At 45.5% G+C, this 144,179-nt stretch overlaps 1 protein-coding gene across 1 annotated transcript; it reads left to right on the top strand.

Moving 5' to 3' along the window:
* Positions 1-70,942: 70,942 nt before the first annotated feature.
* On the top strand, positions 70,943-141,757 carry TMEM106B (transmembrane protein 106B). The gene is made up of 8 exons (XM_073629536.1): positions 70,943-71,096; positions 92,631-92,852; positions 112,761-112,824; positions 127,802-127,961; positions 129,629-129,769; positions 129,863-129,912; positions 132,630-132,683; positions 136,944-141,757. The coding sequence occupies exons 2-8, from the start codon at positions 92,639-92,641 to the stop codon at positions 137,074-137,076; spliced, it is 816 nt and encodes a 271-aa protein (XP_073485637.1). The 5' UTR covers positions 70,943-71,096; positions 92,631-92,638; the 3' UTR covers positions 137,077-141,757.
* The last annotated feature ends 2,422 nt before the right edge of the window (positions 141,758-144,179 follow it).

Below are 144,179 nucleotides of genomic sequence, written 5' to 3'. Positions count from 1 at the left end.
CCTGCACAGGCATCATCCCGGTATCAATCTTTTAAGCTGACGATTTCCCAGCGATTACCTACTCGAAGGGGGCCCCACCCACCGCCACCTTTCTTGGGCTCTCCTCTTCCATTGCGGAGCCCGGGAGCAATGCGGCCAGTGGTAATGGCTGCCCTTTACAGAGAGAGAGAGAGAGAGAGAGAGAGAGAGAGAGGAACTGACATTGTTCCTCCCTCTCTTTGTAACACCGGAAACCGGCCAGCGGCCAGGAAAGCAGCCGATCAGATCGATCTGAGCAGACCGACTTGATGTCCGCTGGTGTCCTGCGATCGTGTCAGGGAGCGGAAGAACAGGGAGATGCCTTTGTAAACAAGGCATTTCCCCGTTCTGCCTTGTGACATGACAGAGATCACTGCTCCCTGTCATCGGGAGCAGTGATCGCTGTCATGTGAGTTAGAATCACTCCCTAGGACACACTTAACCCCTTGATCGGCCCCCTAGTGTTTAACCCCTTCCCTGCCAGTGTCATTTACACAGTAATCAGTGCATTTTTATAGCACTGATCACTGTATAAATGACAATGGTCCCAAAATAGTGTTAAAAGTGTCCAATGTGTCCGCCATAATGTTGCAGTCACGATAAAAATCGCAGATCACCGCCATTACTAATAATTAATATTAAAAATGCCATAAATCTATCCCCTATTTTGCAGACGCTATAACTTTTGCGCAAACCAATTAATATACGCTTATTGCGTTTTGTTTTTTTTTACCAAAAATATGTAGCAAAATGCAAACTGAGAAAGAAATTGGTTTTTTATATATTTTTTTGGGATATTTATTATAGCAAAAAGTAAAAAATATTGCTTTTCAAAATTGTCGCTCTTTTTTTGTTTATAGCGCAAAAAATAAAAACCGCAGAGGTGATCAAATACCACCAAAAGAAAGCTCTGTTTGTGGTATTTGTAGAAAAAAAAGGATGTCAATTTTGTTTGGGTGCAACATCGCACGACCGCACAATTGTCAGTTAAAGCGACGCAGTGCCGAATTGCAAAAAGTGCTCTGGTCAGGAAGGGGGTAAATCCTTCCGGGGCTGAAGTGGTTAATAGATATTAGTGTTTGCTACACTCAACATGCCCTATTACTACTATCCTATACACGCCTTATTGGTTACCTCCTTACTATCAAGGTATCCCCATCATTGTTGTGTTTATTTTGTCATATATTGGCATTTTTCTATCTTTATTAGTGACACATATACACTTTTTATCACTTCACAGATTTTTTCTCCTTGTCATTAGCGCATTTTTTACCCATATATTAAACAACACCATTATGTTTCCAGGTGTGTGGCGTTTTTTCTTTCCTTTGGTTGCATTTACATCGACCACCAGGATGTCAGATCTGTGAACACACCACATTGTTACCATCTCCCCGCCCCTTCACAGCTCCCATGGGGAAAAGGAGTTGACTTCTGGACGCGCTCAGAGGAGACCCTCTGTATGTTACCATATATATTGCTGCACATAAGCGTGCCTTCTTTATCCAACCAGATTACCATTTCCGACGAGAGTTGACCAGCATTTGGCACTACCTGTAAGTTACAGATATTGAGATATACTCATACATACATGGTTCTCCTCCTGCCCTTTCCCCTTCCCCCTACTACCCCTTCCTCTCTTTTTATTTTATTTTTTATTTATTTATATTTTTTTTGTTATTATCATTCATTGATTCATTTTTATCTCCAGATACCTACCTGCGCCTCTCCTGAGGAAGCGAGAATTACCTCGCGAAACGCGTAGGGCTCATTCGCGCAGCAGCTCTAAATCGATTGGGTATTTGTATGGTGCTTTCAGGTCCCGCATATCTCATTTTTTCATATGAACTCTATGCAGCACCATTCATGTTCATCATTTATGTCTTCTTTATTATTGTGGTACATATGTTTTTAAATGTATGATAATAAAGAAAAATTCTTTTTTTTACATTTACTGTTTGAGGTTTGACTCTTTAAAAGTCTCATGGGCAAAACGTTTTTTTCAGGTGTTGTACTTCACTGTAGTATCTTCCTCAAGCGTCACCCCGCTTCCCCGCTGGGTCCCTAGCTTGGCACTCCAGATACTTCTCAAGCTTTACCCCACTGGCCTGCTCGGTCCCTGGCTTGGCACACAAGGCTGCTCTGCAAGCGTCACCTGCACTGGCTGGGTCCCTGGCTTGACACCTGTTGAAGTTTCCAGATTCTTCACCGTCCCCGGTTGGTGAGAATGCTGCTCCGGTACTTGCTTCAGCTACTCATTGTGGTCCCTGGTAATAAGGTGGTAGGTCCCTTAGTGGCAACAGTTTCCCCTCTACCTCCGACCACAACAGGTTCTCCGGCCGGCAGAACCGTCTCTTCTGGTTGGACCGTAAGCTGCAATCCCAACCCTGCACTGCTCTCTTGCTTCTGGATAGGGCCTCAGACAGCCTAGCAGCCAGATGTGCCCGAGATAGGCCCAATCTCCAGCCTAGCAGCCTGGGCAATACAACACACGTCCACCCAGACAGCCGTCCAGGTGGCACAGAACACCGATCACCCGACCCCACCCAAATATATAGGTTCTCCCAGCAGGCCAAGAGATTTAAGAAAACCCCTGCCCATTGGCTGGGATACCCTCATGTACCCATATTCTGACCTTGGGTTGCCCTTCTCGTATCTAATGCCACTAGGTACCTGGCCACCTAGCTGCAAAAGAGAGAAGTGCAGCAATTACAGACTTAAGCCTCGTATACACGATCAGATTGTTGGCCAACCATGCATCTGATTTTTGTCCAAAGGGCGTGTGCCAGGATCTTGTCTTGCATACTAATGGTACACAATTGTTGGCCAACAAACACAAATGTAGTGACATACTACGAGGAATTTCAGCTCTTAAGCGCCACCCTTTGGGCCCCTTCTGCTAATTTCGTGTTTGGTGAGCATTGATTCCAAGCATGAGTGTTTGTACGTTCAACTTTTGTGTGACCAACTTGTGTACTGACCATCAGAAAATCTGAAAACAGACCGTTGCCTGCCGAAAATTTACTAGCTTGTCATCCAACATTTGTCAAAAGGAGTGTACTAACGGTCAGGTTTTAGGCCAACAGTCTGTCAACAGTCAATCCCCTTCCAACAATCTGATCGTGTGTACGAGGCTTAAGAGTGAAATCAATTGATCCCTAACAATGAGCCAAGGCAGCTATACCTGGCAGGTAAATTTTGGAGCAACCCTGCCTAAACACCAGGGTGCTACATCTGTTCTATACCCACTGTATAATTTGACTATATATGATATTGATTTATGTATGTTTTTTCTTTTTTAATCTGGAGTTTGAAATTGGCAATCGCTCTATAATATCATTTATATGTATACAATAAAGCTCCTGAAGAAGCGATATTCTAGTCCGCAAAACATGTCGAGCAACTAATACACAGATGGTATAATTGTTCAAGTGTCACAAATTCTTTGTGTGACCATATAGAGCCAATGTTTGTTGTTTCAGTTTGTTTTTAAAACTATGTATTTTAAATATTTTTTTGTAATAAAATTCTAAAATTTTCTACATTGAAATTGTTATCCCAAGTTTTTTTATGGTACCATTAACCACTTGCTTACTGGGCACTTAAACCCCCCCTCCTGCCCAGACCAAATTTCAGCTTTCAGCACTGTCACACTTTGAATGACAATTACGCGGTCATACAACACTGTACCCAAATGAAATTTTTATCATTTTTTTTTCACACAAATAGAGCATTCTTTTGGTGTTATTTAATCACAGCTGGGGTTTTTATTTTTTGCTTAACAAACAAAAAAAGATGGAAAATTAAAAAAAAAAATTATCATGTTTCATAGTTTGTTATAAAATTTGGCAAACAGGTAATTTTTCTCCTTCATTAATATGCGCTGATGAGGCAGCACTGGTGGGCACTGATAGACACAGATAAGGCGGTACTGATGGGGACAGATAAGGCGACACTGATGGCCACTGATAAGATGGCACTGATAGGCCCTGATTGGTGGCACTGATGGGTGGCACTGATGGGCACTGATAGGTGTTACTGATAGGTGCCACTAATAGGTGGCACTGATGGGCACTGGTAGGTGACACTGATGGAAAAAAATTGGAACTGCGCTAATGGAACAAATTGTATAAATGACAACCAGCCATCATACAGTGCAAAACCTTGTGAAAGATATATAAAACATGCATATAATACACATCACTAAGCATATGCATATAAATAAACGTACAAAAGTGCTTTTTCATGTGCAATAGTGCAAATTATATAATACTGTGTTAAAGTCCATACAATAAATGGGATAGGTCACCCAAGTGTTGATTGAAATGTGAACAATCTGGATGATTGAAAATAAGGTGTTAGATCCACCACCACCAATAGAGATACTGGCTGCTTACCAGAAACCCATGACCCCCCACTACAGAGGGTCTGGGTAGGCTGTTAAATTGATTGTTCCGAACCACCATCAAGAAACCGGATAGTAATGCTCCAATGGGATAAATGGGATCCTGGATGTCAGATGGATCAGCAGCACAATAGCAGGGCGTCAAACTCTCGGCAGCGGGGTTAACCATAAGTGAGAAAGAGAACTCCAATAGTGTAAAATCATATGGTTTTATTGAGTAAAAAAGTGAACACTCACATGTAAAATTGAAGTGTTAAACGATTGAAGAGGGGTCCGGGGCACCGGCCGGATGCCCGCAGACAGCCTGTCCTGCTGGTACAGTACAGCGATGGGGGATGACGCGATCACGTCGCTCCGTTCCGCCCTACGCGGCGTTTCGTAACAAGATTATGTCTTCCAGGGGCATGGGCGGTGTGTCGCGTCATCCCTCTATATAGTACAAGGGAATTAGAACCAAGCCAATTTTGACAGATTTTACTGCAGCTGGTGTACCCGTACCTGGATCCAGCTTCGAGAGGGAATCTGTGAGTCTAGACGGACTCCCCCTTTTCCCCCTTTTTTCGTTTTTTTCGTTTTTCCCTTATTGGTGCAATTATTATAGATATTTCAAAGGAACCCCATTCAAGATCCATCCATTCATCATTGATAATATACTCGTGATATTTAGATGTGTAGACCTTTTTAATAACATGATTTATCATGTGTTTTACAGTTCTTATAACACCGCCCCTTTTTGGGATATAACATCTGCAAAGATATGGGTCACACTATACGTTGTGACAGCGGAGGATGCGCCTTGCGCATTCCAATGATCCATTGCTTGCGATCCAAGTCTGCCACGGAAGTCCGCTGTTAGGACAAAACTCAGAGTGAGGCTTGGTTCTAATTCCCTTGTACTATATAGGGGGATGACGCGACACGCCGCCCGTGCTCCTGGAAGACGTAATCTTGTTACGAAACGCCGCATAGGGCGGAACGGAGCGGCGTGATCGCGTCATCCCCCATCGCTGTAGTGTACCAGCAGGACGGGCTGCCTGCGGGCATCCGGCCGGTGCCCCGGACCCCTCTTCAGTCATTTAACACTTCGATTTTACATGTGAGTGTTCACTTTTTTACTCAATAAAACCATATGATTTTACACTATTGGAGTTCTCTTTCTCACTTATGGTTAACCTCGCTGCTGAGAGTTTGACGCCCTGCTATTGTGCTGCTGATCCATCTGACATCCAGACCCCCATTTATCCCATTGGAGCATTACTATCCGGTTCCTTGATGGTGGTTCGGAACAATCAATTTAACAGCCTACCCAGACCCTCTGTAGTGGGGGGTCATGGGTTTCTGGTAAGCGGCCAGTATCTCTATTGGTGGTGGTGGATCTAACACCTTATTTTCAATCATCCAGATTGTTCACATTTCAATCAACACTTGGATGACCTATCCCATTTATTGTATGGACTTTAACACAGTATTATATAATTTGCACTATTGCACATGAAAAAGCACTTTTGTACGTTTATTTAAATGCATATGCTTAGTGATGTGTATTATATGCATGTTTTATATACCTTTCACGAGGTTTTGCACTGTATGATGGCTGGTTGTCATTTATACAATTTGTTCCATTAGCGCAGTTCCAATTTTTTTCTGTTTATCTTATGGTTGTGTTACACATAGGAATTTGCAGCTTTATATTCTGTTTACATATCTTACCTATGCGCAGTTTTTCTTTCCTTTTTTTCAGGTGACACTGATGGGCAGCGCTGTTGATGAGGCATTGTTTGGTGACACTGATAGGTGGCACTGTGGGCAGTGATAGGTGGCACTGTGGGCACTGATGGGTGGCACTGTGGGCACGGGTAGGTGGCGCTGGTGGGCACTGGTGGGCGGCATTGTTGTGCAATGGTAGGTGGCACTGGCAGGTGGCACAGGTGGGCACAGATGAGCTGGCGGGAGCTCTCCTTGATCAGGACCGATGTCCCCTCTGAGAGCCGCCGAGGATCGCCTTTTTTTTTCTCCTCACGCTGTCAGGAGAAAAAATAGCCGATTACCGGCTCTGTTTACATCACATGATCAGCTGTCATTGGCTGAGAACTGATCACGTGGTAAGGGGTCAGGATCGACCCCTTACTCCGATCTGTGATCAGCCGAGCCTCATAGACTCGCTGATCACAGAGTGTGCCACGCGCGCCCTGCAGGGGGCACGCAGGCTACTCGGGCACGGGGGGGAAGTCTATTGACGTACTCCCGGCAAAGTAGGTCCGTGCTGTAGCTGTCATTCGGCTATAGCGCGGATCTGAAGAAGTTAAAGTCCATTAAAGCCTCCCCCTCCAACTCTCCTCTCTAAAGTAACGCAGTGCCGTATCGCAAAAATTGGCCTGGTCATGAAGGGGGGTAAAACTTCCTGGGCTGAAGTGGTTAAATAAAATAAATAGACCCGTATATGTGTTACATTTTTGTATTTTGCCGTTTACTGGAATTCGGCTTTAAATGTTCAGCCTGAGCAGAGCCGCAGCACTTAGAAGAGCGGAAGATGCTGGAATTAGGAACCGTTCCCTATGCCTGATTGAGGTCTGATTCCCCATTACCGTACTCAGAGCAGACAGGTTTTGTGACTCGCTATTTTTTTTTTTTCTTGCTCAATCAGTCCATTTGAATGGCTGCGCTGAACACGGCACAATTAAGGTGTGCTTACTCTCTTCTCCATTCCCCCAATCCGCCCGGCAATTCTAAAAGCACAATTTATGGGTTTAATGGTGCCGGAACAAAAACCTAATGTAGTGTGCTTTCAGAGAATGTGTCAATGCCGCTCCCAGCTATTGATGGGCTTTATTGAGTGACGGCTTCTGCAATGATGTATTCAGCGCGCTTTGCATTCTGCTGATATGTACATTATTATAACCCTATAGACTCCGGCAAATCCGTCAGATTTTATTGTACGTTTCATTGTTTGTGTACGATAATGGGGAGCCTGTTTATAAAATAAGCTCAAATCTGGGAAGTGGGGGCCTGTTGTTAATGGTTTTAATGTCACATTTCAATGTCACCATTTTCCTGACGCGTTCACCTCCACCCAAGTTTATGTTCTTGTTCATGTTAAAGCTGAACTCCAGACAAACAGATGAATACACAAATGAAATGCATATAAGAGAGCCGGTTTACCTGCCAAAAGTGCAAATTCACACATTGGGGTCCCAAACCCATAGTGCTACTTTGACACCTCTCCCAGGGTGCAGGGCCAGCCTAATGCATTAGCACCCCTGGGCACTTCCCAGGTGCATAGGGGTCCCATGATAATCTTGCATAACATCATACTTGCCTATTGTCCCAGATGTGCCAGGACAGTCATGCTTTTTACCAAGCTGTCCCAGGATGGCAGTGTCCCGGAGCCTGTTCTGTGCCCTCCTGATGTCCCCCCCCCCCCCCGTACTGTGCCCTTTGTGTTGATTTAGTCTTTGATTTATGGCATACACATGAAAACCATGGGAACCCTGTAGGTTTCAAAAAGCGAACTTTGTTGGCACCAGATGAGACAGCGTAAGTAGATAAAAAAATTTATTTTATGTCTCCAAGATTAAAATTATTTGTACATTAAAACCAATTACAGCACATTCTGCTCTCTAGCTCCCTTGTCTCCTCCTCCCATGCTTGGTTCCGGGACTTCTCCAGAGCCTCTCCCATCCTCTGGAACTCACAACCCCACTCTGTCCGGGTATCTCCTACTCTGTCCACTTTTAGGCGATCCCTGAAATTTCATCTCTTCGGGGTGGCCTATCCTGCCTCCAGCTAACAACCGAATCTTCTACTCCCCTCATCAGTTCATCCCTTATAGTCCCTACCTTTTTGTTTCACCAGCCCCTCCCTCTTAGATTGTAAGCTTGCAGGAGCAGGGCTCCTCTAACTTTCTTGTTTTGCATTGTACTGTTGGTGTAGAGTCTCCCTACATTGTAAAGTGCTGTGCAAACTGCTGGAGCTATATAAATCCTGTATAATAATAATAATAATAATAATAAGGCAACCAATACCAGAACGATACCCAACCCAGAAATGAAAATATGCATTTCACGCAAAATATGTTATATTATATTTCTAATGGTATAACTGTAACCAGCAGGCGTAATGTCCATAGTTATTCCATTCTGGCAAAGTCAACGCATTTCGTGAAGATGTTTCGCTTCCTCAGGACTGGTTGGTTGGGTGCTGGTCTGGACATGCTGAAGGAAATGGATAACACGAGTCTCAGGGGCGGACACAGGTGAATCAAAGGGGGGGGAGGCAGGAGCACCCGATACCACACATGGGAGTAAGTCACACATGTGCAAGTCACAAGCAAGTCTCAAGTCTTAACCTTCAAGTCACAAGCAAGTCCCAAGTTACTGTGGCAAAAAGCAAGCAAGTCAAGTCGAGTCCCTGCTAGAAGTCAAGCAAGTCAAGTCAAGTCATTTATTTTGGTCAAGTCACAAATTAAGTCAAAATACTGATCTACCCCATTCCCACCTTTAAATGAGTTAAAAGTCAGTTTTCAGGAAAGGTTTTGTTTTATTTTCAACATTAACAAAACTGCTTAGTGCTTTTTTTCTTGGCATATTAAAGAAACACTTTGAATGCCCAAACAGCAGACAAGGAGCAGAACACTCAGCAATTAAATGGCCAACAAGCCTGAAAAAATGTAGTCCTTGCTGAGGGGGAAAATAACTAAGCTCAAAGTTTGAACTTGACACAATGCCAACATCTGGACACTTGAATGGTGATGAGAATAGCCACTTAAAATTCATTGCATTTGCAAAAAATTAAATTGGAAAGTACTTTATCGCTCAGTTGTGAGCGATGGGGTCGCATTATCACCCCACCATGGCTGAACACACGTTCAACAGGTGCGCTTGATGTAGGGACTGACATAACTCTTACCGCTACCCTGAACAGCTCCAATGGCATTTGGCAAATGCTGATTGGCTCAGAGGCGGTGGTGGGCGGAGTATGTGGGTAATATTTTTTTTGGGGGGGGGGGGGGGGTGCCAAGTCATTGCAAGTAAAATAGCCCAAGTCAAAGTCAAGTCGCAAGTCATTAGTGACAAGTCAAAGTCAAGTCGAGTCATTTATTTAATTTTGTCAAACAAGTCGCAAGTCCTCAAACAGGTGACTCGAGTCTGACTCAAGTCAAGTCATGTGACTCGAGCCCCCCACCTCTGCCCATCGCCCGATACCCTCAGACGCAAGGGACCCGGACACTTGGACAACCGAAAAAAATCCACTAGATTCCTCTATATGGATATGTTTAACTTAAAAAGCTAGTATTTGATCACCACTGTTTTTTTTATTTTTTTTAATATAAATAAAAAAGACAGAAATTTAAGAAAAAAAGATATTTTTTGCTTTCTGCTATAAAATATAACCAATATATATATATATATATATATATATATATATATTTTAACTAATTTCTTCATAAATTTTGACTGAAATGTATTCTGCTACATGTCTTTGGTAAAAAAAAAAAAAGATCCCAATAGGTGTACTGTATATTTCTGTGAAACTTATAGCATCTACAAACTATGGGATATATACTGGAATTTTGTTTGGGGAGGGGGTTGTTTTTTGTTTCTTTGATTCTTTTTATACTACTAATGGTGGTGATCGGCAACATATAATAGGACTGCGATAGTGCGGTGGGAAATCTGACACTAACTGACACTGGGGGGGGGGACTGACTAACTGCCACTGACAACACTAGTGACACTAATACAGTGATCAGTGATAATGATATACACTGTCACTGTACTAATGACACTGGCTGGGAAGGGGTATATGTTTACTGTGTGATGATTTTACTAAGTGATGTGCTTTGCAGGGAGGAAAAATCAAAAGGCGCTTGTTTACCAACACAAGGCTCTCTTCTGTCTTTCACTCAGCTGATCAGTGGCTCCTAGCCGTAAATTATTTTCCGGGGCCTGTTACTCGGCTTGCTCTGCAGTGAATGGCAGCTCAAGCTTCCCGGGGCGTGTGTGCATGCGTGAGCGGACCCGGAAGCCGGCCTGGTGCAGTATATGCACTGCGGTGGATCGGCAAGTGGTTAAGGAAGGTGGCCTATGACTGTGTGTATGTGTGTGTGTCTGCACTCGTGACCTCAGAATGATATTGTGTCATGCATTTTGAAAATGTGTGCCTGTCATTGAGAATATAAACCAACTCTGTGTATGAGGGACCCCCAAACCTGAAGTGCCACGGGACGCCCAAGATCTAAATCTGGCCCTGGACACTGCTGGTCGCTGGTTAGCTGAGAAATGGTCATTAACCAAAGAGAAATGGGTTTCTTCTTCTGTTCCCATGTCTACCCACTCTGCATGACTCCACCCCAAGGGGCCTTATATACTCACACCTCCCAACTTTCTGAGATGGGAATGAGGGACACCTATTAGCAAAAGTATGCAGGCATAGGACACACACACGCATGCTCAGAATAAATAAAGAGACGAAAGCTATTGGCTACTGCCGCGTTTATAGTCCCGACGTACATGTTTTACGTCACCGCGTTCAGAACAATCGGATTTTCCAACAACTATGTGTGACCGTGTGTATGCAAGACAAGTTTGAGCCAACATCCGTAGGAAAAAATCCATGGATTTTGTTGTCGGAATGTCCGATCAATGTCCGACCGTGTACAGGGCATAACAGTTCTTTCACTTCCACTACACTCACTTCTTCTACAATCAGTTCTTCAGCCCACTGAGCTCCCGGTCTCTCACTAGACTAGATGATTCACTGCCACTGAATCCCTCAAGCTCCTCTAATCTTCACGGTGTTATCTTCCTCAATCGTCACCCCTGCCTCTCTGCTAGGTCCCTAGCTTGGCACTAAAGATACTTTTCAAGCTTCACCCCACTGGCCTGCTCGGGCCCTGGCTTGGCACACAAGGCTGCTCTGCAAGCGTCACCTCCGCTGGCTGGGTCCCTTGCTTGACACCCACTGAAGTTTCCAATTCTTCATCGTCCACGGTTGGTGAGAATACTGCTCCGGTACTTGCTTCAGCTACTCACTGTGGTCCCTGGTAATAAGGCGGATAGTCCCTTACTGGCGACAGCTTCCCCTCTACCTCCGACCACGACAGGTTCTCCGGCCGGCAGAACCGTCCCTTCTGGTTGGACTGCAATCCCAACCCTGTGCTGCTCTCTTGCTTCTGGATAGGCCTTCAGACAGCCTAGCAGCCAGATGTGCCCAAGATAGGCCCAAACTCCGGCCTAGTAGCCCGGGCAATACAACACACGTCCACCCAGATAGATGTCCAGGTGGCACAGAACCCCGATCACCTGACCTCACCCAAATATATAGGTTCTCCCAGCAGGCCAAGGGATTCCAGAAAACCCCTGCCCATTGGCTGAGATACCCCATATACTCCTAATCTGTCCTTGCTTTGCCCTTGTCTTATCTAACGCCACCAGATACCCAGCCACCTAGCGACAGAAGAGAGAAGTGCAGCAATTCTAGACTTAGGGTAAAATCAATCGATCCCTAACAACGAGCCAAGGTAACTACACCTGGCAGGTACATTTAGGAGCAACCCTGCCTAAACATCAGCGTGCTACATACAGTGGGGCAAAAAAGTATTTAGTCAGCCACCAAATGTGCAAGTTCTCCCACTTAAAAAGATGAGAGAGGTCTGTAATGGTCATCATAGGTATACCTCAACTATGAGAGACAAAATGTGGAAACAAATCCAGACAATCACATTGTCTGATTTTTGAAAGAATTTATTTGAAAATTATGGTGGAAAATAAGTATTTGGTCACCTACAAACAAGCAATATTTCTGTTAGAAAGAAATTGGAAAGGAGGAAAGGTCAAGAGCACCACATCCCAAAAAATACATTTGAGAAGGAAAGAGACATTGAGGCCATAAATTGGCCCCGGGACTTTTAACGGTGCTAGGATCAATGAGGTAGGGAACGTAGAATAAAACAGATCTTTTATTTAACAATCTTTAAAAACAGACATTGGCCAAAAACAACACTAAAGTAGATTTACAAATCAAATAAGATAATTCATTGATACAGAGATTAATACCACTCTCTCAACATGTTTCGCTTTCCTAAGCTTCTTCAGGAGATATGCTGTGGTATTTTGGTCAACTATAAAGGCAGAAAAAAATATACAATGAGAATTTAATGTCTGCTAGTGAATTTACAGTCATAAAGTATATTGGTTTAATCAAAAGGGAAAAATATAGATGAAAAATATATAGATGAAAAATATATCATACAACGAAACATACAATATATGAATTGATATTATAACTTTGTATATAAAAAAAAAAAAAAAAAAAAAAATTAAAAATTAACACACCACGTCACAAATTTCTTTTCTTTTTGATCTTACCCGTAGAGAAAGGGAGATGTATATTAAAAAATAGATTTGTGCAAGGTAGATGTTTTGCCCTTCAGTCCGCACCTCACTGAAAAAGCATGCAGAGAGGGATAAAAAATTCAAAGAGTAGATGAAATTCTCTAAAAAGGGAGAGAAATCAAATACAGGGGTGTTACAAAAATCAGTATCAACTTCAATAGATAAGGTTGGCTAACAATTACACTATACATGGGGGTGAAAAGCATCCAGGATAGGGATATAGTTGTATACCTTTAATATGGTGAGTAGAATCAATTCACAGGTAACAAAGAATCACATCCAAAGGATGATGAAAAGCCTGATTGCTGTATATACAAATAAATGGTTCTTTTAATGCAGCAGGATAGCAGTCGGGAAATGGGCAGCATGCAGGATTAGAGCACCCACAAACAGCTGGTGGGTAATCAAACCTGGGGACACGTCTGCAGCCTACCACAAAGAGCCTAAAGATGTAAGCAAAAAGAATGGACTAAGTTTAATTACACAGGAGAAGTAGTGGGTTTTTCCTGAAAAGAGTGGAAAAATAACCAAAGAACTTACTAATAGTGGTCGGAACCGTTTGTAGTCGCACTAGCGTGAGGAACGTCCATCTGCCCAGCATATCAAAAGGGAATGACAGAGACTGGCGGGGAAAGCCCCGCTTTTTAAACCTCTCCAGCGTGACAGGGTCTGACTCACCGTCACGATGCGGACCGCCAGTGACAACTGCGCATGCGCACGCATCCCGGCTTCTATGCGGAGATAAGCGTCAGCGGTGTCAGATATGTATGACTGACCCGCGGCCATCTTTGAAAATCCTATGCCCTGAATGTGGCACTACGGAAGCCCTAAGGCTAAAGACAGGTATTGAGGCATGATGTACCGCATAGAAGGATAACCGGGAGGAAAGAGACAGCACTTGTTGTCAATTAGAGGGCAGCAGAGCAGTCAAAACATTGATTACGAAATGAATTGCTGAGTGCCCCGGGTGTCCGTGCATGCCAAGAAAATAGAGGAAAACGGACTGGAGAGAAAATAAAGGAAAAAACTCATACCGCACAAAAATCTTGATATAGAGACAATAGCAGTAAAGGTCAAAATTAGTAAGATAAATATGTAAATAACATCAAGAATTCTAACAAAGAATTCAACATTCTTATTTGGTTAATTATTTATGACAGATCGAATCAAAAAAGATAAAAAATAAAAAAGTAAATATATATTCGATCTGTCATAAATAATTAACCAAATAAGAATGTTGAATTCTTTGTTAGAATTCTTGATGTTATTTACATATTTATCTTACTAATTTTGACCTTTACTGCTATTGTCTCTATATCAAGATTTTTGTGCGGTATGAGTTTTTTCCTTTATTTTCTCTCCAGTTCGTTTTCCTCTATTTTCTTGGCATGCACGGACACCCGGGGTACTCAGCAATTCATTTCGTAATCAATGTTTTGACTGCTCTGCTGCCCTCTAATTGACAACAAGTGCTGTCTCTTTCCTCCCGGTTATCCTTCTATGCGGTACATCATGCCTCAATACCTGTCTTTAGCCTTAGGGCTTCCGTAGTGCCACATTCAGGGCATAGGATTTTCAAAGATGGCCGCGGGTCAGTCATACATATCTGACGCCGCTGACGCTTATCTCTGCATAGAAGCCGGGATGCGTGCGCATGCGCAGTTGTCACTGTCGGTCCGCAGCGTGACGGTGAGTCAGACGCCGTCACGCTGGAGAGGCTTAAAAAGCGGGGCTTTCCCCGCCAGTCTCTGTCATTCCCTTTTGATATGCTGGGCAGATGGACGTTCCTCGCGCTAGTGCGACTACAAACGGTTCCGACCACTATTAGTAAGTTCTTTGGTTATTTTTCCACTCTTTTCAGGAAAAACCCACTACTTCTCCTGTGTAATTAAACTTAGTCCATTCTTTTTGCTTACATCTTTAGGCTCTTTGTGGTAGGCTGCAGACGTGTCCCCAGGTTTGATTACCCACCAGCTGTTTGTGGGTGCTCTAATCCTGCATTCTGCCCATTTCCCGACTGCTATCCTGCTGCATTAAAAGAACCATTTATTTGTATATACAGCAATCAGGCTTTTCATCATCCTTTGGATGTGATTCTTTGTTACCTGTGAATTGATTCTACTCACCATATTAAAGGTATACAACTATATCCCTATCCTGGATGCTTTTCACCCCCATGTATAGTGTAATTGTTAGCCAACCTTATCTATTGAAGTTGATACTGATTTTTGTAACACCCCTGAGGTGCGGACTGAAGGGCAAAACATCTACCTTGCACAAATCTATTTTTTAATATACATCTCCCTTTCTCTACGGGTAAGATCAAAAAGAAAAGAAATTTGTGACGTGGTGTGTTAATTTTTAATTTTTTTTTTTTTTATATACAAAGTTATAATATCAATTCATATATTGTATGTTTCGTTGTATGATATATTTTTCCCTTTTGATTAAACCAATATACTTATGACTGTAAATTCACTAGCAGACATTAAATTCTCATTGTATATTTTTTTCCACCTTTATAGTTGACCAAAATACCACAGCATATCTCCTGAAGAAGCTTAGGAAAGCGAAACATGTTGAGAGAGTGGTATTAATCTCTGTATCAATGAATTATCTTATTTGCTTTGTAAATCTACTTTAGTGTTGTTTTTGGCCAATGTCTGTTTTTAAAGATTGTTAAATAAAAGATCTGTTTTATTCTACGTTCCCTACCTCATTGATCCTAGCACCGTTAAAAGTCCCGGGGCCAATTTATGGCCTCAATGTCCCTTTCCTTTTCAAGCAATATTTCTGGCTCTCACAGGCCTGTATCTTCTTCTTTAAGAGGCTCCTCTGTCCTCCACTCATTACCTGTATTAATGGCACCTGTTTGAACTTGTTATCAGTATAAAAGACACCTGTCCACAACCTCAAACAGTCACACTCCAAACTCCACTATGGTGAAGACCAAAGAGCTGTCGAAGGACACCAGAAACAAAATTGTAGACCTGCACCAGTCTGGGAAGACTGAATCTGCAATAGGCAAGCAGCTTGGTGTGAAGAAATCAACTGTGGGAGCAATAATTAGAAAATGGAAGACATACAAGACCACTGATAATCTCCCTCAAGCTGGGGCTCCACGCAAGATCTCACCCCGTGGGGATCAAAATGATCACAAGAACGGTGAGCAAAAATCCCAGAACCACACAGGGGAACCTAGTGAATGACCTGCAGAGAGCTGGGTCCAACGTAACAAAGGCTACCATCAGTAACACACTATGCCGCCAGGGACTCAGATCCTGCAGTGCCAGACGTGTCCCCCTGCTTAAAGCCAGTACTTGTTCGGGCCCATCTGAGGTTTGCTAGAGAGCATTTGGATGATCCAGAAGAGGATTGGGAGAATGTCATATGGTCAGATGAAACCAAATTAGAACTGTTTGGTAGAAACACAACTCGTCGTGTTTGGAGGAGAGAGAATGCTTAGTTGCAACCAAAGAAAACCATACCTACAGTGAAGCATGGGGGTGGCAACATCATGCTTTTGGGCTGTATCTCTGCAAAGGGAACAGGACGACTGATCCGTGTACATGGAAGAATGAATGAGGCCATGTATCGTGAGATTTTGAATGCAAACCTCCTCCCATCAGCAAGGGCATTGAAGATGAAACGTGGCTGGGTCTTTCAGCATGACAATGATCCCAAACATACCGCCCGGGCAACGAAGGAGTGGCTTCGTAAGAAGCATTTCAAGGTCCTGGAGTGGCCTAGCCAGTCTCCAGATCTCAAACCCATAGAAAACCTTTGGAGGGAGTTGAATGTCCGTGTTGCCCAGCGACAGCCCCAAAACATCACCGCTCTAGAGGAGATCTGCATGGAGGAATGGGCCAACATACCAGCAACAGTGTGTGACAACCTTGTGAAGACTTACAGAAAACGTTTGACCTCTGTCATTGCCAACAAAGGATATATAACAAAGTATTGAGATGAACTTTTGATATTGACCAAATACTTATTTTCCACCATAATTTGCAAATAAATTCTTTCAAAAAATCAGACAATGTGATTGTCTGGATTTGTTTCCACATTTTGTCTCTCATAGTTGAGGTATACCTATGATGACAATTACAGGCCTCTCTCATCTTTTTAAGTGGGAGAACTTGCACAATTGGTGGCTGACTAAATACTTTTTTGCCCCACTGTACTGTACGTTTGGTAGGTACATAGTATAAATCCGTTTGCAGAGGTAGATTAAAAGCATAACATAAATGAGTGGTTTGTTACAGGGATTTCCAGCTGAAAACGGGACATATTTGAGAAAAGCTTCAGTATGATCCCCCATCTGTCTCACATTGATGTTTTTCTTTTAAAATGCTCTGGCCCATTTTCCGCCACAGGCTGATAATCAAACAGAACATTCTGACATATCTCCTGTACTCCTAGCCCTCTTTGAAGGAAAAAATATCTGTATTTTCTGTAGTAACATTGGGCTGAATCAGGCGTTTGCTCTTATTCTGCAACATCTACAAAAAAAAATAGAAATAGGTAAAACAGCGCCCCCTGGAGGAAAATACCCCCATCCAGCACTTATCAGACAGCCAGTGGGCGCCAGATCTGTAAAGCTGTCAGAGATGGATTTGACAACAAAATTGTTGCATTTATAAATCATATTTGCAGTCAGCTTTGTCTTTAAGATTTGCCAGAAAAAAAAGTCTCATTCTCCAGATTTTAGCATTTACAAAATGACCAATGTTACAATTGGTGGCAGTGACGAAATGCTAAATCTTTTGGTTTTATTAATAGGTTCGTGTTTTTTACTCCAATGGAGATCACTGTATTCAATCTCCCTCTGCTGTCTAGGTCAGGGGTCTCGGTCTAGGTCAGGGGTCTCGGTTTGGTCAGATGCGTTGGAGGCCAGAGGAGAGAGCAAAAAAGTTGATCTAAACAAATATATAAAAAAAAGATACACTGTAAAAAAAAAAAAAAAAAAAAAAAAATTTTAAATAGAATAAATAATAATATAATAATAATAATATATAATAATTAAAAATGTAAAGCACCCCGCAGACCCCCCCAATGCTCACACACAAAGACACACGTGCAGGTAGGTCTCACACGCATATCTAAACAGCGATCTAGCACCAGACCCCCTGTGTAACGCCAAACTGTTATGCCGCGTACACACGAGCGGACTTTCTATCCTACTTGGTCCGGCACACTTTCCGACGGACTTTGTCCGCCAGGTGCGCCGGACTTTAAAACGGACGGACTTGCCCACACACGCCGGGACTTTCCGGCGGGCTAAGTCCGCCCGTCTTTCCGACGGACTTTCGCCGGAGTTCCGGCGGACTTTCAGAATGAACGGACTTGCCCACACACGGACAAGTCCGTTCATTTTGAACGTGACTCAGGTGCGACGGGACTAGAAAAGGATGTCAATCTTGCCGCTTTTATCGGCGAGATTGACACCTTGCTAGCCCCGTCGCGGGGCATACCAGGCCCTTAGGTCTGGTATGGATTATAAAGGGGAACCCCGCTACGCCGAAAAAACGGCGTGGGGTCCCCCTAAAATCCATACCAGACCCCGATCCGAGCACGCAGCCTGGCCGGTCAGGAAAGGGGGTGGGGACGAGCGAGCGCCCCCCCCCTCCTGAACCGTACCAGGCCGCATGCCCTCAACATGGGGGGTGGGTGCTTTGGGGGAGGGGGGCGCCCTGCGCCCCCCCCCCAAAGCACCTTGTCCCCATGTTGATGAGGACAAGGGCCTCTTCCCGACAACCCTGGCCGTTGGTTGTCGGGGTCTGCGGGCGGGGGCTTATCGGAATCTGGGAGCCCCCTTTAATAAGGGGGCCCCCAGATCCCGGCCCCCCACCCTATGTAAATGAGTATGGGGTACATGGTACCCCTACCCATTTACCTAGGAAAAAAGTGTAAGTAATAAAACACACTACACAGGTTTTTAAAATATTTTATTAAACAGCTCCGGGGGGGGGATCTTCCTCCGGCTTCGGGGGTCTTCTTCCGGCTTCGGGGGTCCCTCCGCTTCATCTTCTCCCGGCGTCCGGTTGGTTCTTCTCCGCTCTCCGGCCTCTTCTCCCGGTGTCGCAGGTCTTCGGCCGGCCCCTCCGCTCTCTTCATGTAGCTCTATTGCGAGCGGAGGTCCGGACTTCTGGGCTTCTTGGCTTCTTGGCTTCTTGGCTTCTCTTCTCTTCTCTTCCCCCAGATGTTGACACGACGCTCTCTCCGGCTGGACTGGTCTCTGAGGGCTGCGTTGTGACTTATATAGGCGGAGACCCCGCCCCCATATGATGTCACAGTCCTTGGGCATGCTGGGACTGTGACGTTTTAGGGGGCGTGGTCGACCACGCCCCCTAAAACGTCACAGTCCCAGCATGCCCAGGGACTGTGACATCATATGGGGGCGGGGTCTCCGCCTATATAAGTCACAACGCAGCCCTCAGAGACCAGTCCAGCCGGAGAGAGCGTCGTGTCAACATCTGGGGGAAGAGAAGAGAAGAGAAGCCAAGAAGCCAAGAAGCCAAGAAGCCAAGAAGCCCAGAAGTCCGGACCTCCGCTCGCAATAGAGCTACATGAAGAGAGCGGAGGGGCCGGCCGAAGACCTGCGACACCGGGAGAAGAGGCCGGAGAGCGGAGAAGAACCAACCGGACGCCGGGAGAAGATGAAGCGGAGGGACCCCCGAAGCCGGAAGAAGACCCCCGAAGCCGGAGGAAGATCCCCCCCCCGGAGCTGTTTAATAAAATATTTTAAAAACCTGTGTAGTGTGTTTTATTACTTACACTTTTTTCCTAGGTAAATGGGTAGGGGTACCATGTACCCCATACTCATTTACATAGGGTGGGGGGCCGGGATCTGGGGGCCCCCTTATTAAAGGGGGCTCCCAGATTCCGATAAGCCCCCGCCCGCAGACCCCGACAACCAACGGCCAGGGTTGTCGGGAAGAGGCCCTTGTCCTCATCAACATGGGGACAAGGTGCTTTGGGGGGGGGGGCGCAGGGCGCCCCCCTCCCCCAAAGCACCCACCCCCCATGTTGAGGGCATGCGGCCTGGTACGGTTCAGGAGGGGGGGGGCGCTCGCTCGTCCCCACCCCCTTTCCTGACCGGCCAGGCTGCGTGCTCGGATCGGGGTCTGGTATGGATTTTAGGGGGACCCCACGCCGTTTTTTCGGCGTAGCGGGGTTCCCCTTTATAATCCATACCAGACCTAAGGGCCTGGTATGCCCCGCGCTCGCCGCAATAGGAAGATTTGTTTTTCCTATTGCAGCGAGCGCGAGATGCAATACCACCCCCTCGTGTCGTATTTGGTCTGTCGGACCAGCCTACACACGAGCGGGCTTTCCGTCGGACCAGCACACACACGAGCGGACTTTCCGCCCGAAACTGAGTCCGACGGAAAGATTTCAAACATGTTTAAAATCTAGGTCCGGCGGGCTTTTGGGAAGAAGTCCGCCGGAAAAGTCCGCCGCCGCCCACACACGGGCGGATTGTCCGGCACACTCTGGTCCGCCGGACCAAGTATGCCGGAAAGTCCGACCGTGTGTACGCGGCATTAATCTGTAAAGGCTTTTAAAACATCACCTATGGAGATTTTTTAGTACCGTAGTTTGGCCGTGCGCAATTTTAAAGTGACCTGTTTGGTATCTATTTACTTGGCGTAACATAATCTTTAATATATAAGCAAAGGGGGTTTGTTTGGGACTTTAAAAGAAGCATCTGCATTTAATATGTGCCTCCATCCCTGTTCAGAAGTAAAATAAAAGGGGGGTATTGGGATTTTAGATGAGGCACATGGAGAGTGATGGATGTATTGTAAATGTAAAGACATGTTTAACAGACGTGTAACCAATCAAGGCATATAGCAACTTGTACATAAAAAAGTTTTTATTTTATCTATATACAATACCAATGGTACATTGTGAATAGAATAGATACACATATATAACATGCGGACACTGAGCAGTGTGTATAATACATCAATATGAGCCATTACTGTTCCATGTTGTAAAATCATTGTATAAGAAGGAACAAAACATTAAGGCCCCTTTCACACTGGGGCAGTGGGGGCGACGGCGGTAAAACACAGCTATTTTTAGCGGCGCTTTACAGTTGTTTTAGCGGTGGTATTTGGTAGTTTTAACCCCCCGCTAGCCGGCCGAAAAAGGTTTACAACCGCATGCAAAGCACCGCTACAGCGGCGCTATGCCGGCGGTATAGCCGCGCTGCCCCAATGATTTCACCTCTCCAAACATGCTGTTTGCAGGTGTTTTTTTTCTCTCCTGCCAGCGCACCACTCCAGTGTGAAAGCCCTCGGGGGGCTTTCACACTGGAGACACAGCAGCGGCAGTTTCAGGTCGGTTTGCAGGCGCTATTTTTAGCACAATAGCGCCTGCAAACTGCCCCAGTGTGAAAGGGGCCTAAAACATTGCAATAGATGTAAACAAACATATATGCATCTTTAAAAGCTTGGCGCATTTCGTGGACTAATTCCACTTCTTCAGGAGCGGATGCAAGAATATATCTGCAGAGAATATATAAAGACTAACGAGGTCTATTGTTAAATCCAACTATTGAGGGGGAGAAAAGTATAATGGAAAGGAAACAGGAAGGATTACATCCCCCAATACTTACATATTGGCTGAGTGAACGTATGGTATTGCAAAAATGATGCCTATCCCGGGAGCTGTGGGGATATGGACCCAGGGTACATCCGGGACGCACAGACTGTTACCCCAGAAGGGTGAGAGTCTCCAAGCCAAAGTGATAGGTGGGGCATGGCAGAAGCATCCAGGTGTCTAAAAAATGTATACTATACACGTTATATTAATTTTTTAGACATCTGGATGCTTCTGCCATGCACTATCTTTTACTTTGGCTTGAGGACTCTCATCCTTCTGGGGTAACAGTGTGTGCGCCCCGGATGTACCCTGGGTCCATATCCCCACAGCTCCCAAATTTTAAGGGTATGCCTCAATTTACATAGTTTAAGATAGGGGCAGGTACCATCATCCACAAAGGGTCAATGTTGAATGTATATATTCTTTTGTACAAATGTTTTTTGATCTTTCCCTTTCCCCTTTTAATCATGTTTTTTGATAAATAAATTGATACATTTTATATTACTTTTGTCCAATCCTTGGGTACAGAGATAGTCCAGTTCTTTCTATTTCTGCCAGGGGTATGCTTGGGGCAGCCCCAGGCTTCCCTTTCCCACAGCTCCCGGGATGGGCGTCCTTTTCACCATTTTTGCAATACCATACATTAATATGTAAGTATTTGAGGGAAGAATTCCTTCCTGTTTCCCTCCCGTTATACTTTTCTCCCCCTCAATAGTTGGTTTAACAATAGACCTCATTAGTCTTTATATATTCTATGCAGATACATTCTTGCATCCGCTCCTGAGGAAGTGGAATGTGTCCACGAAACGCGTCCTGCTTCTTTAGATGCATATGTGTTTGTTTACATCTATTGCAGTGTTTTAATGTTTTGTTCCTTCTTATACAATGATTTTACAGCATGGAGCAGTATTGGCTCATATTGATGCATGCTCAGTGTCCACATGTTATATATGTTACATAGTAGGTGAGGTTGAAAAAAGACACAAGTCCATCAAGTCCAACCTATGTGTGATTATATGTCAGTATTACATTGTATATCCCTGTATGTTGTGGTCATTCAGGTGCTTATCTAATAGTTTTTTTAAACTATCGATGCTCCCCGCTGAGACCACCGCCTGTGGAAGGGAATTCCTCAACCTGACCTCTCTTACAGCATTCCACCTTACACAGACCCCTCCTTAAATTAGGGTTCACCTTTACATTCCAGAGCTCACAGAGATCCCCTTACAGTATAGGTGGAAATTCTCTGTTGTTGGGGGCCCTTTGCTAACTCTGATGAAAGGGGGGCTCTGCGGACTCTGATGTAACGGGCACTGTGTGGACTCTGATATAAGGGGCGCTCTGCAGACTCTGATGTAAGGGGCACTCTGCAGACTCTGATGTAACGGGTGCTGTGTGGACTCTGATGTAAGCGGGGGGTCTGCAGATTCTGATGTAAGCGGGGCTCTGCAGACTCTGATATAACGGGCGCTCTGCAGACTCTGATGTAACGGGTTCTGTGTGGTGGCTGTGTGGACTCTGATGTAAGCAGGGCTCTGCAGTCTCTAAAGTAAGGGGCGCTCTGCAGACTCTGATATAACGGGCGCTCTGCAGACTCTGATGTAACAGGTTCTGTGTGGTGGCTGTGTGGACTCTGATGTAAGCAGGGCTCTGCAGACTCTGATGTAAAGGGGGCTCTGCAGACTCTGATGTAAGGGGGTCTCTGCAGACTCTGATGTAACGGGTGCTGTGTGGATGCTGTGTGGACTCTGATTTAAGCGGGTCTCTGCAGACTCTGATGTAAGCGGGTCTCTGCAGACTCTGATGTAAGCGGGTCTCTGCAGACTCTGATGTAAGCGGGTCTCTGCAGACTCTGATGTAAGGGGGTCTCTGCAGACTCTGATGTAAGGGGGGCTCTGCAGACTCTGATGTAACGGGTGCTATGTGGATGCTGTGTGGACTCTGATTGAAGCGGGTCTCTGCAGACTCTGATGTAAGGGGGTCTCTGCAGACTCTGATGTAAGGGGCACTCTGCAGACTCTGATGTAACGGGTGCTGTGTGGATGCTGTGTTGACCCTGATTTAAGCGGGTCTCTGCAGACTCTGATGTAAGGGGGGCTCTGCAGACTCTGATGTAAGGGGGGCTCTGCAGACTCTGGTGTAAGGGGGGCTCTGCAGACTCCGATGTAAGGGGGGCTCTGCAGACTCTGATGTAATAGGGGCTCTGCAGACTCTGATGTAAGGGGCGCTGTGTGGACACTGATTTAAGCGGGTCCCTGCAGACTCTGATGTAAGGGGTTCTCTGCAGACTCTGATGTAAGGGGGGATCTGCAGACTATGATGTAAGGGGGGCTTTTTGTGGTGAAAATGATTAGTGCCCACCTAGTTTTGACTGTGGTATCTTATCTGCCCCCCCCCCCCCCCCCCCCCATATATTGCTCCTATTGTCCCTTTGGTTACTATGCAGAGCTGCACCAGATTTTGCACTCTCCAGTTTTAGTAAATCAACCCATCCTGTCAAATGCTGAGACTGTTTATTCACTGAACGGTTGTATCAGATGCCAAGGACTTGCCTATCAGTTGTACTAATAAACCTGCTTAAGATCAGTATAGAAAATATCAGTGCACCATACACTGTGTGTGCCTGTGTGATCCCCCCGCATGGGTACCTACTTGCTTATGGTGCACCAAGAGGAGTGGGGGGTCATAAGGGCGGGGGGAACCAAGCCCGCTGTTGCAATTTAAGATTACCCTGACAAATTTGTGGAAGCCTAGAGCGCCATCTGTGGGCGGTATCTGGGTAAGCATGTTCTAATACAAAAGGATAATATATTTTAGATTTTTTTTTTTTATAGATTTGAAATCTATTTAAATGTCGCTCTACATTTCTTTTAAGGTTAACTCAGTACGTCTACCTTTTATCGTTCCGAGCCTCTTTCTGTATCCCAGCTCTCTATAGCTTGCGAATAAAACAATTACTCTTTCTTTCTGGATATCTATTCACCGGTACAAGGCATGAAATATCAAATTAGCACTTGGAAGGGGAACACGAGCAAGAAATTGTGTGGAGTGTTTGAAAAAAAAAAAAAAAAGAACAGTTTAATGTTGGCTAATCCTCACTGTAAGCGCCACGATGAAAGCTCCTCGGCTTGCATAATTTCACGTTGCGAAGGGCAGATAAATTAACACGGTTCAGGGCGCTGGGAACCACGGTTCCTTCATCGCATTAGCAAAGTCACTAAGACCTTGAATGACCCGCTGTGTAAATGTCAGTCCTGAGCCCTGCGATGGGCGCTTAATCCAGCGTTTCACTTGGCTTGTGAGGGGGGGGGGGGGGAGGGAATTTGCATTTGTTTGAAATAAGAAGTAAAACAGAAGGTCTAACATTATGTATCCAGGCAGGTGTAAGAACTGAGAGATGCCAAGACACAACCTTCAGAAATCACAGGAGATGGAAGGAAACAGTGACAAAAGGAAGCGGCAAGAGGCAGTTATAAATGGTATAGCGGCTAACAGGGAAACCATAATGGCTTTCAGTCAATTTTATCCTAAACCATATCTAAACCCTAAAGGATGAATGTATGCAGCACTAAAAACATAAAATTATAAAGTAAAAGTCCACAGTGTTAAAACAAACTCCTTGTTTAGGGAAACAGCTGGAACCAACCACGGGGCAGACAGAGACACGATAAGGTGAGCGTGAGATTATCCTCCACCGAACATCAACACACTAGGCCTCTTACCATAGAAAATGGACCACTGAGTTACAGGTGGTCAAATAAGCGTGATATTGTCAGGGTTGGGCTCAGCCCTTCTTTCTCTGAGCTGGCCTCTCAGCTGTCAGCTAATTGCTAGCTCCCATCTCTCTCCACAGTTACTCAACTGTTGATGATCCTGCTCGTCAGTCCTGCCTATTTAAGCCACCCAGGCCAGAGGAGCTCTGCCTTCGCCTTGGTCACATCACAGAAACTATCTCCTGCAATCCTGTTCAAGGCTTGCTTTGCTGACATCCCTTCTGGCTCCAGATCCTTCTTGCTGTTCCATTACATCAGGGATCTTCAAACTATGGCCCTCCAGCTGTTGTGGAACTACACATCCCATGAGGCATTGTAAAACTCTGACATTCACAGACATGACTAGGCATGATGGGAACTGTAGTTCCTGAACAACTGGTGGGCCGTAGTTTGAAGACCCCTGCATTACATTGATCCCTGACTTCTGGCTTGGCTGACTATCCATTCCAGTTACTGAACTTTTCCTATGTTTTGACTACGTTTGTTCTGTTTACTTTTATTATTAAACAAGTGTGATTTAACTGTATTTCTATTTAGGCCTGATTTCATGGTTTCTATTTATCCACAGCGCCACAGAACCACTTCAATTGGATCATAGATGGCTGGATCTTGTAGTCTCACCAAATGGAAATTCATAGGTACATGTATGAAATATAAAAAGGAAACTGGTGTATTATTTAAAACCAGGGTGAATTTATTTAATAAAAAACAGCCAGGGTACTCACATTTCGTTAGATAAAAGCAGGCTTGTCAGAAGCTACAATCTGTCATTTGATATCAATTGTTTCTAACCACAACGATGGCCGCAGTCGGCACGTTACAGCGTTGTGACGTCAGCGCTCCACCCTACGTGGCGTTTCGTCCAATAGGAACGTTGTCAGGGGCGTGGTCAGAGCTCGTCATGTCCTCTTTATATAGGAGGGAGGGCGAGAGAGAAACACCCCTTCCCCCTGCACTCCAAGCCTCTCTTTCATCCGCCAGAAGCAGAACCATGTCATAACCGGATGTTTACACCACAGCTAAGACATACTTGACTAGACACAGCCACGATGGCCATGTTTAGGGAGACCAGACAAGGAACATTATACAATATACCAGTCTGGTTTCTGAGAGAGGATAAGGTGAAAGAACCGGGCCAATTTGGAAAGAGAGATGATAAATCTAAACAATGGAAGTAATCAAAACAACCAAAAAATATAAAATTAAAATGATAAAAAATATAAAAATATTAAAAAAAAAAAAAAATATCTAAACCCTAAAACTAAAATGTATTATATTGCATTTTGCTAGTCTTAAGAACTGGTGGCTTCATAAATTTTCTTTTTTTTTATGTCTTTTTTCCATTATTTGCAAATGATGATCCTGCAAGTAAAACACTTCTTGTCCTGGGGTAACAATACTTTTAGGTAGGTGCAGCCTGTCCTCCCCTCTGTAGGTGGAGCTAGACTTGAATGGCAATACAGAAGGGGAGGAAGTTATGAGGAACCCAGCTCCTCTATGACTTCCTGGGTCTTCAGCAGAGCAGCTGTCCAATTGGATGCTGGTGCCCTGCGTGACCCCTGTGGCCATCCCAAGTCATAGCTCCCAACTGTCCCTGATTTCGAGGGACTGTCCCTGATTTAGAGCAATGTCCCTCTGTCCCTCTTTTCCCCTCATTTGTCCCTCATTTTGGTCTGATCTATATAGTTGTATATAAAATGCACTTTTTATCTTTCGAAAAGTGTTACCCAGTGCTAAACCTTCCATCCAAATTCTAAATGGCTGCATTTGTCAATTTTAAAAGCCAACATATTGGCCTTAAAAAAAAGGGGCGTGACAGGGGGGCGTGTCCTATGCCAACATACATTTGCTAGTAGGTATCCCTCATTCCCATCTCAAAATGTTGGGAGGTATGTCCTAGGTGAGGGCAGTGCTTATTTAAAGAGGAAGTAAACCCTGATGGGTTTACTTCCTCTTTGTTTCCCTGCAAACGTAAAGCATAATGGGCTACTATGAATCGCATAGTAGCCCATTATGTGTCACTTTCCTGACACAGGAGCCTGCAATGTCACCGCTGTCCCCTCTACTACGGAGCGTCCATCTTCTTTCTGGGTATGGTGGCTCCGGCGCTGTGATTGGCCGGAGGCACGATGACATCACTCCCGCACATGCGTACGGGAGTCGCCACTAACGGCATATTGCCGTTAGCAGCGGCATGCTCAGTGCGCCTGCGCGCCTCTGTCTACGGCGTATGCACCGTCGACAGCGGTGCCTGTCTTTTTGCAAATATCTCCTAAACCGTGTAGGTTTAGGAGATATTTCTTGGACCTACAGGTAAGCCTTAATCTAGGCTTACCTGTAGGTCAAAGTGGCCTGTATAGGTTTACAACCACTTTAAAGTGATTGTAAGGCTTTGTTTTTTTTTTGTTTTTTTGTTTTTTTTAAATAACAAACATGTCATACTTACCTCCACTAAGCAGTTCGTTTTGCACAGAGTGGCCCCGATCCTCGACTACTGGGGTCCCCCGGCGGCGCTGGTAGCTTCTCCCCGCATTGTCTAACTCCCTAGGAGAAGCGATCTCCTGGGTTATCTTGCGGGCGCGCTCCTGAGTCCAGCATTTGCATCCATAGACGCAGAATGCCGGACTCGGCCCTGCCCCCGGCACCCGCATCATTGGATTTGATTGACAGCAGCGGGAGCCAATGGCTGGGCTGCTATCAATCTATCCAATTAAGAGCCGAGACAATGGGCAGAGGGGAAGAGTGCGTCTCCGGCGCATGAATCACAGGACTCAGGTGAGTAAAACATGGGGGGGGGGGGGCATGTTGGGCCGGTCAGTGACAGGAGTTTTTTCACCTTAATGTATAGGATGCATTAAAGTGAAAAAACATGAGGGTTTACAACCCCTTTAAGACACAGGCTCCCTGACTTGGCACACATTCTGTGGTTAGCGTAGGGATAGGTTCCCTGTCTGTCGGGGACAATATAGTGTAATGGAGAGGATTTGGAGAAGAAGGGATAGGGCAGGGACCATTCTACCCTCTACTTTACTAAGCCTCCTAGTTGGGTCAGGCTGGCCAGGCTGCATTGCTGCTCCTCACTGCAGAAGCTGTCAGGATCACTTCAAGCCAACGGACCACTACTACAGGTTTTGTAAGTGGCTCCGGACAGCATGTGCACACCTGCCGGACTTAGTTGTACCTTGTTTGAACTTTCTGCAATACACAGTTCACATTACTCAGCCGTTGTGTGGCTTCTGCCACTGTCACACTACGCTACACCCTATTCACGCGCTCACAGTATGCTGGAAGGACACGGAGTACACACAGACACTATACTGAGAGAGACACACAGCAACAGGAAATGGAGGGCTCCATGGACAGAAACCAAACGGAATATAACTGCACAGCCAGAGGGAAACCCTGAGAACAAACACAAGATCAAACAGCACACATGTAGCACCCTCTAGTGTGCTAGGGTTCTATAAGCGGAGTTTCACTCAAAAGTGGAACTTCTGCTCGTTGTACTCCTCCCCCCCTCCAGTGCCACATTTGGCACCTTTGGGGGGGGAGGGGGGACATGATACCTGTCTTTCACAGGTATCCTGTCCCCACTTCCGGGTGCCTCAGCCGTGGATATTTGCATCACCGCTCGTGCTCCCTCCTCCTCCCTCCTCCTTCCCTGGCCACCGGGCCAGTAGGAGAGAGGAGCCTCGTGCATGCGCAGTAGGATTCCTGGCTTGAAGCCATAAGGCTACATTGCCGGGTTCCCTTACTCGCAATGGAGGCGGCAGCACCCAAAAGCTGATGGAAACATCAGCTGTGGTGCCAACATCGCTGGACACCAGGACAGGTAAGTTTCCTATTATTAAAAGCCAGCAGCTGCAGTATGTGTAGCTGCTGGCTTTTAATTTTTGCAGCGGTGGACGGACCTCCGCTTTAATGTAAGTTTTGTAGATGTTAGTGTAGGAAAATTCAGGCCTGGGTTGAGTCTGGGTCAGGGCTAAGTGACTCGGGGAGGCTGAATGACCCAGCAAGCAACACCTCTGGTAACTCCCCCTGCTCTCTGGAACCTTGGAGATGCTTCCAGAAGTAGGGGGTGGAGTCTAGAAGGAGCCGTTTGGAGTATTCATGAAGGCCCCAGCCAATCCCCAGCAAAGTGGGCTGGTAGGGGGCAGGTACCTCATAAATACTCATGGGTCATGCCAGCAGAGGCAGTTGGGTAGAAGATACAGAAGGAGTGCTGAGAAGGCTGTCGTGGCCCTTGAGGGTGCCCCCTAGTCTGGGGGGGGTGACCTGGGGCCTGGGGGCTCGGGTGCTGGATGGACCCTCCACAACACATTTAGGAAATCCTTCGTGGAGGCACGAGGACCAGGAGAGGACAGCAGGAGCAGGTCAGCATGTCCAGGAGTTCTCCAGAGAAGTCACCCGGGTGGGCTGGTGAGTGAGTTTCAGTCTGGGAGGACTGTGGAGAAGTAGCCATGGGGGCTAGTGAAATGGCAGCTGCGGCCAGGTGGGCTGGCAGTGCCTGAGGTGGTGATGCAAGGATCAGTATCCACAGGGATGTAAGCTACACATCTAAAAGGAGCCTATAACAGGCTTTTGCTCAACAATCTGACTGAGTGCTGTGTCAGATCATCTTTTTATCAGTATGCCAGTGAAGTTCTGCAAGCATGTGTGCTGGAGGAAGCTGAGGAGTATATATAGACTGTATATAGCCAAAGTGGTCCCTGAAGCTTGTTCCAAGTCAAGTGGGCATCCCATAATACCCCTACTCCTCATCCAATTTTTATTTCCTCAATAAAATAAAAAAAACAAAGTGCTGGACTGTTTTCTGACTCTGGGAGACTGTGAAGATTCGGTGTGCCTGGCTGTGCAGGGTGGGGAATCTCATTCTACTTGCGGCTCCCTAGGGGGTGCGCTACACACAGAATAAGGAAAAACTCAGAAACAGCAAACACCAGAGAAACAGTAGGGTCCGGCTTCAGGGTGAAGACACGTAGCTCAAACACTAAGCCACAGGTGCAAAGGCTTAAAAATACCTAGGTCCAGGGAAGATTAGCAGGAACCCGAGAACCTCGAACAGGAGGTAAAACCCGGCGCCGGACCACAATGTACACCGAACCGTGACACAACAAACTTATATAGGTATGGTGGTCGGGTGTCCACTAACTCAACATTCATGGCAATAACTGAGCTGATACATTCATCATAGTACATTATACACCACACATTCTAAGTTAAGGTTTTCGCAACCAAGATTCTGTAGAACTATAGAGTTCCTCTAGAGCAGTGGTTCTCAACCTCAGTCCTCAAGTACCCCCAACAGGCCATGTTTGCAGGTTTTCCTTTATCTTGCACATGTGCTTTAAATCAGAGTCAATGGCTTGGTATTTTGGACAGCTATTTTATCTAAAAGAAATTTCCAAAACATGGCCTGTTGGGGGGCAGTTCAGGACTGAGGTTGAGAACCACTGCTCTAGAGGTTGCTGGGGGTTCATTGAGCCATGATCAGTTTCTGCCTCTCAGATAAGTTCCCACTGACACCATTGATCTTTTTGGCTATCTGTAAAGCCGCGTACACACGAGCGGAATGTCCGACAGAAAAAGTCAGACGGGAGCTTTTCATCGTCTATTCCGATCGTGTGAAGGCCTCATCGGACTTTTTTTTCCGAAAATTCTGGCGGAACCAATTTCTATCTGGAAAACCGATCGTCTGTATGCTGTTCCGAAGGACCAAAAACGACGCATGCTCTGAAGCAAGTACGAGACGGAAGCTATTGGCTACTGGCTATTGAACTTCCTTTTTCTAGTCCCGTCGTAAGTGTTGTACATCACCGCATTCTGGACGGTCGGACTTTGGGCTGACCGTGTGTAGGCAAGACAGCTTGAATGGAATTCCGTCGGAGTTTCGTTGGAGAAACCTTCGGAGTTTATTCTGACGGCAAAACCAGTCGTGTGTACAGGGCATAAGGGGGTATATCTTCCCAATGTCCACAAGTGTAAGGAGCATTTTCCCCACTGACCATCACTAATGTATCACGAGTTGTAGGTCTTGTAATTCTTAGCAGGGGTTCGCTGAGACCTGGAAAGTTATTTCAAGGGTTCCTCTTTGTTGAAAACATTGGGAAATGCCATTCTAAATGTTCAAAATTGATTGTAGTATACCTTCAGTTTGCATCAGTGAAGATAGTCACAGCACAATTCACAAGGATTCCTACCTAAGACCCTTCTATATTGCATTGTTCCTAATTTCTTCCTTCTATTGCCCATTTGTTTTTCTTACTCTCCTCTTTCTTAAACTGTATTCTGTGACAGATCATTTATCATGAGACCTCGAGCTCTACATGATGGCGTTGAGATCTTCTAATGAAGGTCACGTTGTCCTCTGTCATGACAGATGACATCATTATAGTCAAATTCCACTGAAAACCGAAATCGCAGATGCTACCCAGCAGACATGCCACGTTCCTTACATTTGAGCGGAGCCGGAGACAACCATGTGTGACGCTCTTTCAAGAAACCCGTTTTGATTAATTAATTGTCAGATCTGTCTTAGATAAATATTGGTTGAAGTGAGGACTGGTCACCCAGGTTATATTATGCAGAAAGATTGTACGTCTTAATACAGTGCCGCTCCTTTATAATAGCAGCAATTGTGTATTTACACCGTACTATAAACCACAAAACAGACATCAATAGGGACTTCCTATATAATATTTTTGTCTGGAAGATTATTATTTAACAAATATATTTAACGTGGATCTGTAGTATTGTAGATAAGGTTACAATGTCCATGTTTTTATTGGTGAAGGTGTTGGAATTCCAGAGTTGGAATCATAGATCATGCTATGCAGACAATATGGTTTTGCACATAGAATCTAAGATGTTAAAGCAGAGATAGGCTTTTTTCTTTTTTTTTTTTTAAATAACATACATGTTATACTTACCTGCTCTGTGCAATGGAATTGCACAGAGCGGCTCTAAAACTCCTCCTCAGCTCCGCCCTTAGCTCCTCCTCTTCTCCACTTCTGTGTCTGCTACCACAGCAAGTCACTTGCTATGAGGGCAGATGCATGGGCTCACTCCTGAGCTGGGCTGTGTGCATCCATAGACACACACAGCACGGCTCAGCCCTGCCCTCCACTCTCTGCTTATTAGATTTGATTGACAGCATCAGGAGCCAATAACCCTTGCTGCTGCCTTTCTGTCCTGTGAATGCAGGGAGAGAAGAGAGAGTCGCTACAGATGTGAATCATACTGGATTGAGTAGGGACTTACAGTAGGTAAGTATTTAGGGGGGGTGAAGGGATGATACAAATACTGGGACATTTTTTTACCTTAATGCAGGTAATGCATTAACTGCTTACGAACCACCCACCCGCAAAGTACTGAAGACAGACGGCCCGTACAGGCACAGCAATATATCTGTACGTCGCTGCCTGTTTCCAGACACACAACAGAAGATGGTCAGAATATGGGCATGTTACAAGAGATGGTCAGAGACTGCAGACATACTACAGGAGATGGTCAGAGACTGCAGACATTCTACAGAAGATGTTCAGAGATTGCAAACATGCTACAAGATATGGTCAGAGACTGCAGACATAATACAAGAGATAAGAACATATTTGGGGGGCACACCATACAATGCATTTAAATTCAAGATGGTGCTGCTGTAAGACCTATAAACAGTACAAAATATTTTACAGCGCACACATACAAGAATGACATTTCCTGCAGGGCTAGTTAAAAACACCTGAACATATTCAAAAAATACGGGGGTTTGGTCACACTATATGGTCATATAGTGCTAAGCCCACTTACTGCGACAAAGTACCCCGAATTAGTGGGTCCTACACTAGACTGCACACATGATACAAGAGATGGTCAGGGACTGCAGACATGATCCAAGAGATGGTCAGAGACTGCAGACATGATACAAGAGATGGTCAGAGACTGCAGACATGATTAAAGAGATAGTCAGAGACTGCAGACATGATACACGAGATGGTCAGAGACTGCAGACATGATATAAGAGATAGTCAGAGACTGCAGACATGATACAAGAGATAGTCAGAGACTGCAGACATGATGCAAGAGATAGTCAGAGACTGCAGACATGATACAAGAGACGGTCAGAGACTGCAGACATGATACAAGAGATGGTCAGGGAATGCTGATATGATACAAGAGATGGTCAGAGACTGCAGACATGATTCAAGAGATGATCAGAGACTGCAGACATGATACAAGAGATGGTCATAGACTGCAGACATGATACAAGAGATGGTCAGATACGGCAGACATGATACAAGAGACGGTCAGAGACTGCAGGCATCATACAAGAGATGGTCAGAGACTGCAGACATGATACAAGAGATGGTCAGAGACTGCAGACATGATACAAGAGATGGTCAGAGACTGCAGACATGATACAAGAGATGGTCAGAGAATGCTGATATGATACAAGAGATGGTCAGAGACTGCAGACATGATTCAAGAGATGATCAGAGACTGCAGACATGATACAAGAGATGGTCAGAGACTGCAGACATGATACAAGAGATGGTCAGATACGGCAGACATGATACAAGAGAGGGTCAGAGACTGCAGGCATCATACAAGAGATAGTCAGAGACTGCAGACATGATACAAGAGATGGTCAGAGACTGCAGATATGATACAAGAGATGGTCAGAGACTGAGGTCATAGTACAAGAGATGGTCAGAGACTGAGGTCATAGTACAAGAGATGGTCAGAGACTACAGACACGATACAAGAGATGGTCAGAGACTACAGACATGATACAAGAGATGGTCAGAGACTACAGACATAATATAAGAGATGGTCAGAGACTACAGACATTATACAGGAGATGGTCAGAGACTGCACACATGATACAAGAGATGGTCAGAGACTGCAGATATGATACAGGAGATGGTCAGAGACTGCAGACATGATACAAGAGATGGTCAGAGACTGCAGACATGATACAAGAGATGGTCAGAGACTGCAGACATGATACAAGAGATGGTCAGAGACTGCAGACATAGTACAGGAGATGGTCATAGACTACAGGCATGCTACAGCAGGTTGGCCTCCACAACATTAGACTGTAAGCCCCATTCAAAAGCAACTACAATGGATGATCTATTGTTGTCTGTAGTGATGCAGAACATACCTGCTTTATATAAATGAATAAACATACAAGCCATGGAAATGTTTTTTAGGAATATTCTCAAAATCCCAAACAAGACTAATTAATGTAGCAGGAACGGTTCTAGCTGCGGTACCTTGTTTGTTTTTGTGTAGAAAATAAAAGACAACAAGAACAATTATAGCAGCGCTGCCCATCCATACATAATAAATGTTTCTCTCATCTATTTTCTGCACACAGAACAGGAACAAAGACGAGGCATTTATCTTACATTAAAAAGAAATTATGTTTAATTACGGAAGTACGTAAATATCGAGCATGGCTGTAAATCAAGTTCACTGCGGCCTAAAAGCGTTAGAATGGAGCATTGGAACAAATGTCCGCGTACGTTTATCCTGCCGGCAGTGCAGGTTATCACAGCAACGGGGCAGATGGACGTTACGTAATCCCTACTCAGAGCATAAACCTGGCCATATATATATATATATATATATATATATATGTATATGTATGTATATGTATATGTAGGAAGGCCAGTATGGTGGCCTGAATTTATGGGAGGAGCCCGGGGGGTATTTAAGCAGCCCGCTCACCTGTGGTGCTTGTCGGTTTCCTGTGCGCGATATACGTCACTAGGCCGACTATTCCGATTTCAGCGTTCGCAAATACTTGGCTCACAAGTTCCCGCATTCGTGATCTCCGTGCCCGAGAGTTTTTGAAGTCCGCGTTTACCGATTCGTTCGCACCACGCGTCTGGCTGGGCTGTCGCAGGTAGGGTCCCCTCGGATTTTTGTTTTTACGTACGTTATGTCATGTCACTAAACCGTGGTATCAGAATTACGAATCACTCGCAAATTTCACGAACGTAACCGCATGTGTATTACTCGCACTGTCGTCATGTTACCATTTTGCGTTATCTGAGGAAACCATAGCGACGCAAGCGTCGCTTCATTTCAGACAGGTCTTAATTGTTAAACATGTGTCAGCAGACAGCCATAGCGATTCGTAAATGCATAAATCTTTTCGAACCACGTCAGTTCGATACCAATCATTTCTCATTTCTGAAACATTTCTAAATACATTTCTAACATTTCAAACCATTTCAAATCATTTCTCATTTCAGTCACGTACCGCGCTCCGATCCGAATCCAGTCGCACCTAAAAGATGCACCGATTCGCTCCGGTGTGCCCCAGTAGTTACGGCCTCATTTCAGTACATGCTCCAGAGTCACGTCATTATCAGTCGTTATGACTCATCGATTCGTACCTCTGTCATGGTTATCATTTCATTTCCACGTATCACGCTCCGATACGAATTCAGTCGCATGGAAATGCACTGATTCGTCTCGGCGTGCCCCAGGTATTACCCACATTTCAGTACATGCTCCAGAGTCCGATTCGTAGTCAGTTGCTACAGCAGCACGACCGATTCGCGCCTCTGTCATGGCAAACAATATGTTACACCTGCACTTACCGCGCTCCGCTTCGAATCCAGCCGCATCTTCCATGCACCGATTCGTTACGGCGTGCCCCAGGGCTCGGCCTCATTTCTGAAACATGCTCCAGAGTCCGGATCATAGCTAGTCGCAGATATCGGGCGACTGATCCGTATCTCTGTCATGCAATTACTACCATTTCACTCCCACAGCGCATCACCGTGTCGAAACCAGTCGCATCTGAGATGCACCGATTCGTCATGGAATGCCCCACTTGTTTCGGCCGCATCCATACCTATACCAGAGCTCGGTTCGTTGGCAGTCGCAAAATACGGCACAACCAATTCGAGCCTCGGTCAAGGTAAACATTTCTCTCATTTCATTTCATACTGCGTTCCGATTCGAATCCAGATGCATCAAACAGGCACCGATTCGTCCCGGTGTGCACCAATGTTTTTTCAGTTGCCTCATTTCAGTACATGCTCCAGAGCCCAGTTCACGGTCGGATCAGTCACGACACGACCAGGCCGGACCTCTGTCATGGAGTTCATTCATTTCATAATCAAGGCAAAACATTTCGAATCATTTCATTGTCACAAAGATTGCAAGCACCATACAAATCGTTGCTTCAAGTTTAGTTAGCAATCCCTTCACGAATTATCACCTTTCATTTTCCTCTAGGTCAGTCAAAGTTCAGTAGGTCCACCCTGCACCAGGTTGGACGATGTCCCCCCAGGTAAATAATAAAAAAAAAAAAAAAAAAAAGGGAATGGGAGAATAAGTCGGGTAAGTATGACTCAGGGGAGCAAAGAAAAAACTTGAAACTCATGTCACCCCCAATAGGTTACAGTCAACCAGGAAATAAGAGCTCAAGACAGGAGATTCTCACCAGAGCAACTATGTCTCAGGCCGGCAGCGAAGACTTCACGGCCCCTCTGTCACCTTCTCCGGTCTCAGAGAGCGGCAGCGTGCAGTCCCTCAGGGGATGGACTATCCCCAAGCTGACGGCAGAGCTCAGACGAAGAGGTGTCCCCTTCCCCGCCACAGCGAGGAAAGGCGAGCTCTTCAAACTCCTCTTTCCCCCACCAGCAGCAGGACCCAGTACCCAACAGGCATCCCTCCAGTCAATATCATCAGCTATCTCACAATTACACACGATGGTGTCATCCTTGTCTACCTCAGTTACAGACGTCCAAACCAGGGTGGCACTCCTGGAGGCTCGACCGGCCACGGCTGTCCCAGACCCAACCGCAACTCAAACCTTGACACCCCTTCCTGCAGGTACCTCAGGCTGGAGCCCCATTGTTTACCCCTCCCATCTGGTCCCAACCAGTATCAGGAAGGACATTTTGGACGGCAGGGACATCAACCTGGCCTCTCTCCTTATTTCCGTGCACGATCTGGCAGAAAATAAGGCCTACTGCTGGGGTGACATATCGGTGGTCCTTAAAGCCAAAGACCCCAGATTGAACCGCAAGTTATCGGTCCCAGAATTTACCCTGGCCTTTGGCATGCTCAGAGACGTCCTATGCTCAGCCACCCCCAGCAGACGGGAAGAGCTGGACTTGTATCTCCATACGGTAGTAGACTTGGGCTACAAGTATGGAGGATTTGCATTTTATGATTACCACCATTCCTTTTCCGCTAAGGCCGCCTCCAGACTCACACAGTTCCAGACTACGACAAATTGGAGTCTCATGGACACAGAGCTCTTCTGCCGCCACTTTGCCGGCTTACGCTCACCTCTGTGTGCGATTTGTCAGTCCTCCACCCACACTGCCACCTGGTGCGCCAATGCGGCGATCAGACGGCCCTTCGAGTTTCCCTCTACCTCGGGTACAATTCAGGGTCAGTCGCCCCCTGAACCAACGTCTCAGGTGGACAAATTCGGACGTCCAGTCCGAACCGTGGGAGGGGCAGCCATCTGTAATAACTACAACTACGGGTCCTGCAACTTCAGCCAGTGCCGCCTACTCCACATCTGCACCTTATGTCAAAGAGCACACCCAAGGAATTTGTGTGAAGTCAAACAACACAAGAGGGCATGACTAAGCCGGGTCAACCTCTTATGGTTAGGACTGTACCTCACCTCACATCCCACCCCTTCCCTGGCCACCTACCTTATCCAAGGCTTCACAGCAGGCTTTCACACCGGCCTCATTTCACTACCCCACAGTACTCACGAATGTGCCAATCTTCGTTCAGCAGCCATTGACGAACAAGCCATAGATCAGTTCTTACAAGCAGAGGTAGATCGAGAGTACGTTATAGGCCCTTTCACTTGCCCCCCTTTCAGCACATGGAGAGTCAGCCCTATTGGGCTTGTCAAGGGCAAGTTCACGAATAAATTGCGTTTGGTGTACGACCTGTCTGCGCCTCATTCTTCCCACATCCCCAGTCTCAATTCCCTGATCCCCTCCGAAGAGTTTTCCCTAAAATATTCCTCCGTCGACATGGCAATACAAGCAATCATCAAAGCAGGTACAGGTGCCTGGCTCTCCAAAGCCGACATCTCGGATGCCTTCAAGCTCCTGCCCATCCACCCATCCCTTTGGTGCTGGCATGGCATCAAGTGGAAGGAGGCATATTATTTTGCCACAAAACTGACCTTCGGTTCGAAGAGTAGTCCGTGGCTCTTCGACACGTTCGCTCAGTCCCTTGTTTGGATACTGTTACACAAGGGTCAATGCCAAGAAGTCATCCATTACCTGGATGACTTCCTACTAATAGAACCTCCCAGCAAGCCACCAGGAGACCTCGACAAACTCAGAGTGATATTTGGAAACCTCAATGTTCCCATCGCCGAGCACAAAGTCGACGGCCCAGCACACATCATCACCTTTCTCGGGGTCAGCTTGGATACCTGCGTTATGCAAGCCAGTCTCCCCCTCGACAAACTAACACGCATTAGGGCGGTCCTTCACGAATTCACACACACCAAGGCCTGTACCAAAAAGCAGTTGCAATCTCTCCTGGGAATGCTTAATTTCGCCATGCGAATTATTCCACAAGGCCGCACCTTTGTATCACGCCTGCTTAGATTCCTGTCAGAAACTCAAGACCCCGATCAGATCTTAAATCTAGACTCCGCAGCTATAGCGGACCTATCTATGTGGGAGGAATTCTTGTCCGCCTGGAATGGCATATCCCTATTTATACCCATGGTTTCGCCCCTGTCACCCCAGGTAGTGACAGACGCTGCAGCCTCCACAGGTTTTGCGGCAATTTTTGGCCACCATTGGTTTTCAGGACCCTGGCCTCAACAGATACTGTTGATACCCGGTTTTACTCAAACATCTGCCCTCTTTGAACTTTATCCCATAGTGGCAGCTGCACAGCTCTGGGGCCACCACTGGACAGGACAAACCGTAGTCTTCACCACCGACAACCAGGCCACAGCAGACATCATCAACAGAGGCAGGTCCAAGTCCCTAGCAGTCATGTCCTTCCTGCGCAGATTGGTACAACTGTCTTTACAGCGTCAGTTTAATATACACTGTGCATTTATTCCCGGCAGATACAACTTAGCTGCTGACGCACTGTCACGTTTTAATTACACTTCCTTTTTTGAACAGGTTCCCGATGCCGAACCAATGTCGGCCCCTATCCCTGTCTGGTCACAACTGACCCTGGACTAGTTCAACATTTACACAGAGCAACGCAACTCATCAATCATTCACTCTCTCACAACACACTCAAAGCCTACCAGACAGCTTGGAAGGCGTTCAATAAATTCCTCACATCCTGCCGTAAAGGACCAACAGATGTCAAACAGGTACTGGCCTTCACTGCACACTGTCACTCGCAGCTGACCTTATCCTACAATACCATTCGGCTATACCTAGCCGGCATTCAACATTTCTTGACGCTTGAAGACCCCACGAAATCTTCACTGTTCTCGTCACATGCTATACGAGCCATCCTAAGGGGCATTCAGAAACAACAACCAGTCATCAGCACCAAGCGCTTACCCATTACGGGGCCCATCTTTAGGGACATGTCAACTATTCTGGCTACTTCACCATTCGGTCTGCTCCCCAGCACGGTCTTACAAGCAGCTGTATATTTAGCTTACTATGGGTTCTTGCGACCTGGCGAATTCACCTCTAACAAACCCACAGACCAAGTACTATGCAGACGGCACTTGCTTCGATACCAAGACCATTTCATCCTGCACCTCGAGGTCTCTAAAACCCAGCAAACGGGCTCAGGAGTGAACATTCACCTCTACAAAACCAACAACAGCTGGTGTCCAGTCGCTGTACTCAACCGACTCCTGTCACTCCTGCCCGAGCAACCAGACAGCAGTCCCCTTTTACCATTCCCAGTTAAACCCTTAAGCGCCTCTCAGTTTGTGAAACACATAAGGATACTTCTCCGCAATCTTCACCTTAACCCTAGTCAGTATTCCGGACACTCCTTTCGCATTGGAGCAGCCTCCGCAGCGTCCCACCACGGGGTTCCAGACCACATCATCAGAAGACTAGGCAGGTGGAAATCAGCCTGCTTCGCCCGGTATATCCCCAATCCGCAAACAGAGATGGCACAGGCATTTTCCAAATTGGCTCAATAAATAACTGAAAACCAATAAAATTATAACCCTACCTGAATGTTTTTACCCCCTTATTTTGGCATACCGGCCATTAGACCAAGGCACACTTTCAGGTCCATTTCATATGGTAAGTCCACACTTTCAGGTCTATGTCCGATGGTAAGTCTTATTTTACTATAAATGTTATCTATGTCCATATCGGACATAGGGCTCCGACCATAAGTAGGAAGGCCAGTATGGTGGCCTGAATTTATGGGAGGAGCCCGGGGGGTATTTAAGCAGCCCGCTCACCTGTGGTGCTTGTCGGTTTCCTGTGCGCGATACCCACCCTCCCATCCCCATTTCACAGCATTTCTCAACTATTCATTTCATTCATTTCTCTTACAGAATAATCATTTCTTAAACCAGGGTATGCCCCCTTATTTTGGCATACCGGCCATTAGACCAAGGCACACTTTCCGGTCCATTTCATATGGTAAGTCCACACTTTCAGGTCTATTTCCGATGGTAAGTCTTATTTTACTATAAATGTTATCTATGTCCATATCGGACATAGGGCTCCGACCATAAATATATGTATATGTATATATATGTATATATATGTATATATATGTATATATATATATATATATATATAATTTATTTTATATGAATTATTTATCTTTATTATTTATTTATTATTTCACCTATTTATGGGGGCACTCACCAGGAGGGAGGGGCCAGGAGCTCCAGCCAGGGACCTGAGAAGAGGAGGATCGGGGCTGCCCTGTGCAAATCCACTGCACAGAGCAAGTAAGTATAACATGTTTGTTATTTTTATCTAAAAAAAATCTGAGACGTTAAAATCACTTAAAGCTTTGGCAAAAAAAAAATGGTTTCTGTGCAGAGCTGCACCTTATTTTGCACTCTCCCGTTTTAGTAAATCAACCCCACTGACACTGATGTGAAATATAATTGACCTTTGACCCCGAGCATGACATGTGACCCTAACCTGGACCCTGGCCTAGATCAAACCCTAATCTAGACAATATATCTTTATTTTATTCATTTATTTTTTTACACAACTTTTTTTTTTTTTTTTCCTTTACAATCTTCTCCTCTAGCAAGAAAAAAAAAACATACAATGTTATCTTTTCATCCATTCCAAGAGAAAAAAAAGTACAAGGCTGAACCGTTCAGTGACTGATCACGGTGATAGCCAATCACAGGCCATCACAGCAATCATGAGATCAAGATCACTAGTACCAGACCTGGAGCTGTTGGTGACAGTTCAGTTTCTGTGCTGGGAGTGCTTTCTTTGCAGGGCGGTAACAGTGAGTCTAATTTGTTAAGGCACTGCAGGGTACATAGCATACAGTGGAAGGGGGTACACTCTATGTGGGGCGGTAGAGGTACATCTACATTTTTTTAAGATACTGGATGGTACACAGTGGGAGACATACAGTCTTTGCAAGGCAGTAGCAGTATGACTATTTTGGCATTGACAGGTACATAGTATAGAATAAAAGGGGTATACTCTCTGCAGGGCAGTAGTGGTATGTCTAATTTGTTAGAGTAGAACTAAAGGCAAAACTTTTTTTTTTTCATTTTGGATAAAGTTAGGCCCCTTTCACACTGGGGCGGGGGCGGCATCGGCGGTAAAGTGATGCTATTGTTAGCGGCGCTTTACCGTCGGTATTCGACCGCTAGTGGGGTGGTTTTACCCCCTGCTAGCGGCGGAGAAAGGGTTAAAAACCACCGCAATGCGCCTCAGCAGAGGCGCTTTGCCGGCGGTATAGCCGCGCTCTCCCATTGATTTCAATGGGCAGGATCGGTAAAGGAGTGGTGTATACACCGTTCCTTCACCTCTCCGAAGATGCTGCTGGCAGGACTTTTTTTCCCGTCCTGCCAGCGCACCGTTCCAGTCTGAAAGCCCTCGGGGCTTTAACATTGGAGAGACAGCAGCGGCTGTTTCGGGTCGGTTTGCAGGCGCTAGTGTGAAAGGGGCCTAAAGAAAGGTTATGTGCCCAGTCGGATTTTTTTTTTTGCCATCTATGTCCCATCTCTATGCAGAGATTTCCCTTCACTTTCTGTCCCGCAGCCAAACATGGAGTGAGAGGAACTCCCGGCAAATTAGGGCAATTTATTGGGCACTCCCAGGCCACCAGAACTAGTGTCCCCATTGGAAGATTTCCCCTCTATTACTTTTCTGGGGACAACCCATAATTTGGAATTTTCTTTTACTTTCAATGATAATGGTAAGCAGGCCAAATAGAGAGGGGAAATCTCTTTAACCGCTTCCCGCCCGCCGGCCGTCAAATGACGGCTGGGCGGTGCGACTCTCGTTCTGGGTGGACGTCATATGACGCCCCTCCAGAACAACCGCTCTCGTGTGCCCGTGGGGGCGCACATCGCGGTGATCGGTGGTGCGGTGTGTTAGTCTCACACACCGCTACACCGAACATGGTAAAGAGCCTGATGGCAGCACTGCTAGGTGGCACTGATTGGCACCACTGGTGGGCATTGATAGGTGGCACTTGTGGGCATTGATAGGTGGCACTGCTGGGCACTGTGGGCACGTGGCAATGGCAGGTGGCACTTGCAAGCACAGATGAGGCATACGTGCCTTCTTCCTCTTCGGGACCAATGTCTCTTTGACATAAGCCGGTGACCGGCTTTTTTTTCCTCCTCATGCTGTCAGCGTGAGGAGAAAAAAAAAAACGATCACCGAGCTTTTGTTTACATCATGTGATCAGCTGTCATTGGCTGACAGCTGATCACATGGTAAGGGGCCGGGACCGGCCCCTTACTCGGATCTGTGATCATCTGAGTCTCCGTGACTCAGTGAGATCACAGCGTGCACACCGCGCGCCCGGTGCGCGTGCACAGGGGAGGATGTCCCATGACGGCCTCCCAGAAATTGAGGTCCGCGCTGTGGCCGTCATTCGGCTATGGCCCAGGCCTCAAGTGGTTATATGATAAATCCATTCTGTCTCATTTTTGGACACCTTTTGTTTCATATCCCCCCCCCCCCCCGCCAATGGGGTATTTGCTGAGTGGTAGTGGTACGGCTACTTTGGTGAGGTACTGGAAAGTACAATATATACAGTGAGATGGGTACACTCTGTGGGGTGGTGGTGGTATGTCTAATTTGTTAAGGCACTGGAGGGTACGTAGTATACAGTGGTAGGGCTATACCCATTGTGGGGTGGGGGTACATCTAATTTACTAGGACATTGGTTGATACACAGTAGACAGTAGCTGAGGTACAGTCTTTGCAAGGCAGTAGCAGTATCTGCCTTGCAAAAGATGCCAATGCCAATTTTGGTATTGGCAGGTACATAGTATACAGTGGAAGGGGTATACTCTTTGCAGGGCGGTAGTGGTTTGTCTAATTAAAGTACATAGTATACATTGAGAGGGGTACACTCTTTGCGGGACGGTAGCAGTATGTACAAGGACTGTGCAAAAAGTAATGCAAAAGTGGGCGTACCATTTAACTTACATAGGTCATTCAAATTTCACATGCTGGTAGAATAACTCTTCCTCTATTTTAATTCTTGTTTTTTCATTACAGGTAAATAATGGATTCCAAGCAGAAGCAATGTTCCTTTATTGAGTTCTTGATGAAGGAGGGGTGCAGGATGTCTGACATCCACTGACGGCTACAGAATGTTTATAGAGATGACACCATTGACAAGAGCAATACAAGAGCATATAGAGGGGTACACCCTACAGTATGTGGGGCAGTAGTGGTACATCTATTTTGTTAAAACAGTGGTACAAGGTACATCGTTTAGCACCCTCTAGTGTGTGCTACTAGAAGAGTAGTGTAGGTAAAAGGATAGCCTGGCTCCAATTGGGTCAGGGTTATTAGAGGCCAGGGCTGGATGACTCATCCTGGCAGCTTTCTGGTGCCTCCCCCTGGTATCTGGAATATTGGAGAATTTTCAAGGACTAGAGGGTGGAGGTGAGGAGGAGCTGCCATGAATATTTATGGAACCTCAGCCAATCCCCAGAAGTGGGCTGGCAGGGGACTGAGAAAATCCCATAAATAGACATGGGCCATGCCAGCAGGGGAGTCGGGTGGAAGATGAAGATGGAGTGCTGAGGAGAGGCTGTTGGTGGCCCTTGAGGGACCCCTGCCAGGGAGGGGTTTTACCTTGGGCTGGAGCTTGGGATAACTGGCCTGGAAGGGTCCCACCATAGGAGGCAACTAAAGGGATTCATTACGGAAAAGGCAACGGAAGAGCAAGAGCAAGCAAAGACAGTGAGTAATATAAGCACAGTGCAGGGACAATGCAAGGGGGGGCAGTTAGCTGTAGCAATGCTCTCTGAAGACAGCGTTGTGTTCAAGTCCTCATCCTTGCCCTGGGGAATCTCCATGAAAGTGTGCCAGTCAGGGAAGACTGGGGAAGTGTGCCAGTCAGGGAGGTCTGGGGAAGTGTGCCAGTCAGGGAGGACTGGCGAAGTGTGCCAGTCAGGAAGGACTGGGGAAGTGTGCCAGTCAGGAAGGACTGGGGAAGTGTGCCAGTCAGGGAGGACTGGGGAAGTGTGCCAGTCAGGGAGGACTGGGGAAGTGTGCCAGTCAGGGAGGACTGGGGAAGCAAGCAGTCAGGTTGACTGGTATCTTCTGCAGCAGTAGAACTGGGTTCAGGGTCTACAAGAATGCAGAAGGAGATGCTGTTCATTTTTCAAGTTGGGCATCCCATAAATTCCCTACCCCATCCAAGTTATCATCCCCTAATAAACAAAAAAAAAAAACAAGCCAAGGACTGGTTTTCTGTGTTGGAATGCATGAAGGGAACGCTGTGTGTCTGGCCGGTAGCAGTGGGGAGTCCTAACTCAGCAACTCCAGATGGGGTGTGCTATATTCATTTAGAGTAGGATGGATACAGTTTTTGTGGGGCAGTAGCGGTACGTCTAATTTGTTAAACCACTGGAAGGTACATAGAATACAATGGGAGGGGTAAACTCTTTGCAGGGCGGTAGTGTTATGTCTGCTCTTTAAGGCACTGGAAGGTACATAGTATACAATGGGAGGGGTAAACTCTAACCAGGGCGGTAGTGGTACGTCTGATCTTTAAGGCACTGGAAAGTAGATAGTATACAGTGGGAAGGATACAATGCAAACTTCCTGGCAAATTCCAGTTTCTAGGATGCATTCCATAATATCCTGATCGCACTCCATTGTACATAAATGAATCAATATCATTGCTTCACTGTTTTTTTCCAATAATGGCCAGCTGATTCTGAAATTCTACAAGACCTTGTCGAAATAAATTGGCCTTGTAGTGCATAGATGATTGATGATGCCCGGGACATTTACCCAGCGCATACAATTCTCTTAATTGACAATAAGTCAATCAAATGCTTCCTATTCTGCTCTATGGAATTTTAGTTTTTTCCCAAATTTACCGACCACCAATTTTCCTTCTAAATCCGAGTATACTATTTTATTGCTAGCATGATTGTAGGACCAATACATTTGAACCATGATACTTCTCTTAAAGACCCTCTCCAAGCAGATCAATGATGTCCTGAGGGATGGGAGTCGTCTACCCAGCTGTCCGAGGCCTTTCTTCCCCGGCTAGCCTCCAGTGATGTATTGGACAGGACAAGTAATTAGTCATTGTCATTATTCAGTGGTATAAATTGAAACTGGTACACGTAGCTGCCTAGTAAATAAACTAACAGACACTTGTGACAGTCACATCTGTCCTCAGGTTTCTGGAGTAATAACCTTTGCTCTTCCTTGTCTTGGAGAAAGCCCAGAGGTCATCAACGTATTCATTCTCGGGGACGCTGTATTGGTAAGCAGAAGACGGAGAACCTTTGATCTGGCTGAAACAGGCAACTTGAAGAAATTATTATTTCAATCGGTTGGCGCAATCATTTTTTTTTTTTTTTTTTCAAAATCATTTAAAGTGGAACTGCTAGACCGGCCAGATTTCGATCGGTCTATTAATTTCTGTCACCCTTTGTCTCTAACTTGCCATGACATACAATCAAGGCTGAAAATGTACATATTTAAATTGAAGAAAGTGACATCGTTTCTGAGACCAAGGAGTATTGGAGAGTTCTCAGTAAGGAAGTGACTGCCCTGGGCTTCAACAAAATGGTGGTCTCCAGCAAAAGGAAACAAGAGCAATGCCAGAGGCAATTTACAGCATACGCAAATTTTGGTAGCATTATTATTAACCACTTACAGACATGGCGGCAAGGTGGGGCTTCTGCACCGGATCACGTACCTAGTACATGATCCGACACTTTTGGGTAGCAGGCGCGCATGCGCACCACCGGCGGCCCGCCCCCGCTGGGATTATACACAGCCAGGGACGGCCCGTCCATTCAGATCGCACACGCCCACCCCCCCGCCCATTGCCGCCTTCCCTATCTATGCGTCCGGCCCCTTTCAGGACACCGATGCATGGATTCCAATGCGGAGGGGCTGTTTTTTTTTAAACACCAATTAGAGCCAGAGGCTCTAATAGGCTTCAATATAAGGTGGGCTCGGGTCACAGAGAGTGCACTTCAATTACACCCAGGTGTGTTACAACAGAGAAAAAATATTCGCTGTTGTAACTCTGATCCTCCTCCCAGCCAATCAGGAAGCGGGTTTTGACACCGATCACCCGATTGGCTGAAAGGACAGGCGATCCTATTAGATGCCTATGAGGAGGAGGAAGGAGCTGGAAGCCGCCATGGAGGAGAACACTCGGAGCCGCTGCACCACGCTGCCTGCCACCTGCCACAATGGGGTAAGTGCTGGACCAACCGACAAACAGCAGTAGGGAGGGTGGTTGTTTGCCGCCCCCTCCGAAAAAAAACACCAGCCACCACTGTACACAGCGAGAGCTAATCTGTGGGTACTGTGGGACTCAGTGTCCGCCGACACTCGCTAATCATCCAGCACAGAGCAAAATGACGGTCTGCCTATGTAAACAAGGCAGATCGCCGTTCTGACAGGAGGTAAGGCATGGATCCTGTGTTCCTGCAAAGCAGAGACTAGGATCATTGTCTTCCCCTAGAAAAAGCACCTCCCACACTACACTAAAACACTGGCTAGGCACACAGTTAACCCTTTGATTGCCCCTGATGTTTAACCCCTTGCCAGCCAGTGTCATTTGTACAGTTACAGTGCATATATCTATAAAATAAATCCCATTGTTTGTAGATGCTATAACTTTTGCGCAAACCAATCAATATATGCTTATTGGGATTTTTTTACAAACAGAGCGACCCACAAATCAGTCAGGCTATAAAAATCGATAAAAGTGGAATTCCAAACAAAAATAAAATCACATCAACATGTGAAAGCGATCACGCATGCGCAGAGCGTGTGTGCGTAGCGTCCCAGCGATCGTTTAGTCAGATATGACGTCATCAGGGGTACTTTTAACCCTTTATTCGGCCACTAGCAGCCAAAAAGCGCCGCTATAACAGCGGTAAAGCGCCGCTAAGATTAGCGGTGCTTTGCCGCTAACCCAGCCCCCCCCCGTCCCAGTGTGAAAATAGCCTTATAGTTCTACTTTAAGACTGTACCTATTGAGTTCCAGCGGTCTCTCCTGACATGTTTTATTCCTTATACTTTCCACCACTCTGGTTGCCCATCTCTTCTATCTTTTAGGCTGTTTTCACACTGAGGAGTTTTTGAAGCGCTTTTGCTTAAAAAAAAGGCTACAGAAAAGCTAAAAAAAAATGCTTTTCTTCTAAATTCTATGTATGTGTTCACGCTGGGGCATTGCGCTTCCATTGCTGTGTAAAAAATCCTACTTGCTGCATTTTTGGAGCATGTTTGGTTAGTGAAAAAAAAAACAACTCACCAAGAATGCACCTCCTCATTGAAAACATGGCAAAACAGCATCAAAAAAGCATCAAAATCTCCTGTGTTACGTTTCTCATGAGTTTTTTGAGTCCTGTGACCTGTAAAAAAACACCCCGCAAACGTGATAAAATCGCGTCAAAAGTACTGCAAAAGCGCATATGCCTTTTTACCACATTTCTGCTACAGATCAGTGTGAAAGTAGTCTAAATGAAGCCTAATGCTGGCCATTCACAGCTCAGATATCAGCTGATTCCTAATGAAACTGTTATGCCGCGTACACACGGTCGGACTTTTCGGCTACAAAAGTCCGACAGCCTGTCCGACAGACATTCGACAGACTTTTGTCAGACTTTTGGCAGACTTTTGGCGGACTTGCGGCAGACTTTCTTACAAACGGACTTGCCTACATACGATCACACAAAAGTCCGACGGATTCGTACGTGATGACGTACACCGGACTAAAATAAGGAAGTTGATAGCCAGTAGCCAATAGCTGCCCTAGCGTGGGTTTTTGTCCGTCGGACTAGCACACAGACGAGCGGATTTCTGGGTCCGGCGTAGTTACGATGTAAAAATTTGAAGCATGTTTCAAATCTAAAGTCTGTCAGATTTGAGGCTGGAAAAGTCCGCTGAAAGTCCAGGGAAGCCCACACACGATCGGATTGTCAGCCAGCTTTAGTCCGTCGGCGTCCGTCGGACTTTTGTAGACGAAAAGTCCGACCGTGTGTACGCGGCATTAGGCACCTCCCGGCTCAACAAACTTTGATCGGAAAATCCAAAGAGTCGGATGAAAAATTCTCGACCGAACAGTGACTGCAGCCAATCAGATGCAGTCACTCTTCAGGTATTCTGACAGTAACAGATGAGAGCTGTCAGAATACAAGAGCCAGCAGAGAGATCCTTCTATCCACCCTGTTTAGAGTGGACGGGGGATCAGGGCCGTCTTTAGCGCAGGGCAAACGGGGCACTTGCCCTGGGCCCAATCTTTGTTGGGGGGCCCCGATCACAGCTTTGCAGAGCGCACAGAGGACACGGGAGGATGTATTCCTCGCTAGCCAGCTGAGAAGGGGCGGGGCCGGGAGCTCCACTGACGCTCTGACCCCGCCCACGTGCAGCCTGTGTACTCGGAAAAGAGCTTCTGTAGTGAGGGCCAGTGATCGGAGTGGGAGTGTCAGTGGAGCTTCCGGCCCCGCCCCCTCTATACTGGCTGGTGAATACAGAGGTCCGGGGGTGGGGCCGGGAGCTCCAATGACACTCCCACTCCGATCACTGGCTCTCGCTACAGGCGCTCTATTCCCAGTACACAGGCTGCACGTGGGCGGGGTCAGAGCGTCAGTGGAGCTCCCGGCCCGCCCCTCTCAGCTGGCTAGCGCGGAATACATCCTCCCATGTCCTCTGAGCGCTCTTCAAAGCTGTCATCGGGGCAACAATTCACGGGTGACGTGGGCCCCCCAACAAAGCATCAGTGGAGCTTCCAGCTGCTTTAGTGAGAGCAGAGAGTGGAAGCCCCGCCCACAGTCCTGAATGTATGTAGTGAGTTTGGCTGGCCAGGTATGTCCTTACACCCATAAAATGCCTGACTGTTTAAACCCTGAGCTGTGTTATTTAACTGTAAAGCTGTGCATTGCTGAAAGTTCTCTGACCATCCCCTGTATATTGTCTGCAGTCTCTGATTGTCTCCTGCAGTATGTCTGCAGTCTCTGATTGTCTCCTGCAGTATGTCCGCAGTCTCTGGTAATCTCCTGCAGTATGTCCGCAGTCTCTGATTGTCTCCTGCAGTATGTCCGCAGTCTCTGGTAATTTCCTGCAGTATGCCTGCAGTCTCTCATTGTCTCCTGCAGTATGTCCACAGTCTCTGATTGTCTCCTGCAGTATGTCCGCAGTCTCTGAGTGTCTCCTGCAGTATGTCCGCAGTCTCTGATTGTCTCCTGCAGTATGTCCGCAGTCTCTGATTGTCTCCTGCAGTATGTCCGCAGTCTCTGATTGTCTCCTGCAGTATGTCCGCAGTCTCTGATTGTCTCCTGCAGTATGTCCGCAGTCTCTGATTGTCTCCTGCAGTATGTCCGCAGTCTCTGAGTGTCTCCTGCAGTATGTCCGCAGTCTCTGATTGTCTCCTGCAGTATGTCCGCAGTCTCTGATTGTCTCCTGCAGTATGTCCGCAGTCTCTGATTGTCTCCTGCAGTATGTCCGCAGTCTCTGGTAATCTCCTGCAGTATGTCCGCAGTCTCTGGTAATCTCCTGCAGTATGTCCGCAGTCTCTGGTAATCTCCTGCAGTATGTCCGCAGTCTCTGGTAATCTCCTGCAGTATGTCCGCAGTCTCTGATTGTCTCCTGCAGTATGTCCGCAGTCTCTGATTGTCTCCTGCAGTATGTCCGCAGTCTCTGGTAATCTCCTGCAGTATGTCCGCAGTCTCTGATTGTCTCCTGCAGTATGTCCACAGTCTCTGATTGTCTCCTGCAGTATGTCCGCAGTCTCTGATTGTCTCCTGCAGTATGTCCGCAGTCTCTGATTGTCTCCTGCAGTATGTCCGCAGTCTCTGATTGTCTCCCCTGCAGTATGTCCGCAGCCTCTGAGTGTCTCCTGCAGTATGTCCGCAGTCTCTGATTTTCTCCTGCAGTATGTCAGCAGTCTCTGATTGTCTCCTGCAGTATGTTCGCAGTCTCTGAGTGTCTCCTGCAGTATGTCCGCAGTCTCTGATTGTCTCCTGCAGTATGTCCGCAGTCTCTGATTGTCTCCTGCAGTATGTCCGCAGTCACTGATTGTCTCCTGCAGTATGTCCGCAGTCTCTGATTGTCTCCTGCAGTATGTCCGCAGCCTCTGAGTGTCTCCTGCAGTATGTCCGCAGTCTCTGATTGTCTCCTGCAGTAAGTCCGCAGTCTCTGGTAATCTCCTGCAGTATGTCCGCAGTCTCTGGTAATCTCTTGCAGTATGTCCGCAGTCTCTGATTGTCTCCTGCAGTATGTCCGCAGTCTCTGATTGTCTCCTGCAGTATGTCCGCAGCCTCTGAGTGTCTCCTGCAGTATGTCCGCAGTCTCTGATTGTCTCCTGCAGTATGTCTGCAGTCTCTGGTAATCTCCTGCAGTATGTCCGCAGTCACTGATTGTCTCCTGCAGTATGTCCGCAGTCACTGATTGTCTCCTGCAGTATGTCCGCAGCCTCTGAGTCTCTCCTGCAGTATGTCCGCAGTCTCTGATTGTCTCCTGCAGTATGTCCGCAGCCTCTGAGTGTCTCCTGCAGTATGTCCGCAGCCTCTGAGTGTCTCCTGCAGTATGTCCGCAGTCTCTGATTGTCTCCTGCAGTATGTCCGCAGTCTCTGATTGTCTCCTGCAGTATGTACGCAGCCTCTGATTGTCTCCTGCAGTATGTCCGCAGTCTCTGATTGTCTCCTGCAGTATGTCCACCGTCTCTGGTAATCTCCTGCAGTATGTCTGCAGTCTCTGGTAATCTCCTGCAGTATGTCCGCAGTCTCTGATTGTCTCCTGCAGTATGTCCGCAGTCTCTGAGTGTCTCCTGCAGTATGTCCGCAGTCTCTGGTAATCTCCTGCAGTATGTCCGCAGTCTCTGATTGTCTCCTGCAGTATGTCCGCAGTCTCTGATTGTCTCCTGCCGTATGTCCGCAGTCTCCGGTAATCTCCTGCAGTATGTCCGCAGTCTCCGATTGTCTCCTGCAGTATGTACACAGTCTCTGATTGTCTCCTGCAGTATGTCCGCAGTCTCTGGTAATCTCCTGCAGTATGTCCGCAGTCTCTGATTGTCTCCTGCAGTATGTCCGCAGTCTCTGATTGTCTCCTGCAGTATGTCCGCAGTCTCTGATTGTCTCCTGCAGTATGTCCGCAGTCTCTGGTAATCTCCTGCAGTATGTCCACAGTCACTGATTGTCTCCTGCAGTATGTCCGCAGCCTCTGATTGTCTCCTGCAGTATGTCCGCAGTCACTGATTGTCTCCTGCAGTATGTCCGCAGTCACTGATTGTCTCCTGCAGTATGTCCGCAGCCTCTGAGTGTCTCCTGCAGTATGTCCGCAGTCTCTGATTGTCTCCTGCAGTATGTCTGCAGTTTCTGATTGTCTCCTGCAGTATGTCCGCAGTCTCTGATTGTCTCCTGCGGTATGTCCGCAGTCTCTGATTGTCTCCTGCAGTATGTCCGCAGTCCCTGATTGTCTCCTGCAGTATGTCCGCAGTCTCTGATTGTCTCCTGCAGTATGTCCGCAGTCTCTGATTGTCTCCTGCAGTATGTCCGCAGTCTCTGATTGTCTCCTGCAGTATGTCCGCAGTCTCTGATTGTCTCCTGCAGTATGTCCACCATCTCTGGTAATCTCCTGCAGTATGTCTGCAGTCTCTGGTAATCTCCTGCAGTATGTCCGCAGTCTCTGATTGTCTCCTGCAGTATGCCCGCAGTCTCTGATTGTCTCCTGCAGTATGTCCGCAGTCTCTGGTAATCTCCTGCAGTATGTCCGCAGTCTCTGATTGTCTCCTGCAGTATGTACACAGTCTCTGATTGTCTCCTGCAGTATGTCCGCAGTCTCTGATTGTCTCCTGCAGTATGTCCGCAGTCTCTGATTGTCTCCTGCAGTATGTCCGCAGCCTCTGAGTGTCTCCTGCAGTATGTCCGCAGTCTCTGATTGTCTCCTGCAGTATGTACACAGTCTCTGATTGTCTCCTGTAGTATGTCCGCAGCCTCTGAGTGTCTCCTGCAGTATGTCCGCAGTCTCTGGTAAGCTCCTGCAGTATGTCCGCAGTCTCAAAACCTCTCCTGTAGTATGTGTATTAATGTGCCCCTTTACTTGCTCAATTATTTGGGATTGCTCCACTGCTCAGTGAGAGGTAATGATGTGCATGAACCTCTAGCAACCAATCAGCAAACAGTAGTGATCTGCTTTAATCTCTAGCAACCAATCAGTAAGTGCTAATGATGTGCTGTAACCCCTAGCAACCAATTAATGAGCGCTAATAATGTACATTAACCTCTAGCAACCAATCGGCAAGCAGAAATTATGTGTTGTAACCTCTAGAAACCAGCCATTGAGCAGTAATGATAGGCTGTAACCTCTGGCAAACAATTGCAATCGCTGCGTGATCTGCTGCAGTAAACTGATTTTGAGTCTACCTGCTATTTTTTGTATGTCTCAGAATGGAGGGGGGGCCCCAAGAAAATGTTTGCCCAGGGCCCAATCAAAATTAAAGATGGCCCTGGGGGGAATCTTAACCCATATGGTTAGCCTACTTTGTATAGTAGAATCAGGACCTTGTTTCTCCTGCTGGTCATCCCTCTAATGATAATTAAAGATCTATGTAGCACTACCCCCGTAGGGGCCGCTGGTGAATGTGGTCGTCTACCACTCTGCACAGCCAGGCACACAAATTTCCAGTCACTCAGAGACAAGAAGCTGTCCTTACAGCTTTCTTTGTTTTTATTTTTATTTAGGGGAATTGAACCTAATGGGGAAGGGTGCATATGGGATGCCCATTTGATCGATGAAAGTCTGTAGGGACTTGAACTATATACATTCCAGTATATACATTCTCTCCTCTTCTACCTCCAGCACACATTTGCTTGCAGACTATCACTCCCAGGACCAGCTAGCACAGGTTTTACACTCAGCACAATCCCAGCTGGGTCTGAACAAATGCCCTTTGCAGGCAGGGACCGTGGGTCCCTATGGTGTAGCAAAAATGGAAGTCTTTAGTACTAGGTGTCCTATCTGTGGCTACTGCTACCAGTACCATTTCTTCAGGCACTGCCAGTCCTCCTGGCTGCAGCTGCCCCTTTCCACTGCCCGTGCCACCACAGTTCTCATTACTGGCCCTGCACCCATCCCAGACTGCTCCATCCCAGTCCTCTCAGGTGTGCCTCCCTGTCCTCCTGGTTGACTGTGTGTACCTCACCAGCCCTCTTGGCTGTTTCTTGTTCTCTTGGAGACTTGCCTGGCAGTGTTCTCCCGCTGTCCTGTCCATGCCTCCTGGCCAGGACACCTCTGTGTGTCTTGAAGGGGGTCCTGTCCGCACCCGAGCCCCGTCCCAAGGTCACTCCTCCCCTCCCCTTAGAAAAACGTTCCTGTACTACTTGGGGGTGACTTCAGAGCAGGCTTGCATTGACTTCTATACAGAAGTCATTTTGCAAGCCACGCTGAAAGTCTCGCTGTACGGGATGGCTTCAGAGTCAGACAGGAGATGGGCGACTCTGAAGCCGCCCCCTGTGTGAACCATTTATAGGCATTTTTTTTTTTACCACATCCAAAATTTGCAGATTTTCACAATTCGCAGGTGCTCAAAGAACGTAACCCCCGCAAATTTCGGGGGGTCGACTGTACTCCTCCCAAGCTAGGCTGACCCAGAGTATTTGAGGGGGCCTGCCCCCTGCCAACCCAGGTTGGGGATTGGTCAGGGCCCTCAGAATACTCCAGGCACCTCCGCCTCACCTCCCTGGATCTCTGCCCAACCCAGGAAAAACACAGACAGGCTTGCACAATCGTACCTACACTAAACAAAAAAAATCTATCCACACGTCTACTACACTAGAGCAGTGGTCATCAACTCCTGTCCTCAGGGCCCACTAACAGGCCAGGTTTGCAAGATAACTGAAATACATCCCAGGTGATATCATTTGCTGCTCAGTGATTGAAGTATTCTAGTCTGCATCTCCCCCAAAGTAATACATAAAACCTGGCCTGTTAGTGGTCCCCGAGGACAGGGTTGATGACCACTACACTAGAGGGTGCTACATCTATATAGAGTAATAAGGACCACCTTCCTCCTGTTGATGACTCCTCAAGTGGCATCTAAAAACCTATATAGAGCAGGGGTCTCCAAACTTTCTAAGCAAAGGGCCAGTTTGCTGTCCTTTAGACTTTAAGGGGGCCGGATTGTGGTCATTGGGAGTAGAAAATGTCCCAGCCTCAGTGGGGAAAAATAATGCCCCATTATTGATGTCAGTGGGAGGAACGTACCCCATCATTAAAGTTATTAGGCTCCATTGTTGGCGTCGTTGGGAGGAATTGTGCCCCATCCTTGGGAGGAATTGTACCCCTTCATAGGCATTATTTGGGGGGGGGATAAGGCCCAATTGTTGGTATCAGTGGATAAAGGCTATCAAAGGGCCACATCTGGCCCTCGGGCCGCAGTTTGGAGACCCCTGCTCTAGATCTATAATAAGATCTATATCAAGATCTATATAGGGAATCAGGACTCCGGCCTGCTTGTGATCCCTTTAGTAATGCACCCCACAATTCTCTTTATTTTCCCGACACTGTTTGCTCATTTTGCAGTCATCTGAAATAAGAACTTTAAAATCCTGTTCTTCTGTAGCTCTGACCAACGCTGCACCCCCAATATTGTACTCTATGGCATTTTTCTTTTATCCTTCTTTCCTTTCCTTTTTTGTTTCTTTAGTTTGCTTTTAGAAACATTAAACTGCGGTTTCCATGGTTTTCACCAATTTTCCAGCAATGCTAAATCATGTTCCATGTTAAAAAAGCAAGCGCAGATATGAGACTATTTATTTTTGTGGGTGCTAGGTGAGTGAATTTTTATTATGTAGATATGCACTTTATGAGTATTTATATTTTGTTTCCTTAATTGCTCTTTTCAAAAGAAAAAAAAATCTGAATGAATGTCAAATACTCGGCCCTGAGCACACTTCAAAGAAAACAACTGCTGCAAGGCATAGGAGGGGGGGAGAGGCGGTTGCTATGGAGACACTGTCTTCTGTATCAATGGAAAGAGCTGCAAAAAAAAACATGAAATGATGGTAGATTCTCATTAATTATCTTTACTACACTAACAAGCAGGAATTTATTAAAATAGTCAATTAATATACAACAAAGACCACAAAACTTTTTTCTTTGAAGATCTGTTGTGCCGTGTGGATGGCGGCAACCTACTGGGTCGCTGTTTTTTTGAAAGGATAGCAAAGTCCCCATCTACAGGCTATGAGCGTGTATTGCAATAGAGTACCAAAGGGACTACAGTGGAACCTTGGATTACGAGCATAATCTGTTCCAGGAGAATGCTTGTAATCCAAAGCACTCGCATATCAAAGCGAGTTTCCCCATAGGAGTCAATGGAAACGAAGATAATTTGTTCCACATGCAATACCGCATGTGGCCGGGGGGGGGGGGGGGGGGGGGGCGCCGGAGAGCCTCGGGTATACTCGGGGACAGCTCGGCTGACCCCTCAGAAACCCTCGGAAAAGCTGGGAAACACTCGGGAACTGAGTATTTCCGAGTGTTTCCGAGTATTTCCGAGTATTCCAAGTATTTCTTTCCGGAACGGCTAAGAACCGTTCCGAGTGCAACCGGCGCCCCCGCACCTCTGGCCAAATGCGGTACTGCACACCCCATTAGTTTGAATTCTGCTCCTTTTGGGAGACAACACTCGCAAACCGAATCAGAATTTTTAAAAAGAAGTTGCCCGTCTTTCAAATCGCTCGTTAACCGCGTTACTCGTTAACAAAGGTTCCACTGTACCTTGGAAAACATAATTGGCAGCAACCTGTAAAACAAGAATACTTACCTGTCAGGCCCTTTGCGCTCTTACAAAGCCTATGACCACTACTTGCATCCGACATGTCCGGGTGTGTCGGATACCCCGTTCCCTGCTGTGTGCTGTGGGTTTTTTTTCTGCCAGCTGCTGCAGCAATATAGGATATATATACAGTATATATATATATATATATATATATAGATATAGATATATATCTATATCTATAGATATAGATATATATCTATATCTATATATATCTATATATAGATATAGATATATATAGATATAAATATATATAGTGGTGTAGTGTCCTGAGGGATTGCCGACTGCCAGACAAGTAAGTATTGTACATTCACACTACTGCATTGCAATAACACGTGGCAATGCACATTACATGGCGGTGGTGTGATGTAGGACCGTTCATTCTTAATGGTGCACCAACCATTTAACTTGCATTGTGGTACATTGGATAACCCATTTAAATAAATGGGCTGCCCTAACTCAACGCACATTAAACACACAACACAACCGCGTGGGCAGGTGGGGGGGGGGGGGGGGTGACAGGGCGGTTGTCAGTCACTTCCTCCAAGTTTTCCCATTAACCACTTCAGCCCCCGGAAGGATTTTTACCCCCTTCCTGACCAGAGCATTTTTTGCGATTCGGCACTGCGTCGATTTTAGCTGATTTTTTTGCGCCCAAACAAAATTGACGTCCTTTTTTTTCCCCACAAATAGAGCTTTCTTTTGGTGGTATTTGATCACCTCTGCGTTTTTTATTTTTTGCGCTATAAACAAAAAAAAAGAGCAACAATTTGGAAAAAAAAAAACTATATATTTTACTTTTTGCTATAATAAATATCCCCAAAAAATATATTAAAAAAAAAATTTCTTCCACAGTTTAGGCCGATATGTATTATTCTACATATTTTTGCGCCCCGAGCCCACCCTTTTTTGAAGCCTATTAGAGCATCAGGCTCTAATCAGGTGCTTTAAAAAAAAAAAACACCCCCTCCCACGCTGCCATAGGAGTCAACGCGTCCGGCGTCCTGAAATATGGATAGGGAGGCGGCGGCAGGGGCTAGGCGGGACGGCGCCTGTGCGCCCACAATGCACGGGCCATCCCTGTCCTCACTCATACTTTGGGGCAAGGCTGAGGCTGCCGTGGGGGGAATACTCAAACTTAAGGCGGAATCTAAACCCAGGGGTGAATGTACACCATGTACACTGACATTGCAACTGTTCTTCAGTTAACTCTCGGTTCCCCGTGCCGACGCACAATTTCACCACAACTTGAATTTAGGAGGGACGCGCTGATCCAATGTCCACATCCACTTGTCCAGCGTTTTTCCACTGCTACTTCCCAGTAGTGAAGTGGGCCCCACTGTGCACTCCGCATGGGCTCCACATGGGCACTCACTCTTTTTTTTCCCCTACAAATAGAGCTTTCCTTTGGTGGTATTTGATCGCCCCTGCGGTTTTTATTTCCTGCGCTATAAACAAAAAAAACTGACAATTTAAAAAAAAAAAAAAACCCAAAAAAAAACAATATTTTTTACTTTCTTCTATAAAACATATCCAATCAAAAAATGTAAAAAATATAAGTTTTTCATTAATTTAGGCCAAAATGTATTCTGCTACATATTTTTGGTAAAGAAAATCTCAATAAGGGCATATTGATTGGTTTGCACAAAAATGATAGCGTCCAAAAACTATGGGATATATTTATGGCATTTTTATTTATTTATTTATTTTACTAGTAATGGCAGTGATCAGTGATTTTTAGCGGGGCTATGACATTGCGGCGGACATTCGATAGGCAGCACTGATAGATGGCACTGATAGACCCCATTGAGGTGGCACTGATGGGCATTGAGCTCTGATAGGCAGCACTGATAGGTGGCACTGATAGACCCCATTGAGGTGGCACTGATGGGCATTGAGCACTGATAGGCAGCACTCATAGGTGGCACTGATAGACCCCATTGAGGTGGCACTGATGGGCACTGATAGGTGGCATTGATGAGCGATGATAGGTGGCACTGATAGGCGGAATTGATGGGCACTGATAGGTGGCATTGATGAGCGATGATAGGTGGCACTGATAGGCGGAATTGATGGGCACTGATAGGTGGCATTGATGAGCGATGATAGGTGGCACTGATAGGCGGAATTGATGGGCACTGATAGGTGGCATTGATGAGCGATGGTAGGCAGCACTGATAGGCGGAATTGATGGGCACTGATAGGTGGCATTGATGAGCGATGATAGGTGGCACTGATAGGCGGAATTGATGGGCACTGATAGGTGGCATTGATGAGCGATGATAGGTGGCACTGATAGGCGGAATTGATGGGCACTGATAGGTGGCATTGATGAGCGATGATAGGTGGCACTGATAGGCGGAATTGATGGGCACTGATAGGTGGCATTGATGAGCGATGGTAGGCAGCACTGATAGGCGGAATTGATGGGCACTGATAGGTGGCATTGATGAGCGATGATAGGTGGCACTGATAGGCGGAATTGATGGGCACTGATAGGTGGCATTGATGAGCGATGATAGGTGGCACTGATAGGCTGCACTGATGATCAGGGCACTAATTATCAGTGTTTACAATTTACTGACATTGTTGCCTCTCCTTTCCTCACACAGACACAGCGTGGGAGGAAAGGGCTGCCAATAACCAGCAAGTCTGTTTACATGTGATCAGCTGATCACATGGTAAACAGCCGCCATGATTGCACTGGATGCACGTCCCAGGGGACAGGTGGGAGGCAGGGTTCTGGAAAGGATGTCCATGGACGCTATCCCAAAATTGGAAGCCCGGGGGTCAGATGGAAGGTGAGGTCAGGGGGGCCCATGATGGTTTCTTGCATCGGGGCCCTGAGGGTTTTAGTCACTCCTCTGATATTATATATATATATATATATAATGTTTGGGGGTTCTAAGTAATTTTAAATGGTTACGTTTCCAGGGCAAAGATTGCCAAAGCTATTTGCAAATTAAACAGAAGCTTTTTAAATTCTGTGTATATTCGTCATGTGCTACTGCAAGAACAAACAGACAACATAGATAACAACTGAAAAAAACAAGCATGTCACCTTTAAACCTGACTAGATCTAACACAAAATGATCCATCTTCTCCAATTCCTACAATCGTGCTCAAAAGTTTGCATACCCTGGCAGAAATTGTGAAATGTTGGCATTAATATTGAAAATATGATTGATCATGCCAAAAAACTGTCTTTTATTTAAGAATAGCAATCACATGAAGCCATTTATTATCACATAGTTTTTTGGATCCTTTTTAAATCATAATGATAACAGAAATTACCCAAATGACCCTGATCAAAACTTTACATATCCTGGAATGTTTGGCCTTGTTACAGACACAGAAGGTGGCAGACACAGGTTAAAATGGCAATTAAAGGTTAATTTCCCACATTTGTGGCTTTTTAAATCACAATTAGTGTCTCTGTATAAATAGTCAATGAGTTTGTTGGTTCTCACATGGATGCACTAAGCAGGCTAGATACTGAGCTATGAGGAGGTAGAAAAGAACAGTCAAAAGACCTGCGTAACAAGGTAATGAAACTTTACAAAGATGGAAATTGGATATAAAAAAATATCCAAAGCCTTGAATATGCCAGTCAATACTGTTTAATCCCTTATTAAGAAGTAGAAAATTAGGTGCTCTTTTGATACCAAGCCAAGGTCAGGTAGACCAAGAAAAACCCACAGGTAACTGCAGGAGAAATACAGGCTGCTCTCCAAAAAGTTGGTGTGATTTTTTAAGGAGCACAATTCAATGATACTTGAACAAAAAAGAGCTGCATGGTTGAGCTGCCAGAAGGAAGACTTTACTGCGCCAATGCCACAAAAAAGCCCAATGAGGCATGCCAAGGTGTTGTTGGGCATATTGTAACCAGGCTTTTTTGTGGAACTTGTGCAGTAAAGGCTTCTTTCTGGCAACCTGACTTTGCAGCTCTTTTTTGTTTGAGTATCATCGTTTTGTGCTCCTGAAAAACAACCACACCATCTTTTTTCCAGAGCAGCCTATATTTCTCCTGAGGTTACCTGTGGGTTTTTCTTTGTATCCCGAACAGTTCCTGTGGCAGTTGTGGCGGAAATCTTTCTTGGTCTACCTGACCTTGGCTTGGTGTCAAGAGAGCCCCAAATTTTCCACTTCTTATTAAGGGCACTTCCACACTGAGCCGCCCCAGACATCAGCGGTAAATCGTCGCTATTTTTAGTGACGCTTTCACCGTCGTTTTAGCGGCGCTTTTCTGACACTAATGGGCCGTTTTAACCCTCGTTAGCAGCCGAAAAAGGGTTAAAGGCGCCGGCAAAGTGCCACTTCAGCGGCACTTTGACGGTGTTGCCCATTGATTCCATTGAGCCTTAAAGAAGCTGGTTTCAGGACTTTATAGAGCGTCCTGCCAGCGCACCGCTCTAGTGTGAAAGCACTCAGGCTTTCACATTGGAGTGAGAGGAAAGGCGCTTTACAGGCGCTATGCAGGGGCTATTTTTAGTGCTATAGTGCCTGTAAAGCGCGTCAGTGTGAAAGGGGTCTAAGTGATTGAACAGTACTGACTGGCATATTCAAGGCTTTGGATATCTTTTTATATCCTTTTCCATCTTTGTAAAGTTTCATTTCCTTGTTACGCAGGTCTTTTGACTGTTCTTTTCTACCTCCTCATGGCTCAGTGTCTAGCCTGCTTAGTGCATCCATGTGAAAGCTAACAGTCCCATTGACTATTTATACACAGACACTAATTGTGATTTAAAAAGCCACAAATGTGGGAAATTAACCTTTAATTGACATTTTAATCCGTGTGTGTCACCTTCTGTGTCTGTACCAAGGCCTTACATTTCAGGGTATGTAAACTTTTGATCAGGGCCATTTGGGTCATTTCTGTTATCATTATGATTTAAAAAGGATCCAAAAAACTATGTGATTATACATGGCTTCATGTGATTGCTATCCTTAAATAAAGTTACTTTGTTGGCATGATCAGCCACATTTTCAATATTAATGCCAAAATTTCACAATTTCTGCCAGGGTATGCAAACTTTTAAGCACAACTGTATGTAATGCATCATAATTGTATGGCTGCATTGGATAGTTAGTCCTGAAATCAATAGATTCATACAAGATACACAGTACCCTCGGATTTCAGCATTACATATATTTACTTAGGGATCTAAGTATAGAATGTTCACTTTGCTGGTGTAAAAAACATCAAAACAGAAAGAGCAAAAATGCATCACATTTCCTCTAATATGATTAGTTTCTATATTGTCAACACCATCTAGTGGTCATAATCCATTTTTTTCCCCTGCTAAGTGAGGTATTTCTTTGCCTAAAAAAAAAAACACATACTGCCACTAGATGGTGCTGACGACATAGGAACAACATGTATTAGAGAAAATACAGCAATTTTAATTCTCATTGTGTGAATGTTTGTCACTTCCACACAGCGAATGTTTTATACATAGAACCCAAAAAGTTGAACCAACAAGTCCTCTTTACTTACCATCACTCCAATGATGCAACGTCTGCCCTCTCCCTTGTGTTTCCATCTTTGTCCAGTTTATTTTCTGGGTTCGGCAGCTTTGATCTTGATTGGACAGCCCAGGAGGACGTAACTCCCTCACATGTGCACAAAAGTTGAAGTGGTAGCAAACCTAGTTTTTTTTACTTGTACCTACAGGAAAGTCTATAACAAGGCTGTAGGCGCAGTGAATATCTCCTAGACTTCCACTGTTTAGGAGATTTTCAGAGTGCATGCAGCCGGTGATGTCACCTTCAGAGCTGGTCCCATAAACGAGGGACGTTGGAGTGACGTCATCATGGCCTGGGCCACTCATGTAGCGGGAGGCCGCAAACCCGGAAGGAAGACCTGGTGAAGATGTAAGCCCTCTCAGTGGTGACGGTGCGCCGCTGTAAGGCTTCATTTTAAGGTAAGTCTTGCATAATGTGCTTGTATGCAAAGCATACAAGCACATTATGCATTTGTCTTACAGGGGAAAGTTTTGGGGGTTTTTTTTGCAGCGTTTTTCTACCGCTTTAATTCATCCCAGCACCAGTGAATGCCATAATTGTACCTTGAGCTGCACATACTAGTGGCCCAGTCAGTGGCGGCCCGTCCATAGAGGGTGCACGGTCGTCGCCTCCCCTATCCATTCATTCGGCCCCCTGATCTACATATCAGTGGCGCCGTATAATGGATTTCAATGTGGGGGTGGGTGTTTTTTTTAAGCACCTGATCAGAGCCAAAGGTTCTAATAGGCTCCAAAAAAAGGGTGGCCTCGGAGCCCAGAGCATTGTGCTCCGAGGCCACCCAGTTGTGTGACCATAGCGAATTAATTTTCACTATTTTCACACTAAAGTTCCTCCTCGCCAATCAGGAGGCAGGTCTGTGAGAGCTGTTTCTCGATCGGCGTCAGGTGATCCTATTGGATGCCTAGCGCTTCGGCGGAAGAGGAGACACACGGCGCAGGAAGCGCTGGAGGAGCAGACGCCGGATCCGCTGCGGCCGCTGCCCGCACTCCAGGAGAGGAGGAGAGGACACCACAGCCTCGCGCATAGCTCCCAACTGTCCCTGATTTCGAGGGACTGTCCCTGATTTGGAGCAATGTCCCTCTGTTCCTCTTTCCTCCTCATTTGTCCCTCATTTTGCTCTGATCTATATAGTTGTATATAAAATGCACTTTTTATCTATCAAAAAGTGTTTTCCAGCGCTAAACCTTTCATCTGATTTCTAAATTGCTGCATTTGTAAATTCCAAAAGCCAATATAAAGGAATAGTAGTGGTAAAAAAAAGCACTTGTGGGTTTAACCAGACTTGTTTTTTTGTACAATTCTCCTTTAAGGGGGCGTGGTAAAGGGTGTGTCCTATGCCTACATACTTTTGCTGATAGGTGTCCCTCATTCCCATCTCAAAAAGTTGGGAGGTATGGCCTCGCGGGTATATGCCGGACCGAGGGGGGGAGGTGTTTCAGTGCCGTGCCACGCTGCCGGGGGGTGTTTTTTGTTTGCCAACCCCCCAAAAGAAGAACCCGCCAGCCGCCACTGGGCTCGTATACAGTCTTTAGAAACTTGCAGGCCGAAAGGTAAAAAGCTTTTATGTTATGGCATATTTGGGTAGGTGGAGCCTGATGGGAAACTGGGAGTCTAACTTTTGATTGACAGCAGAAGGCAGTGGGTGTATTTCGAAAGCCACTATTGGACTGAGTAGCGACTTTGGATCTGCCCACTGTTGTGTGCAGTCAATTGACAGCCAGGCAGTCTTGATGGAGAACTAGTTTCTCAGTTCGCCATCCCCCCACCCTAAAAAACTTCTCATCCCAGCCATGCGTTTTTCAGTATGGTGAGGACAGTGGCTGGGGAGGAGCGAGCACCGAGGAAGGAGTTTTCAGTATGGGCTCTCCGACCTCAATACCTGGCACCGACAGATTCATGCACCTCTCTGTGACAGGTACATGAATTGGTTGCAAGCACCCCTGTAGCACCCTTCTAGAGTAGTTTAGGTTGTTAGGTACATTTAGTTAGCTCTCTTGAATTAGGTGGAGCAAGGGTTGATCAATCAGATCTGCCCAGTGTCTCACAGGCTGCTGCTCTAATTACTTCCCCCTGAAATATAGAGGTATCTCGAAACATAGTAGGAGGAAGAACAGAGTGGGCAGCCTGAATATTTATAGGGAATCCAGCCATACCCTGGGAATGGTATGGCCTGCAGGTGGCTGGAGAGTCCAAAAAAAGTCTGAGGCAGAGAAGTTCCTGGGTCCAGTCCTGCTAGAGGAGACCCATGAGCAGGAGTTCTGCCCATGGGGGAGGACTACTGGAGATGTCATCCAGAAGACATAGAGTCTCAGCTGGGGGAAATATTCACATAGCCTAGTACTGGAGTCAGTTTGGGTCTGGAGAAGCTCACTGGAGAGTACCAGAAGGAAGTTGGGGGAAAGGTGACCAGCTGTCCTATGGTGGTGTGAGTCTCCCTCACTGAGGAGTGCCCAGTGGGTATCGGAAGGAGGCAGCCAATGATCCTGTGGCTGTGTGAGTAGATGACCCTGGTGCTGGAAGTTAGAGACTGTGTGCAGCTTTTAACCACTTCCGGACCGCCGCCGTCGTTTTACGTCGGTACTTTGAAGGGGATTATCATTGTTATGGCTGGAGCTAGCTGCCATAACCCCAGTATCCACTTCTTCAGCGCGCGGTCCGCTTCAAGATAAAAGTGGTCTCTGTGGCGGATTCGCAGCAAGTTCACTTTTATCAGTGGCGGGAGAGGGGCCCCCCTTCCCGCTGTGCTCTGGTGCCCTCCGCCGCTTACTGGAGCTGTGATAGCAGAGAAGGTGATCCGATCCTCTCTAGCCTGACGATTAAGGGTAAGATGCCCACCTATCTCCATATCATTGCAGGGTGGTAGCGACGTCAAAACGTCACTTCCGCCCATAGCTCTTAAAGGGCCATTTTTTTTTTGTTTTGTTTTTTTCAAATGACAATTTTGTTTTTCATTTTTTTATTGCATTTTAGTGTCAATATGAGATCTGAGGTCTTTTTGACCCAGATCTCATATTTAAGAGGTCCTGTCATGATTTTTTCTATTATATGGGATGTTTACATTCCTTGTAATAGGAATAAAAGTGATACCATTTTTCTTTCAAATAACAGTGTAAAAATAAAAAATAAAAGGGAAAATAAATAAGAAACAAAAATAATTTTTTTTAAACGCGCCCCGTCCTGCTGAGCCCGTGTGGAGAAGCGAATGCATACATGAGTAGCGCCCGCATATGAAAACGGCATTCAAACCACACATGTGAGGTATCGCCGCGATCGGTAGAGCGAGAGCAATAATTCTAGCACTAGACCTCCCCTGTAACTCAAAACATGCAACCTCGCCTATGGAGATTTTTAAGGGTAAAAGTTTGTCGCCATTCCACGAGCGGGAGCAATTTTAAAGCATGACATGTTGGGTATCAATTTACTTGGCAAAACATTATCTTTTACAATTTAAACAAAAATGGGCTAACTTTACTGCTGTCTTATTTTTTAATTCAAAAAAGTGTATTTTTTCCAAAAAAAGTGCGCTTGTAAAACCGCTACCCAAATACGGTGTGACAGAAAGTATTGCAGTATTGACCGCCATTTTATTCTCTAGGGTGTTAGAAAGAAAATGTATAATGTTTGGGGGTTCTAAGTAATTTTCTAGCAAAAAAACAAACAAACTGTTTTTAACTTGTAAACAACAAATCTAAAAAAGAGGCCAGGTCCTTAAGTGGTTAAAGCAGGGTTAGGTTATAAAAAAATATCCCAAGCTTTGAAGATCTCACGGAGCTCTGTTCAATCCATCATCCGAAAATGGAAAGAGTATGGCACAACTGCAAACCTACCAAGACATGGCCGTCCACCTAAACTGACAGGCCGGGCAAGGAGAGCATTCATCAGAGAAGCAGCCAAGAGGCTCATGGTAACTCTGGAGGAGCTGCAGAGATCCACAGCTCAGGTGGGAGAATCTGTCCACAGGACAACTATTAGTTGTGCTCTTCACAAATCTGGCCTTTATGGAAGAGTGGCAAGAAGAAAGCCATTGTTGAAAAAGGCCATAAGAAGTCCCGCTTGCAGTTTGTGAGAAGCCATGTGGGGGACACAGCAAACATGTGGAAGAAGGTGCTCTGGTCAGATGAGACCAAAATTTAACTTTTTGGCCTGAAAGCAAAACGCTATGTGTGGTGGAAAACAAACACTGCACATCACCCTGAACACATCATCCCCACCGTGAAACATGGTGGTGGCAGCATCATGTTGTGGGGATGCTTTTCTTCAGCAGGGACAGGGAAGCTGGCCAGAGTTGATAGGAAGATGGATGGAGCCAATTACAGGGCAATCTTAGAAGAAAACCTGTTAGAGTCTGCAAAAGACTTGAGACTGGGGAGGAGGTTCACCTTCCAGCAGGACAGCCACCCTAAACATACAGCCAGAGCTACAATGGAATGGTTTAGATCAAAGCATATTCATGTGTTAGAATGGCCCAGTCAAAGCCCAGACCTAAATCCAATTGAGAATCTGTGGCAAGGCTTAAACAATCAGTGTAGATGTCCCTTTCACACAAGTCGGTTATCGGCTCTCCTTTCCTCTCCTCTCCTCATGCTGTCATCATGAGGAAAGGAATGCCGATAACCAGCTCGTGTTTACATCTTGATCAGCTGTCATTGGACACAGCTGATCACGGGGTAAAGGGCTGCTGTGATTGGCCCTTCACCCTGTTTTGTGATCAGCTGTGTCCCAAGGACACATTGATCACGAAGCGCACCGCCCACGCACCAAAGCGGGCGCGGTCATGGGGGACGTCATACAACGATCTGCCAAAACTGGACGACTGCACTGTAGCTGTCATTCAGCTATAGCGCGGTCGGCAAGTGGTTAACCACTTAAGTTCCAAGCCTATTTCTGACATTTGTTGCTTACAAGTTAAGTATTTTTTGCTAGAAAATTATTTAGAACCCCCAAACAATATATTTATTTTTTTTTAGCAAAGACTTTGGAAAATAAAATGGCGGGCGTTGCAATATTTTATGTCACACGGTATTTGCGCAGCGGTCTTTCAAATGCAATTTTTTTTCAAAAAATTCACTTCACTGAATTAAAAAAAATAAATAAACAGTAAAGCTAGCCCAATTTTTTTGTTTGGGGTTCTGGCCAGCTGCCGGATGTGCGGGCTGGTCGCTCGGGTGGGACTGGGGGCCCGGGCGGAGCGGTGGTGGGAGGGGGGGACAACCCCTTCCACTGTTTGTGATAACGGCCGAGCAGCTGCTGAGCCGCATCAATTGTTATCACAACGACCGCCGGCTCTAAAAAAAATGGTACCGGGGCATCAACTGTCAACCCGGTACAACCACGTCCTCAAAACAACGTACTGGTTAGACATGTGCACAGCCAAAAAATTTGTTCATTTTCGTTTTCGTTTCATTAGTTTATTTTTTTTTTCGTTTTTCGGGTCATTCATTATGATCGCGATTCGTAAATTCGTTCATTTGTAAATTCGTAAATGCGTTCATTCGTACATTCGTAAATTCGAACATTCGTTCATTCGTTCATTCGTACATTCGTTCATTCGTACATTCGTACATTTTTACATTTGTACATTTGTAAATTCGTACATTCGTAAATTCGTAAAATTGTACATTTGTAAGTTAGAAAATTCTGTAATTTGTAAATTCGAAGTTTGAAAATCCAGAAAACCCGAAAATTCAAAAGTCTGAAATAGTAACTAAGTATTAAATTATAGGTATTGTAATTTCCTTTCAAATTTGACTGTCAGTGAACGTAACAAATACGAATTTATCCGAAGTTACGAATTATCCAAAATGAATGCTGCATCTAAACAAATGGAACGGAACAAATTAATAATAAATAATAATAATAAAACGTTGTTATTATTATTATTGTTATCTATTATTATTAATTCATTACGTTCCATTCCGTTATTTCGGATCATTCATAACTTTGGATAAATTTGTATTTGTTACGTTCACTAACAGCCAAATTTGAAAGGAAATTACAATACCTATAATTTAAAAGTTACTAGTAATTACTAATAGTTAAGTTATTATTAGTTAACTATTATTTCAGATTTCCGAATTTTTGAATTTACAAATTTACGAATTCACTAATTTACTAATGTACGAATGTACGAATTTACGAATGTCCAATTTTATCGAATTTACGAATATTCGGAAAAAATTCGTTAAGCGGGTTTTCGTTAATTCGGATATTCCCGAATTAACGAATTTGTCGAAATTCGTTAAAAAACGAATTCGGAACTAAACGAATTGCACATGCCTAGTACTGGTACATCGTTTCGCGTGAAGTGGTTAAAGGGACTCTGCTCTTGTGGCTCTAACTACTACTAAGCTGAAGAAGTCTGCTGTCTGTTTCAAGCCCAGATTTCATTACAGCTTGCTCAGAAAGTAATACCAAGTCCTCACATGGTACATGGTTCTACCCCACCACTTCCCTCATCCCTACCCAACTTCTCCAAAAATAAAAACCAAAAAATGACATCCCCTAGACTGGCCGTTGAAGAAAGAGTGTATGAGCCTATGTGCCTGGCTGCGGGCCAGAAGTTGGGAAGATCTGGGCAGTAATTCCTGCTGCTCCTAGGAGAGTAGCGCTACATTAAGATCATTTTTAAAGTAGAGAGGATAGTAAAACAAATATTAATGATTTTATTAATTCCGATAAAAAGATAATAATGATAATAATGATGATAATAATAATAATAGCTACATCACTAATCTTATCTCCAAATATCACCCAAACCGCCCTCTCTGCTCCTCTCAAGACCTCCTGCGCTCTAGCTTCCTTGTCTCCCCCTCCCATGTTCACCTCCAGGATTTCTCCAGAGCCTCTCCCATCCTCTGGAACTCTCTACCTCAATCTGTACGACTATCCCCTACTCTGGCTACCTTCAAGCAATCCTTGAAAACTCATCTCTTCAGGGAAGCCTTTTCCACCCCCAGCTAATCTCCTATCACTTCCATCAGCTCATTCCCCACAGTTACGAACTTTTGTACCACTTGCCCCACCCTATTAGATTGTAAGCTCTTTTGAGCAGGGCCCTCTTAACCCGCTTGTATTTTATTGTATTGTAACTGTACTGTCTCCCTTTATATTGTAAAACGCTGAGTAAACTGTTGGTGCCATATAAATCCTGTAGAATAATAATATAATAATAATGATAATAATAATAAAGATAACAATAATGATTATGATAATAATAATGATGATAATAATAAGGATAATATTAATAATGATAATAATAATAATAATAATGATGATGGTGATGATGATAATAATAATAATAATAAAGATAATAATAGTAATGATGATAATAAAAATAATAATAAAGATAAAAATAATACTGATAACAATAATGATTATGATAATAATGATAATAATAATGATGATGATACTAATCATAATAATAATAATGACAATAATAATAAAGATGATGATGATAATAATAATAATAAAGATAATAATAATAATGATGATGGTGATAATAATAATGATGATAATTATTATTAATTAATAATTCCTCTACTCATGCTGACAGACGCGAGTAGAGGAGAGACGATCGGCTGCTCTCCTGATCGTCAGTGCAGTCCCCCTGAGGATGCCCACCCAGGACCACCAGGGATGCCCACCCATGGCCAGCAAGGATGCCCACCCATGACCACCAGGTAAGCCCACTAGAGCCCACCAGGGATGGCAATCATTGTCCATTAGGGATGACAGTCTGTGCCCATCAGTGATGCCTGCCAGCGCCTCTGATCAGTGCCATCTATCAGTGCCGCCCACCGCCTATATGTGCCCTCCAGTGTCACCTATGAGTGCCTATCAGTGCCACCTATCAATGCTCATCAGTGCTGCATATAAGTGCCACCTCATCAATGCCAATAAGTACTGCCTAATCAGTGCCCGTCAGTGAAGGAGAAAACGTACTTATTTACAAAGTTTTGTAACAGATATGAAGAAAAACTTTTTTTGTTTTCAAAATGTTTGTTCATTTTTTATATATAGCGCAAAAAAAACCCCCAAAAAAACCCAGTGGTGATCAAATACCACCAAAATAAAGCTCTATTTGTGGGGAAAAAATGATAAAAATCTCATATGGGTACAGTGTCGCATGATCGCGCAATTGTCATTCAAAGTGCGACAGCGCTGAAAGCTGAAAATTTGTCTGGACGGTCAGGGGGTGAAAGTGTCCAGTATTGAAGTGGTCAATTATAATAGGAACAATAAAAATGTCGCGAGTGCGTGCAATTATAAAGCGTGACATGTTTGGTATCTATTTACTCGGCGTAACATCATCTTTCACATTATACAAAAAAATTGGGGTAACTTTGCTGTTTGGTTTTTTTAAAATTCATGAAAGTGTCCCTTTTCCAAAAAAGTTGCATCTAAAGCACCGCTGAATAAATACCGTGTGACATAAAATATTGCAATAATCGCCATTTGTTTCTCTAGATTGTCTGCTAAAAAATATATATATATATATATATATATATATATATATATATATATATATATATATAATATTGGGGGCTCTAAGTAATTTTCTAGCAAAAAATACGGATTTTAACTTGTAAACACCAAATGTCAAAAAAAGGCTTAGTCATGAAAGGGTTAATGATGATAATAATAATATGATGATGATAATAATAATATGATGATGATAATAATAATAATGATAATGATTATTTATAGTCCTATTATTGTGTGTTGGTGACAGATCTCCTGTGGATGTCATGTGCTGAGCTCTGTAAACAGAGGAGAGTCAGGCTCCTCCCCAGGCTCCTCCCCCAAACACACAGCTCTCTTTGGGTCATGTGAAGAGGATTGTCCTCAGCGCCTCCCCGTAGTGACGTCACGGACACGGCCTGGCCGATCAGAGACTCGGCAGAGATCGGAGCGGTGAGTATTACATTGTATTGTATCCTCCAGAGATCCCCGACCTTTTATCACGTGACCCGCACCTGTCCGGCCAGCTGCTCCCCCACCGATCAGAGAGGTCATGTGATCACAGCTCCCCATCATTGTGTACAGAGCGCACTACAAGTCCCAGCATGGCCGGACACGGAGTACTCTGATCACCGACCGATCTGTGATTCGGTGTTCTCACATAATGGAGGGTCTGTGTCTCTGGTGTTATAGGGACCCTCCTAGGACAGGAGTATGGTGGGGGCAGCCATTGCTCTCAGTTGTTTTGGTGGGGGGGGGGGGGGGGGTCAGTCTCCTATTGGTGGGCTGTGATCTGGATCAGGTATGATGGTGACCTTCACTGGCTGCATTCTTTTTTCTCAGACCCGTGACTATTGTAGAGGGGTACGTTGTTCCCCCCAATCACGGAAGGTCTACGTTCAAATTTCCTGGCCGCCCCTCCGGACCCCCGTTGTACGCAGCGCCCGTGATGTCCGTCGCCGGTGAAGTGCTTTACTGTACTTTTGCCCCGGTGTGTCCATCATAACACTCCCACATAGGGTTGCCACCTCATCCCTTTAAAACCGAACACATATTACCGTATTTATCGGCGTATAACACGCACTTTTTTCCCCTTAAAATCAGGGGAAAATCGCGGGTGCGTGTTATACGCCGATCCTGACCTGTCAGAACGAAAAAATCGCTGACCGCGATTTGAAAATGGCGCCGCCGGCGCCGAAATACACAGTGCCGGTCCTCGGCTCTTCTCGGCGGCTTTCGGTTTCACTCGAGCGCCACCCGAACCTAGCCGAGAATACTTGGCTAGTCCGTGTGGAACCGAAAGTAAACGAGAGCCGCCGAGAAGAGCCGAGGACCGGCTCTGTGTATTTCGGCGCCGGCGGCGCCATTTTCAAATCGCGGTCGGCGATTTTGAAGCTCAGAGGCTTCAGCAAGGCTGCACTGGGGCAAGGCTGGACTGGGGCAAGGCTGGACTGGACACTGGGGAAGGCTGCACTGACATGGCTGCACTGGCAAGGCTGCACTGACATGGCTGCACTGACATGGCTGCACTGACATGGCTGCACTGACATGGCTGCACTGACAAGGCTGCAATGATGGGCATTTAAATGTAAGTTTTTTTCCCTTCAACTTCCCTCCTAAATTGAGGTGCGTGTTATACGCCGATAAATACGGTAATTCCACAGGTTCTGTGGCTGATTAAGGTGGTAATTAAACTCACTTGGTGTCTTATCTGCATTCAATTAGCCCCAGAAGGTGTGTAATTCATATGTGTTCAGGTTTAAAGGGATGAGGTGGCAACTCTACTTCCACATGACTGCGCTCACCAATGTACAGGTGTGTCTGATAGGATATCATCAAAATGTTCATTTATTTCAGTATTTCAAAAAGTAAAACCCCTATATGAGGGAGAGAGGGGGGGGAGAGAGAGAGAGAGGAGGGGGGGAAAGAGAGGGAGAGAGGGGGGGGGGAAGAGAGGGAGAGAGGGGGGGGAAAGAGAGGGAGAGAGAGGGGGGGAAAGAGAGGGAGAGAGAGGGGGGGAAAGAGAGGGAGAGAGAGGGGGGGGGAAAGAGAGGGAGAGAGAGGGGGGGGAGGGAGAGAGAGGAGGGGGAGTGAGAGAGGGGGGGGGAAGAGAGGGGGGGGAAGGGAGAGAGGGGAGAGAGGGGGGGAAAGAGAGGGGGGGGGGGGGAGAAAGAGAGGGGGGGGGGAGAAAGAGAGGGGGGGGGGGGGGAGACGTTCCACACAGAGTGATGTATTTCAAGCATTTCTTTCAGGCCAAGGTCACACCACACGCAGTCCAGTGCGGTTTTTTGGAAAGTAGGTTATATGGATTCCATTGTCATAATTCACACCACTGTGTTCCAGTTCCAGGACTTTTCAGTTCCAGGAAAAAAAAAAAAAGTAGAACATGTTGCATTTTTTTCCTGCACTGGACTATACTGGAATGCAGTAAAACATATTTTAAAAAAAACGCACTGGACCCTAGTATAGTAGGAAAAAAGAAGGAAAAAAAAAAGCACCTGGAATGTATCTAGAAACGCATCAAAAACACACCAGAATGCATCGTAAACGTGCTAAAACCGCGCATGCAGAAACGCATATGGAACAGATTTGGAGTGCGTTTCGGTGGTGTGAACCGGCCTCTGATGTTGATGATTATGGATTACAGCTACTAAAAACCCAAAATTCTGTATCTCAGAAAATTAGAATAGACTATAGATGGAATATAATAAGACCAATTTAAAAAAAAAAGAATTTTTAATACAGAAATGTTGGCTTAATAAAAAGTACAGTCAGGTCCATAAATATTGGGACATCGACACAAATCTAATCTTTTTGGCTCTATACACCACCACAATGGATTTGAAATGAAACAAACAAGATGTGCTTTAACTGCAGACTTTCAGCTTTAATATGAGGGTATTTACAAATACTGCAGCTGCTGACTTTTTTAATATTAGGACACTTACCTGTCCAGGGAGCCCGCGAGGTTGGCACCCCAGCTGATTTTCAGATCGGCTCTCGGGTGCTGCCGTCACCATTTGTTGTAAAGGGAAACCATCAGTGATGCCTTTCAGCTTCACTGCCGGTTCCCTACTGCACATGTGCAAAGCATACGGCGCTTTCTAACTGGCCTAGTGGGGGAGGAGGGGGGTGCAAACTTCAGAGGGACATTGCCGTGGCCCCGTCTCCCAGAAGTGTGGACCGGTACCTGTTCCACTCTCCCCCCGTGAAAGGTGCCAAATGTGGCACTGGGGGGGAGCAGATAAGCTGGTGGAACTCCGCTTTAAGCCAGGTATTGGTACTTTTGGCAGTGTGGGCAGGTGCCAAGTCCTGCTGGAAAATGAGATCAGCATCTCCATAAAGCTGGTCACCAGAGGGAAGCATGATTATGCCTTTACACCTAGTAACAACCCAAAACTCAGTATCTCAGAAAATTAGATTATTACATAAGACCAATAAAAAAAAAAAAAAAGGGGGATTTTTATTACAGAAATGTTGGCTTACTCAAAAGTCTGTCCATGTACATAGTACGCACTCAATACTTGGTTGGGGCTCCTTCTGCATGAATTATTGCATCAATGCGTTGTGGCATGGAATGGAGGTGATCAACCTGTGGTACTGCTGAGATGTTATGGAAGCCCCGGTTGCTTTGATAGCGGCCTTCATCTTGTCTGCATTGTTGGGTCCGATGTCTCTCATCTTCCTCTTGACAATACCCCACAGGTTCTCTATGGGGTTTAGGTCAGGTGAGTTTTCTGGCCAATCAAGCACAGTGATACCATGATCATTACACCAGGTGTTGGTACTTTTGGCAGTGTGGGCAGGTGCCAAGTCCTGCCGGAAAATTAGATCAGCATCTCCATAAAGCTGGTCAGCAGAGGGAAGCATGACGTTCTCTAGAATTTCCTGGTAGAGGGCTGCGATGACTTTGGACTTGATAAAACACAGTGGACCAACACCAGCAGATGACATGGCTCCCCAAATCATCACTGACTGTGGAAACTTCACACTGGACCTCATGCAACTTGGATTCTGTGCCTCTCCACTCTTCCTCCACATTTTCAAATGAAATGCAAATTTTTCCATAGTCAGTGATGATTTGGGGAGCCATGTCATCTGCTGGTGTTGGTCCTCTGTGTTATATCAAGTCCAAAGTCAGCGCAGTCCTCTACCAGGAAATTCTAGAGCACTTCATGCTTCCCTCTGCTGACCAGCTTTATGGAGATGCTGATCTCATCTTCTGGCAGGACTTGGCACCTGCCCACGCTGCCAAAAGTACCAATACCCGGTTTAATGATCATGGTATCACTGTGCTTGATTGGACAGCAAACTCGCCTGACCTAAACCCCATAGAGAATCTGTGGGGTATTGTCAAGAGGAAGATGAGAGACACCAGACCCAACAATGCAGACGAGTTGAAGGCCACTATCAAAGCAACCTGGGCTTCCATCACACCTCAGCAGTGCCACCGGCTGATCACCTCCATGCCACGACGCATTGATGCAGTAATTCATGCAAAAGGAGCCCCGACCAAGTATTGAGTGCATACTATACTGTACATGGACATACTTTTCAGTAAGCCAACATTTCTGTATTAAAAATCCTTTTTTTTCCCCTAATCGTCTTTCAGGACAGCCACCTGAGAGCTTGGCTCCTCCCTTCTGTTTGGAAACACCTGCGCCAGCTTGTATAAATTTCCTCCTCCCCTGCTGGCTCCTCAGTTATTTGTGTTTCCTCCAGTGGGGAGACACCATAGGAACCAGCCAGGAGAGCCAGAGGAGGCTCAGGCAAACATGTCCTGAAAGAGGAGTGGGGACTCCTAGGACAGACCAGAGAGGTTGGTGTACAGAGCAGCCTGGTGAGGCAAAGCCCTGTGAGCAGCAGTTACACTAACCTGGTCAGGAAAGTCGTTTTTCTGATTGCCACCCCCGCATCCCTGAGTGCAGGTCGAGGTCGGGGGGGCGGCCTTTTCAAACGCTGAGTGCAGTGAAGCGGAGCGCAGCTCCTGCAGTCTCATACCCCCAGCAGCATGTGAAAAAACAAACATGCCGGGTATTGGGATTGCACGGCCTGTGGCGGGTGACGTCATATCCGGCCGAAAGGGGGCGGGCACTTCCGGGTTCGCGGCTTCCGGTTCCGGGCCAAGAACGCTGAAAAGGAGCCAGGCATGGGCTGGAGAGGAGCCAGACAAGCTGTAGAGACAGCACAGGCTCCGGATGTGACACGAGGATGGCGGATGCAGAGGACCTAGACCGCACTGCTCCAGCAGAGACCAGCTCCAGCCATGTGAAGGTAAGGGGAACCTAGGGTGGAGCTCCCCTGGCCTGTACCACCACCCCCCCCCCCGCCCCCCCCCCATCAATTTTGGGCTAAGGGAAAGGGGGGAGTAGGTTAAAGGACCCTCATGTGTCAGAGGGTGGTTTCATAGGGCCCCTGGTGAGGCAAGCCCGAATGAAGTGTTGCACTCCTGCAAATGTGCGGGGGAAGGGTACTGTGTATTAATGGTATGGGGTTTTTTTGTCTTATGTCTTTTCAGAAAACAGAAAAAACCAGGGTCTCTCATGTTTCAAAAAAGAGGTGTCCTTCCTGTAAAGTTACCCTTAAAGATACCTGGGAAAAGGCATTATGCAAAGAGTGTATTAGTAAACTAGTACAAGAACACTCTTCAGAGCAGGGTGAGCTAGCGGCATCAGTTAAGGAATTGTCTAATACCTTCGAATCCTTCAAAACCTTCTTTGAGGGTTTCCAAATGCCACAGCTTTTGACTGCTCCTCTGACAACACCATTACCAAAAACACAGGCAATACCCTCCACGAGTGCAGGCTCTTCAGTAGCCCCTAGGGAGGAGGTGGAGGAGCCGGACAGTGCAACATCTGGCTCCCAAGAGTCTGAGGGGGAAGCCCTGGATGGGGATTCCAGGAAGCCATCCCGATATAAACTCTCTTTAGATGAGGTAGATCATCTATTAGGGGCCATCTATACCACGCTAGGTATACCAACAGAGAAAAAGACATTGTCGCTGCATGATCAGATGTATGAGGGCCTGGGGGAACAGGAAAAGAAGAATTTTCCTGTTCATGAGGTCCTTATAGAGGCTATTAAGAAGGAATGGCAGGAACCTGAAAGGAAGCCATTTTTTTCTAAGGCCTTAAAAAGGCGATTTCCCTTCTCGGAGGACCCAGCATCAGTATGGAACAAGATTCCAAAACTAGATGCGGCCTTCTCGCAAGTGTCGAGGCACACGGACTTGGCCTTTGAGGACATGGGGGTTTTGTCTGAGCCAATGGATAAAAGGATGGACTCCCTGTTAAAAAAGTCATGGGACTCAACCGTGGGTAGCCTGAAGCCATCAATGGCGGTCACGGTGGTAGCTAGGAACGTAGAGTTCTGGTTAAACCAATTACAGGCTCACATTGAGGCAGGTACTGCAAAGGAGCAAATCCTAAACTCATTTCCCACACTGCTGCGAGGTCTTGCTTATATCGCAGACGCATCCGCAGAATTGGTGCGAATGGCAGCCAGGTCCTCCGCCCTAGCCAATTCCACTAGAAGAGCATTATGGCTTAAGACATGGCAGGGTGACTGCGCGTCCAAGGCCAAGCTCTGTGGAATTCCTTTTACAGGGGATCTGCTATTCGGACCAGGCTTAGAGAAGGTGCTGGATCGAACGGCAGATAAAAAGAAGGCGTTTCCACTAAAACGTAAGGCAAATTGGAAACAGCCACAACAAAATAAAAGAAGGCAAAGAGGGAATACAAGACCCCGATTTGCAGCTCCCAAAATGGAAACCCAGAGGAAACCTTGGGTTCAGAGAGGGAAAGGCAAAGGGGGGGCGATTTTTCGTCCTCCTGAGCAAACCCAAAAGAAATGACACAATAGTCGCAGTAGGGGGAAGACTGGGGGCCTTCCTTCCGCAATGGGAAGAGATATCTTCCAACAAATTCATTTTGAGAACAATAAAGGAGGGATATCGTTTGGAGTTCTCAAAAGCACCCCCAAACAGATTATACATCACCAAACCCCCAAAAAACAAGGAGAAGGCCAGAGGGTTAATGAGATCCTTAGAGGAGCTCCAGCAACAAAAGGTGATAATCAAGGTACCAAGGGGAGAGAGAGGGCAGGGTTTCTACTCCCACATATTCGGAGTTCAGAAAACTTCAGGAAAGACCAGACCCATCCTCAACCTCAAGCCTCTAAATTTATCCATAACCTACAAAAGGTTCAGAATGGAGTCCATATATTCAGTAAGGGCCCTTCTGCCCCCAAACTGTTATATGGTCTCCCTAGACCTAAAGGACGCATACCTGCACATCCCGATACAGCGGGAGTGTCAAAAATTTCTAAGGTTTGCGATAGAGACGGGAAGAGGAATCAGGCATCTTCAATTTCAGGCTCTACCCTTCGGCCTCTCCTCATCGCCCAGAATTTTTACCAAGATTCTGGCCGAAGCTCTGGCACCATTACGGGTCAAAGGCATATCTGTCATAGCTTATTTGGACGACCTTCTCCTATTTGCAGAGTCGCCCCGGAAGTTACTAGAAAACCTCAGCTACACACAGACGTACTTAGAAAGTCTGGGTTGGCTGGTAAATTTGGAAAAATCCAATTTACAACCCAGTCAGCAAATAGTATACTTGGGGTATGTCATAGATTCAGCGCAACAAAGACTGTTTCTGCCCAAAGAAAAGATAGGGAAAATTCAGAAGGAAGTAAGCTTATTACAAGCCAATATACCGTGTGCCATAAGGCAGATAATGTCAACACTGGGACTGTTGACATCTGCGATTCCAGCGGTCCAATGGGCAGGCCTGCATTTTCGGCCACTGCAGGTGTTCCTGTTAAAAATGTGGGATCACAAGCAGGAGTCCTTAGACACCAGGGTTCTTTTATCAGCAAGGGTGAAAGGAACCTTATGGTGGTGGAGGACAATAGAGAACATAAACAAGGGACGGCTGTGGAATCTACCCATTTCCCGAATCCTAACCACAGACGCAAGTGGCGTAGGGTGGGGAGCGCATTTAAGCGCTCAGATAGCGCAAGGGACTTGGGGGAAAGAAGAGAGGAGGAGATCATCCAACTGGAAGGAATTAAGAGCAGTATGGTATGCACTTCAAGCCTTCCAGTCAGAGTTCAAGGGTCGACATTTACAGGTCAGGTCCGACAATGTGTCAGTGATCGCCTATATAAACAAACAGGGAGGAACAAGGAGCGGAGCCCTGTGGACATTAGCAGAGGAAATCTTGAAGTGGGGAGAAAGAAACCTACTCTCTTTGTCAGCAATCCACTTGAAAGGGGATTTAAACAAAGTGGCAGATTTCCTCAGCAGGAAAAAGGTGAGAGAAGGCGATTGGGCGCTAAGCCAGGAGGTATTCGAGCAGATAGCTCACAAGTGGGGAACACCTCAGGTGGACTTGTTTGCCTCAAAGGAAAACAGGAAAGTCAGAGCATTCTTCTCCCTGGAAAGAGAGGACGGAGCGCTCGGGGTAGATGCGCTGGCACAAGCATGGGCATTCAGAAAATGCTATGCCTTTCCCCCACCTATTCTCCTACCAGCGGTAATAAGAAAACTACGTACGGAGAATACAACGCTAATTCTCATAGCGCCCTATTGGCCCAAGAGACCGTGGTTCTCTATGCTCAGAGAACTCGCGGTAGAACCCCCCTGGTTTTTACCGATCCAGGAAGATCTACTCTCCCAGGGCCCAGTACACTGCCCCCAAGTGGAAAGATGGAACTTGGCTGCATGGTGTCTGAGGAGCAGTTGCTAGAAGCGAAAGGGTTCTCAGGCCGTCTAATAGACACAATGCTGAAAAGCAGGAAGATGGAGACAAGGAACATCTACCAAAAAGTATGGAGGTGTTTCAACAGATGGTGTATAGACAAAAAATTCAATACACGAGGCTCAGTGGCAGTCCTGGAGTTCCTACAGGACGGGATAGACAAGGGACTAAGTCTTAGCACGCTTAAAAGTCAAGTGTCAGCACTTTCTGTTTACCTGGAGAAGAGATTAGCATCTGATCCGTGGGTAATCAGACTCTTTAGATCACTGAGCAGACAAAGACCGATACAGGGTACAGTTTTTCCAAAGTGGGATCTGTCATTAGTGCTGCAAACTATGACAGCTCACCCCTTTGAGCCACTGGATGATTGCAACCTGAAGATGCTGACGTTTAAAGCAGTTTTTTTGGTGGCAATTACTACGGCTAAAAGGGTTTGTGAGATGGAGGCCCTATCAATCAGGCCTCCCTTTTTTCAGATTTTTCCGGATCACATAATTTTTAGAATGGATCCGGCATTTCTCCCTAAAGTGGCCTCGAAATTCCACAGAGGCCAGGAGATTGTGTTGCCATCATTTTGCCCAAATCCTTCTAAGGAACAAGAAGTAAAGTTCCATAGTTTAGATGTAAGGAGATGTGTTTTGCATTACTTAGAAGCAACCAAAGATATTAGGAAGACGGACTCCTTATTTATTTTGATTTCTGGAGCAAGGAAAGGGCAAAAGGCCACAAGACGTACCATAGCCAGATGGCTAAAAGAAGCCATTGAACAGGCCTATAGGTTAGGAGGTATGCAGGTCCCAGAGGGTATCAGGGCACACTCCACCAGGGCAATGGCTGCGTCGCAAGCAGAGAGAGCTGGAGCCACGCCGGAACAGATTTGTAAAGCGGCAACTTGGTCCAGCTTTGCCACCTTTGTAAGACACTATAGAGTGGATCTTTGGGCGGCTAAAGATCAGACCTTTGGACGCAAGGTCTTACAAGCCGTGGTCCCGCCCTAGGGGTAAGTGCTCGTTTATCCTCTCAGGTGGCTGTCCTGAAAGACGATTAGGGGAAAAACGAAGTTACTTACTGGTAACGTTCTTTCCCGGAGTCTTTCAGGACAGCCGGGTACCCACCCAATTGTGTATCAAGACATAGAGATTTCCTTACAGGAAATGTGATATAATGAATTGTGTTTATCATATATTCTTGTGTCTCCCCTGCGGACTGGAGGTGCTCTTTAAAGAACTGAGGAGCCAGCAGGGGAGGAGGAAATTTATACAAGCTGGCGCAGGTGTTTCCAAACAGAAGGGAGGAGCCAAGCTCTCAGGTGGCTGTCCTGAAGGACTCCGGGAAAGAACGTTACCAGTAAGTAACTTCGTTTTTTTTTTTTTTTTATGTAATAATCTAATTTTCTGAGATACTGAATTTTGGGTTGTCACTAAGTGTAAAGGCATAATTATCAACATTAAAAGAAATAAATGCTTCAAATATATCACTCTGTGTGTAACGCATCTATATAAAATATGAGTTTTACTTTTTGAACTGAATTACTGAAATTAACTTTTTGATGATGTTCTTATTTTATGAGATGCATCTTTGTGTGTACAGTAAGGGGAAAAAAGTATTTGATCCCCTGCTGATTTTGTACATTTGCCCACTGACAAAGAAATGATCAGTCTATAATTTTACTGGTCGGTTTATTTTACCAGTGAGAGACAGAATAACAACAAAAATATCCAGAAAAACGCATTTCAAAAAAGTTATAACTTGATTTCCATTTTAATGAGCGAAATAAATATTTGATCCCCTATCAATCAGCAAGATTTCTGGCTCCCGTGTGTCTTGTATACAGGTAACAAGCTGAGATTAGGAGCACTCTTTTAAAGGGAGTGCTCCCTAATCTCAGCTTGTTACCTGTATAAAAGACATCTGTCCACAGAAGCAATCAACCAATCAGATTTCAATCTCTCCACCATGACCAAGACCACAGAGCTGTCCAAGGATGTCAGGGAAAGGATTGTAGACCTACACAAGGCTGGAATGGGCTACAAGACCATCGCCAAGCAGCTTGGTGAGAGGGAACAACAGTTGGTGCGATTATTCAAAAATGGAAGACACACAAAATAATTGTCAGTCTCCCTCGGTCTGGGGCTCCATACAAGATCTCACCTCGTGGAGTTTCAATGATCATGATAGCGGTGAGGAATCAGCCCAGAACTACACAGGAGAATCTTGCCAATGATCTCAAGGCAGCTGGAACCATACAGTGCCTTGAAAAAGTATTCACACCCCTTGAAATTTTCCACATTTTGTCATGTTACAACCAAAAACATAAATGTATTTTATGTGATAGACCAACACAAAGTGGCACATAAGGCTCCATGCACTCTGGGCGTTAAAATAACGTTATAAAAATGGCAGTTGCTTTGCAGTAAGTCTTTCAACGTTTTTTAAAGTTTTTGCAATAGCGTTTATTAGCGTTTTTCCACGTTAGTGTGTGTGTGTATGTATATATATATATAATGTGTGTGTTTTTTTTTTTTTTTTTTTTCTTTTCAGTGGTTCAAAAACATCAAACGCTGGTGAGCCACGTCTTTGGGCATTTTTCAACGTTTATCAGCTTTTATGAGCGTTTGGCGTTTTTTGTGGTCAGAAAAACGACTCCGGAACGCGTTTTTATGGCGTTCAGAAAACAGCCCATAAACTCCACTGCTGATAAACGTCCAAAAACGGACACATAGGATAATAGAGGGGAGTTTATGGGCTGTTAAAAAAAACTCCCAAAAAACGTCCGTTTATAAGCTTCAGCGTGCATGGAGCCTTATTGTGAAGTGGAAGGAAAATGATAAATGGTTTTCAACATTTTTTACAAATAAATATGTGAAAAGTGTGGGGTACATTTGTATTCAGCCCCCCTGAGTCAATACTTTGTAGAACCTCCTTTCATTGCAATTACAGTTGCAAGTCTTTTTGGGGATGTCTCTACCAGCTTTGCACATCTAGAGAGGGACATTTTTGCCCATTCTTCTTTACAAAATAACTCAAGCTCTGTCAGATTGGATGGAGAGCGTCTGTGAACAGCAATTTTCAAGTCTTGCCACAGATTCTCAATTGGATTTAGGTCTTGACTTTGACTGGGCCATTCTAACACATGAATATGCTTTGATCTAAACCATTGCATTGTAGCTCTGTCTGTATGTTTAGGATCGTTGTCCTGCTGAAAGGTGAACCTCCGCCCCAGTCTCAAGTCTTTTGCAGACTCTTACAGGTTTTCTTCTAAGTATGCCCTGTATTTGGCTCCATCCATCTTCCTATTAACTCTGACCAGCTTCTCTGTCCCTGCTGAAGAAAAGCATCCCCACAACATGATGCTGCCACCACCATGTTTCACAGTGGGGATGGTGTGTTCAGGGTGATGTGCAGTGTTAGTTTTCCACCACACATAGCGTTTTGCTTTTAGGCCAAAAAGTTTAATTTTGGTCTCATCTGACCAGAGCACCTTCTTCCACATGTTTGCTGTGTCCCCCACATGGCTTCTCACAAACTGCAAACAGGACTTCTTATGATTTTCTTTCAACAATGACTTTCTTCTTGCCACTCTTCCATAAAGGTCAGATTTGTGGAGAGCACAACTAATAGTTGTCTTGTGGACAGATTCTACCACCTGAGCTGTGGATCTCTGCAGCTCCTCCAGAGTTACCATGGAACTCTTGGCTGCTTCTCTGATTAATGGTCTCCTTGCCCGGCCTGTCAGTTTAGGTGGACGGCCATGTCTTGGCAGGTTTGCAGTTGTGCCATACTCTTTCCATTTTCAGATAATGGATTGAACAATGCTCCGTGAGATGGTCAAAGCCTGGGATATTTATTTAGAACCTAACCCTGCTTTAAACTTCACAACTGTATCCCTGACCTGTCTGGTGTGTTCCTTGGCCTTCATGATGCTGTTTGTTATGCTGTTTGTTCACTAATATGCCTCTGAGGGCTTCACAGAACAGCTGTATTTCTACTGAGATTAAATTACACACAGGTGGACTCTATTAACTAATTAGGTAACTTCTGAAGGCAATTGGTTCCACTAGATTTTAGTTAGGGGTATCAGAGTAAAGGGGGGCTGAATACAAATGCACATATTTATTTGTAAAATATTTGAAAACCATTTATAATTTTCCTTCCACTTCACAATTGTGTGCCACTTTGTGTTGGTCTAAAATCCCAATAAAATACATTTAAGTTTTTTGCTTTTAACATGACAAAATGCGGAAAATTTCAAGGGGTATGAATACACTGTATTGGGCACTGTAGTCCCCAATAAAACAATTGGTAACACACTACGCCGTAAAGGACTGAAATCCTGCAGCGCTCGCAAGGTGCCCCTGCTCAAGAAAGTACATGTACGGGCCATCTGAAGTTTGCTAATGAACATCTGAATGATTCGGAGGAGAACTGGGTGAAAGTGTTGTGGTCAGATGAGACCAAAATAGAGCTCTTTGGCCTCGACTCGCCATTAGGAGGAGGAATGCTGCCTATGACCCCAACACCATCCCCACCATCAAACATGGAGGTGGAAACATTATGCTTTGGGGGTGTTTTTCTGCTAAGGGGACAGGACAACTTCACAGCATCAAAGGAACGATGGGCAGGGCCATGTACGGTCAAATCTAGGGTGAGAACCTCCTTCTCTTAGCCAGGGCATTGCAAATGGGTCATGGATGGGTCTTCCAGCATGACAATGACCCAAAACACATGGCCAAGGCAACAAAGGAGTGAAGAAGCACATTAAGGTCCTGGAATGGCTTAGATATTCTCCAGACCTTAATCCTAAAGTAAATATATGGAGGGAGCTGAAGGTTCAAGTTACCAAACATCAGCCTCGAAACCTTAATGACTTGGAGAGGATCTGCAAAGATGAGTGGGCCAAAATCCCTCCTGAGATGTGTGCAAACCTGGTGGTCAACTACAAGAAACGTCTGACCTCTGTGATTGCCAACAAGGGTTTTGCCACCAAGTCATGTTTTGCAAAGGGGTCAAATGCTTATTTCACTCATTAAAATCAATATAACTTTTTTGAAATGCGTTTTTCTGGATATTTTTGTTGTAATTTTGTCTCTCACTGCTAACCGCTTACGGACCGTCCACCGTCATTATACGGCGGCTCTTTGAAGAGGAGTATCGTTGTTTTGGCAGCAGCTAGCTGCCATTACCCTGGTATCCTCTTCTTCAGCGGGCGTTCCGCTTTCCGAAAAAAGTGGTCTCTGTGGCGGATTGGCCACAAGATCACTTTTATCAGTGGCGGGAAAGGGCCCCCCGCCGCATGCTTTCCACCACTTACCGGAGCCATCGGCAGCGGCGGAGAAGATCGGATCCAGTGTCTTCTGTGGTACGGAGCTGAGTGAGGGGAAGATGGCCCCCACCCGGCTCTATGCCAGTGCCCATCATATGCAGCCTGCCTGTGCCCAGCAGCCTCACCAGTGCCCGTCATATGCAGCCTGCCTGTGCCCAGCAGCCTCACCAGTGCCCGTCATATGCAGCCTATCTGTGCCCAGCAGCCTCACCAGTGCCCGTCATATGCAGCCTAGCTGTGCCCAGCAGCCTCACCAGTGCCCGTCATATGCAGCCTGCCTGTGCCCAGCAGCCTAACCAGTGCCCGTCATATGCAGCCTGCCTGTGCCCAGCAGCCTCACCAGTGCCCATCATATGCAGCCTATCTGTGCCCAGCAGCCTCACCAGTGCCCGTCATATGCAGCCTGCCTGTGCCCAGCAGCCTCACCAGTGCCCGTCATATGCAGCCTACCTGTGCCCAGCAGCCTCACCAGAGCCCGTCATATGCAGCCTGCCTGTACCCAGCAGCCTCACCAGTAGCCATCATATACAGCCTGCCTGTGTCCAGCAGCCTCACCAGTGTGCATCATAAGCAGCCTGCCTGTGCCTGGATCAGTGGCGATCTCCGTGTGTCACCGAGCAGGGTTTGAGCTGCCCGGGCCGCAGTAACAATGTCCCGCCTCCTGTGATCACATCACACCGATTCAATGTCCCGCCATTGGATCAGTGTGCCGTCTATCACAGGAGGCGGGATGTTGTTACTACGGCCCGGACAATTCAGCTCCGTGACACACGGAGATTGAGGAGAGCAGGAGGAAGGGGAGGACTGGGGCGCGCCAGGGTGACGCTCCCGCAATGGGCGGCACCCGGGGCGGACACCGCCCCCTTTCGGTATCGGCTGTTTTTTGATATCGGCCAAATGAAAAAAACAGTTTTCGCAAAATAATTTGCGGCGCCCAAAATTTCGGTGCACCTCTAATTACCATGGATAAAATATTTTGAACGCACATATTATCTTATGGGAAGATTGTTATTGGAATGAATGGTCTGGGGTCTGCAACGCAGTAGACTGGAATTTTGTATCAATTCTATGTGATGGAATCACCCGGCATCCTCCCTAGAATGTCCTCCAATGTCGGAAGTTTCTTGCTGATCACATAACAATTGTGAGAACAAGGAAACCTGTAAACACAGCTGTTGTCATTCCACAGAACAGACCGCCCTCCGGGCCACTTCACCCAGCAATCTTATGGCGGCTGCAAATCTCTCTAATTATTTCTTCTAGCGACATGTGGCTGGCTGCAGAGCCACCGCTGTCATGGTAAACAATTCGGGTCCGAACCGCTACATATAGCTGATGCACCATTATCCTCGGCGTCTGCACTGGAGAACATGGGAAGATTTTGCAGCTGGTAATTCTGGAGCTACAAATCGCTGGATTCATTGTGACAGATTTCAGTGACTGCAATTATTTATTTATTTTTACAGCAAGAACGCTGAGCGGAGCAATTGTGTAGCTGCTACATCATTTTTCATATGACCTGGCTCTGAAGGTTATACAGTATAGCCCAGCAACTTATCTGTAGTTGTATGGTGACATGATATGCTTAAAATACACACAGTGCCTTGAAAAAGTATTCATACTCCTTGAAAGTTTCCACATTTTGTCATGTTACAACCAAAAAGGTAAATGTATTTTATTAGGATTTTATGTGATAGAGCAACACAAAGTGGCACATAATTGTGAAGTGGAAGGAAAATGATAAATGTTTTTCAGAATTTTTTACAAATAAATATGTGAAAATTGTGGCGTGCATTTGTATTCAGCCCCCTTTACTCTGATACCCCTAACTAAAATCTAGTGGAACCAATTGCCTTCAGAAATAAATAATAGAGTCCACCTGTGTGTAATTTGATCTCAGGAAAAATACAGCTGTTCTGTGAAGCTGTCAGAGTTTTGTTAGAGAACCTTATGGGGCGTACACACGGTCGGACTTTCTGGAAAGCTAGGTCCGACGTACTTGCCGCCAGACTTCCGGCGGACTACCGCCGGACTTTCTGAACGGCCAGACTTGCCTACACACGGCCGGACTTTCCGGAATCCGGTCTTCCCGACGGACTTCCGCCGGACTTTCAGAATGAACGGACTTTCCCACACACGGACAAGTCCGTTCATTTTGAACGTGACTCGGGTACGACGGGACTAGAAAAGGAATTCAATCTTGCCGCTTTTTTTGGCGAGATTGAAACCTTGCGAGCCCCGTCGAAGGCATCCCAGGCCCTTAGGTCTGGTATGGAACTTTAAGGGGAACCCCCTACGCCGAAAAACCGGCGTGGGGTCCCCCCAAAATCCATACCAGGCCCCGATCCGAGCACGCAGCCCGGCCGGTCAGGAAAGGGGTGGGGACGAGCGAGCGCCCCCCTCCCCTCCTGAACCATACCAGGCCACATGCCCTCAACATGGGGGGTGCTTTGGGGGAGGGGGCGCCTTGCGGTGCCCCCCCACCACAAAGCACCTTGTCCCCATGTTGATGAGGACAAGGGCCTCTTCCCGACAACCCTGGCCGTTGGTTGTCGGGGTCTGCGGGCGGGGGCTTATCGGAATCCGGGAGCCCCCTATAATAAGAGGGCCCCCAGATCCCGGCCCCCCCACCCTATGTGAATGAGTATGGGGTACATGGTACCCCTACCCATTCACCTAGGGAAAAAGTGTAAATAATAAAACACAACACAGGTTTTTAAAATATTTTATTAAACAGCTCCGGGGGGGGATCTTGCTCCGGCTTCGGGGGTCCCTCCGGTTCCTCTTCGGCCGGCCCCTCCGCTGTCTTCAGGTAGCTCTATTGCCAGCGGAGGTCCGGGCTTCTGGGCTTCTGGGCTTCTCTTCCCCAGATGTTGACACGACGCTCTCTCCGGCTGGACTGGTCTCTGAGGGCTCCGTTGTGACTTATATAGGCGGAGACCCCGCCCCCATATGATGTCACAGTCCCTGGGCATGCTGGGACTGTGACGTTTTAGGGGGCGTGGTCGACCACGCCCCCTAAAAGGTCACAGTCCCAGCATGCCCAGGGACTGTGACATCATATGGGGGCGGGGTCTCCGCCTATATAAGTCACAACGGAGCCCTCAGAGACCAGTCCAGCCGGAGAGAGCGTCGTGTCAACATCTGGGGAAGAGAAGCCCAGAAGCCCGGACCTCCGCTGGCAATAGAGCTACCTGAAGACAGCGGAGGGGCCGGCCGAAGAACCAACCGGACGCCGGGAGAAGAGGAACCGGAGGGACCCCCGAAGCCGGAGCAAGATCCCCCCCCCCCGAGCTGTTTAATAAAACATTTTAAAAACCTGTGTTGTGTTTTATTATTTACACTTTTTCCCTAGGTGAATGGGTAGGGGTACCATGTACCCCATACTCATTCACATAGGGTGGGGGGGCCGGGATCTGGGGGCCCTCTTATTATAGGGGGCTCCCGGATTCCGATAAGCCCCCCGCCCGCAGACCCCGACAACCAACGGCCAGGGTTGTCGGGAAGAGGCCCTTGTCCTCATCAACATGGGGACAAGGTGCTTTGTGGTGGGGGGGGCACCGCAAGGCGCCCCCTCCCCCAAAGCACCCCCCATGTTGAGGGCATGCGGCCTGGTACGGTTCAGGAGGGGGGGGGGGCGCTCGCTCGTCCCCACCCCCTTTCCTGACCGGCCGGGCTGCGTGCTAGGATCGGGGTCTGGTATGGATTTTGGGGGGGCCCCCACGCCGGTTTTTCGGTGTAGGGGGTTCCCCTTAAAGTTCCATACCAGACCTAAGGGTCTGGGATGCCCCCCGCGCTCGCCGCAATGGAAAAATTTGTTTTTCCTATTGCAGCGAGCGCGAGATGCAGTAACCTGCTCCTCCGTCGTATCTGGTCCGTCGGACCAGCATACAGACGAACGGGCTTTCCGTCAGGAACTGAGTCCGGCGGAGTTACGACGTAAGATTTGAAGCAAGTTTCAAATCTAAAGTACGTCGGATTTCCGGCCGAAACTGTCCGTCGGAAGTCCGATGGAGACCACACACGGTCGGATTGTCCGCCGGATTTGGTCCGGCGGCGTCCGTCGGACTTTTGCATGTGAAAAGTCCGACCGTGTGTACGCCCCATTAGTGAACAAACAGCATCATGAAGGCCAAAGAACACACCAGACAGGTCAGGGATAAAGTTGTGGAGAAGTATAAAGCAGGGTTAGGTTAAAAAATAATATCCCAAACTTTGAACATCTCACGGAGCACTGTTCAATTCATCATCCGAAAATGGAAAGAGTATGGCACAACTGCAAACCTGCCAAGACATGGCCGTCCACCTAAACTGACAGGCCGGGCAAGGAGAGCATTCATCAGAGAAGGAGCCAAGAGGCCCATGGTAACTCTGGAGGAGCTGCAGAAATCCACAACTCAGGTGGGAGAATCTGTCCACAGGACAACTATTATGCCGCGTACACACGGTCGGACGTTTTGTCTACAAAAGTCTGACGGACGCCGACGGACCAAAGCCGGCTGACAATCCGATCGTGTGTGGGCTTCCCCGGACTTTCAGCGGACTTTTCCAGTCGCAAATCTGACGGACTTTAGGTTTGAAACATGCTTCAAATCCTTACGTCGTAACTACACCGGACCCAGAAATCCGCTCGTCTGTGTGTTAGTCCGACGGGCAAAAACCCACGCTAGGGCAGCTATTGGCTACTGGCTATCAACTTCCTTATTTTAGTCCAGTGTACGTCATCACGTACGAATCCGTTGAACTTTTGTGTGATCGTATGTAGGCAAGTCCATTCGTAAGAAAGTCTGCCACAAGTCCGTCGAAAGTCTGTCGGACAGGCTGTCGGACTTTTGTAGCCGAAAAGTCGGACCGTGTGTACGCGGCATTAGTCGTGCTCTCCACAAATCTGCCCTTTATGGAAGAGTGGCAAGAAGAAAGCCATTGTTGAAAGAAAGCCATAAGAAGTCCTGTTTGTGAAAAGCCATGTGGGGGACACAGCAAATGTGTGGAAGAAGGTGCTCTGGTCAGATGAGACCAAAATTGAACTTTTCGGCCTAAAAGCAAAACGCTGCACATCACCCTGAACACACCATCCCCACCGTGAAACGTGGTGGCAGCATCATGTTGTGGGGATGCTTTTCTTTAGCAGGGATAGGGAAGCTGGTCAGAGTTGATGTAAAGATGGATGAGCCAAATACAGGACAATCTTAGAAGAAAACCTGTTAGATTCTCCAAAAGACTTGAGACTGGGGCGGAGGTTCACCTTCCAGCAGGACAACGACCCTAAACATACAGCCAGAGCTACAATGGAATGGTTTAGATCAAAGCATATTCATGTGTTAGAATGGCCCAGCCAAAGTCTAGACCTAAATCCAATTGAGAATCTGTGGCAAGACTTGAAAATTGCTGTTCACAGACGCTCTCCATCCAATCTGACAGAGCTTGAGATATTTTGCAAAGAAGAATGGGCAACAATGTCCCTCTCTAGATGTGCAAAGCTGGTAGAGACATCCCCAAAAAGACTTGCGGCTGTAATTGCAGGGAAAGGAGGTTCTACAAAGTATTGACTCAGGGGGGCTGAATACAAATGTACCCCACACTTTTCACATATTTATTTGTAAAAAAAATTTGAAAACCATTTATCATTTTCCTTCCACTTCACAATTATGTGCCACTTTGTGTTGGTCTATCACATAAATTCCTAATAAAATATATTTACGTTTTTGGTTGTAACATGAGAAAATGTGAAAAATTTCAAGGGGTATGAATACTTTTTAAAGGTACTATGTAAGACTCCTGCACCCAATGGTATATTGGGGTGTATGACAATACAGAGTGGGATACACCTGTAGTTATGATGCCCAGGCTGCCCCAGAGATGAATGATAGAATATACTGTACCTGGCTATACACACATAAACAGCGGTACTTGCAGGTGTATGGAAATATGTTTCTGAATGCAAGATATTAGCTGCACACAGTGTGTTCTGTTATTCATGTCTATGGACAAAATTGTGCAGCAGCTGTGGCTTTGGGCTGTCCAAATACAGGCTTGTCCTATTCTGTATAGCCACGAGCCCTTAAAGTGATACACAATTCTGCAATACCGACCTCTCCTTCAGTGGTCCGAGGGGCCTCACTGGCATCTTCTATTTTACTCTGACCATACGCCCTAATATATACAGCCATGGCAAGAACCCATAAATGTATGGAAAGATTTTTGTAAAAAAAAAAAAACAGGGTCTCTTTATCCCGAAGCAGGAAGCTGGTGTAAATGTTCTATACATTCTTTATGATGGATCACCCTTGTATTTAGTAGCATGACCTCTTCCCCAGCATGTCCTCCAATGTGGTCATGTAAGGAGATGCTGTGGATTTTATTGTGACAGATTTCACTGACTGCAATTCAGTTTTTTATAGCAGCAAAAATGCTGAATGGAGCAATTTTAATTGTACATGTGACACATGAGGTTGTATAGCACAGCAAAATATCTATAATAGTATGGAGAACTAAAGGGCAGCAGATCCCTATACCCAATGAAATTAGTGATTAAAAAAAAAAAGAAAAAAAAAGGTATTGAGACAACACTGAAGAAATGACACTTTGCTACAATGTAAAGTAGTGAGTGTACAGCTTGTATAACAGTGTAAATTTGCTGTCCCCTCAAAATAACTCAACACACAGCCATTAATGTCTAAACCGCTGGCAACAAAAGTGAGTACACCCCTAAGTGAAAATGTCCAAATTGGGCCCAATTAGCCATTTTCCCTCCCCGGTGTCATGTGGAGATCGGGAGGCAGGTGGAGGTCTTGGGAGGAGTGGAGAGTTTATTGAAAGACCCCTTTCACACTGGGACGCTTTTGCAGGTGCTACAGCGCTAAAAAAAGCTCCTGCAAAGCGCCCTGGAAGTGCCGCTGCTTTGTCTCCAACGTGAAAGCCCCGATGGCTCTCACACTGGAGCGGAGCACTGGCAGGACCTTTGGAGCGGTGTGTCTACCGCTCCTGCCCATTGAAATCAATGGGGCACCACGGCTATACCGCTGGCAAAGCACCTTAGCAGAGGCGCTTTGCGGTGGTTTTTAGCCCTTTCTCGGCCGCTAGCGGGGGTAAAACTGGTATAACCGGTATATACCGCTGTTAAAACGACGGTAAAGCGCCGCTAAAAATAGCGTCGCTTTACCGCCAATGCACCTCCCACCCCAGTGTGAAATTGGCCTTAGAGTTGTAAATGGCTTTGTATGTTTGTTTTTTTTTTTGTTTTTTTAGCTATATATATATATATATATATATATATATATCTATATATATATATATATATATATATATATATATATATATATATATATATATATATATATATATCTATATATATATATATATAATGTCAATGGGCAGGAACGGTAGACACACCGCTCCAAAGATGCTGCTAGCAGGACTTTTTTTCCCGTCCTGCCAGCGCGTGTGTGTGTATATGTGTGTGTGTATATATATATACTGTATTTATTTTGACATAACCCCTCAATGCATAGGTATTGTTAGGCCCCTTTCACACTTTTCCTGTGACTTTGGACATCAGAGTTGCATGACAAGTCATACCCCATGACTCCCAATGAAAAACTTTAAGTCGCACCGACTTCAAAGTAGTCCATGTACTACTTTGGTCCGGTACTTTGGACTACTTTGGTCCGACCAAATTGAGGTCCATAGACCTCTATTTTACAATCGCGGCAGCAAAATTGCACGACTTTCAAGTCATGGTAGTGTGAAAGGGGCCTTAGATGAGATAAGAAATGAATGACATTAGATCTTTTAAAGGATGCATTTTCAACAAAGCGATTTTTTTAGAAATTCACCGACATTCTGTACTTTTGAATATAGTTCCATTTATCTGAAGACGTTTCCTCCTCTCCCGTCCTCCAGGAAGAGTCATGGGAAAATCGTACTCTCAGATGGCGCCACGCGGTGGAAAGGAGGCTCTGAGTGAAGGAGGCGCACCATCAGAAGACACTAGCGCGCTCGTGAGCTCGGAGGCCCATGAGGAAGGAAGGACTGGTGACGCGTCCCATTTCCCCTATGTGGAGTTCACAGGGAAAGACAGCGTGACCTGCGCCACGTGCCAAGGGACGGGGCGCATCCCCAGAGGTGAGAACTGATTAGCAGAACCTTCCTTGTTATTTAAAGCTCAAATTTTTCTTTCTTTAAAGAAAATCGGTCACTTTGCCCATTCAGGCTTCAACCTCTTCTCATCCAAATTCTGTATAATGTTCCCCAGCATGGATACGTTATTAATCCTCCCTTTGAGAGCCGCCAGCTGACACCTCGCAAAGCCGGTGGCTCTCTATCCTGACAGTCAGAGACACCATCACTCCCCACTGACAATTGGGTACCAATAACTGTTTACTGCAGGAAAATCATTCGTTGTTTATTAAAACCCATTCAACATAAAGATTTATGTTTGAATGTGACTTTCCCTGCTTTATGAATATTCATCATTGAAGCCTTGTCAGGTTAAAGTGTGTGTAAACCCAAAATCTATTTCACGCTATGTTTTGTATCATGCCTCACCGTATACACTTATTTTTCGTAATTTTATGTTATATTGGTTTTTTTTTTTTTTATCATATTATATTTTTTTATTCCAATTTTAATATAATATAATTGTAACCAATACATTTAAAGTAATTGTAACCCTAAAAAAAAAAAAAAAATCCTGTTCCTTTTAAAACATGTTAAAGCGGAGGTCCACCGTTTTTTTTTTTTTCTTTTTTTTTTTTTTAGGGTTACAACCACTTTAAATGTAATTGTTACAATTATACAAAAACTGCACACGCATACTTCTGACTTTCAAAATAAGGACACTTACCTGTCCAGGGCGCCCGCGATGTCGGCACCCCCGAAGCCGATCTGTCCCTCGGCTGTCGGGTGCTGCCACCGCCATCTTCGGTAAGTGTATCAGGAAGTGAACTTTTTGGTTCCCTACTGCACATGCGCAACTCGTGCTGTGCTATCCCACTGGTCCCTGCTGTCTTCTGGGACCTGTGCGTCTCCCAGCAGGGGGGGGTGGGGGTTTGGGGGGGGGGGGGGGGCGGAGAAGGCGCCGAAAGTGGCGTAGATACCCGCGGGTGGCTCGGGTATCTATGGCCGGAAGTGGGAGCAAGATACCTGTATTAGACAGGTATCTGCTCCCCCCTGAAAGGTGCCAAATGTTACACCGGGGGGAAGGAACCGGAAAAGTGGAAGTTCCATTTTTGGGTGCAACTCCGCTTTAAAACACCTAGTGCTTGCGCTGTGTCATTTTTTCCTTTTCTATGCTTTAAAAAACCTGGTTGATCGTTCCTGTGTGCTGACCACAGTAATCATGGCTGCTGACCCCTGATTACTGTGGTCGGTTAACCTGCCTCTGTCTGCCCGCTGCTCTCCTCTCCCCCTTCCTCCCTGCCTGTCGACTCCTGTGTGTGTGAGCCATCTCCTCCCCTCCCCTTCTACAGCTGTTCCAAGTGGCAGTAAAGTAAGGGCCAGTTCACACCATAGAAATGCAGTCCGGATGCTTTTCTGCATGCACGTTTTTGACGTGTTCCAGTGCGTTTTTGATGCAGTCCAGTGCATTTTTCCCCCTTTTTTTCTTAACCTAAAAGAAAGACGTGCATTCCAGTGTGCTTTCGGTGCGTTATACCACGTTCCAGTACAGTCCAGTGCAGAAAAAATGCAGCATGTTCTACTTTTTTTTTTTTTTCTGGAACTGAAACGCAATGGAACTGATTGCACTGGTGTAAACTATGGTGTGAACATTAAAAACCATATAACCTATGGTGTGAACTGGCCCTAACTGTTTACAATTACTGCCAGCCCCTCTGCTAGGACAAAATGTACTACACAGTGTCTGTTTTTTTTTTTTTTTTTTTTTTTTTTTTTTATCCCTTTGTTTCTATAAGAATTTTATTTAGGAAAAAAGAAAAGGTATTAAATGGTCACATGGGCTCAGAGGCCAAAAAGTATACATACAGTGGAGAAAATAATTATTTCATCCCCTGCAGATTTTGTATGTTTGCCCACTTACAAAGAAATGAAGGATCTATCATTTTTATCATAGGTGTATTTTATATGATAGAGACAGACTATCAACCAAAAATCCAGAAAAACACATGATACAGATGTTATAAATTGAGTTGCAGTTCAGTGAGTAAAATACCGTGTATACTCGAGTATAAGTCGTTCCGAGTATAAGTCGAGGCCCTAATTTACCACAAAAAAATGGGAAAAACTTATTGACCTGAGTATAAGACGAGGGTGAGAAATGTGCAGCTACTGTAAGTGGAAAAAAGGGTCAACAATGCCCATTTGCAGCCTCACTGTGCCCATTTGCAGCCATAGGTCCCCCGAACTTCAAACTCGGTAGTTAAGGGTTCCTAGATGCCCCCTAGCTGCAGCCAAAATTTGGGGTCTCTGAACCCAAAGGGTCCCGAAATGACATTGCTGGAGATGGACACAGTTGACCGAATTTGGGGCCCTGTATCTCAGGGTCACTTAGTGCCAGGAACTTCAAATTTGGTGTGCAAACCTAGTGGAACTAGCACCAAAAAATATCCAACGCTGGGGTTTCTAGCACCAAGTGGCCCCGAGATACAGGGCCCCAAAAATCGGTTCAGAAAATGTCAAGCACGTTTCTGCAGCAGAGAATGACATTTTCCGAACCTACTTTGGGGCCCCGTATCTCGGGGCCACTTGGTGCTAGGAACCCCAGCTTTGGATATGTTATGGTACCAGTTCCACTGGATTCGCACACCAAATTTGGGGTTCCTAGCACCAAGTTGCCCTGAGATACGGGGCCCCAAATCGGTTCAGAAAATGTCAAGCACTTTTCTGCAGCAGAGAATGACATTTTCTGAACTGATTTTGGGGCCCCGTATCTCGGGGCCACTTGGTGCTAGGAACCCCAGCTTTGGATATCTTGTGGTACCAGTTCCACTGGGTTTTCACACCATTTTGGGGTTCCTAGCACCAAGTGGCCCTGAGATATGGTTTCAGCTCCCTCCATACATTTTTTTTATAGGAATAAGATCTGGAGACTGACTAGGCCACTCTATGACCTTAATGTGCTTCTTATTGAGCCACTCCTTTATTGCATTGGCGGTATGTTTTGGGTCATTGTTATGCTGGAAGACCCATCCACGACCCATCTTCAGTGTTCTGAGGGAAGAAGGTTCTCATCAAAGATTTTACAATACATGGCCCCGGAGTGGCTCAAGAAGAAGCACATTAAGGTCATGGAGTGACCTAGTCAGTCTCCAGACCTTAATCTTATAGAAAATTTATGGAGGGAAACTTCAAATTGCCAAGAGACAGCCAAGAAACCTTAAGGATTTAGAGAAGATCTGTAAAGAAGAGTGGACCAAAATCCCTCCTGAGATGTGTGCAAACCTGGTCACCAACTACAAGAAACGTCTTACCTCTGTGCTTGCCAACAAGGGTTTCTCCACCAAGTACTAAGTCATGTTTTGCTTGGGGATCAAATACTTATTTTACTCACTGAACTGCAACTGCATTTATAGCATTTGTTTTATATATTTTTCTGGATTGTTTGTTGATATTCTGTCTGTATCATTTAAAATACACCAATGATAAAAATTATAGACCTTTAATTTCTTTGTAAGTGGGCAAACATACAAAACCTGCAGGGGATCAAATAATTATTTCCCCCACTGTATGTGTGATAACAGTTAACAATACTAACCATATGTAAGGACAAAATACAATTGTTGGCGAGTTTTTTAACGGCTGTGTCCTTAGTTCAGAAATAATGCTTAAAGTGATACTAAAGCCTTGTGTTTGTTATTTAAAAAAAAAAAAAAAACAGCAGTTGGTTTTGCACAGAGCAGCCCAGATCCTCCTCTTCCCGGGTCTTACGCTGGTGCTCTTGGTCCCTCCCTCCTGCCAGGTGCCCCCACAGCCAGCGGCTTGCTATGGCTGCACTCAAGCAGACGCACTCCTGAGCCCCAGCTCTGTGTGTCCATTCACACATGGAGCTGTGGCTTGGCTCCGCCCCCTCCATCTCCTGATTGGCTTACTGGCTGTGATTGACAGCAGCGGGAACCATTGACGGCCAAAAGCCAATTAGGAGTGCGAGTCCCCGGAGAGTCAAGGCTCTCGTGGCGATCGCTGGATCAAAGGGGGGGGGGGGGGGGCGCTCAGGTAAGTATTAGAGGGGGCTGCTGCGCATAGAAGTTTTTTTTACCTTAATGCATGAAGGTAAAAAACCTTGTGCCTTTACAACCACTTTAAACCTAAAGTTTTAAATCTACATTTCTTTCTCGAACATCACGGGACACAGAGCCACAGTAATTACTGATGGGGTTATATAGGTATCACTGGTGATTGGACACTGGCACAACCTATCAGGAAGTTCAACCCCCTATATAATCCCTCCCCCTTGCAGGGATACCTCAGTTTTTATGCCAGTGTCTTAGGTGATGGACGTGTAAAGATGTCCTGTGCTGAGCTCCAAAGGGAATATCCTAAGATCCTATACTGGGGCAAGCCAGGCGAACCGGATCCATTCAAAGTGTCTTTTCATGGCCGAATTGAATGGTACCCGGGCCTCGTGTCCGAAGAAACGAGGTTTTACCCGTAATGCTTCTCTTTTTAGAGAGCTGGACCCCGCAGATCAGAAAATGGCTTTAAACTTCCTAATTTCTGGCGAGGTGCTTTACGGTCCCAGAACTGTTGGATCCCCCTACTGATGGGGGCCCCAGTCTCTGACGGTTTTTTCAAACGGAGCCCACCGTGAGAGGTGAAGATTGGGTCTGTGTAAACAGCACCCTGCGGCTGGATAAGGTAAGAGGAGATTCCACAGAATTTTTGAGTTCTAGTGGCTTTTCTCCTTTAAGGTAAATGCATGCTATGCCTATTGTGACCACCGGGAGCTGCCAAGAGCACAAACCTACACATGCTGAATGTCTGTCTCAGGTGTTGTAATCGCTGTGTATGTCCCAGCGTATCAAGCAGGCTGCAAGCAGGTAAGGTGGATGGGGGGATTTCTGATGTTTGAATGTTCCCCCCCAGGCTAGAGAGGGGCCACAGGGGTCTAGAAAGTGGTTATAACACCCGGGCTCTGTGGCCTAATGGCCACCATCTCTGAAGATAGCCGTTCAGGCAAATCTTGTTACCAGTCTCCCTCCTTCCCCCCCCCCCCATCCCCAGCCTTTTCTCCAGAGCATGACAGGAGAGTCGGCAGTGTGGGAAGCGCTCATTTTTTTCAAAACTCGAGGGGGGGGGGCGGTAGAGGAGGGGGCGGGATGTCAGCACAGAGTGTTTAGACTCCCACTCAGGCCAGCTGCAGGCTATTAAAGGCACTCTGTACAGGTGCACTCAGCCTTCTGAGAGACACAGAGCTGACGGTCGCATGTAAGGTGGGACACAGGCATTCTCCTAGGCAGCATTTACTGAAGTAACACCAGACTGAGCATTGGGTAGCAAGGCTTTTAGCCAGACTACATCGCTCAGCGGACAGTGTTCATTTGTATACCTCACACCTTGTTGCTTTGCACTATGGGTAGAAGAGGTTCAAGCACCCCAGGAACCAGAGACACTAGGGGATCTCGTTCAGGTTCTGAGGGCCCCCTGTCGGCAGCATCCTTCCCCCCTAAAGATGGGCCAGGGACGGCTAGCCAGGGAGAGCCATTTGGGTCAGGGGCTACACCTGCTTCTGGCACTTCAGCCCCTGTATATATTACACAAGAGGTTTTTTCCTCAACCATTAATGGTCTAGAGGAAAGATTAATGGCCGTGATTACGTCTTCACTCAGTGGAAGAAAACGCACTAGGCTTTCCTCTGTTCCCCAAGACCCTCAGACAGAGGAGCTCTGGGATAAAGGAGATGAATCCCTTTCAGAGGATCGGGATGGGATGGATGATTCCTCTTCGGAGGATTCAGGTGGAGAGGGACCCTCTGCGACTTCCCAAGAGGAGAAACTCTTAGTGCAGATCCTCACTGGATTGGTCCGCTCCACATTTAAGTTGCCCATACCTGAAACTGCTAAAGAATCCTCTTCTGCTTTGGGGTCACTGAAACCTTTCCAAGCAGCACATGCTTTTCCTGTTCATACTTTACTTGAAAAGCTTATTTATTCTAAGTGGGATCACCCAGACAAACGTTTTTTTCCGCCGAGAAAGTTTTCAACACTTTATCCGATGGAAGAAAAGTTTATTAAAATGTGGGGAATTCCGGCTATTGATGCCGCCATTTCCTCAATAAATAATAGCCTGACTTGTCCTGTAGACAATGCTCAGATGCTCAGGGATCCTGTAGATAAAAGGATGGAATCCCTATTGAAGGATGTTTTCTCCTTAGCAGGATCAGTGGCCCAACCTGCAATAGCAGCGATTGGAGTCTGTCAATACTTAAGAGACCATGTTAAGCAGGTCATCAAAGTATTACCTGAACAGCAGGCCCAGGGGTTTGCTAACCTTCCAGCGGCCTTATGCTTTGTGGTTGACGCCATTAGAGATTCTATCGTGCAAACCTCCCGTCTTTCACTGGGGTTGGTGCATATACGTAGAATCCTATGGTTGAAAAATTGGTCAGCCGAAGCACCATGTAAGAAGCTACTGGCTGGGTTTCCATTTCGTGGTGCAAGGTTGTTTGGAGAGGACTTGGATAACTATATCAAGAGAATCTCTTGTGGGAAAAGCACTCTCTTACCTGTCAAGAAGAAGAGTAAGCGTCCCTCTTTCAAACGGACTCTTTCCCCAGCGCCGGGGGCTTCAGCCTCCAGGCAGTCTCGACGGCCGCCTCCATCGGGGTCCAGAGACAAGAGTCAACCCCAGGGACAAAAGAAGTCCTGGGGAAAGAAGCCTACTAGGCAAAACACTAAGACCTCTGCATGAGGGGGCGCCCCCGCTCACTCGAGTGGGGGGAAGACTGCGACAATTCTCAGAGCTCTGGCAGGAGGACTTCCAGGACAGATGGGTAGTCTCCACGGTAACCTTAGGGTACAAGCTGGAGTTTCAGGAATTCCCTTCTCCTCGGTTCCTCAGATCAAATGTTCCCAGAGACCCAGAGAAGAAGCAGTCGCTCCTTCTAGCGTTAGAGCGACTTTTGTCGCAGGAGGTCATTATGATAGTTCCCGCAAAGGACCAGGGATTGGGCTTCTATTCCAACCTTTTTACGGTCCAAAAGCCAAATGGGGATGTCAGGCCCATTTTGGACTTAAGGGATCTGAACCGATTCCTAAGGATTCAATCCTTCCGCATGGAATCAATTCGAACAGTAGTTCCCACCCTGCAGGGAGGAGAATTTCTGGCATCAATAGACATCAGAGATGCATATCTGCATGTGCCCATTTTTCCTGCTCATCAGAAGTTTCTGCGCTTCGAGGTAGGAGGGCGCCATTTCCAGTTTATGGCTCTGCCCTTTGGGATAGCCACTGCACCTCGAGTGTTCACAAAGATCTTGGCTCCTCCTCTGGCCAGATTAAGGGCTCAGGGTATAGCTGTCATAGCATACCTAGACGACCTGCTCTTGATAGACCGGTCGGTAGCCTCTTTGAATGGAAACTTGAGGACCACGGTCAGGTATCTAGAACACCTGGGTTGGATCCTCAACTTAGAAAAGTCTTTCCTAAAACCAGTAAGAAGACTGGAATATTTAGGTCTGATTATACATACAAGCCAGGAGAAAATATTTCTACCCCAGGCAAAGATCACTGCTTTGAGAGAGCTGATTCTGACAGTAAGGACCAAGAAGGGTCCCTCAGTCCGCCTTTGTATGAGGCTACTAGGGAAGATGGTGTCTTCATTCGAAGCAGTTCCCTATGCTCAGTTTCACTCAAGAATGCTGCAACACAGTATTCTGTCGACCTGGAACAAGAAGGTTCAGGCATTAGACTTTCCGATGCACCTGTCGCATGCGGTGCGTCAGAGCCTCAATTGGTGGCTCATACCCGAAAACCTGCAGAAGGGGAAATCCTTTCTACCGGTTACCTGGACGGTGGTAACAACAGATGCCAGTCTGTCAGGTTGGGGAGCAGTTCTGGAACAGGCTGCGGTCCAAGGGGTATGGTCCAAGACAGAGAGGACCTTACCCATCAACATTCTGCAGATCCGGGCGATACATCTAGCTCTAAAGGCCTGGACTATCAGGCTACAGGGTTGTCCGGTCAGGATCCAGTCCGACAATGCCACAGCAGTGGCTTATGTCAATCATCAGGGAGGCACCCGGAGCCGAGCTGCTCAAAAAGAGGTGAACCAGATCTTAGTCTGGGCAGAGATGCATGTGCCATGCATATCGGCAGTTTTCATCCCGGGAATAGAGAATTGGCAGGCGGACTATCTAAGTCGCCAGCAGTTACTTCCAGGGGAATGGTCTCTGCATCCCGACGTCTTTTGGGCCATATGCCAAAGATGGGGGGTTCCAGATGTAGATCTCTTTGCATCCCGATTCAACAAAAAGATAGACAGATTTGTGGCAAGGACAAAAGATCCTCTTGCATGCGGGACGGATGCGTTGGTGATTCCGTGGCATCGGTTCTCACTGATTTACGCATTCCCGCCTATTCTGCTACTACCACGACTCCTTCGCAGGATCAGGCAGGAAAGGAAGTCGGTACTTCTGGTGGCCCCCGCTTGGCCCAGAAGGACTTGGTATGCAGAAATAGTAAGGATGACGGTGGGTTCCCCGTGGACCCTACCGGTACGCCCAGACCTGTTATCTCAAGGTCCAGTGTTCCATCCTGCCTTACAAACGATAAATTTGACGGTTTGGCTATTGAGACCCACGTTCTGAAGAGTCGTGGGCTCTCAGGTCCTGTCATATCTACCTTGATTAATGCAAGGAAGCCAGCTTCCAGGATGATTTATCATAGAGTCTGGAAAGCTTATATAACCTGGTGTGAATCCAGAGGTTGGCATCCCAGGAAATATGTCATAGGTAGAATCCTTGATTTTCTACAGATGGGATTAGAGATGAAGCTGGCCTTGAGTACCATCAAGGGCCAGGTCTCTGCTTTATCAGTATTATTTCAGCGGCCACTTGCTTCGCATTCTTTGGTCCGAAACTTTATGCAGGGGGTGATGCGTCTTAATCCTCCGGTTAAAGCGTCCCTAAACCCCTGGGACTTGAATTTGGTCCTGGCTGTGTTACAGAAACGGCCTTTTGAACCAATAAGTCAGATTCCTTTGGTCTTGTTGACAAGGAAATTAATTTTTCTGGTGGCCATCTCTTCTGCTAGAAGAGTATCAGAATTAGCAGCCCTTTCCTGTAAGGAGCCTTATTTGATTATACACAAGGATAGAGTGATACTACGCCCTCATCCTAGTTTTTTACCGAAGGTGGTTTCTGATTTTCATTTAAACCAAGACATTGTTCTACCTTCCTTTTTTCCAGATCCCTGTTCTCCGGAAGAGAGATCTCTACATTCGTTGGATGTAGTAAGAGCAGTTAAGGCCTATCTAGGGGCAACTACTCAGATCCGCAAGACGGATGTTTTGTTTGTGCTGCCAGAGGGTCCCAATAGAGGACAGGCAGCGTCAAAAGCTACCATTTCTAAATGGATTCGACAGTTGATCATTCAAGCTTACGGTTTGAAACAGAAGATTCCTCCGTTTCAGATCAGGGCACATTCCACAAGGGCTATTGGTGCTTCTTGGGCAGTGCATCACCGGGCCTCTATGGCTCAAATCTGCAAGGCCGCAACCTGGTCTTCAGTTCATACATTCACCAGATTCTATCAGGTGGATGTGAGAAGGCATGAGGATATCGCCTTTGGGCGTAGTGTGCTGCAGGCAGCAGTACAGGGTCCTCAGGTCTGATTGCACCCTACTTGGTCGTGGTTCCCCCCCCTCAGGTAGCATTGCTCTGGGACATCCCATCAGTAATTACTGTGGCTCTGTGTCCCGTGATGTTCGAGAAAGAAAATAGGATTTTTTAAAACAGCTTACCTGTAAAATCCTTTTCTTTCGAAGGACATCACGGGACACAGAGGTCCCACCCCTCTTCTAATACACTATATTGCTTGGCTACAAAACTGAGGTATCCCTGCAAGGGGGAGGGATTATATAGGGGGTTGAACTTCCTGATAGGTTGTGCCAGTGTCCAATCACCAGTGATACCTATATAACCCCATCAGTAATTACTGTGGCTCTGTGTCCCGTGATGTCCTTCGAAAGAAAAGGATTTTACAGGTAAGCTGTTTTAAAAAATCCTATTTTTTAGATAAAACCTTTCCATTTTCATGGTTTACCTTATGTTGGACCCCATGATATTATCACTGGGTCTTTGTGCTTCTCTTTAGTTGGTGGGAGGGGCCAGCTGAGTGCTGTACGTTGCTTTACATGTGTGATGCTGAGCCGTCATGGTTGAAATTGAATAAATGAAAGGGATGGGCTACGGACAATCATGGCGGGGAAGAAAGAGCTAGATGATGATAAACGTCCTCCAGCCAGGAAAGAAGGCGGGCTATGTTGAACTTGCTGCAACTTTTAATGCACATTGTGAGAAGCTCACAGTGTGCAGCGATATCCGAGTAAGTCATTTCGGGCCAGGAGAAAATCCAGTACAACTGTGCAAGACTGAAGGGCAGGCTGGAGGTCAGATTTAATAGACTAAAGAGAACCGGTCACGAGTCTCAGGGCTGGCCCTACACAGCAATATTCACCAGCTTTGGAACCACAAAAACGACCAAACAGCGCAAGGCCACCTACTGCCAACAATTTTTATCATTCCATTCCATTGGTGACTGTAGGTCATTTTAAGTCTATTTGGATGTTTGTGTTTTAAAAGCCAGCTGAGGATATTTTAAAGCAGGGGTATGCAACCGTTCAGAGGTGGAGATTTGCCTGAACAACCTAAAAGAGATCAACGATCACCGGGGTTCGGTGCCCTTATTTTTTTTTAAGAAACTGACTAACAAGGCCTAACTAAATAGTAGGGAAAACGTAGAAACATATAATAAAACAAATGTCACTATAAAAATATAAACTTAGCTTATCTTAAAAGTGGACAGGGTCAGTAGAGCAGTGGATGGTGTCAGTCAATAGGGAAATGGATGGTGTCAGTCAGTAGGGAAGTGAAGTGGTGTCGGTAGGGAAGTGGTTAGAGTCAATAGGGAAGTGGTTGGTGTCAGTAGTTTTTATTTTTATTATCTTTTTTTTTTTTTTGTACAACTTTTTCAAATGACATTTTACAATATTATTTTTTAGGAGCCCTGTTGGGGGGGCTTTGGTGAAATAACAGGGGTCTAAACAGACCCCTGATGTCTCAATTTTGAGACAGAGAAAGGGACTGAGGGCAGAATCCCCAGCCCCTTTTTCTGCAGTCTCAACTGCAAGTGGCTGGAGATTCGGATTTTACTACCCCCACCATATCCTGGTGCTCTAAGACTGCTGCCTAAGCAGCCTTATGCTGGCACTGGCCCTGTCTATAGTAGTGTCCTCTGCCCCCCCCCCCCCCACACACACAGCAATGACATCTGCCCTCCCCACAGTAGTGTCTTCTGGCCCTATGCCCCTTCCCATAGCAGTGTCCTCTGCCCCTTCACATTACCCCCCCCCCCCCCCCAGTAGTGTCTTCTGCCCCCCCCCCCTCCCCCATAGCAGTGTTCTCTATCCCCTTCACATAACCCCCTCTCCCACGGTAGTGTCCTCTGGCCCCCTGCCCCTTTCCCCTCACCCCCTCAATAGTGCCTTTTGCCCCCATCCCATTAGCAATGTTTTCTGCTTTTTTGAAATGTTTTCTTTTGTTTTGACATCCCACCCCCCCTTCTGCCCCTCTGCGCCCCCCCCCCATAGCAGTGTCGTCTGACCTCTTTACCTCACCCCCCTTCCCACACACACACTATACATAAAGTAGTAAAAAATAAAAAAGGTTGCTTCTCCTACCTACATAGGTGTACACAGGAGCCTGCACATCTCTGGACAGGGGGCGGGGCCATGACCTGCCGGCGTTAACTTTCTATAATACCAAGCTGGTGATTAGTTGCTAGCACTGTCCCTTGTTCTGGCAACCAACCAACTGCCAGTTAACTTCAAAGTTAACTTCACCAGCTCCTGCCGTCCATCGCCTATCCAAAGATGTGTAGTCTCCTGTGAGGAAGGACGAGCGAGGAGGCTGGGGGAAGGACCAGTGCTGAAGTAGCAGGGGTCAGCAAAGCAGAGAAGTGTTCCCGATCGACCCAACACCCGCTCGCGATCTACAGGTCAACCGGGATCGACAGGTTGCCGACCCCTTGGTTTAAAGCATTATTAAACCCAAAAGCAAACCTTTTTATTATATTGTTTTTTTAAAAGACTAGGCTGTCATGTAGAAGTTAGAGGGTTGAGCCAAATCATTTACCACTGTTTTGGCTGGAGTTTGGTTTTAACATATAAAATAGTGCCCACGTAAAAGTTGCATGCTTAGGAAGTGTGGTCACTTGGGTTAAAGAGACCCTGCCTCTGCAAAGCCCCCTGTGTCTGATAGCCGGTGCGGAGTGAAGAGCCGGTATGATGGAGCGAATGCAATTAGAAACACATGTTTTGCTTTTAGAATATTTACACGCTATGAATGAGCAGTGCATACATTGGTGGCCAGTGGGAAGAAGGCTCCATACATCGGTGGTCAGGGGAGAAGGCTCCTTACGTTGGTGGCCAGTAGGGAGAAGGCTCCTTACGTTGGTGGCCAGTGGGGAGAAGGCTCCTTACATTGGTGGCCAGTGGGGAAAAGGCTCCTTACGTTGGTGGCCAGTGGGAAAAGGCTCCTTACGTTGGTGGCCAGTGGGGAGAAGGCTCCTTACGTTGGTGGCCAGTGGGGAGAAGGCTCCTTACGTTGGTGGCCAGTGGGGAGAAGGCTCCTTACGTTGGTGGCCAGTGGGGAGAAGGCTCCTTACGTTGGTGGCCAGTGGGGAGAAGGCTCCTTACGTTGGTGGCCAGTGGGGAGAAGGCTCCTTACGTTGGTGGTGACTCGGTTGAATTGATGATAGGCAACTCCTATCCTCATATTGATTAGTGGTTCCAAATTAATAATAACTACTGCAGTAGGGAACAGACACAAAAGATACGCTCAGCATCTTTCCAAAATTACTGTTCTGCTTTATTATGACGCAATTGAAGGTTTTTATGCACATGATTACGTAGGTATCACATTAATATTACAATTGTAGGTTTATCGTAACAAGGGGCGTTACATAGGCAGGCTTATTCTAATTAGGACTCAAAAGAATGTAAACATTTACTGAAAACATTATTAGTGCCGTGTACACAGTGAGGGCAGTGTGCAATACATACAAAATACAATACAATTATATACAGAACTTACAATTTCCATTACAGTCTCCCCTCTTTTGATCAATATTTTGATCACTAACCATACCTGCTATCACCTTTAACCTGGAACCTCCACACGCTTAGGTGGAGGTAGTCCTGGCCAAAGAGGCAAAAAAAAACTCCATTGTGGAGAAAATAATAGCTGAGCAACTTTTTCATTACAAAATGACTTTTCATTGTGAAAAACAAATGATTGATAAGACATATTTACAGAGTACTGGCTGTACACTCCTGTGGCCAGAATGGCCTTCTAGCTGAATTGTGGACATGCTGACTTATCAGCATATGTAAACACAGACAATTCTACATATAATGGAAGACGCACAAAAGACAAATATGACTTCAACTTGGCTGAACTACTTTTCAAATATATATATATATCCCTTACAATTAAAGTAATTTAATCAAAAAGTACCCTAGACTGTGATCACAAGAGGGAAACAAATCAAACACAGAGATTTCTTTAATTTAGTCATTTTTGCAGTGTCTGGTGTGGATCCAGGTGACTTTTCCTTCAAGTTTTGCAAAAACTGTACATGAAATAGATGCTGTATTGAGTCTCCAAACATTTCCTTATATATAAATGTCTCTTAACAATCCAAAAGGTCACCTGGCTTTAGTTTTAGATCCTTCCAAACTTTTAGGATCTGGAATTAGGGAGAAAACACATAAATGAGTTTGTAAAAAACCTTAAAAGATCAGCAACATTCTCTGTGAGATCCGAATGGAGGACTTCAGCTGCTGAGACAAAATATAAGCAAATGAGTAACACACTCCCAAACAAAATCTCATAGGGAGAGAGTCCAATATCCCCCTTAGGGGCTTCATAAAATATAAGAAAACATTCAGGCAAAAGTTTTCTAGTTTCTTACTCTACTTTGTCCGCTACATTGTAGACAGTGGGGGTGTAAAAATAAAACCTCAAAACTTCTATTAAGGACTCTCCTATAAAAAATGATTTCCTCTGTTACTCTCTGTACTTTCTGGCACTCTGTACTTACAAACTACTTCTGATAACACTTTTTACTGTGGCCTTTGCAGTAGCATTTGCCACTGGACATCCAAAAAACATGTCCATACAGACAAAATGCATACTCGTAAGATCCTAACTTGGGCATCTGGATATATCTTTTTTGTAATCTCTGGGAGGGATGTTCAGCTTTTGGTAACCCCTTTGGTAACAGGTAAAACAAGAAGTGGTATGTTATAAAAACAACTGTGGTGAACCCTGGCTCTATCCCACGCTCATTTACTAAGGCAGCCATAACTGCTTGTGACTGATGACACTGTCCATGTGTCAAGCTGAAGGGAAAAGAGTGGCTGGCAGACATAAATGATCACCTTTTCCAAAGTCCTGTTTCATAAGAAGTTGCCCCCTGTGGACCACTTGTTCTTCTCGTTCTGGGGTCCTTAAAGTTGAATTATTAATCCCAGCTATACTGGGCCAGAACTAGGGTGGAATCTGTGAGTTGCACAGACCCATCAAGTGTCCGGGGCTGTAAATGCAGCATCCTTAGAGTCACCTGGTCTGCTTCCATGTGTGAAAGTTAATATGGCTACCTCAGCAAGAAGCTGGAAGGCTGAAAACAGCCAATCAAATTAACTTGGCATGCTTTATTGGTTTACCTGCCGAAGTAAAAACAAACTTCTGGCCCTTCAAATGGAACCAAAAGCTCTCTATATCTTGACTATCTATATAAATATACACTCTTTTTATAGCTCACAGGCTTTGCTAAAACATGGAGCTCTGCTTCTTGAGCTGGGGAAAAAGGATCCAATGACTTTGAATACAGAGTATCCTTCTGGGTGATAAACTGCATACTCAAATCTACAAAAAATGTAATATCTGGGTCTTCAGGGAGTGTGTCCCGCACTGGGCTCACAGCAGCTGATTCCTACACCATCAATTTAACACATGTGGTTTTTCCTTTCTTTTGAATAAATGTCCACATTTTTCATTGTTAGATTTGTACATAAATAAACTCATATTTTAAACCTTTCATTAGACAAACATTTAGTTATCTGTATATTTGCTGCGCAGAATGTCGGACCATTGACCAAAACAATATCTAACTTTGTCTAATAGCACCTTTGCATAAAAGCTACAGCTCTGATATATCGGGGTGAACCCTTCATTACTGGGTCCAGCTTGCATAAATATATTACAATGTCTTGTTTTCTATCACACTATTTGTGTAAGAACTCCAGTTTCATGTTTCAAAAGACAACTTCTTCCTGGCAATATTATAATAAATGATAACAATACCCTGCGGTCATGGAGAGATGCCCATAAATCCAAACTATTCTTCTGCTTATACCACTTCACTTACAAGAAAAATGGGCACATCATTTCACAATCCACACATTCTGCTTTGGATTTCAAAAATAAAAATAAATAAAAACAAAAAGGACCAAGAATCTGTATGATGGACCAGAAAGCATCAAAAACTATAAAACAACTGGCTGCAGGCGGCATCTATCCTAACAGGGTGTGTGGACTTGATGTGATGGGTCTGTTATATTTAAATTTTATTTATTATTACTCTTACATCATGGACCGCACATCAAGTTTTCATCAAAAACCTTACAATATCATTTTTGTAGAAGAACTTCTTATGTATCCCATCCATCTTGGCTTTGTTAAATATTATGGCAGCTTTATTCAAAATAACAACCTCATCTTAATCTTTTTTTTCTCTCAATAAGGGCTTATTGTATAAATGTAAAATTACAAAATTGTTATCTTAATCTAAACTAATCTCATTCATTACAAATTTCCCCATTAACCTGGACTTCATTTCCAACCAAAGGTTGTCTAAACCAGTTTCCATATATCTATATTATTAATAAAATTGTTAAACTCATATTAGAAATTAATACTCATTACTACTTAATTTTACTTAATTTCCCTTTTTTAAATGCACTGTTTCCACTATCAAAGGATATTCAATTTGTGTAATACACGGTTAAATGTAACCTTCATTTTACCATGTTTGGAAAACAGATTCAAAATAATTGTGATCACATTGTTTACCATTAGATTCGTTAACCCGGCACATTTTGTTATAAATGTTTTGTCTAAAAAACTGGAATTGGCATGATGTCCTTCCAGCTTATCACTAACCTCTCATCTCAGCCACATTTCTTTCAGGAGAGCACAAAGGAGGGGGTCACATCTGCGTACATGGCACACACAAGCAATAGAACTAAAGGTCCCAGCATTCGCACACACATACACCAATATCTCTCTAAAATCGCTTACATTTTTCCCATTTGTACACAACACATGCATATCATTCTCTCACTTTCTTTTAACTCTTTAATATTTTCCTGCCTAAATTCTGCTTTCCTTATTTTGTTTAAATAACTTTTATATCTAGCTTCTATGATCAGACGGTCAGCCAGAGTACTCATCCCATCTTCCCTCTCTGACAACATATAAAGTATTCTGTTTTACCTCTCATTTCTCTGTTTCTGACTTTAATAGTTATAGTGCCAGACTCCAAATTCATCCCACAACTTAACATGAAAATGTCCCTTTCTGTCTAGTTCTAATGTCACCCTTGATCCATCCTGCTCACATAGATAACTGTTTCTTTAGCTATTTACTCTGCACGATTCTTAGTCCCTGTGGACTTTGGTAACCCAGTTACCCATTGTGGATCCCTGTCCACTCTAACCATTAATCTAGGGGCTCAGTATAGGCGGAACCTCACCTTTGGTTCATATGTAGCGCTCCTCTTGCGCTGGGCATTTTTGAGGGTCTCTTACCCTTCATTCCCTTACTTAATTCAATGCCCATAATGACTGGCCAGTCTTCTCTCTTCTCTACTTGTGCCTATACCCTCTTGCCTCTAAACTACTTTATCTAGCAGATGTACTACATATACCTGTGAACAGCACTATTCTTCTCTTTCTTATTTATAACACTCCGATGGACAATAGACAGGGACAACATAACCTATAACCACCAATCAATACAGTTCACTTAAGGGGAGTAAAATAGGTACCCTTTGTCCCGAAAATGCCTTACCGATCAAGGAAGTCTGATAACTCAAATGTAAGCAAAAGGCTTACCTCAGCCGGCTGATTATCAGAAATTCCCGGATCGTCTCAAGCTCCTCGTTTCGGATACTCAGGGTCACCTGGAATCCCCTCCTAAGGCAAAGCTCGCCATGCTGACTCGGTTGAATTGATGATAGGCAACTCCTATCCTCATATTGATTAGTGGTTCCAAATTAATAATAACTACTGCAGTAGGGAACAGACACAAAAGATACGCTCAGCATCTTTCCAAAATTACTGTTCTGCTTTATTATGACGCAATTGAAGGTTTTTATGCACATGATTACGTAGGTATCACATTAATATTACAATTGTAGGTTTATCGTAACAAGGGGCGTTACATAGGCAGGCTTATTCTAATCAGGACTCAAAAGAATGTAAACATTTACTGAAAACATTATTAGTGCCGTGTACACAGTGAGGGCAGTGTGCAATACATACAAAATACAATACAATTATATACAGAACTTACAAATTTCCATTACAGTGGCCAGTGGGGAGAAGGCTCCTTACGTTGGTGGCCAGTGGGGAGAAGGCTCCTTACGTTGGTGGCCAGTGGGGAGAAGGCTCCTTACGTTGGGGAGAAGGCTTCTGAAACGTTGGTGGTCAGTGGGGAGAAGGCTTCTGAACGTTGGTGGCCAGTGGGGAGAAGGCTCCTGAACGTTGGTGGCCAGTGGGGAGAAGGCTCCTGAACGTTGGTGGCCAGTGGGGAGAAGGCTCCTGAACGTTGGTGGCCAGTGGGGAGAAGGCTCCTGAACGTTGGTGGCCAGTGGGGAGAAGGCTCCTGAACGTTGGTGGCCAGTGGGGAGAAGGCTCCTGAACGTTGGTGGCCAGTGGGGAGAAGGCTCCTGAACGTTGGTGGCCAGTGGGGAGAAGGCTCCTGAACGTTGGTGGCCAGTGGGGAGAAGGCTCCTGAACGTTGGTGGCCAGTGGGGAGAAGGCTCCTGAACGTTGGTGGCCAGTGGGGAGAAGGCTCCTGAACGTTGGTGGCCAGTGGGGAGAAGGCTCCTGAACGGTGGTGGCCAGTGGTGAGAAGGCTCCTGAACATTAGTGGCCAGTGGGGAGAAGGTTCCTGAACGTTGGTGGCCAGTGGGACATTCTGGCACATGTCTTGTCCACAGGAACATGAATGGTCAGTCATTGTTTATTTGTTGCATTATAATAAATGGGACTCATTTTCTTGGGATTTCTTCAAGCACTAATGGTTGGCTGGTTGATAGTTCCTGGCCCCTCCCTGTGGAATGGATGACTCAAAACTATGTGGTTGCTGACATTGGGGATTTGCAGACATAACTAAACTGAGATCAAAGTTTACTTAGATGATTCACAGAATCTCCTGTTTATCCCTCTCACGGGTTCCAAACACTCCAAAAAGAAAAACACCAAGTAGATTATTAATTCGTATCCAATATAATTGGGGCACTTTGATTAGTCTCTGTCCTGCCTAACCTGCTAAAGTTTGTTTGCCTATACAATGCATGTGATAAGATGCCTTGAGGTGCAATAAAATAAAGCAAAAGCATTTAGATGTGAGATCAGTGCGATAACACCAATGAACAATTATGGTTTTATAAGCTGGGTTTATTAAAGCCTACGTTTAGCAAGAAATAAATAAATAAGTCAGCACAAGGGACATGACTTACTATCCATCCAATGTGTCCCATGTGCTGCAGGATGCTTCAATAGTTAAAATCTTCCTCCTCAGATCAGCCCCCCTATCATTCATCCACCTGTCCACCATTCATAGATCACGTTTTATTCATAGAAGCTGTAGTACAACTTCTGTGAATAGAAGAGGGGGCTGAAATGGTGGGCATAGTTGGCAACCTTGTGGAGGGCATATGGCAGGTCCCTTGGCAACCCCGGCCGCACTGCAAGATTATGGTGACTGGGGGTTAACAGAGTCAATGGACCTACCATATGCACTCATCAAGAGTGCCCACTATGTCCCCCCCTTTCTGTCCCCCTCCTCCATTCATAGAAGTTGTACTACAGCTTCTATGAATGAAACTTTATCTATGAGTGGAGGACAGGTGGAAGAATGAATGGTCTGCCTCCTCTATTTATAGATCACATTTCATTCATAGAAGCTGGATTCCAACTTCAGTGAATGGAAGGTTGGGGGCGGAAAGGGCGGGCGCAGTTGACACTCTTGATGAGTGCATATGGCAGGTTAACCACTGCCGCACTGGAAGATTAACTGAGTCAAGGGACCTGGAACTGGAAGAATAAGAGTCAAGGGACCTACCATATGCTTCAATGAAGAGTGTTGCCTGCCCTTTCTGCCCGTTCCTCCATTCATCAAAATTGTACTACAGCTTCTATGATTGAAATGTGATCAATGAAGGGAGGAGGTGGACCTTTCATTCATCTGCCTCTCCTTCATTCATAGATCAAGTTTTCATTGATAGAAGATAGTACAGGTTCAATAAATGGAGGCGGATAGGGTAGCCATAGCTGGACACTCTTGATTCATTTGACAGGTAGCTGACAGGAAGATTATTGGGGTGGGGGGTAATCAGAGGCGGACATTTTCTACTAAAGCAGGAGTCATCAGCACAAGGGACACATCACACTTATAGTAAGTAACCTCCCTTGTGCTGATTTATTTTAATTAAAATTGAGCTTGGGCTTTCCTTTTTATTAATGTTTTCTTTTATAACATTTTCTAACCATTTCTTTTACCCCTAGGTCGTGAAAATCAGCTGGTGGCTTTGATACCGTACAGCGACCAGAGGCTGCGTCCGAGAAGAACGTAAGTAAAACCAGTTGGGACAAATCTAAAATATCAGTTTGGAGTTTGAAAAGGCCCATGGTGACATCATTGTTGGTGAAGGATGCTGATCATTATCTTAACATGTAGTTTTAGTCTATTTCTGTGTCCTTCAACCGAGTACAACCACCTTTCACATCAGTCGAAATTCAAAGAAGTGTAAAATCTAATATAAGGATGAGTTTTTGAAAACCATCCAATACTTGATCCCCAATTCCCCTGGATTGAGCAGTCCTCTGCAGATCAGAGAGAATCAGAAAATTGGTGAATTTAATTGTTCTTCTCTATTTTTGCTAATCTCTTAGCCCCACCACAGTCCTACAGATGTAGCAATGGGACCAGTTTGGTTGGATGCTGGTTAGCCCACCACAATGTGTTTTAGATGAGAACTGGAAACCCAGCCAAACGCTGACCAAACAGATTACCTAAAGATGGAGTTTCTTGTTGAAATTGAACCCAGAACCCCAGAGGTAAAAGGCAAGAGTGCTAATCAAAGGCCAGTTTGTATGAAGCCTTGAAGCCCAATTAAACCTTTCCAGCTAAGTACGTTCCAGGTGCGCTAAAACAATAGGTGTGAAAAGTCTTATAGTTTTGTTTTTATTAAAAAAAAAAAACAGCCTGAGCAGAAAAGCCTATCATTTGCCAGCATGCTGCTCTTCTTTTTTTGGAAGCAGTCGTTTCTCTGCAGAGGTCTCCATGACCCCTGCTGAGTCAGAGGCAGAACTTTCCAAACATCTGTTTAAATCCCAACCAGGACACAGTCTGCATGGGGTTTGCGCATTCTCCTTGTTCTACCATGGCTTTTTCCCTAGTATTCTGGTTTCCTCCTTGTGCGGGTTTCCTCCTGTACCGTGGCATCCTCCATGTGCATTTCTTCCGGGTACTCCAATTTTCTTGTGTGGATTTCGTCCTTGTTCTCCTCTTTGTGCTTGCATTGGTTTCCTCCCTGTGCATTCATGAATTTCCTCAGGGTTATCCAGTTTCCAAGCATTGATTTCATCCCTGGTTTTCTCTCTGTGTTTTCTTTGGTTACCTCCCTGTGCATCGATGGGTTTCTTCTGGGTTCCTTACATGGCTTTCATCCCTGGTTTCCTCCCTGTGCATCCGTGGATTTCCCCTGGGTACCCTAGTTTTCTCCCCGTGCTTGTGTGGGTTCCACCCCACCCCCCGGGTACTATGATTTTCTTCCTGTGCTTGCATGGGTTTCCCCCGGGTGCCATGATTTTCTTCCTGTGCTTACGTGTGTTTCCTCTGTGTACTATGATTTCCTACCCTGGCTTCCTCCCTGTGCTTGGGTGGATTTCCTCCGGGTATCCTGGTTCCTTGCATGTATTTCATCCCTAGTTTTCTCCATGTGCTTGCTTTGGTTTTCTGCTGGTTTCCTGTTTTTTCCCTGTGCTTGCATGTATTTACTCTTGGTTTTCTGCGTTCCTTGCATTAATGTCATCCCTGGTTTCCTCCCTGTGCTTGTGTGGATTTCCTCCAGTTATCCTGGCTTCCTCCCTGGGTACCCTGGTTTTCTCACTGTGTTTGCGTAGGTTTCCCTAGGGTTATCTGTGTTCCTTTCATGGATTTCATCACTAGTTTCTCCTTGTGCTTGCGTAGAATTTGTCCCGGTACCATGGTTTCCTCCCTGTGCTTGTGTGGAATTCCTCCGGGTACCCTGGTTTCCTCCCTGTGCTTGTGTGGAATTCCTCTGGGTACCCTGGATTTCTCCTTGTGCTTGTGTACAATCCCTCTGGGTACCCTGGTTTCTTCCCTGTGCTTGCACGGAGTTCCTCTGGGTACCCTGGTTTCCTCCCTGTGCTTGCACGGAGTTCCTCTGGGTACCCTGGTTTCCTCCCTGTGCTTGCACGGAGTTCCTCTGGGTACCCTGGTTTCCTCCCTGTGCTTGCACAGAGTTCCTCTGGGTACCCTGGTTTCCTCCCTGTGCTTGCACGGAATTCCTCTGGGTACCCTGGTTTCCTCCCTGTGCTTGCACAGAGTTCCTCTGGGTACCCTGGTTTCCTCCCTGTGCTTGCACGGAATTCCTCTGGGTATCCTGGTTTCCTCCCTGTGCTTGCATGGAATTCCTCTGGGTACCCTGGTTTCCTCCCTGTGCTTGTGTGGAGTTACCCTGGTTTCCTTGTGTGTATTTCCTCTGGACATCCCGATTTCCTCCCTTTTTTGATTTTTTTTTTAAATTTCCTCTGTGCATTCCTGTTTTCCTCCAGCATGCTAGTAGGTAATTGGCTTCTGTCTAAATTGGCCCTAGTATGTGAGGACAGAGACTGATGTTCATGTACAGAATGTAAAGCACTGGAAGAAATTGGCGGCTCTCCTAATACCTATAATACAAATAAATGAATATTGTAAAGATGTAGTGCATTTTTTGTTTTTTTTTTAAAGGTCCAGAACTACGCTTTAATATTTCTAGGTAGTTTCATTTTTCCATACTAATGGTAGAAATGTTCAGTGGTTTCCAGCAATGTCTCTGGTCTGTCTGATCGCTTTGTGTTTCTGCTTTCTAGTGTCTCTGAACACAATAGTTATCATAGGAACCTCTTCTACAGGAAATGCAGCTTTGCGGGTACCCACAAGTGGGTTAAAAGATAACTTCTGCAGGGAACTATTTTGGGCTGTTTAAACATGTCAGCAATGTAAAGCCCAACCCTGGGCACAATAAACTTTAATACACATTTAAAGGAGGAACTTTGGTCCTGTTTTAAAAATGTAAACGTCAGCAGCTACAAATCCTGCAGCTGCTGGCTTTTAACAAAAAAGACAATTACCAGCCCAGCACTGTCTGCACTGGACCCAATCCTTCGCCGGGCTTTGGATCCCCAGCACCGCCATCTTGGATGTGGGAACCGGCTGGGACTCCCTGTCAGAAGTATCATCATCAAAGGGAGGAGCTTATGATGTCAGCAACCTGGCACAGGAAGAAACATAATTTTTTTTAAATTTTCTTGTAATCTCTTTTAAACCCTTTAAACGAACCCTTTAGTTTACCCTTATCAGCCCTTAATTAACTCCTTTCCTGTCTCACCTTAATACCTTAATTATATATACATATATATATATATATATATATATATATATATATATATATATATATATATATATAATTAAGGTATTAATTTTACATATATATATAAAACGTAAAATCTTTCACATTATACAAAAAAAAATGGGCTGACTTTACTGGTTAGTTTGTTTTTTTTTTTTTTTTATTCATGTTAGTAATTTACAAAAAAAAATTGCATTTGAAGGACCACTGCGCAAATACAGTGTGACATAAAATATTGAAACAACCCCCATTTTATTCTCTAGGGTCTCTACTAAAAAAATATATATAATGTTTGGGGGTTTTTCTAGCAAAAAAAAATGATTTTAACTTGAAACCAACAAATGTCAGAAAAAGGTTTAGTGTTTAAGTGGTTAAACTTCTTTCACTTACACACAAAGTCGATTCCATTAACAAATTGTTACAATGTTTATACTTAAGTTCAACTGATAAAGAATGTTTTGATTCTTGGCAGACTGCCCATTTTTTTTTTTCTTCCTTTCTTTTGAGCGCTGTGGCTTCAGAAGTGCAGAGAGAATTCTTTGCATAGAAAGAATTGTGAAACACTTTATTCAAGATCGCGATAACGATTGATGGAAATTAAAATGATCAACCTACAGAGGGCTGAATTCAAAGACACCCCAAAAATCAAAGCGAAAAAAATGATGCAGCAGGCTAATCCATTTTGCTGAAATTTCATTGCACCAACTCAAAATGGTCCTCAGTAGTTTGTATGGCCCCCACGTGCTTGTATGCATGCCTGACAATGTTGGGGCATGCTCCTAATGAGACGATGGGTTGTGTCTTGGGTATTTCCTCCCAGATCTGGACCAGGGCATCACTGAGCTCCTGAATAAACTGAGGTGCAACCTGGCGGCGTCGGATGGACTGAAACATAATGTCCCGGAGGTGTCCTATTGTATTTAGGTCAGGCGAGCGTGGGGCCCATTTTTTTTTTTTTTTTTTTTAATTTTTTATTTATGAAAAGAAAAGAACACGGCCCACATGGACCAACATGTTACAGAGTATCACATGTATCACGTAACATACACAATATATTTTAGAAGACCAAAAACTCATTGTGTTTAACATGTTTTACAATGTCTCCTCTTCTTTTGTCTTAATACTGAAAAAGTGATAACCAATCCCGGATAAGCCGGTAGTGTGTTAAATGAGTAACCTTTATTGAGCATGTGATATTGTGTTGTAATATGGCCCGTTGCGTCGGCTCTCCTCCTTTTTTTTTTTTTTTTTTTTTGTCTCTCAAATAGACATTAATAAAAGGAACTAAAGAAAGGTTAAGAAAAGTTAGAGGAGAGAAGGGGAAGGAAATGAAAATAAAGAAGAGGGTAGAGCTGAGGGAGAGAGAGAGTATAATGGAGTAGTTGAGAAAGGGGGGGAGATGGGTGTGTGTCTCGCAAGCATGGAGGGTCTCGCAGTCCGCTCCCACGGAGTATTATGTCGTTATTTGATTCAACAGCGATAGCTCATTGTCGCACGTCTGTTCTCGGGTCACAATCAGCTCTTCTCAGAGATTGTCCTGCCGTCGAGTAAATAAACATAGTCCACAGCTGCCAAGTCTTAGAGAATATTTCTTCTCTGTGTTGTGCTGTGTGGATTAGGTCTTCCAGCTGTCTGATGTCCTCTACTTTCCCTAGCCACATATCAATTGTCGGTGGGAGGGCAGATTTCCAACACAGTGGGATGCAGGCTCTAGCTGCATCCAGCAGGTGACGTATGACTGATCTTTTGTATATCTTGTCGGGAATGTCTGTAGCGTGTAGTAAAAAGAATGCTGGGTCATTTGCGATTGTCCTGTCAGTAAACAATTGTACAGTCTCTCGTATCACTCTCCAAAAGTGTGTGAGTTTGGGGCAAGACCAGAATATGTGTAGCAAAGTTCCCTTGTCCATTTGACAGCGCCAACACATATCTGATGTTGTTGGGAACATTTCATGCAGGCGTGTTGGGGTTCTATACCATCTGGAAAGTATCTTATAATTTGTTTCCTGTGTCTTAGCGCAAATGGAAGATTTGTGTGTGAAACGAAGTATGTGTTGTCTCTTTGCGGGGCTAAATCTACAGTCCAATTCCTCTTCCCATTTAAGTAAGCCTGGCGGTATATAGTCCGAGGGGGGTGTATTCAGTAGGTTATAGGTCAGTGAGAGTGTGTGTGGTAAAACACCTGTATCGGTACAGAGTTCTTCTAATGTCGTGTGGTTTTGATTACTATCTGTGGGGGGTGGGATAGAGTTGAGGAAATGTCTTAATTGGAGTGTCCGCATGAAGTCTAGACAGAACCTACCCGTGGGATCGGAAAGCTCCGAGTATGTTTTCCAGTGCCCTCCAGAACTAAAGTGGGAGGCCAAGTGTATACCTGCTTCCCCCAACTTTCGAAAAATTCCATCTTGTAGGCCTGGAGTGAACAGGGGATTGCCTATTATTGGATATAGGGGTGAGTTCGGGGAAGAAATGGTCGTTTTAGATATTAGTTTTGCGCAAATTCGGGCCGTGTTGCCTATTAGAGGGTGGCGTTTGAGTTCCGTTGGTAACCCCTGGTAACACCACGGGGTGCCACCTAGTGGAATTGTGGTGTGGGATTGTTCCATTTGGGACCATAATTTGGTTTCCCGGTGTCTACGCCAATCTATAAGTCTTCCTAAGTGAACTGCCTGATAATAAGCACGAATGTTAGGTAGTGCCAACCCACCAGAAGACTTTGGGAGCACTAGTAGTTTATTAGGGAGCCTGGGTCTTTTCTTAGCCCAGACAAAGTCAGTGAATAGCGATTGTACTTGTCTGAAAAAACTGAGAGGTATGTGTATTGGCAAGGCTTGCATTAGGTATAGTAATTTCGGTAGGATAGACATTTTTAGAATATTACAGCGCCCTAGCCAGGAATGTAGGCCAGATTGCCATGTGTTTAGTAATGTTTTGATTTTAGATAGTAATGGAGGAAAGTTGATCTCATATAGTTTCGCTAAGGTTTGGGGTATATTGGTGCCCAGATATTTCAAAGCTTTGTTTGTCCATTTCAGTTTAAAACTGGATTGTAGAGATGTAAGTTGTGTTAGTGGGATCCCTATGCTCATTGCCTCTGACTTAGCTAGATTAATTTTCAGATAAGAGAGAGCTCCATATGTAGAAAATTCTTTAATCAGGTTAGGGAGGGAGATTGCCGGGTTCGATAGTGAGAACATCAAGTCATCGGCGTATGCTGATACCTTATATTGAGTGTGTTCGATGGAAACTCCCGTAATGTCTGGATTTAGTCTGATATGGCATAAGAAGGGCTCCAAAGAGAGCGCAAAGAGGAGGGGTGAGAGTGGGCATCCTTGCCGTGTGCCGTTCGCAATTTGAAAAGCGTCTGACACCACGCCATTAACCCTGACCCTTGCAGATGGTGAGGAATATATTGCCGAAATCCAGTTCATCATATTATTTCCTAGGCCAATGTGGCGTAGCGTTGCAAACATAAACGACCAGTTCACTCGGTCGAATGCTTTTTCAGCATCTGTGCCAAGAAAGACCGTTGGTGTACCTGCTAAGTTGGCTTTATAGAGCAAATTTAGGACTTTTGTGGTGTTGTCCCTCGCCTCTCTAGTTGGGACGAAGCCCACTTGATCTAGGTGGATCAGGTCGGTTATGTGTTGTTGTAGTCTAGTGGCCAGTATTTTTGTAAATAGTTTAAGGTCAGTATTCAGTAAGGATATAGGGCGGTAGTTTCCACATTGAGTCGGGTCTCTGTCTTCTTTGTGTATAACTGCTATTTGGGCTTGTAGTGTATTATGATGTAACTTGCTTCCCTTGCCTAGATCATTAAAGAGTTTGATTAGGTGCTGTCCTAGGGATGGGAGTAGGGCTTTATAGTACTGGACTGTAAGACCGTCCGGTCCTGGAGCTTTTCCTTGTTTGGTACTTTTTATTGCCAATTGTATGTCTGTTAGTGTTATGGGTTCTTCTAGTAGGTCTCGTGTCGTAGTCGATAGGGTAGGCATGTTGGAATCTGCAATGTAGTTTGCTATGCGTTCTGGGGTGGGTTGTGGCATGTTTAGGTTATATAAAGCTTCATAGTAAGATCTAAATGTTTGTGTTATGTGTTGGGGTAGAGTTACTTTCTGACCCGTGGGAGAATGGATATGTGGGATATATGACGCTGTCTTCTGTGATTTTAAAGATTGTGCAAGTAGTCTACCGCATTTATTGCCCGATTCATAAATCTTTTTCCGTGAAATTTGGAGGGCCGCCTTAGCCTTAAAGTGTAGGAGGTCTGTGATCTGTGTACGTATTGTGTCTAGTTCACTACCCAGGGAATTAGTCGGTGTCTGTTTGTGTTTAGATTCCAGTTTGTGAAGTTTGTCAAGTAATGTCGATAGTTGTGCGGATCTATGTTTTTTGAGTCTTGCTCCGTGTTTTATAAGGACTCCGCGAATCACCGCTTTGTGTGCTTCCCATATCAGTTCTCCGTCTCCGTCATCTGTGGTATTTGAGTGAAAGTAGTGTGAGATTTCTTTCGTAACATCCGCAACTATTTCTGGATCTTGTAGGAGGCTTTCGTTGAGTCGCCAAGGACTCTTTTGTCCCCTATAAAAGTCAGTAAAGGCATATTGCATTGTAACCGGGGCGTGGTCTGACCAGGTGATAGAACCAATGGCGGAGCCTTTAACAGCCTGAAGGCGTGGGGCCCATTTAATGGTATCCATTCCTTCATCATCCAGGAACTGGCTGCATACTCTCGCCACATGAGGCCGGGCAATGAGGAACCCAGGACCCACTGCACCAGCGTAGGGTCTGACAATGGGTCCAAGGATTTCATCCTGATACCTAATCAGTCAGGGTGCCATTGTCTATCCTGTAGAGGTCTGTGCGTCCCTCCATGGATATGCCTCCTCAGACCATCCCTGACCCACCACCAAACCAGTCATTCTGAACGATCTTAGAGGGCAGCATAACGTTCTCCACGGCTTCTCCAGACCCTTTCGCGTCTGTCACATGTCCCCAGGGTGGACCTGCTCTCATCTGTGAAAAGCACAGGGTGCCAGTAGCGGACCTACCAATTCTGGTGTTCAATGGCAAATGCCAATTGAGCTCCACAGTGCCGGGCAGTGAGCACAGGGCCCACTAGAGGATGTCGGACCCTCGTAAAGACTGTTTCTAATTGTTTGGTCAGAGACAATCACACCACTGGCTTGCTGGAGGTCATTTTGTAGGGCTCTGGCGGTGCTCATCTTGTTCCAAGGAGCAGATACGGGTCCTGCTGATGGGTCAAGGACCTTCTACATCCCTTTCCTGCTCTCGTAGAGTGGCTGTCTCCTGGAATCTTCTCCATACTCTTGAGACTGTGTTGGGAGACACAGCAAACGTTCTGGCAATGGCATGTATTGATGTGCCATCCAAGGAGTTTAATTGACTTGATGCCATACTCTGATTAAAAAGTGTTCCACCAGTGCCATGGTAGTTCCTTGAGAACTATAATCCGACAGCCGCAAAGGCTACTGGACCTTGTAGTTTTCAGTTCACAGAACTCGCAGGTTCTCTGCAGTGTGAAAAGGGGGGGGGGGTCCCCTGCCACATCTGAACTTATCCTTTAATTCTTTGTGGAATGGATTCAACAAGGTTTTGGAGAGATTTTGCTCCATAGTGACATGATGGCATCACTCAGTTTCTTCAGATTTGTTGACTGCACATCCATGATGCCAATGTCCCCTTCCACCACATCTCAAGGGATGAGATTTGGTGAGTGTGGAGGCCATTGGAGTACAGGGACCTCATTGTCCAGTGGTGAGATGATTGGAGCTTTGTGACATGGTGCATTATCCTGCTGGAAGGAGCCATCAGAAGATGGGGACACTGTAGTCATAAAGGGATGGACATGGTCAGCAACAATACTCAGGTAGGCCGTGGGGTTTAAACGATGCTCAGTTGGTACTAAGGGGCCCAAAGTGTGCCAAGAAGATATCCCCCCCCCCACCATTATACCCCCACCACCAGCCTGAACCGGTGATACCCCATCCCCCACACCATTACACCCCGCCACCAGCCTGAACCGGTGATACAAGGCAGGATGGATCCATGCTTTCATGTTGTTTACTCCAAATTCTGACCCGACCATCTGAATGTTGCAGTTGAAATCGAGACTCCTCAGACCAGGCAATGTTTTTCCAATCTTCTATTGTCCAATTTTGGTGATCCTGTGCCAATTGTAGCCTCAGTTTCCTGTTCTTATCTGACAGGAGTGGCACCCGGTGTGGTCTTCTGCTGCTGTAGCCCATCTGCTTCAAGGTTCCATGTGTTGTGCATTCAGAGATGGTATTCTGCATACCTTGGATGTATCGAGTGCTTATTTGAGTTACTGTTGCCTTTCTATCGTCTGCCCATTCTCCTCTGACATCCAGCAAGGCATTTTCCTCCACACAACTGCCGCTCACTGAATATTTTCTCTTTTTTTTTGGACCATTCTCTGTAAACCTGAGAGATGGCTGTGTGTGAAAATCTCAGTAGATCAGCAGTTTTTGAAATACTCAGACCAGCCCGTCTGGCACAACAACCATGCCACGTTCAAAGTCGCTTAAAGCGGAGGTCCGCTGAAAAAAAAATATTAAAAGCCAGCAGCTGCAAATACTGCAGCTGCTGACTTTTAATATATGGACACTTACCTGTCCAGGGAGCCCGCAATGTCGGCAGCCAAAGCCGATATGTCCTTTTGGCTCTCGGCTGCTGCCGCCGCCATCCTCGGTAAGGGAATAAGGAAGTGAAGCCGTGTGGCTTCACTTCCTGGTTCCCTACTGTGCATGCGCGAGTCACGCTGCGCAGCCTCTCTGGTCCCTGCTGTGTTCTGTGTCTCACAGAACACAGCGGTGGAGGAGAGTGTAGGCGCCGGAAGTGGTGTGGGTCACTGCAAGCGCCGTGGGGATCTAGGCCAGGAAGTGGGAGCAAATACCTGTATTAGACAGGTATCTGCTCCCTCCTCCCCCTCTGAAAGGTGCCAAATGTGACACCGGAAAGGGGGGGGGGGGGGGTATCCAAAAAGTGGAAGTTCCATTTTTGGGTGGAACTCCACTTTAAATCTCCTTTCTTCCCCATTCTGATGCTCCGTTTGAACTTCAGCAAGTCGTCTTCACCACTTCTAAATGCATGCTGCCATGTGATTGGCTGATTAGCAGTTTGCGTTACCAAGCAATGGAACAGGTGTACCTAATAAAGTGGCCGGTGAGTGTGTGTATGTACAGTGGATATAAAATGTCAGGTTTCTTTGATGTAAAAAAATGAGGCAACAATAAATCATTTCATATTTTCAGAACTTTTTCCATCTTTAATGTGACATATAAACTGTACAACTCAATTGAAAAACAAACTGAAATCTTTTAGGGGGGGGGTAAAAATAAAAAACTAAAATAATGTGGTTGCATAAGTGTGGACACCCTCTTATAACTGGGGATGTAGATGTGTTCAGAATTAAGCAATCACATTCAAACTCATGTAAATAGGAGTCAGTACATCATTTAAAGTGCCTCTGATTAACCCCAAATAAAGTTCAGCTGTTCTAGTAGGTCTTTCCTGACATTTTCTTAGTCGCATCCTACAGCAAAAGCCATGATCCGCAGAGAGCTTCGAAAGCATCAGAGGGATCTCATTGTTAAAAGGTATCAGTCAAGAGAAGGGTACAAAAGAATTTCAAAGGCATTAGATATACCATGGAATACAGCAAAGACAGTCATCATCAAATGGAGAAAATATGGCACAACAGTGACCTTACCAAGAACTGGACGTCCCTCCAAAATGTATGAAAAGACGGGAAGAAAACTGGTCAGGGAGGCTGCAGGAATATCTGCCAAGTACTGGCTGTGTGGTACATGTGACAACAATCTCCCGTATTCTTCATATGTCTGGGCTATGGAGTAGAGTGGCAAGACGGAAGCCTTTCTTGCATAGAAAAACATCCAGGCCCGGCTAAATTTTGCGAAAACACATTTGAAGTCTCCCAAAAGCATGTGGGAAAACGTGTTCTGGTCTGATGAAACCAAGGATGAACTTTTTGGCCATAATTCCAAAAGATATGTTCGGCACAAAAACAACACTGCACATCACCAAAAGATCACCATACCCACTGTGAAGCATGGTGGTGGCAGCATCATGCTTTGGGGCTGTTTTTCTTTAGCTGGAACAGGGGCCTTAGTCAAGGTAGAGGGACTTATGAACAGTTCCAAATACCGGTCAATATTGGCACAAAACCTTCAGGCTTCTGCTAGAAAGCTGAACATGAAGAGGAACTTCATCTTTCAGCATGACAACGACCCAAAGCATACATCCAAATCAACAAAGGAATGGCTTCACCAGAAGATGATTACATTTTTGGAATGGCCCAGCCAGAGCCCAGACCTGAATCTGATTGAAAATCTGTGGGGTGATCTGAAGAGGGCTGTGCACAGGAGATCTGACAGATTTGGAATCTTTTTTGCAAAGAAGATCTGCCAAGTCCAGATGTGCCATGCTGATAGACTCATACCCAAAAAGACTGAGTGCTGGAATAAAATCAAAAAGGTGCTTCAACAAAGTATTAGTGTAAGGGTGTGCACACTTATGAAACCATATTATTTTATTTTTTATTTTTTCTTCCCTCCATCTAAAAGATTTCAGTTTGTTGTTCAATTGAGTTGTACAGTTTATAGGTCACATTAAAGGTGGAAAAGGTTCTGAAATGATTTATCTTTGTCTCATTTTTGTCTCATTCTCATTTTTTACATCACAGAAACCTGACATTTTACCAGGGGTGTGTGGACTTTTTATATCCCACTGTAGGTATGTAGCACTACCCCCGCAAGGGCCGCTGGTGAATGGGTTCCCCGTCCCTGCACAGCCAGGCACACCGCATTTTCCGCAGCACACAGAGTCAGGAAACAGTCAGAACAGCTTGTATTTTATTAGGGGATTTAAACTTGGGTGGGGGTGGGGAATATGGGATGCCCACTTGATCAGTGTAGTAAAGTCTTCAGGGACAAGTATATACACACACACTATATACACTCCTCTGCCTCCTGCACACAACTTGCTTGCAGATCTCCGTTAACTCCTCCAGCACAACTCTTACTCGTGGAACTACAACACTCAGGACTAGTGGTGTAGAAAAGTCCTAGTGCATGGCTGTCCTCCTGTGGCTACTGATCCCAGCATTACATCTTCAGGCAATGCCAGCCCACCTGGCTGCAGCTGCCCCTTTCTCCTGTCCGTTCCACCACAGTCCTCCCAGACTACTCCGCATCCATCCCAGACTGCTCTCCCTGAGTCCTCTCTGGCTGCCTCTCAGTCCTCCCTGACTGTGTGTCATTCACCAGTCCTCCTGGCTGTCTTCCTCCCTGGAGATTTGCCCGGCAGTGTCCTCCTGCTGTCCTCTCCTTGCTCTCATGCCTCCTGGTCAGGATCCCTCTGTGTGACTTGAAGCAGGGCCGTCTTAATAGCATCATGGGCCCCTGGGCAAAGTAATGTTCTGGGGCCCCTACAATGGAGACAGCGCAGGTAAACGGACATCAAGTAGGTAGGAGGCAGACAAGCGGATCTTCCACTTTTGAGTGGAGCTCCGCTTTAACTACATGAACAATCATTCTGTACAGCAAAGAAACAGTGGAAAAATACTACATACATAAAGTAACAAAGCTGTCCTGTGCCTATAATATATCTGCTAGATTGATGCCTCCCCAGCACTATGGCCCCTCTACATCCCAGCTATCCCCCCAGCACTCTGATCCCTCTACACCCCAGATATCCCCCCCAGCACTCTCACCCCTCTACATTCCAGATATCCCTCCAACACTTTAATCCCTTTACACCCCAGATATCCCCCCAGCGCTCTGACCCCTCTACACTCCAGATATCCCCCCAGCGCTCTGATCCCTCTACACCCCAGATACCCCCCCAGCACTCTGACCCCTCTACACCCCAGTTATCCCCCCAGCGCTCTGACCCCTCTACACTCCAGATATCCCCCCAGCACTCTGATCCCTCTACACCCCAGATATACCCCCAGCACTCTGACCCCTCTACACCCCAGATATCCCCCCAGCACTCTGATCCCTCTACACCCCAGATATCCCCCCAGCACTCTGACCCCTCTACACCCCAGATATCCCCCCAGCACTCTGACCCCTCTACACCCCAGTTATCCCCCCAGCACTCTGACCCCTCTACACCCCAGTTATCCCCCCAGCACTCTGACCCCTCTACACCCCAGATATCCCCCCAGCACTCTGACCCCTCTACACCCCAGATATCCCCCCAGCACTCTGACCCCTCTACACCCCAGATATCCCCCCAGCACTCTGACCCCTCTACACCCCAGTTATCCCCCCAGCACTATTACCCCTCTACACCCCAGATATCCCTCCAGCACTCTGATCCCTCTACACCCCAGATATCCCCCTCCAGCACTCTGACCCCTCTACACCCTAGATATTCCCCCCCAGCACTGTTGCGATATACCATAATATACCCCTTGTATTGTGACCCCACTACATCCCTGATACCCCCTACACTGTGGCCTCTCTACATCCCTGATACCTCTAGCACTATAGCCACCCAAGCTACCTCAAGCATTGTTTTCCCCCTACACTCTTGATATCCCCCAGCACCATTATTCTATCCATGTAGTACCACCTTTTCCAGTGGAGATACAGTGCATGTAAACTTTTGGCTATGTGCCCACCTCCAGCACTGGACTCGCCTATACCAACCAATCAAGCAGGCAGGAGGAGGAGGGAGCATCCCTCTGGGCATTCCAAGCCCTTTGGTGCAAACAGTGCTGGACAGCTGGGCTCACCATGACACCATCCACAATGCTACTTCCGCAGGCGGGAATAATAATAGGAAAATAATAGGTATCGTTCCGCACAGCACGGCGCACCGCTGCCGCCCTACCTCCCATGTGTATCCATCACTCTCAGTGCCATCATGGGGCCCCCAATTTCGAGGCAACGTGGGCTCAAGGACCAGCTGCTTTGGGGAAAGTGCAGGGGCCACCCTTGCAGCTGGGGCCCTTGGGCAGTGCCCACTCATTAAGACAGCCCTGTCTTGAAGAGGGTCCCTTCCGCACCCGAGCCCAGGCACAAGGCCACCCCCCAGACTAAACTACCCATCAAATCCTCCGACAGCCTAATGCCCAGTACACATGATCAGAAAATCGTAAGAAACATACAGATTTTGGAGCGATCGTACGATAATATGATCATTAGGACAGAGCCTTTCGAGAGCAGATCAGGACAGTTCATCCAATTTATTGTTTGATCGGACATTCACAAATTTTTTTTTTTCGTACGATGCCAGATCGTACGATTTTCGTTTAATCAGTACAGCTGTAGTTCGAAAACAAAATACAAATGCATTACAACACATGACATCACTGCTGAATTTTTATTCTGTCGTACGTGGATTTTCGTGTCTTTAGCAAACTCATCAGATTCGATCTGAGAATAGCATGCAAAAAAAAACGGATGATCATTCTTCTGATAATCTCATCGTGTGTACCGGGCATTACACTCCATCTGCAGCTTCCACCCGAACTCCACACTGTCCCCAGTTGACACAGAGTGACCTGCCCCCTGCCAACCCATCTATTGGGGATTGGTCAAGGCCCTCATATTACTCCAGGCAACACCTTATCTCCTCCCATTCTTCTGGAAGTTTCTAGTAAGTTAATTTTGGACAATTTAATGCTCCCAACTTTGTGGGAAGAGTTTGGGGATGGTCCCTTCCTGTTCCAAAATGACTGCCCACCAGTGTACAAAGCAAGGTCCATACATGGCTGAGTGGATTATTTTTTCCTTTGTAATGTTTAATCCTGTAACTTTGTTAATATGTGTGTGTTTTCTTTTTTAAGTCACTTGCTAAATCAGTGATTATTTTTTTTATTTTGTCTCATAACAGAAAACTATATGTTTTTGCTTCCATCTCTGCATGTTTGCTGATTTCTGGCCTGGCAGTTTTTTTCCTTTTCCCACGTTCCATCGACATCGAGTACGTTGGTGTTAAGGCAGTCTACGTGGCTTACGAAGAATCCACTAATACTGTGTTTCTCAACATCACGGTAAGTCAGTGAAGTAAACCTTTTCCTATGCACCTTCATCTATGGCAGGGGTTCTCAGCCTTCTTAAGACCAGGGCCTGGTAAATTCTTCCAAAACCTTCCATGCAATATGTCATGGACTTTGGGTTGCAGGAGACCCATTCCCTGGAGAACTCTGTGTTTTAGTGTGTTCTTAAGTTATCCAGATACCTTATGCATAAGGTATTCCTATGAGGGAGCTGGATTGTCTAAGGTGGTCATTGTTATGACAATAAGATTAGTCCTACTGTCTGGTGACCATTGTCTGTGAGAATGGGAGTAGCTCTTATCTGATGGTTTTCTGTATAAATTCAGTATGTTTCTAAAATAAACCAGTTCTATTTCTGGTGTATTTCAAACTGGTATTGTTCATGGGGTTGCTATAGCTAGATCCGTTGGTTTTGTGTTCCAGGACTTGGGAAGCAGCTTATTGGTGGAAATACCCAACAGGGTGTCTGGAGGCCGTCGCACAATAGAAGTTATATATGCAAAATATGTATTCTAATGCTGGAAGTCTCTGGATAGGGCTTGGTGACAGTGTTGGGGTGGTTCTGGAGGAGGTTATGGGACTCTGCGGCAGACTTGACAGCCCTGTAGGGGGTGAGGTTTGTAAACGGGGCTGGAGTTTCTCCAGAAAGCTGAAGGCTTTGCAGGGGCACTGCAGGGGCTAAGAGGCACTGTGGGACACTGTTGGAAGTTTGGGCACAATTGGACGAAGGAGCTTCTGCAGCAGGCTCGGAGGCACTGGAGCCTCTGCAGCAGGCTCGGAGGCACTGGAACCTCTGCAGCAGGCTCGGAGGCACTATGGGACACTTTGCAACAGGCTCGGAGGCACTGGAGCCTTTGCAGCAGGCTTGGAGGCACTGGAGCCTCTGCAGCAGGCTCGGAGGCACTGGAGCCTCTGCAGCAGGCTCAGAGGCACTAGAGGCTCTGCAGCAGCCTCAGAGGCACTGTGGGACACTGTACAACAGGCTAGGGCCGTGGTTCTCAACTCCTGTCCTCAGGACCCACCAACAGGCCATCATTTAAGTATTACCTTGGGGAGATTCAGACTAGAATACTGCAATCACTAAGCAACAAATGATATCAAATGTGATGTATTTCAGTTATCTTGCAAACCTGGCCTGTTAGTGGGTCCTGAGGACAGGAGTTGAGAACCACTGGGCTAGGGGGAATTGGAGGCTCTGCAGCAGGCACTGGAGGCTCAGAGGCACTGGAGGCTCTGCAGCAGGCTCAGAGGCACTGGAGGCTCTGCAGCAGGCTCAGAGGCACTGGAGGCTCTGCAGCAGGCTCAGAGGCACTGGAGGCTCTGCAGCAGGCTCAGAGGCACTGGAGGCTCTGCAGCAGGCTCAGAGGCACTGTGGGACACTTTTAGAGCTTGGGGCGCAGTGGGAGGATAGAAGTTCTATAGCAGGCTGGTGGGGGCTGAGGCTCTCAGGAGGTCTGTGGACACTGTGAAGGCTTGCAGGGCACTGCAGGCAGTTATGGGAGGTTGGGGACACTGTGAGCTGGGAAGCTTGAGAGGAAGGAGGCCGCTGGTGAGCAATGGGCTACAGCCCAGTGATTGACAACCACTGATCTACCCTATTACTAATTTTCCCTTTTTTTTTTCTTTTGCTTTTTTTTTTTTTTTTTTTTTTTTTTTTTTAGAATACACTGAATATAACCAACAACAATTATTATTCAGTAGAAGTTGACGATATTACTGGTCAGGTTCAATATTACAAAACCGTTATTGGGAAGTCAAAATTAAGCAATGTCACGAAGATCGGACTGCAGGAGACAAAACAAGTAAGCCACGCAACTTGTGTAACATGGTACTTGGTGAAGAATCTGTTTTGGAAAATTTGTTCTTTACTTATTATTTCTAACTCTTATTTCTAGATTGACTACATGGTTCCGACCAAAATAGGGAAGGAGTTTGACTACATGTAGTAAGTTCTCATTTTCTTGCTCTAAAGCTTCACTGCTTATGCTACGGTTGGGCTTGCATTAAAAAATTCCTTAAGATCTGGTCACCGTACTTGGCATTCAAGATCCATACATTCATGTTTTAGCCTTTCCAATAAAACAGTTTAGAAATGTGAAGCAAATCCCTCTGTTCCTCCCCAGACAGAGGCCCGATTTGTGTGTGTTGCTAACATTGAGCTCAGTTGCCACCACACCTTGTCCATTAGGCATGCCTGAAGGGGGGGGGCATATTGGCTAGATGGATCCCATCCAGTTTCCTTAACCCCCCCCCCCCTCTATTTTTTTTTTTTTGATCGTTAGGATGCAGGTAGCCAGGGGGTTTATTTACTAAAACCTGAAGAGTGCAAAATCTGGTGCAACTCTGCATAAAAAACAATCAGCTTCCAGATTTTATTGCCAAAGCTTAATTGAACAAGCTGAAGTTAGAAGATGATTGATTATCATGTACAGCTGCACCAGTTTTAGTAAATCTTGGTTTTCATGGTGCAGACAGCCCAGCTGCCTTCATCCTAGAAGCCATTGACAGTGTTCAGTCCTGCCTCTTAGCAACCATAAAAAAGATAGAGGTGGAGGAACAAGGAAACTAACATGCCCCCTCCCTCTGCATACCTAGTGATGGTACTTGACTCAGAGAATTGCCAGGTTTCTAAGACAAGTGATGTTAGCCCTCGTTCAAACCGGGGTGATTTGTCATGCAATTTGACAGTTCCAAATCGTATGACAAGTTGAACCCCATTGCCGGCTTTGGAACAGTTTATATCGATGCGACTCATGACCCGGCAATTAGGAAGAAGGTTCCTGCACTACTTTTTTCCCAATTTCATTGCGACTTGCATAGACTTCTGTTAACCGCTTGCTGACCGTATACTGAAGATATACGGCGGCTCTCCTGCACAGAATCACGTACCTAGTATATGATCCTGCATTTCTAGGTTTGGGGCACTTGTGTGCTGCCGGCAGCCTGCTCCTGTTGTGATTAAACACAGGGGGAGCTGATTGGCGGGTAAGGCGGACTCTATGTCCGCTGGTACCCGCCAGTGCTTCGGTAAGCAAGGCAGATCGCCGTTCTGTCACTACAGAAGACATGGATCCTGTATCTCTGCTGTGCAGAGGCACCAATTCATGCCTTCTCCTAGTACAAGCACCTCCCCCACAGTAGTAAAGCACTGGTCAGGCGCACATTTAACCCTTTGGTCGCCCCTGATGTTAACCCCTTCCCTGCCTGTGTCATTAGTAAAGTCACAGTGCATATTTTTAGCACTGATCACTGTATTAGTGTCACTGATCCCCAAAAAGTGTCAGTTAGTGTCCTGACTGTCTGCCACAATATCGCAGTCCTGCTACAAGTCGCTGATCGCCGCCGTTACTAGTAAAAAAAAAAAAAAAAATATCCCATGGTTTGAAGATGCTATAACTTTTGTACAAATCTGATATTATTTTTTTTTTTAGTTTTTATTTATTATTTTTATTTTATTTTTATTTATTATTTATTGATATTTATTTTATATACGAAAGTAAAAAATATTGTTTTTTTTTTTTTTTTCAAAATGTTTATAGCACAAAAAATTAAAATCGCAGAGGTCATCAAATACCACCAAAAGAAAGCTCTATTTGTGGGGGGAAAAAAAAGGACATACATTTTGTTTGGGTGCAGCATTGCACGACCCCGCAATTTTAAGTTACAGTAATGCAGTGCCGTATCACAAAACATGGCCTGGTCATGAAGTGGGTAAACCTTCTGGAGCTGAAGTGGTTAAATTAAGTTGCAAGCCGCAATGAAATCGGCAGTGCAAATTGCACTGATCGTCGGCCTTGAAATTGCGCTAAATTAGCGCAACTTCAAAGTCGCACCACTGTGAACCAGGGCTTAATCACATTTAAACATTTGTCCTCTTGTTAGATGCATGGTCGGACTGCATGCACATTATTGCCTGGGGACAGGAGCAACTAATGAGATATTTGGTCAGACTTCTTCTGTAAAGCTGGAATCCAGCTAGGACCCACCTACAGCCTTTTATTGAAAATTTGGCTTCTAGCGGCTTCCTAGTTTGCACAATACTCTTGGTACCACCTGCGTGCACGTCTCTGCATTCCCATGGAATTATGAGAAACATACTTCTTTTTTGTCTTTATGAAGTATGTCAGATGTGACGTGCTGCTGGCCTAAATGCTCCTTCTGGCCCCCCGGGACTGGTGAACTGTAATGTAGAAGACAGTGATGTCCCACAAGAGAAAAACAATCATTTTATAGCATTTTTAGAGCATAGGCAAAAAGAGTCAAGAGTGGGCAGGATCCTGGAGTTCAGCTTCTAAATCTTTTAAATCTACATAACTGTTAAACCTGTGTGGAGGGTTCTGTAAACCGCAAGGCTGTAGCTTTTCTGAGCTCACTGGCCTTGTGTTATGTGGCCAGATTTTTGCTACGCATGAAGCTATGGCTTCTACACGAGCAAATCATCTACAGTGAGTAGAGGAATTGCTTGTTTTGCTGCCAAAAGTTTTATGGTGGATTATCAATGCTTCTTATCGGAAGAAGTGGCCTGAGCACTCACCACCCTGTCCAGGTTTAGTAATACATTTTGTATTTCTTGTTACATACTTGCCTTGTTGAAACGTGACTTTCTTTTGGTCCATTGCACAATGCATTTCATTTATATAAGAATTCTTTCATACTTCACAGCACCTACTGCACCCTGCCAAGCATTAAAGTTCACAACATAGTGATGAATATGCAGTAAGTATCTCTCTCTTTTGCTCATTCTCGCTTGCTCGCCATTTCGCCTTTCTCTCTCTCCTTCTCGCTATCTCGCCCCTCTCTCTCCTTCTCGCTATCTCGCCCCTCTCTCTCCTTCTCGCTATCTCGCCCCTCTCTCGCCTGTCTCCCTTGCTCGCCCCTCTCTCGCCTGTCTCCCTTGCTCGCCCCTCTCTCGCCTGTCTCCCTTGCTCGCCCCTCTCTCGCCTGTCTCCCTTGCTCGCCCCTCTCTCGCCTGTCTCCCTTGCTCGCCCCTCTCTCGCCTGTCTCCCTTGCTCGCCCCTCTCTCGCCTGTCTCCCTTGCTCGCCCCTCTCTCGCCTGTCTCCCTTGCTCGCCCCTCTCTCGCCTGTCTCCCTTGCTCGCCCCTCTCTCGCCTGTCTCCCTTGCTCGCCCCTCTCTCGCCTGTCTCCCTTGCTCGCCCCTCTCTCGCCTGTCTCCCTTGCTTTCTCTCTTCTAGTGTATGTGCTGGCCAGTAAGAAGATCAACAGTTAGCCAGCTTATGTCTTCCTATATGTAGAGCCAAAAATGTCTCTCAATTAGCCTCTTATACAACAACACAGACCCTAACTCAATAAAGCACATGTATTTGCTTGTTGTGGTTTCTATGGATTAGGACAGGGATAGGAACCTCAGCCCTCAGCAGAGGCATTATGGGATTTGTAGTTTCACCACAGTTGGAGGGCCGAGATTGCCTACGCCTGGATTACGATATGTGTGCTCATGTCCAAGTAGGCTGTTTTGCCAACTCTGAACCAAGCGACTGACTAATTTTTTCTTTGGAGAGGTCCAACACCTAATGTGCTATGTGGCCAAAAGTTGGCAGACATCCCTCCCAGTTCTTCATTGAAGGGTACTGTAAATGATATAGCAGAGATTTTAGACAATTGTGCGCTTCCAACCTTGTGGTAGCACTTTGAAGACCCTTTTCTCCTCCAGAAATACAGAACTCCTGTGTACAAAGCCTACTTCGTAAAGACATAGGTGTCCGTTTATGAAGCAGTGGAAAATATTCACTGCTCAGTTTTCCGGCATTCACAGAGGGGATCTCTTTCTTCTGGGGGCCTGTTTATGAAGTGGTGTAGATCACAGTTTCATAAACTGACACCTTAGTTTGATGAACTTGGAGGAAATCAAGTATGCTTCATTAAGCCCTGATCTCAACCCTACTGAACACCTTTGGAATGAATTGGAATGCCGATTGTGAGCTAGGTCTTCTCATCCCACAAGGGCACAAATTCCAGCAGACACACTCTAAGATCTTGTGGAAAACTTTCCCAGAAAAGTGGAAGCTCATAACAAGCTGCTAAAGGTTTGATGGTCTCCACCAACTTTTGACTTTGCAGTATACATGTTTTTTCAGAGGATCTAGGGCTCCATTCACAAAAGCATATCACATGCAGTATTTAAGTGTGTTCCTAAATACCACATGCGATCCTGAAAATGTCAATTCAATATTGCTTTATGTGGTAATTACGGCATAAAGCAAAAACACTCTACTGCATAAAACAGTGTTAAAGTCAAATCACAAAAGGAAATAAATGGATGAATAGTTAGTGGTCCAGCCATGCGATGTTTAAGGAATGTGTATGCTTATAACTGGTTGTTAAGGAGCGGGTGGCCTGCCGGCGTCCTTAACAACCAGTAACTGTCATGGTTACATAGTTGGTTTGAAAAAAGACACAAGTCTATCTAGTTACCCCAATAAAGGGGGGAAAAATACATTTAAAAAATCATACAATCCTATATACACAATCGTATACCCACAGTTGATCCAGAAGAAGGCAAAAAACCCCAGCAAAGCATGATCCAATTTGCTCCAGCAGGAGAAAAAAAAGTCCTTCCTGATCCCCCCCGAGAGGAAATTATGTATTCCCTGGATCAACTTTACCTATAAATATTAGTATGCAGTTATATTATGTACATTTAGGAAAGAATCCAGGCCTTTTTTTAAAGCAAGCTACTGAGCTGGCAAGAACCAACTCTTAAAGGGCATCTATTCCACCATGGCCACCGCGTCCTTAACAACCAATGATTCATCAGCTGTCAGCGGGATTACGCGCTGGCAGCTAAATGTAAAGAAAAGATTTGCCAGCATTTAAAAATTGAAAAAAAAAACCTTTGAGGGGGTCTTCCCCAATCCGTACCAGGCCCTTCGGGTCTGGTATGGATTTGTTAGCAGAACCCCACATTAAAAAAACTGTGTGGGGCCCCCCCAAAATCCATGCCAGGAAAGGGGGATGCACGAGCGAGCGCCCCCCTCCTGAGCCATACCAGGTCTCAGCATAAGTTGGGGGTGCTGCTAAATAAACGAAGGCCTGCGCCTTAAAATGGAGTTCCGCCCCCTTTTTTAACTTTTAATCAATCGATTAATGATAATAATGTACTTATTGATTGATTTTTTTTTTTCATCAGTTTACCTTGTTTATCAGCTGCTCAGTTGCACTACCTCCTTCTCCCACCCGCGGTTAATGACGTCATTTCCCAGTGGCAGCGCACTGTCTCCTGGGAGCTTGGTGTCATAATTCCCAGGAGTCAGTGTGTATCGCCGCCGCCGCTCAGCATCGCGAGATTTTAAAACCGGACGTGACGCGTCATGGAAATGACGCGATACAAGGCGTCTGTTGATTTTCGTTGCCATCACAACGGGGCGGGCACTTCCGACGCCGCCACCCATTGTGATGGCAACGTCAGAAGCGTACGGCGCTGCATGCGCGAGAACGGGCAGTGCATGCTGGTCGCTCAGCTGCACCGTATCCCGGAAGATAGTGCTTGTGGGCTTCACATACCCACAAGCAATATGGAAAATGCCAGTAGAGAACAAGATAACATATCGTACGATCGGAAATCGGCATACGAGCGGCAATCGATCCCTAAAACCTGAGTACTATAAATATGAGTTTTAAAACAATTATATTCTTCCAAAAAAAAAAAAAAATTTAGACAGTTGGAACTCCGCTTTAACAACCAGCTAGTTATTACTGGTTTTTGAATTAACGCAAGCTTTCACTACTAAAATACCGTCTTACTTCATAAAATAGCACATGCAGTATTTTAGTAGCATTTTTTAGTGAATTAAAAAATGTTTTTTGAAAAACATTGCGCGGTATCTTACCACATACCTGGATGCTGTAAGATACCACTTTGTTAATGGAGCCCATGATCACTGCCCTTCTCTGGGTCAGCTGTGGACTGAGGACTCTTATTTGTCTGAGGAGTGAACTTATAGTTCCCAAGTGGCATTCAAGGACAGCCCACAAGACGTAGAGCTCTTCCCATCAGGACAGGAAACCTGTTGCCCCTTCCTAGAAAAAAAATGCGGTCCTTCAGGCCCCTGCTTCAGTTTTTAGTGTTTCTTCTGGATGGAGGGAACATATTTCCCAAGAAACCAATGGAAGGGCTCACCCTGGAGCTGCCTAGAAGGCTTCTTGGGAGAGCAGGTTCATAAAACATAGATATGGATAAGGTTCATAGAACATGGATATGGCTTAGGTTCATAGAACATGGATATGGCTTAGGTTCATAGAACATGGATATGGATAAGGTTCATAGAACATGGATATGGATAAGGTTCATAGAACATGGATATGGATGTTCATAGGACATAGATATGGCTAAGGTTCATAGAACATGGATATGGATGTTCATAGAACATGGATATGGCTAAGGTTCATAGAACATGGATATGGCTAAGGTTCATAGAACATGGATATGGCTAAGGTTCATAGAACATGGATATGGATAAGGTTCATAGAACATGGATATGGATGTTCATAGAACATAGATATGGCTAAGGTTCATAGAATGTGGCTAAGGTTCATAGAACATGGATATGGCTTAGGTTCATAGAACATGGATATGGATAAGGTTCATAGAACATGGATATGGATGTTCATAGAACATGGATATGGATGTTCATAGGACATAGAGATGGCTAAGCCTCATAGAACATAGATATGGCTAAGGTTCATAGAATGTGGCTAAGGTTCATAGAACATGGATATGGCTAAGGTTCATAGAACATGGATATGGATAAGGTTCATAGAACATGGATATGGATGTTCATAGAACATGGATATGGCTAAGGTTCATAGAACATGGATATGGCTAAGGTTCATAGAACATGGATATGGCTAAGGTTCATAGAACATGGATATGGGCAAGGTTCATAGAATTTGTTTGGGAAAAGAGAAGAAAATCAGAATTTTTGGATCTTCTAAACTTGTTTTTTTTATCTTCTACAGAGTGACCGTCACCATTTCATACTTGATGCACCCGGAGCAGATCTCCCAGGAAGTCTACCAGTACGTAGACTGTGGGGGCAATGCCACGTACCACCTCGGCCAGTCCAATCTCCCCATCTTCAAACAGCCCTAAGCTTCGCCAGGCCGCAACGGAGGCGTTGTGCAAATTTTTTTGCTTTGCCGTCTCGGCACAGGACGGCTGGCAGTACTTTACGTTGGGAGCGCACGGCTTAGGGGAGCGGTCTGCGCTGTTATAGTAGGCTCTAACTTAGACTGAAGGTTTCCATTCACTGAATCACTAGGCGTGGTTCATCCAAATTTCAATGTGTAAATACTTCTGTACATAGTGAATTGTTAATGTACTGTATATGTCCAAGAATGCAGGTGATGTAATATGTCTACTTATTGGCCGCTTTTAAGGGATCAGCCCACCCAAAAAAAAGTCAGTTTGTTATAATATTTCTTGAGGCCTCTTGATTTGGAATCTCCACCCACTAACTATTTAGGTTAAAAAATAGCCCATGGCAGGGGGGGAGAAAAGACCCTTGGGTGGGTGGGGGTAGCCTTCAATCCTGCATAGGAAGAAATTATATTAAAAAAAAAAATGGGCAGTTCAGCCCCCCAATCATCCATCCATGGTGGACACACCAGGTTTTAAGTGGACTGATCCTTTAAATTAGGCCGGTCACAAGCCTGGGCAACTCAGACTTAGCATATTAATAAAAAAAATTGCATAAGCAGATGTTGGGATTAGTGAAAAGTGCGTGTCCAAGCGATCAGGTACGCTATTTGTCCTGATTGGACAAGGTGACAGGGCCTCTTCAACTGACCATTAGTAAGGCTCTGTAGGCAGATATGAGTGCTCATAAATCCAACTTTTACACCAAAAGTAAATACAACATCGCTCATAGAGATCATTTTTGATGGGCAATTTTCACAGATAGGAGGAATTTCGCTTGTCCAATTTTTTTTTTTCTTTTCTACATTGCTCAGTTTAAATTGCCCAGGTTTGTGCCAGATTCACTTTAGCACGTTCCCGCTGCCCACATATAATAGAGGAAGTCATACTGTATCTGGGGCATTATTCAGACCGTTCAGCCAATCCTATCACTAGGATGAGCACCATTCTGGTGCCATAATGCACATAGATTACACTAAGACCTGGTGAATTAAAGCGTATCTAAACGCCAACATTTATTATATTATAGCTTACGTGTCCTTAAATGTGGCAGCTGCATTCGTTTTTTCTTTTTTCAGCAGCATTTTCGGCAAGTACAGGAAATCTGTTGATCCTGCCATATATGCAGCGTCCTTATGAGTTCCTGTGAGCTGAAAAAGAACAAATGTCCTTATTTTTTTTGTGTAAACTACTAATATATATATAGCTCTATTTATCTATATATATTTTTATTATTCTTTAAAAAAAAAAAAATGGGGTTACTTTATTAAAACTGGAGAGTGCAAAATCTGCTGCATTTTTTTATTTTATTTATTTTTTGTCAAAACTCAATTGAACAAACTGAAGATAGAAGCTAATTGGCTGCCATGCACCAGGTTTTGCACTCTCTCCAGTTTTAGTAAATCAACCTCTTGTTCTTTCTTGTCAGTTCGCAGGAAGTGACGAGGACACTGCATTTCTGGCAGGATCCACAGATATTTTCTGTACTTGCCTAAAATTCTCCTGGAATAAAGAAAAAAAAAAAGAAAACAAATGCAGCTGCCACATCTAAGGACTGGTAAGCTGCAATATATTACACATTTGTTTTTAGGTTTGGATACACTTGAATAGGCTGATTTCTAAGTGACTTCCTCCGCTGCCTGTGAGTGACAGGAACACTTTTTATTTTTAAGTTAAATGTACGATTTCCATACGTTTGATTTTAGAATGTAACTAACAATTTTATTTTTTTTTTGTTTTCCTTTCGTGATGCCTACAATACTCAGTGCTACAGTCTTTTGATCTTCCTTTGTGCATCGTTTGGTGTGTTACAATATTGTTTTTAATAAGTTTTGTTGTCAAGCAGATAAAAGTTGTTCACGCTTTATATACTGTTTTGGTGTGCTTAGCTTGTTTTTACAGGATATTTTAAATCACTGTTGAATTAACCTTTTAAGTTTCTTTTATCCCACAGTGCCTGATAAGTGTAACTGCCGGTGTTTTATAAATACCTTCCTTGTAAACTTATAGGAGACACCGCTTTACTCCCAACACCGACTTTTAGGGAGCAGTGGAACAATTGATAGAAAACGTCGCCATCTGCAGGCGATAATGCAGAACTACAGACCAGACACTGAGCCACGGATATGTCAAAGACGTGGCGCTATGGAGTCCCACAACCTTTCCCCTAAAGGGTACTTCTACTTTTGCAGTCAAATGTGAGACAACCACACTATATGTTTGTTATGTGTTCCCATTCACACAAATAGTAATAATAATGAGAATATCTAACAAACAAGAAAGTCGGTGTTCTCCCAGTTTGGCTACAAAGCTGGAAATACGCCTATAAGGAGATCTTTCTCCAAGTATGTATGTATGTGTGTGTGTATATAAATACATATAAAATTAGCGATAGATATATACAGCTCTATTTATTATTTATCTATATATATTTTTATTCTTTAAAAAAAATATATATATATATATATTTTTTTTTTTTTGTTTTCAAATAAAAATATATATAGATAAATAATAAATAGAGCTGTATATATCTATCGCTAATTTTATTTATATATATATATATATATATACACACACACACCACATATATATAGCTCTATTTATCTTTATATACCGTATTTATTGGCGTATAACACGCACTTTTTTCCCCTTAAAATCAGAGGCCACCGACATACACCAAGCCGAGTGTACTCGGCTAGTCTCGGCTCCGCTCACAGTCCCGCCCAGTCCTGCCATTGGACCTACTTTATGTCCATCATAGGGGCGGTACTGGGCAGGACTGCGAGAGGAGCCAAGACTAGCCGAGTAAACTCGGCTTTGTGTATGTCGGCGCCGCCTCACGATCAGCTGTTGAGGTTCGGAGATTTTCGGAGTCTCCTCAGCGCCTGCGCACTACAGGGCAGACACAGCCGATGATTGGCGCCAATTTTAAATACCTGTAGCTGCAATGACACAGGGCCGCAAAGGCTGCAATGACACAGGGCCGCAAAGGCTGCAATGACACAGGGCTGCAATGACAAAAGGCTGCAATGACACAGGGCTGCAATGACAAAAGGCTGCAATGACACAGGGCTGCAATGACAAAAGGCTGCAATGACACTGGGCCGCAAAGGCTGCAATGACAAAAGGCTGCAAAGACACTGGGCAAGGCTGCAGATGGACACTGATAAGGCTGCTTGAAGTTTTTTTCCTTAAACTTCCCTCCTAAAAGTTTTTTCTTTAAAATTCCCTCCTAAACTTGGGGTGCGTGTTATACGATGGGACGTGTTATACGCCGATAAATACGGTATGTGTTACTGGCCAGATCACCAGGTGAAAACTTAAGTAAAAAAAGACTAAAAAATGAAAACAAATGCAGCCACCACATGCTGTGATTGGTAAGCTGCAATATATTACATTTTTGGGTTTAATACCGCTTTACATTGTGAGTGAGCATTGATAAGTCCTCTTCCAGCTGCACTGCTCCCCTAATTACTAGAACACACCTTATGGGTGTCACTTGGACTGAAAAGAAACAGTGATAGGAGTGTGCTTTAGTATAACAAATTGGCAGGGCTTTTTGTCCTGTGAAACTGCACTAACATTTGTTGTGTGCAAATGGGAGCAAAATCAATTGTTGCTAGGTTGTTTTCTCTCTAGGTCAAATGTTATCTTCATATAAAAGTAAGTGGTTTGCAGAAATACTATGTATTATGTATTATGGCCACTGGATGGAGCTGACAATCCTGTGTATTATGTATGATCACCAGCTCCATCTAGTGGCCATATTGTGTTGTTTTCCTGATTTTATATAAATGAATAACGTTTGAAATGGAGAGTAAGAGCCTTGTCCTTGTTCACAGAGGATGAATGTACATGCAGTTTTACAGGACAAATATCTTTTTTTTTTTTTAAATACACTCAAAAGGGTCTTTTAGGGCTGTATGTTTTAAGTGTCTCCAACCTTCTCTCCACTTCAATGCTGCAGTAAATCTCTTTGGTATTTGACCCTTCTGGGAGTGCTGACTGTCTGTGTCCCTCACTGCTCAGTATGGCGCCATCCTCCTACCCCCCTCCATCCCCCGATGTCACTGCTGGTTGGGGGGGACGCAGTCATCCGACATTTCCAGAAGTTGCTGAAGAGTCTTTCACAGGCTGCAGGAGGAAGGGTAATAGAGATGGGCTGCCAATGAGGTGACTATAATACCCCTCCTATTGCATTCCATTTGTTTAAAATGCAAGTGCGCAAAAATGCGTGTTTTATGGATAAAGTCTTGAAGGTGAACAGCAGAGATTCTGTAAATTTAACACCTAATGGAACATTTGTATTGTTTTGATGATTTTTTTTTTTTTTTTTATGCCACTAATAATTTTGTGATTTTATTTGATTTTTAAGATTTGTTATGTGTGCCTAAATTTAAAAGAAGCCTTACTGCCGCGTAATTTCTCTAACGCATTAACCACTAAATATGACGGCCGTTCTAGGAATATTCTTCAGCTAGCACTGTTAAGTTGTTACTCACAGCAACTCATCTCATGTTTGCATTTATTTTCCTGAAATTGCACTAGTCTCATTTCAAGTTGTGTTACTTTTGTGTTCGGTAAACCAGTGTTTTATTTTTCTGCTACTAATAAATATGCAGTGTTAAAAAAAAAATGACGCAGTCTTTGATTGGTGTAAAGGCAGATCTTATCTTTTATTTTATTTTTTTATTTTATTTTTTTATTTTACTTAGTTCTTCTTCTTTTTTTTTTTTTTTTTTTCTCTCTTATTTTGGTATGATAAGATTTGTTTGTATTGGTATGCCACAAAAAAAGTGGAGAAACAAAAAACCAAATCTGACACGTTCCACGCAAAACTCCAAAAATGAACTGAACAAAATTATTGGCACCCTCAATTTAACCACTTCAGCTCCGGAAGATTTTACCCCCTTCCTGACGAGTCCATTTTTTTTTTTTTGCGATACGGCACTGCGTTACTTTAACTGACAATTGCGCAGTTGTGCGATGCTGTACCGAAATAAAATAGATTTTATGGGGTTTTTTTTCCCCCCACAAATAGAGCTTTCATTTGATGGTATTTGATCACCTCTGTGGTTTTTTTGCGCTCTAAACAAAAAAAGAGCAACAATTTTGAAAAAAAATCCACTACATTTTACTTTCTGCTATAAAAGATATCCTATAAAAAACGAATTTCTTCATCAAATTAGGCCAATATATATTCTGTTACATATTTTTGGTAAAAAAAAATCACAATAAGTGTATATTGATTAGGAGTGTTGAATATAATCGCAGCATCGGTGCATTGCGATTCAGACGTTCACAATGCTGCGAGTCGGCCGAATCAATGTCTGATGACGTCATCCGTCGCTCCCCGTGCGGTGCTCTGCCTCTCTGGGAGAAACAGAGGCAGAGCCTGCATGATGGATAAAGTCCCCTCCCCTTCACTAAAGCAGAAAGTCAGCTGATGAGCTGACAGCCAGTACAGTGCAGGGGGGAGGAGCTCGAGGAGATCCTACATCAGGAGAGGCTTCACTGGAGGCATGGAGGAGGGGGAATCGACTGACACTCAGAGCAGGTGAGTGCCAGTGTCACTGATCCCATCCTTCCACTACCATCACCCCTCTGACACTGATCCCACCACCCCTCTGTATGATCCCATCTATCCCTCTGCCACTGATCCCACCATCCATGGGCGTAGCATAAGGGGTTGCAGGGGTCACAATCGCAACCCCGCCCCTAGCTCCAGGGGGCCCCCTGCAGCCTCCCTGTCATATTATCATATCCTCCACAAAATCCAGCTCCGATCTGCCCTAGGGCTCCAAAGCCACGCTCCAGTACTGGGCTTCTACTTTGCCTTCCACATTCCGCACCCCCTCCCCAGGCTGGGGAGAAGCTGTGAGCCATTTCCTGAATGGAGAGGAACACGAGGTGAGAACAGCCCAGGATGGGGAAGTGTCTGTGCTGTGTGCTGGCAACATGGAATGGTAACCGAGCTCAGCGAGGCAAGAGGAGAGTGACGTCCTGTAGCCACGATGGGACCGATGTCACTAGTGAGGTATGACACTGCTCAGTGTCTCCTAGTCACCAGCTGGGATTCTCTGTCCCCCCCACCCAGGGATGTCTACTTACCCCACTTCCCTGATAACTTGGGAAAAGACACACACCTCCGGGAGGTGACCTTCTCCCAACACTGACAGAGAAACCTTTAGAAATTGCTAAAACAAATTCCTTAACACCTCTGAGGGGCTGCAGGCTCCAGATTTTGTGTCACATGGCTTTGCGCCCCCCCCCCCAAAGCCCCCTGACCACCCCCTCCACCCTGGATGCTATACCCAACTGCTGAGCTTCTTTCCCAGTACAGCACTCTATACTGTTCCTCCTCCGCAGGGCTGAAATCACATTTCTTTACAACACAGCCAGTCAGCCATGATCTGCACAGGGTGTATCTGCCTACTGCAACTACACTGCCGTTCTGACCAGAGAATTTTACAGGTCAGAAGGGCAACATAAAAGTCAGATACACCCTGTGATGGCTAATAGACTGTGTAAAAGAATGTGACTTCAGCCCTGTGTAGTGTGGAGGAGAAAGAGCTGTTTACGGTGCTGGGATGGGAAAGGAGCTCTGCCAAATGACCTGCCAGGGGTGATCCCTGTCCTCTGATTCTCCAGGGGTGATCCCTGTCCTCTGATTCTCCAGGGGTGATCCCTGTCCTCTGATTCTCCAGGGGTGATCCCTGTCCTCTGATTCTCCAGGGGTGATCCCTGTCCTCTGATTCTCCAGGGGTGATCCCTGTCCTCTGATTCTCCAGGGGTGATCCCTGTCCTTTGATTCTCCAGCCGTGATCCCTGTCCTTTGATTCTCCAGCGGTGATCCCTGTCCTCTAATGTAAGGAGGAACTCTCTCCACTTTGAGTATCTTGGCGTGCGGTGGATGTATCTGCACACATGGTGGTAGTGGGGGGGGCCCAGGTCAACGTTTGCATCGGGGCCCACAAGCTTCAAACTACGCCTCTGCCACCATCCCTCTGCCACTGATCCCAGCCATCCCTCTGCCTGATCCCATCTATCCCTCTGCC

The sequence above is a fragment of the Aquarana catesbeiana genome, linkage group LG05, assembly GCF_042186555.1.
Source record: "Aquarana catesbeiana isolate 2022-GZ linkage group LG05, ASM4218655v1, whole genome shotgun sequence".
NCBI classification, from domain to species: domain Eukaryota; kingdom Metazoa; phylum Chordata; class Amphibia; order Anura; family Ranidae; genus Aquarana; species Aquarana catesbeiana.
Note: the sequence above shows the minus strand (reverse complement) of the source record. Positions and strands in the feature narration are given on the sequence as shown.

Coding starts and splice junctions, on each gene's coding strand:
- TMEM106B (XM_073629536.1), top strand. CDS start 92,639: ATGGGAAAATCGTACTCTCAGATGGCGCCACGCGGTGGAAAGGAGGCT. Junction 92,853..112,760: donor GACGGGGCGCATCCCCAGAG/GTGAGAACTGAT, acceptor TTTTACCCCTAG/GTCGTGAAAATCAGCTGGTG. Junction 127,962..129,628: donor CTGTGTTTCTCAACATCACG/GTAAGTCAGTGA, acceptor TTTTTTTTTTAG/AATACACTGAATATAACCAA.